The 143559-nt window shown below is 41.0% G+C and overlaps 9 protein-coding genes across 24 annotated transcripts in view; all 9 read right to left on the minus strand.

Moving 5' to 3' along the window:
- Positions 1 to 7273: 7273 nt before the first annotated feature.
- Positions 7274 to 28390, minus strand: LOC308223188 (hexokinase HKDC1-like; the record flags this gene model as incomplete). Its single annotated transcript, XM_080621922.1, has 18 exons — positions 7274 to 8455; positions 9106 to 9339; positions 10073 to 10228; positions 10947 to 11130; positions 12116 to 12215; positions 12307 to 12402; positions 14045 to 14164; positions 14252 to 14400; positions 14709 to 15013; positions 15649 to 15882; positions 16637 to 16792; positions 17344 to 17527; positions 18140 to 18239; positions 19573 to 19668; positions 20370 to 20489; positions 20581 to 20729; positions 24290 to 24452; positions 28328 to 28390. The coding sequence occupies 18 exons, from the start codon at positions 28388 to 28390 to the stop codon at positions 8311 to 8313; spliced, it is 2754 nt and encodes a 917-aa protein (XP_080478048.1). The 3' UTR covers positions 7274 to 8310.
- Positions 25564 to 55292, minus strand: SUPV3L1 (Suv3 like RNA helicase; the record flags this gene model as incomplete). Of its 4 annotated transcripts, XR_013957249.1 has the most annotated exons (17): positions 25564 to 26309; positions 28328 to 28527; positions 34549 to 34946; positions 35325 to 35473; positions 37048 to 37224; positions 38656 to 38736; positions 39103 to 39322; positions 40022 to 40115; positions 40563 to 40743; positions 41654 to 41745; positions 42885 to 42962; positions 43246 to 43357; positions 44831 to 44999; positions 45558 to 45672; positions 46849 to 46956; positions 47236 to 47313; positions 55169 to 55292. XR_013957249.1 is itself a non-coding variant. In XM_080621924.1 (16 exons), 13 exons carry the CDS (start codon positions 46910 to 46912, stop codon positions 34451 to 34453), a joined length of 2028 nt encoding a protein of 675 aa, XP_080478050.1. In that variant the 3' UTR covers positions 34155 to 34450. The 4 variants fall into 4 exon arrangements, 3 of the variants coding, with proteins under 3 accessions (XP_080478050.1, XP_080478049.1, XP_080478051.1); XM_080621924.1 differs by lacking the exons at positions 25564 to 26309; positions 28328 to 28527 and adding an exon at positions 51453 to 51559 and having other exon boundaries at positions 34155 to 34946; positions 55169 to 55288; XM_080621923.1 differs by lacking the exons at positions 25564 to 26309; positions 28328 to 28527 and having other exon boundaries at positions 34155 to 34946.
- On the minus strand, positions 53760 to 65590 carry VPS26A (VPS26 retromer complex component A; the record flags this gene model as incomplete). Its single annotated transcript, XM_080621926.1, is given in 10 exon segments — positions 53760 to 55440; positions 56330 to 56472; positions 57017 to 57085; positions 58162 to 58268; positions 58738 to 58902; positions 59307 to 59463; positions 60377 to 60449; positions 62167 to 62316; positions 65512 to 65526; positions 65528 to 65590. Coding segments are annotated over 10 exon segments (1056 nt in total). The 3' UTR covers positions 53760 to 55326.
- An 898-nt stretch (positions 65591 to 66488) lies between these two features.
- SRGN (serglycin) lies at positions 66489 to 70108 on the minus strand. The gene is made up of 3 exons (XM_080621312.1): positions 68889 to 70108; positions 66990 to 67137; positions 66489 to 66805 (listed from the first exon to the last, which is right to left on the minus strand). The coding sequence occupies exons 1-3, from the start codon at positions 68977 to 68979 to the stop codon at positions 66592 to 66594; spliced, it is 453 nt and encodes a 150-aa protein (XP_080477438.1). The 5' UTR covers positions 68980 to 70108; the 3' UTR covers positions 66489 to 66591.
- A 9656-nt stretch (positions 70109 to 79764) lies between these two features.
- Positions 79765 to 92916, minus strand: KIFBP (kinesin family binding protein). 2 transcript variants are annotated; one of them, XM_080621433.1, is made up of 7 exons: positions 92548 to 92916; positions 89206 to 89304; positions 85843 to 85922; positions 85539 to 85722; positions 84318 to 84402; positions 81895 to 82004; positions 79765 to 81199 (listed from the first exon to the last, which is right to left on the minus strand). In XM_080621433.1, the coding sequence occupies exons 1-7, from the start codon at positions 92896 to 92898 to the stop codon at positions 80321 to 80323; spliced, it is 1788 nt and encodes a 595-aa protein (XP_080477559.1). In that variant the 5' UTR covers positions 92899 to 92916; the 3' UTR covers positions 79765 to 80320. The 2 variants fall into 2 exon arrangements, with proteins under 2 accessions (XP_080477559.1, XP_080477558.1); XM_080621432.1 differs by having other exon boundaries at positions 92368 to 92916.
- Positions 92917 to 93164: 248 nt separating this feature from the next.
- On the minus strand, positions 93165 to 107900 carry LOC308223377 (nucleolar RNA helicase 2-like). Its single transcript, XM_080622219.1, has 15 exons — positions 107517 to 107900; positions 107019 to 107306; positions 105502 to 105577; positions 104348 to 104526; positions 103278 to 103395; positions 102442 to 102627; positions 100961 to 101106; positions 100555 to 100704; positions 99212 to 99373; positions 98513 to 98632; positions 97252 to 97325; positions 96073 to 96232; positions 95126 to 95260; positions 94309 to 94353; positions 93165 to 93813 (listed from the first exon to the last, which is right to left on the minus strand). The coding sequence occupies exons 1-15, from the start codon at positions 107892 to 107894 to the stop codon at positions 93628 to 93630; spliced, it is 2403 nt and encodes an 800-aa protein (XP_080478345.1). The 5' UTR covers positions 107895 to 107900; the 3' UTR covers positions 93165 to 93627.
- A 609-nt stretch (positions 107901 to 108509) lies between these two features.
- On the minus strand, positions 108510 to 122864 carry LOC308223378 (nucleolar RNA helicase 2-like). Its single transcript, XM_080622220.1, has 15 exons — positions 122724 to 122864; positions 121886 to 122152; positions 121190 to 121265; positions 120317 to 120495; positions 118693 to 118810; positions 117584 to 117769; positions 116895 to 117040; positions 115757 to 115906; positions 113825 to 113986; positions 112912 to 113031; positions 112029 to 112102; positions 111657 to 111816; positions 111205 to 111339; positions 109907 to 109951; positions 108510 to 109071 (listed from the first exon to the last, which is right to left on the minus strand). Exons 1-15 carry the CDS (start codon positions 122826 to 122828, stop codon positions 108865 to 108867), a joined length of 2130 nt encoding a protein of 709 aa, XP_080478346.1. The 5' UTR covers positions 122829 to 122864; the 3' UTR covers positions 108510 to 108864.
- Positions 122865 to 124212: 1348 nt separating this feature from the next.
- On the minus strand, positions 124213 to 143419 carry STOX1 (storkhead box 1). The gene is made up of 4 exons (XM_080620649.1): positions 143403 to 143419; positions 129680 to 129832; positions 125746 to 128065; positions 124213 to 124622 (listed from the first exon to the last, which is right to left on the minus strand). Exons 2-4 carry the CDS (start codon positions 129810 to 129812, stop codon positions 124583 to 124585), a joined length of 2493 nt encoding a protein of 830 aa, XP_080476775.1. The 5' UTR covers positions 129813 to 129832; positions 143403 to 143419; the 3' UTR covers positions 124213 to 124582.
- CCAR1 (cell division cycle and apoptosis regulator 1) overlaps positions 127965 to 143559 on the minus strand; it is a 50756-nt gene continuing 35161 nt past the window's right edge. For 5 of the 12 annotated variants that reach the window (XR_013957163.1, XR_013957164.1, XR_013957165.1 and 2 more), the window contains one exon: positions 143484 to 143504. The gene's annotated coding sequence lies outside the window, so the exon portion shown is untranslated. Of the gene's footprint in view, positions 128636 to 128726; positions 128744 to 143483; positions 143505 to 143559 lie in introns of those variants that run through there. The other 7 variants (XR_013957168.1, XR_013957169.1, XR_013957170.1 and 4 more) reach the window with 4 other exon arrangements.

A 143559-nucleotide genomic window follows, 5' to 3' on the forward strand; every position in this document is an offset into this window, starting at 1 on the left:
TAAAGCACCTGAGTCCTGCTGTTTGTTATCCTAATCAGAAAAAAACACCAAGCTTTGAAAATTCAAAATACTCACATTAAAATCAGAGCAGGAAAATGGTCACAGATGGTGGACTTGAGGCTGAGCCTTGTTCAGCAGCAACCACAGATTTTGAGCTGCTCTGTGATAATTTAGTGATACCTTTTTTCAGCCAAAATCCAAATCGGTCTAAACAGAAACTGGAGATTGATTCAAATGGCACCTTCTGTCTCCCCACCCCAACATTTGTTTCCTCAAGCCACTCTGGCTCTCTTGGGTCTTTCTGGATGCCTGTGCCCAAGGGATGGCAGTGGGACTGAGAGGTCTCTGTGAGGAGAGGAGGATACTGACACACACTAATAAACCTTTCTACACTGGGGAAGGTGTTGTTTTCATTTTGTCTTTGTTTCTGACCATCAAAATCTGTTTTAATTAATTTTCCCCAAGTGGAGTCACTTCAGCCCATGATGATAACCAGTGAGCCACCTCCCATCCTTGTTTTCACCAGTGAGCTTCTTCTTATTATTTTCTCTCCCATCCTGCTGAAGAGGAGACTGAGAACAGGCTGGGTGGGTATCAGGCAAACACAGTCAATGTGCCACACCAGGTCAAATACAAATCTAGAAGGGATTCTGGACCCCTACTTTCATTCTCAGATTTTTACATGCAGAAAAAGTAGAGGAGGGATAAAACATTTGTCAACAATTTCATGTATGTGTCAAAAAGTTAGTTCTTATTTTAATTAAATACGTTCCTCCATCCCTTTGACCCCTTCCTGGGAGTAAACCTGAGTCTGGCTTCACGGCATAGCTACAAGAGATGAATTATCTAAACCAAGCTTTTCTTGTCACCTCAGTGCTTTGAATGGGTGACCCAACTCTATGGGCTTCCTGGTCCACAGCTTTGCCCCTAGATTCCAGCAGCAGTCCCCAGTATTTGCTGCAGCAACATATAACCCCATCCTACTTGTCTTGCCCTTCCTTCCCTGGGGAAGATATAATTTTTGGCAAAGCAGAAGTATCCTCAGAAAAGCCGCAGTATCTTAGGCCACTACAACTCATCCCCTGCTAGTTCCTTTGACAGCTGTCATGAGTTTACCAGTGCCACCTGGGACCTGACCCAGCATCGACAGACCCTCAGGGCACCTCCGTCTCCCAGCAGGGTTACAGATATCTCTGCTCTAACATTTGACACTGATATAAACAAATGTTTTAATTACAACTTTCATCTATAACCATGTTTTGGACAAATAACAGCAACAACAGGGTTCGATTTGGTCTCCTTAAAACTTTGACCAGAGCTGGGACAATAAGTCCAAACAATTTCCAACTGCAAAACAGGAATTTGCTTAGAATTAAAACTGAATTTTTTACATACCCTTGGCTTTTATCTGGAGAGCAGTCTTGACAATAAGACACAACCACCAGCACAAACAGGATCCCAAATATATTTAAAGAGTAGAAAAGCCTCTCTGCAGTCTGGTGACGATGGTGCTTCATTTGGATCTGCTTTCCAAACACTTACACAGCACCCCCTTCCAATCACAACATGCCACTTTGAAATGCCAGTACCACTTAGCTCCTGAGTCTATTAGACCATGAAGCAATAAACCCAGAGAAACAAAAATAACCCAGATACCTACTTTAGCACCCAGTTGAGTTGACAGGTGTTATCCCGAGGGCTCCATGGCAAAATCATCCTCAGAAACACCATACCTTGACCTCTGCACAACAGGCAGTATGAAGCTGATTTCTAAAAACAGTAGCGTCTTCCCCAAAGGTGCTAATATTAACCATAGCCCTTTGTTTCTTTGCACTCAAGGTTTCTCCCTGTCAGCTTTCTGGCATTTGCCAGCGTGGTGCACGCTTTACTGGGCAGATATTAAGCTGCAAATTCCTTCATACTTCTCTATCCACAGCATTCTGCAGCTAAAGCACTAGCCAGCCAGCAGATGAAAATGCCACTTACTGCTTATTCCTGCTGGAGTTTGTTGAATTAAAACCTCTTTGTTTGCAAGCTGTAAACAAATTCTTCTTAATCTTTCAATAAAAAATGTCAATTATGCTCTCTAACAATGTAACTTCATTGTAATGAAAGAAGGCATTGCTATTGCTCTAATTGTGATAGCATATCAGCTGCTTTTAGAGTCAATTCCTTTTTGTGCAAAATGTAATGACCATGCAATTATTCAAATTTCAGACTAACAGACTGGGCTTTAGACCTACAGCACTGCTCCCTTGCTCTGAAAACACACACTTGAAAGCAACAGAAAAGTCTCTAGAGCAGAATTTCTGAATTCAGAATGCAAAACACCTTCACAATTCATTCAGCGCAGCCGGGCTCAGGCCCATGTTAAACACAGCTGCTTCATTGGAGAGCCAAGGAAAGAAAGCCAAATTCTCAGCAGGCGCTTCTCAGGCCCATGGCTTTCATTTGGCTTCACTGGGAGCCGTGTTTATGTCCGGCTTTGTCGTCCCTCTCTGGTTTCACTGCATTTCCTGCAGAATCGCTGGCCGCAGCAGATGTGCCCTTCAGGCATTTTAACTTTTTTTTTTCTCTCATGCCAGTATTTATCCTACTTGTTTCCAGAATCAGCTGCAGCTCCCAAATCAGCATCCGTAACTTTCCGCTTTGAAGTATTCAGGACATGCCGGCTGGGAAAGCTTCTTCCTTGTTTACCTGCTCAGACCCTCACAGACTTTCCCTCCATTCCCTTTCACCATCCATTTTCTTTTCCTGCAGAGAGCTCCCCTCTACCATGAAGTTGTCCATCACCAGCTAATCTGCTCCACTAACCGCTTACATTCCAATAGCTGCTCTTGGCATCCTAGCTGTGCTTTATTTATGCTTTCATGCAGCTGCAGCCAGAGATGGCTGTTGCCCCAGGATCTCAGCTCACCCTTATCAGGTGCCTTCCCCCTCTGCGGAAATCCCCCTCGTGCTAACCTAAGCCCCGCAGGTGTCATCCCCATCTCATCTCCCTGATCTCCAACTCTGTGGGAGCAGTGGGCAACTTTTTTTTGCTCTAGGAGGGGATGCACCCTGCACCGATGAGGACAGTCCTCTACAATGGCCTTGCAGGCAGCACTCCCAATCCCACAGCTAAACAGATGGCTCAGCATCACAGTGTGATTTGGCACTGGCCAAGCCAGCCCTATAGGAATGGGGACTTCCCAGGTGCACAGAAACCTTTGGCAAGCTGATCATTCAAATAGCTAGCAGCAAATTAAGAACAACAAAATTAGCCCTCCAGTAAACTAAATTGAATCTACAGCAGTAGTGGTTTTGAGAGCTGACCTCTGGTATTGCTGAAATGCCTGAGGCTGGGAGCTACATCTTGCCTCCAAGTTCAAAGAAAATGGATGCCAGTAAGGCAGCACCCCCATTGCCACCCTCCCCTTTTATCCTGCCCACAGAACAATAAATTATGAACGAGTTAATTACATCCTTGAATAGTCCTTGTAATACACTGCTTTTAATGTATCACATCTTGCATTGCTGCTATCCCTTTTCCCCACTGTTATGACTTTAAAGTTGTTCTGATATGCAATAACAAATTTATGGGGAAGCTTTGACTGTTGACGTGCCATTCTCTGCACATCTCTTCCCTCTTCTCCAAAAGCCTTCCCAACAGAAGGAGAAAAGAAAATACAGTGGCAATGAAAGCATCTCAGTCACCCTCAGATTTTTTTTTTTAAATCTTTTTTTAATATAGCTTTGGCTTGTGATTTTGGTGGTTTTGGGGGGTTTGGGGGTTTTTTTGTTCTTTAACTTATGTTTTTCTAGATAAAAATAACAATTTAGGGATTTGGTATTTGTTGGGTTTGGTTTTTTTTTAATAAGCAGTCAGGAAAGATTAAGGGTGAAAGCATCTTTCACTCCTTCCAGCAAGCTCCTGCTCGCTGAGGTTCTCCAGCATTTGGATCCTCAACTCCTACACTGGAGACCTCCAGTATGGAACTTTTTGTCCATTTTCCTGTAGCCAGTTCCTTGTGCCAGTGGCAAGGCTTTTCTGGAGTTCTTCCAGAAAAGCATTTTTACCAGGTTTCTTACCAAATCTGTTCTCTCTTCACAGCACAAAGCTTTTACTATCACTAGAGGTGCCTGGGCTGTGAGAGGCCCTTGAACACAGAGTGCAGACTAAGCATAAGGCCAGGTAAGGAAGGGGCTGGCATCTGGAGGAGATTAAAACCATGCAATGAGATGAAAGTTATTTTGGCATTACCCTTTCAGGTAGACATGATCCATCACGTTTATAGCACCTTCAGTATGCACCTGCAATGTGATAGTATCAATGAGAGAGGGGAAAACATTAATTAAACTTTTGGTGGTTTTATATCTTGCTTTACATCACCTTTACAGAGTGGATGCAGCGGGACAAAGCAGACGTCCAATTTCCCTTGCCATTCTCTCCCCAACAGGCCATCCATAGTCATGTACAGGACTAGGTCTTTTATAATTATTTAAAAATTATAAAAAAAACCCCAAACAACTAACTACATAACTATCACTTGACAAGCTACCCACTTGATAAAACTGAGACATGAGATAAGCCCTCAATGACAGTCCAAGGCAGTAGAGGTTCTTTCTAGAGAAACTCTGAAGTTTACCTATAGGTAGACAACACTCACCACATCTCCCCTCCTCCTTGCCTCTCTCCCTTTCCACCTACTGCTAAGGTGACATTTTATCTGGGATCCTCAACCAAAAGCTAGCACATTTCACCAAAAGCAAGGAAACAAATCACAATACTTTCTTGTTGGTATTACCTACATTTCAACCTCAAACTCCTTTACACTGATCTGCTAATCCTATATAATATGGACTTCCCGAAGAAGGAAGATTATGCTAATCAGGATTTCTGAAGGACTTACATGTGATCCTATATTTACTTTTTAACTTCATCAGGGTGACAAAAGGAGTATGTCACCACCAAACTGCTGCTACATTTTCTCTGGATTACAAGTCAAACACCACCACTGTCTGAATCTATAACCACCAAAATGTCTCTCTAGCAGGCAAACTTAGATAATGTTTTCCTCACAGATGAAAGGGTATCTGCAATCGTCCACTGGGAGCTTCTGAAAAGCACAGTTCTGAAAAATTGGAGTACCTCCATCCAGTAATTCTTCTTTCACACCCATGGTTTAAAGATCTTTCAATTTTCCAAAGCAAATGTATGAACTAGGTCTGAGAAAGGATGTTCACAACTTCAAGAAGCCTCTAAATAAAATCAGTAAATTCAAGAAGTACTAAATATATTAACTTGAGGGAAGACTCACAAAATACAAAGGAATGAAGCATCTCAAAGGTATCCCAAACAGCATTAGAAAAGCACATACAAGATGTGAAACTGGAAGAATCTAATTTTATTTTAAATTGACTAACAACTTCATGTGATGAATTGTACTGTGTTTATTTCAGCATATGATATGCTGTGTTACATTTAATGGAAGGCCCCTACTTTTACTTTAAGCTAGGGCTTTAAACTGAATTACCACATACAATGTGCAGAGAACGGTTTTGATTCAGTGGCTTAAAATCTATACAAGGGAGATTGCAAGTTTGCAACAGTCCTTGAGTTTCCATATGTCAACATAACAGGGAACATAATGCTGCAGCATTACTCAGATGGAGAGTGTTCTGTTCTAGACAGCTGAAGCGACAGTGTGTTCATGGAATCCCTGCGAAAATACAAGTGAAGTTTGTACCCCTGGTAAAATCCCACAGCAGTCAATCCTCCCCTTCTCCAAGGCTGCCCAAAAAATCTTTGCCCATTCCCTTTCAGAAAGCAGCAGCCTTCCCAGTTTGGATGCCATCTCCCTGCCCAGCAGATGTGTATCAGAACTGCATGGGAACTGCCTGGCTTCCAAGCAAGCCAGCAGCCTGCAGAAAAGGCAAGAGCATGCGTGTCCTGGACCTGAGGCACCTCAACAAAAGCTGTAGGTCGCCAAGCACTTTGTGAGCAGTTTCAGGTTCATGTGATCGGATTCCACAACACTTACAGATTCACTGGAAAAAAACTGCAGATGCAAAAAAATATTATTGTGTGGGCCTAATCTACTGGAGAAAAGGAATAACTGCAGCTGATGTGTAAATTGACCCTGTGCAAGTCAGTTAATTTCCAAAAAAGACTAAAAGGAAAAAAAAATCAAAGGAAAATGGGTTTTCTTTCTAAATTTAAATGAAGGATCCATGCAAGGGGTTGTTTTGCTACTGATTTGAATTCCAGTTGCACAGAACAGACTTCAGAATGAAAGTGCAAAAGATACTCTGCACCATACTCACCTGGCCATCCTGGGGCAGGACCACATCACCTCACTCCAGGGATATACTTCATCCACAGATGGACTCCTGCAGATCAGCACAATCCACTCTCCCAAAAGGACCCAAACTACACAAATAGTACAAGATTTCAGAGAGCCAAGGGGAGAAATAGCCAATGCAGAAGACCTGTTCTAGGCTATTTCTATGCCACACAGCCCCAAGACTTGATGTGTTTTTCTTCTCCAAATTTAGCCTGTTCACCAGGAAAAAAAACATCTGCTTCAAATAACTCTACCCCCACTATATAGAAAGCTTTGGTTTCTCTAGCTTTGTGGATTCTGAAATATAAAGAAAAAGTAAAATACTACGTTTCTTGACAAAAGGAGGAAAACATTAAAACATAATATGAGTTTGTTATGGGTCTCTTCCCACTTGCTTCATCTAGTGAGCTCAGCACCACAAGGAATTCCTTCAGAAGTGGAAATTACTTACAAGTACTATTTTTTACCTATCCAGTGACTCCAACACAGACATAAAGCTGTTGACAAGTTTCTTTAAAGAACTACAAAACAAGAAAGGCCTATGGCTTCAAATCTTGAATTTGCCATTGCTAAATTTAAACCCAACGGCCTTGTTAAAGATTATTACATAAACCCAGCTGCTTATCCCCCTGCACGATAGTTACTTTTGACCTAAATGGGTTTAAAGCACATTTCTTGGCCCCACTTTCTGATGCCAGCCTGAAAAGAAGCAAATACCCAAGAAGAGAGGATTAAAGTAGATACAGGAATACTTGAGAACAGAGACACGCAGGATACAAATTTGCTGCTTCTCTGTACCATATTATTGTTTCAGTTTATTCTGAGATAGGTAAATCAGGTGAGCGACGTTTGATCACACAAGCACATGGGCTCTATCTACAAGCCACCTTCATAATAACTGCAGTGCTGTTGAGTCCTGCTATAGATAGGTTTAAAGAAAGCTCCCACTTGCCTGCATGTTCTTCCCACAACTCAGAAGAGGCACTAGACAGAGAAGCAAAGGCTCACAACACCACAGGTTTATTTACAACAGACTACACACAGGCAGAGCAGGGAGCAACAGCAAATTAAAACCAAGGATAAGCTCCCTTCCATAAACTGGCAGCTATCCTCTCATGAGCAGGCAAGGAGATAACTGAGGGAAAACAAAGAGGAGAACTTCAGAAATTCGGGTGATTTTTTTTTTTTCTTTCTACACAACTACTTTGGCAGCCCAAAAATGAACATAGCAGACTGGTAGCTGCTTCTAGATTCTTTCTTTCCCCCAGTATCAAAAAAATCTGCCACAGTCAGAATCAGTCAGCATCGGTTTAGGTTTATGTGCACTCAGATGCACTAATGTATTTTGACACAAACTCGTATTTTGTGGATCATATTTTTTTCCTTTACATTCATCTATTAAACACGCATCTTGTACTCAGGGAAGTATTACATTACAATGCACCTGCAACCAATGTAGCAGAGGGGGAGCATCACTGACCAAAGTCCATTAATTTATTTTACCTGCAGATTTATTGTAAAACCTGTGAATCATTGAAAAAGTATGTCCACCAGATAGCTGCAACATCAGGATCTCAATATTCCTTGAGCCAGGCCAAGCCAAAACTAAACCACACAGAAATCCTAAGAAACTGGTGGTAAACTCCGTTGTGGTGCAGTAGCTTAATTAGCCATTGTAAAAAGACACATTTGGGGTTGATTGTTTTGCTTTGTTTTCACTCTCCCATGTGCATTATAGATGCATTGCAGAAAGTACAGAACTGAGTAGATTGTGGTATGCCAAGACATAATGCCAGTGGGGAGCAGAAACATCTGTTCCAACTTATCGAAGTACAAAAATCCACAAAAGTGGTTGGCTAAAACTAGCTGCTCCCTGAAAGCAGGTACCTGTGTACTGGTGTCTGGCAAAGCTATCTTGAATCACCGCTCAGCAAATCTCTAGAGCATGTGCCTGGCAGTGCTGAAATTACTTGACCTCTCATTTTCACTTCTGTCCAACATTATGCAATCTTTTTGCTACTGCAGTAATGAGGGCAGCTCCCTTCCCACTTCCATCTTCAGAAAGCATGAAAGTCACATCACACTGAGGTGCCAATTCCTTCACTGTTTCCTGCAGGACCCTAGAAAAACTGAAAGGAAAAGGAGAGAAGAACAGAACATTTTAGAAGCTGCTTTCTGGTCTGAGATCTTTATCTTTATATATTATCAAGTAACCATAGCTTCAGCCAACATCTACTGGTTCTCCACAGCATCCCTTTTTGTTTGTTTTTCCTCTTGTTCATGATAGATAAAAGATTCTGTACATAACTGAAGTTTAATTTCTCTTTCTTCACTTTAATTTTGTTCAGTATGATGCCAGACACCTCCTTTGCCTTTAGAGATCATGGAAGAGGCTCTCTTGTGCCAATTGAAAAGCTATTGCATCTACTTCTAGGCCTTGCTTACAAAATACTTACTCCACTCCAAAAACTCAACACAGACTTTCATCTGGGACACCCAGATATTGCAGAAGTCCCCCAAAACTTTGGAAAAAAAGTATCAGAAGAGTAAACTCACTTAACACCCCAGAGAAGTCTCACAGTGGTAGCTAGACTTGACTTTTCAGGTACTGATCCTTTAGCTAGGCAAGAGAAATGGCAGGATGCAGGGAAATATGTTAGATCTTTATTCCCTCTCTCATTTTTCCCCACCTTGGCAGAAATCTGGTACAGATCAGTATGTTTTCACAGTGGAAATGAGCAAATAGCAAAGGGAAGTGGCATGGTACCAAGGTACTCACTGAGGATGGAGCTTGTACAAAGTCCCATCCACTCCAACGGTGATTTGCAAGCGCTCCACACCTTGGTTTTCTCTCTTCTTCTCTACAATAGCAGCCAGTCCTGCCCCACAGAGCTGGGCAGCTCTTTTTGAAACAGCTCCACACACCTCTTTCACAATGATGCTGTCTTCACATGTGCTGTCCAGGCCCAGCTGCTGCAGAATTCGCCGGACTTGGAGGAGAGCGAGCCGGTCACTGCACAGAAGGAAACGCAAGGCATTAGGAAAAGCTTCGGCAGCATGCAAATGGAAGTCTTACAGCTAAGATTCAAAGGAAATGGGACAACTTCTTCAGCTCTAACACCCTCCAATTGTTTTCAGGTAGATTCCAACCTGAATTCAGAATGAAGACCTGCTCCTGGCATGCCCTTCGTTATGTTAGACTGTATTTCCAGAAGGCACAAACAGTAGTTATTTACCTAACTTCCAAAGTCATGAGGGAGCTCACTCATATCAGCCACCTGATTGCGTTATTTTTTATCTCAAGGCTGGGACACTACCTTTCAAGGTTTTCAACAGTAGAAAGGGTTTCAAATAGCCTGGAAGACCATTGCAATCATGCACAAATATGTAGGTAAGCACATATTCATGGAGTATTCATGTATCGCTGACTTTTTATTTTTTAAATAAGCACTATTTTAAGTCCTACAAGAAACAGGCCAAGTATAATCATGCTTGATGGTTAAGGCATCCTAGATAACACAGCTGCATGGACAGAAAATGATAATTCACAGAATTACAGAATAATTCTGGAACTCCCGCAGTTCTCCTTTTTGGCTTTTATTCAGGGGATGGGAGAGGAGGAGGGAGGTACACAAAGAAGACAGCTACAATTGACTTCTTGAATGAAACAAGACTTGCAGAAGACTATTTTCTAGAGGTCCCAGACCACCTTAGGGATTTAAATCACATAAATCTAACAACTTTACCTCTCAATCTGAGACAGGAATTTTGTTTCAAATATGCCTCTTTTCCTGAGTGATTCCGAAATCTGTCCTCTGAACAGCAGTCCTTGTTTGGTTAAGTCAATCAAAATTTGCCTTACTATTTCACCTAGGTACATTCCACTGGTCATTTTTTCATACCTATTATGTTATTAAAAAAAAAAAAAAAGCTTTTAAAGAGATGTACATGCATGTTAGCTCTGTTTAACATGAGTGGTATGTTCATGACCTTTCAACTCTAAAAAGGCAGTAAAAGCTTGCAGAGCAATAGCCATTGAACTCCATCTTTCAACCATTAAAATCATGTTGTAGTGACTTCAAGTACAAATATTAATTACAACATATTTACCTATGTTAAAAGGTAGCAGAACTAGAAAATAAAAACTTGCAATATAAAACAGAATGTAGTGCTAAAGCCAGAGTGCATACCGAAGCAAAACATTTCTCTGTCCCCCTCATGCATTCACTAATAAGTCATATGTAATTGATGCTGTCTTTACCAAATGAAGAATGGTCAGGTTCAGTTTATCCTCTTGCACAAGCTGTACTTTTACCTTTGAAAAAAACACTCTAAGAGGGGGAACACATCAAGGCCTACACTCTGCAGGGAAATCTTAAGAGCAGTACTGTTTGGTAACTGCCATAAGGTGAAATCAGTGCTGTGGTAACAGAAACAAATGTACATCTTTGTTTTTTTTTTTTGTCCTGGATATCTGCATTACTTACCATGCAACAAATTAAATGTAATATTAAAATTTCCTTTCTGATTATTCACTCATTAAGCACATTTTTAAAAGTAGCCAGTGTGTCTCAAAGACTGACTTCATCAGGCTCTTGGCATCAGAACCATCACATTTACCTCTGTTTCCCTGGGTTTAGTGAGCCTTCATCTACTTCTTTATCGTATTTTGTTCTGATGTTGTCAATGCAGCCGTTGTCACCAAATGCTCCCCATTCTGTATTAATGCACATTTTTCCTTCATTCCCTTCCACTATTTCTATGTTTTTCATGTCCTCCATGTAGCACACATTACTGCCCGTTCCTAGGATGAAAGAAATGACAAGGCTTCAGCAAAATGAATTTCAGAAAAATTAAGTAGCAGCTGAAACACATGGAAGGTGCAGTAACTGCTGCCAGTCTGTTGTAATGTACCACACATCATCTTGCATGACAGCGTGCTCTCAAAAGCTAACACTGCCAAGAGCCAGTCAAGCAGCTATGAAGTCTGAAATGACTTGGTGAGCAGGGTCTTACCACTTGCAACATTGGTTACGCCAACTAATACAAGAACCAGTTCTCCAAACAAAAAGTGATAGTTGGTGTACTTCGCCACCTGGAAGAGTCTGTTTTCCAAATGGGGCTTCAGATCTTTTCAGGTTAGATATAAGGAAAAAGTTCTTTACTGTGAGGGTGGTGAGGCACTAGAACAGGTTGTCCGAAGAAGTAGTAAATGCTCCATCCCTGGCAGTTTTCAAGGCCAGGTTGGACATAAACTTGGGTGACATAGTCTTGTGTGAGGTGTTGGGGTTAGAACTAGACGATCTTAAGGTCCTTTCCAACCCTAACCATTCTGTGAATCTAGGACCTTACATGCTTTAGATGCAATTCTGGCTGAAAACTTGAAGGTACCTACTGGGAAAATCATCTAGATGACCCAAAAATAATTAATTCAGATTTTTAAATATACTTGTTTGTTCCAAGGCCTATGACCTTGCTACACAGTAAATTTGTCCAAACAAGGATTCATGTTCTGTGTGCTGTTCTAATATCTTTTACCATGCACACACTTACTGTGCACCATTAGAGATATGATCAAAAGTCCAATAGATTCAGGATCCTATCTGTTACAGGTGTATTATGCCCTCTGCTGAATACCATACAAATCTGCCAAGAAACCCAAGTGATTAGTAACACCGTACATCAAACTCAAATAAAAGATGCTGTTTTACAAATTCTAAAATAGGGTGTGAGGCCTAGCACCTACATGCATGCTTACTTTTACAGTGGTCACTTCAATATGATTGTACCTGCAATAAGGCCAATCTCACAGTTTGGATCCTCATATCCGCATGTCATCATTGTCCCAACAGTGTCATTCACCACTGCTACAATGTCCAAATCAAACTCCTAAAACACAAGTCACAATCAGTAGTGGTGTCCCAGAGGAAGAGGGAGAGTGCATTAAATACACCAAAGAGAACAGAAAATAATAGCTCACATTTCTTCTCCTGATGGCCTCTCTCAGCATATCAACAACATCTTCTCCCTCACAGTCTGTCGCCTTGAAACCTTTTGTCCATCCCACAAGTGTTCCCTGAAACAGAAGAGGAAGAAAATAGTAAGTGAAGGTAGAAAGAAGACTGTACCTTCCAAGCATCAGTCTGTTTTTATCTCCACACATACTCCACAGATTTTTTTTAGATGTGGTTCCCTGGACAGGTTACTCTGAGTGTCTCATGCAGAGTGTGCGCAAGTGTACCTTTGTTACTCAACTGCTGATGGTAGTGACTCCAGGTTTACTCAGCTATTTATGAAGACACTGCCAACTCAGTGCCTTCTAATACTCTCATTTGGAAAACCTTCTGTGCATGAAGACATTGCATTATCTAAATAATGGGAAAGACTAAAAAATACTTTTGCTTTAAATAATTAAACACCCAACAAACATTAATGAACATCCTCTGTTAATTTTTGGCTGAAGGACACTTGGTATGATCCCAGTACTCCAGCCGACACTAATTTGGGTGGTTTTTTTTTTGGACAGTGATATGGCCTGACAGAAGTAGATTTCCAGATTACATGAAGTAATTAACCTTCCATTTGGTGATTGGCTCTGGACTGTCTGTTCAAATAAGAAAAAAAGAGGGCAACTGAGAGAAAAAGCTGCTCTTAAAAAAACCCCCAAGTTCTAGCAACAGTAAAAGACCAAACACACAGGGTGACATAATTTGGGACCCTGACACAGATGTATCTCACTCAGTTTACCACCATTGCTTTGGAATTTGTTTTCTCATAATTTGTCAAGACCTAAATACTATGCTTGGAAATACTAGGTTTAGAAGGCATATTGAGCTGTCTCCCCACTTTTTTGCTAAACTCTCAACTGTGATCTGGAAATTGAGATAGAAGAGACTAGAAGCTTAGACTTAGATGTTATTGTGAAACCCACCAGGACATAATAATATTCAATAAATTTAGGAGCCTACCATTTCCCCAATACTCTACATATTTGACTAGAATTAAGCAACACAACCTTCCCCGTCCCCTTTGGAGAAGCATCAGAATATCTGATAATTATTTTTTCCTGGCTTTTCTTTATTCTATTTTTTTCTTACATAAGATCTGGAAAGATGAAGATATCTGTCAAAAAGCCAACTCTCCCAGGCTGAAAAGCAAGCTCAGTTCTGCCCACTGACACTCAACAAAAAGTAACCAATATAGTGCAGAAGTTATATAGTCAGAATTGTGCAGTACAGTTAGGGAAACACCCTGGGATTGCAGCTGAGCAAGTAGAAGGAGACACCTGTTATCTCTTGCCATTGAAGAGTTAAGGCAGCATTTGAGATTCTTGGGCTACTAGAAATATGTAGTTATTTCACAATCATAAGAGCTTAATTTTTATAGAACAAAAGCAAGTAACATGCATCTATTAGCAGATTAAAGAAGGTGAAATTCTACCTCCCATATTTCTATAGGATGATGACCTTCTCATGAAACACAATTAATTTGCCCGGTAAAGTAATAAAATCCCCACAAAACAGGTGAAATATTATTTCCAAAGACAAATTGGCTTTTCCCTCCCCTTCTAACCTTGTAAAGCCCTGTTTGAAAGAAAGCATGTAAAAGAATAGCTTTTTGGTGCAGTTTCCAAACCAAGTCACCCTCATCCAAAATGATGTAATTTACCAAAAAGATTCACAGCTGCCACTTGATCCATTCTGTGTTGCAGTTCTCACCTTGTCAATGCTGGCTTGCCTGCACGGGAAGGAGAAGGTGAAGCCCAGAGGCAGGCGAGCACCTTTAATCCCCATATACTCCAGAAAGTCTGCTATGCACTGGACAATATGGTCAAAGAGCTGGAAGGAAAAAAATTTATATAAATCTCATAGTAATCCTATGTAACAGGCCTTGGCTGGATCAGTTGAAAGTTCATTAGAGGTTACCTCTTCTCCTGTCCCTTGCATGATCTCCAAAGGAATGGCAAAGATTTTGTTATACATTTGCACCGATCTTCTTCTTCCGCTTCTGATTTTGACCAGCAGAACTCTGAAATTTGTCCCACCAAGATCAAGGGCAAGGAACTTTCCTTTCTCTGTAAGAAAAGGAAGGTATTTCATTTTGGTGCTTCTGGTAGCCTGTTTGCCAGTCAGAATGGTATATCCTGCCATACATCCCCAAGAAACTTCATTTGTGCCAGTGATAGCACACTGCTCCCTATAGCATTTATCCCATCAGCCTGCTAGCACGTGCCTGAAGGGTCAGCCAGATAACATCTCAGGAAGGACCGGTTTGCCAACATAAATCACCCTGGCATTTTCTAGAACAATTGGCATATTCCCCCCAGAAGATAGACAAGCAGCTTTCCTGAACAACCAACATGTAACCAGAAAATGACTCCACCTGTTCCATCTGGTGTCCCACAGACATATGTGGGTAACATCTTCACTGTGGCACTGGCTTGCGTCTCTCGCTTTAGCCCATATTCCAGCTCAGTCCTCATTTTGTTCTTAACTTCTCTGAGGGTCTCCAGGGACAGCAGAAATGGTGCAAGAGCAGCATCAATTTGCTTACGCTGAGCAGCCAGCCTGTAAGCCACTGCTGTGACCAAGGCAGCCCCCTTCCCACTGCCACTCACAGAGAGGAGGAACCGAACATCGCAGTTTGGGACCAGCCTTCTCACCACCTTGTGCAGACGTTTGGCATATCTACAGGAACAAAGAGTTTCTTTAGATTCTCACAGGCATTTCATGCATGGTTTACTTCACATACATTTCCAGTACATGCACACATGGAACAGTACAAGTGCTGAAGCACAGTCAAGAGGAGCATGTAAGGTTAGAAACTGGTCTAGGAGACGGATAAAATGATCCTGATTTTTGGCTGTTCTGCAGAACCTGTACACTTACAGGAACATGAATATACCTCTAAACATGTGCCAGTGCCAAGGGAGGACACTGGAGAAAAGCCAGGCAACAACAGTCAGTCACAATCACAAACAGAGGGTGAGAGCCTCCATCTGGAATTAGACTTCCATCCAGTTGATGGAACCCAGTGAAGTGCAAGCGCCCTGGAGACCAAGAGTCACTTGAGGAATTAATTGCTCTTCCCCAGACACCATTATCCCATGTGTCATGTTGTTGCCACCCCGCACCAAGTTCTAAAGCTCCTAGGGCAGCCTTGCCACAACTAAGCTGGTCTGATCCTCTGCGCTGCACCAGATCTCACCCCAGCCCTGCAGCAAAACCAGCAGGTCCCTGAAAAGCCACACATATATGCAGATGGTGAGTCTTTGCAACATGAGCATGTGGCCAGCGATTACCAAATACCTTTAATTACTTACTGGGGGTGGGTTTTATAGAGTCCCCCATCAATCCCAACAGTGGTTCGCATCCTCAACAGTTTTTTATTCTCCCTTAGTCGTGTCAGTATGGCTGCCAGGGCAGCAGCGCAGAGGTTGGCAGAGCGGAAGGAAACAATAGTGCAGACATGTTGAACAGCGATGCAGTCCTCTTCAGAGGGAAACAGGTTTAGCTCTGTAAGGATCTCTTTTGTGTTGTTCAGTCCTTCTTTATATCTGCCCCAAAACAAAAGAACGCATCATCTAATGCAAGATTATTAAGGCAACACATACATCAGTATCTGCATGTTGGCTCAAAAAGAAATAAGACCAGGGCACAACCTATCAGGTAGCATCACAATTTGTTCCCATAAACTAGTAATGCCTTTCCTGCACTATTCCCTAAAGTACCTGTGGGAGAGACCAGACTTTTAAGAGGCTGCTTCCTGAGGTTCAGTTTTTGGTGAGATTTACCAATTAGCTAGCAAAGAAGAGAGCAGGATAAAATATTTAGTCTGTAGAAGGAGAGCACAGGAATAGATGTACAGCTTCACTCAATATAACAAAGAAAATTATTCCTGGATTAACAATAAGGATTAGGATTCCTCTCCAAAACACTAGAATCTATCAGTTTTCCATGTGGTCATCCATTGGCTGATCCAGAGTCTGTACTACATCTCCGCAACCCCAGTATTCCCACATCACAGAAACTGAAAACTGCAACAACTATCCCATGTTCCCAGGTCTCCAAAGAGGTTATTCAAACAACCTGCATCTGTGATGATTAACAACACATTTTCTACCGTGGTACTTTGCTAAAAGTTGACCTGCCACCAATTCCTATTTCCTACTTCCTAGGCAAAAGCAAAATCAAGTTAAAAAGTTCAGGATTGTTCCCAGTATTCATGGATCATAATTATACGTTCATTATCATTGCTGTGCTTGTGAAAGAATAACAGCCACTCTCAAACACCATATTGCAGGTTCTTACTTTTCCATTGCAGACACATGCTTCATTTCAATCTTGCCCTTAGTAAGCAGATCCGTTGATACCTTCCCATTGAAAAGTAGACCCTCTTTTGTCATCTTCAGGAGAATGAGTCTTACAAGTTCCCCCAAATACAGGCTGCTGATCATCTTCTCAAACCTGGAATGAGGCACAGAAAGGATTACAGGTGTTCACCTGCTAGCCAAAGATAGGAAAATTCAAGCATGAGCATCTTATCTTCTTATGCAGGTTGATCACATTAAGCATGTACAAAAGGAGTTTGGGAGCTAAGTTGTAGATGGGGTGCATTCTGAGCTACTGGGACCCAGAACCTCAAGATAAATGAGGAATTAAAGAGAATTTTCAAAAGACTTGAGAGCAGCTCAGCCAGTAGAAGCAATGTTGATGAACCATGCTTTAAATATGCCATTTGTTTAACTTCTTCCTGTCTTTACTCCTCCACAGCACCATACCAGAGCAACCACCTATTTTTAACAACACATTAGCAACTGCAGCAGCAATCCCTTGGCCTGTGGGGCCGGGAAGTGTAAAAGGTACCCATTCTTCCCACTTCAGAAGGGAAGGTCTGGATAGGCCAGAATCAGCATCAAGTCAGCTTGGGTTCACTTAACCTAATTCTTGTTCCAAAGGGGCTCCTGGAAACACAGAACTCAAGACTGCTCAGGCAAATCAGCCAGAGAATCACTTACAATTGTTTTCCAGGATTGAGAGATCCCAAATCAAGCTCCTGATCAAACTCTGTGCGGAGGTCATCCAAAGCACCATCATCTCCAAAGGCACCCCACTCTGTGTTAATGCACATTCTCCCTTCATCACCTTCCACTAGATCAATGTGCCTCATTTCCTCCATGTAGCATGAATTAGTGCCAGTTCCTGTGAATATTGAAGACAGTGCAGGTAAGTTACCTCTTTGTTCCAGGTTTGCTTTTTGTTTAAGTCCACATATTTGAAAATAAGTTAGCATATTGTCTTTGAAAGCAAATATAAATACCTAACCCCAAGGCTAAATAATCATTTCATAGTGAATGAAAAACTCCAGAAATTAATCTAAGGCTTGGATTGTTTAAAAATATTTTCTTTTTCAAATGTATTTCTATGTGTCTTAAAAAGCCACCATAGTGCACAAAGTGGAGATATTGTGGAAAACATAGCTGATCCTAACTACCAGACGTGAGAGAAATTCAGCTTTCTCTAGACAGACAAACAGTAATTTTCTATATTGTCAGCAGAAAAAGTTTAGTATGCTGGTCACAACTGAACCCAGAGAAAATGGGGACTGTGGCATTTGATGGCAACGTGATCAGCTTAAAAACAGCTGCTTTACAGAAGGCAGCCAGGCTTGAAAATCTGAAAATCTTTGAAAATAATTGTTTTTTCCATTTTCTTCCTGCTCTTTCCTGTACTGGGACATTCCCTTTGCTACAGATTTTTTTAGAATTAAACAACTGAGGAGAAAATAACTACTTAGTGATCAAAAAAATTTACCAATTATCAGTCCAACTTCACAGTGCTGGTCTTCATATCCACAAGTCATCATGGTTCCCACAGCATCATTGACTAGTGCCAAAACATCAACGTCTATGTCCTAATAGCATAAAGATGGGCAAGTAATAATAAAAAAAAAATCTTAGAAAGCCTCCTGCATGTTGAAGCAACAACATGCAGACCTACTCCCTCAGTCATACTTTGAAGGCCTTGCTCAGGAAAGTTCTTAGTTGAAAGACATACTATTTCCTTTTATAACACTATCCCCACAACCCTGTGAAGTAACAGATATCTCTGAATTCTCAAGTGCTTGGCCAGTCAGGATCTTTGCTTGCAGGATTTGTTTTTACCCGATCCAATCTCGTTTGCCAGAAAAGCAATGTGTTGTTGGTTTGAATTCTGTGATATTCTAGCACCCATTTATCTGTACTACAAACTGCACAATAGGATCATGTTCTATTACCTGAGCAGATCCTACCAAATGGGATAGAAAATACACATACATAAATGCAGTTATTTAACACAAAGCCAGGGACCAATACCACACTCAAGTAAAAAGCCTTTCCATCAAAGCTGTGCGATTTTCCTTTCACACTGCAGTAACTTGGTAAAGTAAAATCAAAGTTGACACAGGATTCTTGTAATTCAGATGCCAACATTAGCAAGGGGGCAGACTTCACCCAGCAACTCTCAGATCCTTTGATCCTGCTAATTACAGCAAGACTGATGCAGAGAAAAAGTGAACTAAAAACCAAAATAAAGGATGTATTTTTATCATGTGAGAAAAAAGAATTTCCTCTTTTTTTACAAAGATGTCAAGGTATGGAAAGATGCTTTGTATTTCTTAGATGGTGCTACCAATAGCACCGAGCTTTCCAACAAGCCTTTCAAAAATACTAAAACATAATGTTATTCAAAGGTATACACTGGTTCAAGGGCAGATTTAATCATGCTTACTGCTGTCTTACAATCACTCACTCCATCCTACAGACTGAAATGGACAGGCAAGCACTGATAGCGTTGTATGTGCCAATTTTAAACGAGAGCTTCCCCCTCTCAACCTTCATCCCATAAAGCCAGGGTACAAAACACAGTGTGTAACCACACCTTATCAAATTGTTTCACAACAGATTCCTTTTTGCTCAGTCAGACGGGGCCATACTGGTCCACTGTCACAGCCAGCCCAGTTTATCAGTGTGCAGTTGCCATCACTGTTAGACTGACCAGGGCAGCCTGAGGTACAACCCCTTACACAGCTTCACCTTCAAGGCAGAGACAGATCTACTACATATAAAGCCATGCTGGGCATTTGTAAATGGTAGTCCTTGAAGAATGTCTGACAACTCCAAAAACAACCCACACACCAAGAGCTGATCTCCCAAGAAGACAATCTGTGGCCAGTCAGGTTCACCTCCTGCAGGTACAAAACTTGCCTTATGCTTCTGGAGGGCCTTGCGCAGAGAGCTGACCACATCTGTGTCCTGAACTCCTCTGACCTTGAAGTGTTTCGTCCAGGCAAGAAGAACCCCCTGCAAAGTAACAGTCCAGTGACCGAAAGGCTCCAACTTTAGCATGCAAATCTGCCATAAAGTCAGAACATCTCACCTTGGGGTGCCTGTCAGTACAAACACAATTAACAGGTACAGAAATAAAATCCCAACCCTGCAAATGCTTCTCCCTGTACTTTGTTTACTGATGCTCATCACAAACTAACAGCATTAAGCACAAAGCATTTGCAGGGCTGGAACCCAAAGCACAAATCCCTAGAAATGAAAGAGAGGCCAGAATAAGAGACCAAAAAATAACTGCAACAAGCCCTTCATTTCCCCATGCAGCCTCTCAAACAGCTCAGCTAGAGGTCTTTCCTAGTTAGAATCAACTGTAAAAAAGAAACTGAATGACAGCAATTTAGAAAAAGAACCATGCTTCAGGACACAAAGTATGTGTTTTACAGTCTTTGTATAAAGGCACATGGTTAGTATGAGTTGCCTACTGATTAAGTAAAAGAACAGCTTTAGGTTAAAGATCACATTGCCTTGAGATTGGAAATGAGTTTCTAAATGGTAGTCAAGTCTAGTTATACGCTAATGGTCATCCATGCCTTCTCCATAGAGCTATGTAAACATGACCCCACACAAAAGAGGCCATAGGGTTAACACTTCCATGCAATAGCATCTCCAGGTTCTGCAAGGAGCTAGGCTTGCCAGTAGTATTTCTTTCTGCATCTTACCTCTTCCAATTTGGTCTGTTTGCATGGAAAAGAAAATGTAAAACCAAGAGGTAACTTCTTATGCTTCAGGTTTTTGGTCTCCATGAAGTCTAACAGACAGTCAGCAATGTAATCAAAGAGCTGCACAAGAAAGGAGAAGACAGACTCACACTGTGTTTGGCAGTCATGCATTCAAGCATAGCACCAGCACAGAAGACCCTGTGTGCCCTACCTCAGCTCCATTGCCCTGTGTGACCTCCTTGGGTGTGGGGTAAAACTTGCTCTCCAGCTGGCTGCTCTGCTTCCCATCATCAAACACCTTCACCTGGTGGGCACGAAACAGGGAGCCACCCACGTCAACAGCAAGGAAGTCACCCTTCTCTGCAATACAAGTGGGCAACTGTCACCAGTGGTGGCTGAGAAGCATGGCCCAGATGCCATGCTGAAAGTCACAGTCCGGGGCCCCTCCCTCACCATGGCCACAAGCTCTTTTGCCCCATCATGGCAGGTCCTTATCTGTAAGCCTGGCATCTCCACCAGAAAGGAACAAAGCTGGCAAACCTTAGCAAGAGCATCAGGTCCCTCCTGCCTGCTTGCTATGTGGCAGTTAATTTCATTTTCAGCATGTTTCCAAGCTGCAGAGGGATAAGCTTCTCTGCAAAGGAGGCCCAAAGCAACTGTAAAGCCAACCAGAGCACAGAAGGGCTACCAAACCGTACACCTGAAATGTGGGGAAATTAAAGTCTGGGAGCGTTACCCACATCCAGCAAAGGATGCAGGATTTGAAGTCACGTTAAGACTTGGCCTACTGCAGAAGCCAACTTCGAAGTGAGGCAAAAACAATCCTTTCAAAACGCCTTTAGGTGTTTCTGTAAAAATACCATTTTGTTTCTCAGTCAGCAGCACTCTTAGCTGAAATACCTTCTCTAGAAGGAGACTTCAGACAGAAGAACTTGTGGTCTCATCGATACAGTAATATAATAAAAAAAAAAAATTATCTGTTCCACACAGAGGAGAACACCCTTCCCAAAAGGAAAGTGCAATGGTACGTGCATAGCCTTTTGTGATCTTTGTTCCACAGTTCAAACACCTGACTAAATTTTATCAAATCTGGCCCTGAAAGGGAAGGAAGCAGGAAATTCTACCTGTAATTCCATGGTTAGATATCACAAAGGTGAGAAGGCCAACTGGGTTACTCAGTAAACTGTGACATTAGTCAGACCATTAATCCCTAAATGATTAAAAACTGGTGATCCATACAGGTCATTTCAGGTAGCTTCACTGAGGACACTGAAATATCTGAAAGTTTGTTGCTATTGCAAATTGGAAAATCCAGCCAAGTTCGAGGTGTTTAAACCTGCTGGAAGTTTTGTCAGAAAACAAAACCAATCAGGATTTTGCAAAAGAGCAAAAATAGAAAAATCAATGTGATACTTAAAATAGGTAGTATGTGAGTAAGACATAACCCAGCTTGACTCTGCAGCACTGACACAGCAGAAAGGTCACACAGGCCAGGAGAGCATTGCCCAAAGCTGACCTTGAGGAACATGAAGTCTTGCAACATGATGATACTAAATGCAATTTTCCAAGTCTCCTAACCCCAGAGGATCCCTACTATTTCAGGACAGGGTCAGCACACACCTCAAGGCCCATGATGGTTACTGAGATAGCAAGGATTGACCTAAATATTTCTTTTTCTTTGATGGAGTTTGTCGTGGTTTAAGCCCCGGCTGTAAATTAGAACCACGCAGTCTACTTCCCCCCCCCACTCCCCAGAGGGATGGGGAGGAGAATCGAAAGAATGTAACTCCCACGGGTTGAGATAAGAACAGTCCAGTAACTCAGGTATAACACAAATCACTACTGCTGCCACCAATAATAATAATGATAAGAGAAATAACAAGGGAAGAAAATATGATACCGCTCGCCAGAAAAGAGCCCGACCGAAAAGAGGACGTGCCCTTCCGGGTAGCTCCCAGTTACATCCCTGGGCATGACGTGCTGTGGTATGGAATACCTCTTTGGCTAGTTTGGGTCAGGCGTCCTGTCCCTGCTTCCTCCCGGCCCCTCCTCCTCCCTGGCAGAGCATGAGACTCACAAAGTCCTTGGTCAGTCTAAACATCAGTGTTATCAGCTGTTCCCAGGCCAAAAGTCAGAAACACAGTGCTGCAACAGCTACTAAGAAGGAGAAAAACTGACTGCTGCTGCTGAACCCAGGACAGAGTTGCAGCAGAATGAAGAGTGTCCAGTTCCAGCCAGGCAGTTTGAGGGGACTGTATATAATTTCTCTCAGATATTCTTCATTTCAAGGGACTAGCCTCCAAATCATAGTACAGTTTAGGTTGGAACAGACCAATGAAAATCACCTAGTCCCAATCCCCCTGCCATGGACAGGAACACCTTCCACTAGACCAGGTTGCTCAAAGCCCTATCCTACCTGGCCTTGAACACTTCCAGGGATGGGGCAGCCACAGCTTCTCTGGGCAATCTCCAACACTTCACAGTGTCTAACCACCCTCAGAATAAAGAACTTCTTTCTAATATCTAATCTAAATCTACGCCTTGAACACTTCCAGGGATGGGGCAGCCACAGCTTCTCTGGGCAATCTCCAACACTTCACAGTGTCTAACCACCTTCAGAATAAAGAACTTCTTCCTAATATCTAATCTAAATCTACCCTTTCTCAGTTTTAAGCCATTCCCCCTTGTTTTATCACTACCTGCCCTTGTAAAAAGTCGCTCTCCAGTTTTCTTGTAGCCCGCCTTTAAGTACTGGAAGCTGCTCTAAGATATCCCTGGAGCCTTCTTTTCTCCAGGCTGAACAAGCCCAACCATCTCAGTCTGCCTTCATGGGAGAGGTTCTTCAACTCTCTTATCTTTGTGGCCCTCCTCTGGATTCATTCCAACAGGTCAACGTCCTTACATTCCCTGTATGCCATTAAAAGTGTTACTTCTCATTTAACTGTAGGAAATTCACCTTCAGAAGGAATGAAGTCCAGTAGAAATGAGGTACAAAGCAAATATTTCTCTTGAGGTTTCTGCACAGTTGTTACACACTAAGTCCTAAACTAGGCCAGACAGAGATTCCTGCACAGATTCAAAGACTTGATTAAACCTGGTAAAAAACATAATCTGTCAGCCTGCAATGCCAGGAGCAAACTGAGCCAGATTATTTTGGATGTGCATATTTCTTCAGACAAGACAGGCTACTTCAGACAAGACAAGATGCTACCTCACCTCATGTTCTCCTGGAGGACACCACTGCACTTTCTCCCTCTGTTTAAGTCTCAGGAGCAACTGATCTAGCTGTAGAAGCAGAGCAGGCTGTTTCTTGGTAGACCCCACCCAGAAGCAAATTTTCCCAATGCAGAAGGCAAGGAAGGGCAGGAAGGGATTACTTTTTGGGACAACAAAGCAGTGCAGTTTGCTCTCAGAAGGCAAGAAGGGATCAGAGCTCTGAAAACACGATGTTCCTGCCACTTTGCAATTTGAGGGGTTTACTGCAGCATCCTGCCTTCCTTATGGGTCCATGAAGGCCAGGGTAATAATACTGCCACATCCCCCCACCTGCAGCACACTGCACTGCAGGGTCTGAGCTGTAGAGGCTGCCCTTGCCGTGTCCAGCCACATCTCCTGCAGCAAGGCCTGCACTGGGTACATCTGCATTTTATGGAAGGAAGAGGCTGTTTTCTGACCCCTTACTAGGTTCCTTCCTCAAGCAAGCTGCACTAGGACAAAAAACATCTGGTAGAGGGAAAATATGCTCTGCCAGCACGCCCCCATGCTGCTGTCTCCTCAATATACACCTTTCTCAACATGAGATAGGCAGTAACCCAAAGCCACTGATTGCCCTGTGTCTTTGCTGTGCTGTCCTTGAGTACTGGCAGCAACCCACCGTCTTCCTAAATCAGCACTGCTGTGATGGAGCAAGGCAAACTCACCTGAGCCATCTGGAAGTGAGCGCACAAATGATGGCAGCATTTTTACTGTTGCCGTAGGGTTTGTGTCTCTCCCCAGGCCCTTCACCATCTCAGCCTGGAAGCGAGACATCACATCCAGCAAGATATCATCGGAGAGACGCATGTGATACAGGTACCTGTCAACCTGGAAAGATGAAAGGTATTACTTGCATGCAGGTTACTCAACGCGCAGCAGCATGCTGGGATGCGTACTGCTTTCATGCTACAGTGAACTATGCATACTGAGGAGTCTGTCTCTCTGCAAGCAGAGAAAATGCAGGAACTTCATGGCTACTTGCACTAGTTTTCTAACCATGAGGGGTGCAGTTTGGCATGAAGGATCTGAAAACCCTGAACTCCAGTTCTAGCAGCACTCCTTATTATGTTGGACAAGAATTACTACGCTTATTCCCACCCGCTTGATGAATATGAGGCTAAACAGATCCTAAGGAGACAAAATAATTCCTTTCACATATATACCAAATTGAAGGTGAGCATATAACCTATGCAAACCCCACCTCTCTCTGATTCTAGAAGCTCATTTTGTTTTGAGCTCAGCACCTAAATTCCCACAATTGCCAGTGCAAGCAAGCTCCAGAACATCATTGGAACATTTACTCTTATAAAAACTTTGTCTTGAAAATGTTTAATGGAGCCTTGGTGAACTACTATTAAAAAGTTAGCTATCTTTTCAATGGCTCAATAACTTGCCAACATACATATCCCATGAAACTTACTTGAAACTCTTGACAAGCTATTTTTACGCCATCCTCTCCTGTAATGAACTAGAACTGCAAAGTATCGCAACCTCGTGAAAATTTGACCTCTCTGAGTCAAGTCCAGAAAATGTCATCAGTATCCAAGCGTGTCAGCCACAACCTGAAAACATCTATTCAGCTACTGCTTCACTCAACAGACAATTAACTTGTTAGCATGCCAGGCTGGAGCTCAAAGCCTCTCCTCACTCCAGCTCTATCCTCCATTCCCTTGTGATTCTAAGGTTACTTCTGAAACACATTTTTAGGTGAGGTCAATATCCTTTCTTAAGGGTCTGTAACTCACAGCATACATCAAAATAAAAGACTGCTGAATTCAAAGGAAATCAAAGCATCTATGAAACAATGCTCATTCAGATAAACTGGTAGAGAACCTAATCAGTTTTGTTTACATCAGGGCAAAACTTGACATTTTCTTCTTCAAGACCTCACACCGCTTGGACTGACATTTACCTGCAGGGTTGGATGCATGACTGTAAAGTGGCCTAGAAACTACATAGCTGATACAAGAAAGGATTAATGCAGCAAAATAAGAATCTGTCAACATCTAAATGCTCTGCTGAGCCAGACTTTGGTGCTGTATGAGCAAACATGATGCAGACATAATAATTCTGTGCTCCAAACAGCTGGACGTCCTCTGGAGGGTAATCTGTGTTAACATCCTGCTTCCCATGACACGAGACTCATGGGAGAGAGGTGGGACAATTCCCAGTGCTTCACTAGTACACACACTCAGCTCTTGCAGCATAGGCTACATTCTCACACAATCTGTTCAGAGCATTGTATCAGTACCATTTACATAAGGAGATCATTTACATTAGAAGGGTAAACAGAGGAGGAGAACGTGCAGGTTGTAGCTAAATTGTTCTCTTCTGCAATTTGGACTGGCCACCTATATTAATGAGGCACAAACTAATTACCTATTCATAGTCCCATTTTAAACTGATGGCCAGCAATGACCCATCTGAAAGAGCCAGGACCCTGAAAGTAACTCCAGCACTTACCTAGCAGCAAACATACACACACAGAGGAGAAAGTCTTAAACTACAAGATACAGTTGGCAAGGAGCAGCAGCTGCCTTTGGATACCAGCTGTGCCTTGAAAAGACCATTATTTAGACCTTTTATTGTAGCCCTTGTTTGCAGAAGCACTTGATTTCCTCCAAGGCTTTTTTGAGGTCCCATCATTGTGTATGATCCACCAGCCCAGCCCAAGCATCAGCTCTGCTTTTTGGAGCATACCAAAAGAAAAAAAAAATTAAAAAAAGAAATGAAGAGGGAAAGAAAGCAGGAAATTACAATGACTGGAGACGTAACAGCACTCACACACTTTCACACAGACCCAAATAAAAGTCCCTGTGGAAAAAAACCCAAACAAACAACTAAACAGTAATAAAAATAATTCTGTCTGCAGAGAACATGCACTAGCTCTCTGCTCACCCCAGCAACTGCATTCCCTATGCTGTTTGCCTACAACCACAGGAGAGGACAGTTCTCTCAGAGGAACTAGATAAGGCAGAGCTCAGGAAAGCCTGCTGATTCTCTAGCCTGATTTACAACCAGAGCAAGGACTGCTCACGTACCATTTGCTTGTAACCACATGAATGGCCAGGCTGTGCAACACCAAACTGTTCTGCTGCCTCCTTCCTACTGCATAAAGACAGTAGCTCCTTGTTTTTAAGTGTCTTGCCTCAGTTACAGAAACAGCAATGTTTTCATCGTGAGGAAGGACTTGTTCTTGCCACCAGGGAGCAGATAAGCCTGGGGAGGGAGAAGTGGGAAGGCATTCCTTTTTTCTAAGAGGGAGAAATCAACTCAGTTCCATACAGCCTACCCTGGGTTTCTTAAAAGAGAACTCTACAAAGGATGTGGTTTTTTGCCTCGAGGCTGGGCTAGTTTGCACCTAGCAAAAGGATTTAATCTTTTAAATGGCTTTGCCAGAATCCTTCTGCCCCTTCCTCTCCACTGTCCTCACTTCAGGAAAGTCTTCCCTCAACTACACTTCGTATGTTTCTCTGAAGAGCCCACTCCACTCAAGCACTGCTCCACAAGATCTCTCCCTTAGTAAAAAAATAAGAAGAAATAGTGCTGTCTAGATAACAGATCTTAGATCAGACCATCACACAAGAAAAAGGCACCAGGCCGCCTTCTGATGATAAAATAATGGGAATAAAATAGAAAATAAATGGGAGTAAAAGGGCTATGACTGAGAGATGGAGTCAGAGACATCTGACTGTTGAGATACCAGAACCTCTCTTGGAATGCTTCTCTTCAAGACAGAATCAGTGGAAGAAGTCCTCCCTACAAACAAGCAACTCCGTGTTTAAGCAAGGGCACGGAGGACACAATCCGGTGTTGCTTGCTTTGCTGATGAGATGAGCAGTGCAGGCAGACCTACGTACCAGGACCTTGGATCTCCCACCATGGGTCTGCAGGCAGTCCTGCCTCCAGCTGGCTGGAAAACAAGAGGATGGAGCCTGGCAGCAATGACCAACAGAAAGCACTCCAATAGGAGATACCAGGAGAACAGAGGACTGCAGCGGACATGTCTAGAAACCAGGCAACCTCTGACCCAAGAAGCTTACAGGTCCCATGTGGTCTTATGATGGAGAGCCAGAAAACACTTTACAGCATGGCCATTAAAGTAGATTAGGGAAGAGTGACTATTAGGCAGCTTGCTCACTCCCAGTACTGATGGCTTCAGATATGGGCCATCTTGAGCTTTTCCGACTGCAATCTGAGATCACATCTATAAACATTAGAGTGATCAGCCAGGTTTGAACCAGAGGAGACACATGCACTTTTCCCACACCAACATTAGCTGGAACTGCCTCTTGAAATCCAAAAAAGCTGGCCCAAAGACCCCAGGAGTTTTCCCTGCTATGATGTGAGTAACACTGATTCCTACTCAGCTTTAGAAATCCCATCATTCATACTACACTTGCAAACCAATTCAGCAAGAGGTTCCTTTCTGCCCTCTGGGTTACACCATAACATGCCAGATAAAGTTTAAGCACCACTTTTCCTTTCTGGAGATCATTTGCTGAATTGCTGGAAGAGAACTTATAACTGGAGGGGAAAGCACTAACCAGACCTATTTTTACACTTGTCAGATGGTTTAGGGTCGAAATACTTTTTGCCCCATTTGGCTGTATGGCATTATTTAGCCTGCATGACATACTGCAGACCCCACAGTATCTGAGTAACAGTTTTCAAAACAGGAATTACATAATGCTGCATCTTACCTTTTTTATTTGATCCTCTTTTAGCTTTGTGAAATGGAAAGCTAGCAAGTGGACAGCAAACATTTTCTTGAAGCAGATGGATGACTCAGTAGTCACAGAGCTGCTGTGATTAACTCCAAAGAGATAGGTCTTTATTCACGAAGCTGGAGCTAGAGAAACTTCAGCTGAGGCATTTCCCCCAGGGTGGGATAGTGGAGTTCCTGGGAAATTGAGTCCAGAAATAAATCCATCCACTGTGATCAGTTCAACGATTAACCTCCTGCCTCTTTGCATCACCCCCCCCCACGTCAACCCAAAGTCCCTCCCTCCCCAGCTACACACTTCATTGTGCCAGAGCAGGCACCTGGAGAGCTGCCAAGCTGAAGAGGAGAAAAATCGATTTTGTTACTGCCCTACTTGCGAATTGTTACAACTTCACAACATAGTTGCTACGCAGCCTGCCCTGCTTCGCCCAGCTTCATTCTGGGGGGGCCGACAAGCTCCCACCAGCACAGCCTGCAACAAAGTGTTGCAGGGAATCTGGAGAGTTAGAGAGGCTTTTAGGAGGTTTCTTCCCTCTGCTCAGTGCTCCCACTTGCAAGACAAGCTCTTCTGCATGAATTAACTCCACTCTAGTTCTACACAGTGCACCCTTATCTCCGGCTTTTTTCCAGTTAAGCTTCAGCCGTGTAAAGGGAGCAGAGACACACAGACCCCTGCCCCCAGCTGAAATACCTCTTGTGCAATTTCCAGCAGAGAGGTTTGTACAGCTTATTCTCCCTTCATCCCTCCTGAAGACAAAGTTTCAGACCAATCCAGATACTCAAGTATTGCAAAACCTGGGGAGGGGACAGATTTAGCTGGCAGCCAGCAGTGTTGATATCAGACTGCTCCACTTGATAAATGCCTTTAATGGGCAGCACAGAATGCCGACAACAAGAGCAGTTTTCTGAACACCATCAGAGCTGAACCTGACACACCCTCTATTACTCTGAAAAGTTAATTCTGAATCTGCAAGTGTTTCCAGGATTTTGTCATTGTATCAAGTGATACTGACTATGGAAAGGTCATTCAAAGGAAATTGAATGAAATGTTGACACAAAGGAGAGAAACAAACAAGGAAAAAACAACAACAAAAACCAGGGCACACACTCAGTGTGTTTCCCTCCTAATTACTGTTTAATATTACAGCTGCAACTGAGCACCCTTACTGCACTGACAGACAATTGCCACCCAACATTTTGGAGAACAAGATTGCAATCAAAAAATGTTTGTATAAATTAGAAAAACAAACAGCCTTGGGACAGTGGAAGAGGGAGATGGAAAAGGCAGGGCAAGTACTGGGAGGAAACACAAAGAACTACTGAGCACAATTAGAAAATCATCTACACAGGTCCAGAGCAGGGCAGAAGCAACCAGTTAGCAGAAAAGTATCTCAGGTTATATCAATTCACAGCCTGAAATGGACCAAACAGTCTCATGCTATTGTAAAAGAAGTGCACTTGCTCATCATGCTGGGTTGTATGATTAGGAATATAATCCACAGACACACAAAGCAACACTCAACTCTATACTCAGCACCAGCCTCAAAAAGAGGACTCTGCCCAGTCCTGGCAGCTACAGTATGTCAAGAAGGCACAGATCAGCAGATAGCTCTGCTGAAGAGCAGGAGTAGTCACAGGGTTTTTTCAGCCTCTGATCACGAAAGACTGAAAGAGCTGAGGGAGGGGAAGGGAACTCCCTTTGCAGTCAAATTATAGAGAATCTCTGCTAGGAAAGCCTGAGGTCTTTTCTTCTGTCTTGCATCGGGAATGAGCTCCGGACATTTGGAAGTATCCTCAGCTCTCTTTATTTTCCACTGTTCCGTAACACAAATAAAGCAGACAGAGTGGCTAAACAGTCCATAAATAGGGCTTGCTCTAAAATTAGGCCCTTGATCTTTAAGAGAAAGGGAGAAAGAAAGAAGAAAAAAAAGCCATGCTACCAGCCAGAAAGCACGGTTCACTTCTCCTGTATTCATCTTTTAATAACTGCTGGCTCGTTAAGTCAGCCACTGACTCCCAGAGGGACTGTCTCTTTCCTCATTGTTTACCCATGCTATCCGAGTCACAACCCCTCTGGCCAGCAAAATTGAAAACATCACCTTTCAAGCTCCATCCCACTTTGATCCAGAGCTCATTGTGTCTGTAATACAGTAGATTTATTTTTCATTCTCTCTTTTCTTTCTTTCTCTAATGGATGCCACTAGAAAAGGGTCTCAAAGATCTAAATGTTCCTAAACCGGCAGCAAGCTCTGCTAAATACCTGACATGTCAGAATCACTGCGTAGCTTGTTGGCTCATCCCTGGTACATCCTAGCTTCAGGCAGGCTGTTGTGCAAGAAAAGACAAGACATTATCTCATTTCCACACAGACAGTGGTTCAGTGCTCTAAGGGCCCAATACCCAAATATGCTACAGCCATTTTGTGTATTCTGACCAGTACAGGGGAAACAATCCAGGACCAATTGAACAGATCAGCTCCAATTGCATGCAGCTTGGAGGTTTGAGGCAATGTTGTTTTTTCCCTTTGTTAGAGCTGCACCCAGTAAAAGTTAGTCACAAACCCCCCCTTCCCCCTTTGCCAAGGCCAATAAGACTTCAAAGTTATAGTAATCCTCTCCCTACTTTCTTGTCCTGCAGTTCTCCCTCCAAACTGTGTCTCATGGAGAATCATGAAGAGGCTGGTGTTCACGTGCCTCTATAACAGCCTTGCAGTTAAAAGCCTGCAACGAAAGGATCTCACAGCTACAATGGGTAATTCAGATAAACGCCTGGGTGTATCAGCTAAACATGCACCAGATTCCTCCAGAAAAAGGTACCATATTAATAAGCATTTTACTACATCTGTCTTTGGTGAGGTATCACAGGCAGTGGCAACCCTGGTTGCTGGGTTTGGCACCCAGGTTTACAAGGAGAGAGTGGACAGACAAGGCTACAAGGGAATAATTAAAAGAAATCTGTCTGTATTACAGCTTATATTTCCAAGACCAACAAATCTGTGGTCTTGGAACAAGAATCAATGAACCTATCCCAATAGCAGTAGCTTTTTTCCCCATTATACCCACAAATTCATCAAAACTCAGAACAGAAAGAGGTCCCCACATTTGCCCTGCGATGTCTCTCCTTGGGCAACATCAGGCTGCAAAAGAAGGCAGAAGACCTGAGGGAACTGGAAAATTCACTCCAAGGACAGACACTATTTAGAAGAGATGGAGACAGTACAGACAGAAAACATTGGCTTAAGAGAAATAAGGCTTTTACCAAGTAGTGCTGTTACAATCAGCACTTTACATATGATGCATAACAAATAAACACACAGAAAATGTAATTGTGAAACCAATAAACTTCTAAACATCTGTAACTTGAATGCTTGAAATTAATCTGTAATCTGAACACCTGAAACAAACAGTTTTGCAAATGTGATTCCCAAATCAAGTGAACACTGTTGCTGATGTTTAGAAACAAAAGGTTTTGGCACAGCCCCACGAAGAAGAGCAAGAGGCCACTCAATCCTCCCCCAGGGGCTTGCTTGCACAGGGCATGTTAAAAACATGCAGCTGGCATAGCTTTGCACCACACCAGTCCACATTGTACCATAACGGACCAATTTGGCAGTCATTCTAATGGGAGTCAATGATAGCCACACCTATATGAGCCACACACTTCTGATAGCTCAGAAGAAAACTTTCATAAAAAGTCAGCCTGTGAACGCCTGAATAAACTTCAGAGCTCTTAAAACAGTTACTATGGAGTCACTATGGAAACAAGCAATGAGTTAAGCCAAGTGCTAATCTCAGCAAAATACTAAAAAGAATGCTTATAGTCATTTAGCTTCCTTATTGCAAGGCTTGCTGCTCAAACTCAAGGCTGGCTTATAACCTGAAGTCCCAGACACTTTTTGCCCAAAAATATACACTAGTACACAACTTAGCATACAATTAAACGATAAATTTATCAAAACAGACTAGAAGCAAAGTACAGTAGCAATGTAGGCCTCCTGCAACCCAACCCCACATGCACTGGGGGAGAGAAAACAGAGGAGTTGCACAACTGTGGTTTGGAATAGTGGTTTTGCAGATTCAGCAAGGAGTTTACAGTCCAAGAGGTAAGCTGGCAAACGCATGCCTTTAAAACCAGTCTGCAGGCTTGAACAACTACAACTTCCCATTGAGACTGTCAAGTGCAAAGGACACAAGGAGGCAATTGATACCACTGAATCACGTAATCCACATCGCACAAGCTATTTGAACAGTATCAAATGGAATGTATTTGTAAGGGTTAATTGCAAGCTCACATTCTGTGCAAGTCACATTGCTCTTAAGCAGAGACTGTCAGAACCCTGAGAAAGCAAAGCAGAATTACCTATCCACAAAGCGGAAAATTCATGATACTCACATTGCCACTGCCACACACACATAGCTGCTTGGTTCTTCTTTGGGAAGGAAAGAAAGCTGGGGCTTTGCAGGGGAAGGACCTAAAACTTTCCCTCCACACCAGAGTGGTACTAAAACCAGCAAGAGATCATGTGGATTAGAAACATTTAAGCACTGTCTGCTTTTAATGGGGATACAGTTCATGAAATATACTGAAATCAGCTGTTAAAACATTATTCAAACTACTGCAGACTTGTTTCCAAACAGCAGCTTAAAGGACTGATACTAGGAGGAAGCAAAGGGCATTCAGAGCAAACTTTCAACTTGCAAAAATATGTGGCTGATCATTTTAGAATGTCAGGTGTTTGACACAGTGAAATTCAACCTGACTTTTACAAGCATCCCAGCATTAAGACAAGCAGGATCTGCAGACTTGTATATAGCCAACCCCAGAAATACAGTTGCTGCAGCACTATTCTCAGGCAGCCCAAGAAACACATCCTAATGCTGAAACCCACTTCTGATTCTTTCCACTCTCCAGTATCCCTACCGGGAGCTCAAAAGCATACCTTAAAGCTGCTCACACTTCGAAAACAAATGACAGAGCATCTGCACATGTATGAAAGAGCCATAGCCTGGTGGTGCACTTAAACATTATTCAGTGATGCTGCATCAGAAAAAAAAAAAAATCCCAAAAATCTAGTTCCAGCAAATTAAACCTTTCTCCAGGCAGTAAGCACCTAACATTCCCAGTTTATGATAGCCATGATAAAATAGGTATGTGGAAATACTACTGGCACAAATATCAACTCACAAGTTGTTACTTAAACTATAAGCTGTTATGTGAACTTCCATAAAATATTATATGCATCCTCTCAAAATTCAGGTATCACGAACTGGCATGTGAAGCAAATAAAACAATTATGAAATGCCACAGAAAATAATTTGTATTAAATAGAACTAGAAAAGTCAAGGAGAAACAGACATCCGAATTTCTCAAAAGTAACTAAAATTATACCTATATTTCTACCATCTTCTCCTTTCTCCCAAAAAAATCATAATCCAATTTTTTTTCTTTTCTTTCTCTCTCAAAACTTTGTCTGAATGAGCATGATAAGCTCTTCCTAGAAGAAAGAATACAATTTAAAGAGCAAGAACAGATTTTACTTTGCTTCAGTAATCATCCCTCAGATGACAGAATTGGAATTTACTCAAAAATTCCTGTGGCCAGAATTTTATCATTCTCCAACGCATTAATACAAATGCTTCCGCCATTTTCACATACACAAAGGTTAGAGGCACATGACTCGTATCACCATTATGAATCAATTTCCTGCCGCGTTGTTCATTACTTGTTCGTTATCTGTTAAACTCTGCCCTTTGGGAAGGGATGGAATGAGTAGCTAATTCATTACTAGTGAAATAGGTGACATTTATTAACGATGTGAGGATATCTTGCAAGAAGACATCAAGTTCAAATTTTCACACAGCAGCAGATCATACACTTTTGCTGAATTCCATGATTGAAAAAGTGTACAGTTGACTGCTAAATGCAAACGTACGGCCTCTGAGCTTCTAAGAGTCCATTTCTCTGACTGCTTCACATATCTGGTCACAGGAGAAAGGAAAACATAAAGGAGCTGCAGCAGTGTAAACATGAAATGCCAAAGAAGTTATTAAAATAGTAGTTTATTTTATTAATAAAACCTAAACAGAATTAGGACATGGTTCTATTTTTTCTCTTTCTCCATTTCCTTTGAACTATTCTGATCATCTCTTTTTGAACCAATGCCATATCTACCATTCCTGTGCTGATCCTGCCACTCACTCTCCAACTGTCTGAGCATTTCTTGTGTTAGAAGTCCTTCACGCAGCAATCTGTTGGCAAGAGACCCACGTCCATAGCTTTTCAGATCCTCCTGCCTTGTTGAAGACCGATAGGCTTTCAAGTTCTTTGCTCTTCTTTCTCCTGGCACATCCACCGCAATAGAGAGTGCCTCTGTGGATCTTGCACTATGACGGTCTGAAACTGCCCTGGTATCCCTCTTTGTCCTTGAAAGAGGAAAGTCTTCTGACACAACTTCCGCTGTGCCAGGAGCAGCTGCAGATTGTGAAGCTCGGATCAGCTTTGTGATGTTGCTGACACCAACTTGTATAATGTCATCCAGTTTTTTCTGTATATCCCTTACAAGGACAGCATCAGGGAACATATCCATGAAACGGTAACTGAAGAGAAGCAAAACAACACAGGATTCAAGGACTGCAGACTGGGACAAAAATGAGATACATACTATGAACGGTAAAAAAAAAAAAATCTAATTATTACATGTTACATGGCAAGACCACTGTATTTTAAGTGGCATTTCAGCTGCTCTAGTCCAGGATCACTTTGTTTCTAACTTTTTGTCAGTCACAAACTGTTCTCTGCAGAACCCATTACTTGCTCCCACAACATAGCTACATTTGCGTTTGTCAAGATCCTCTAAAGGGTCAAAGAAGGCCACAATGCACCACATACACACAGACTCGAAGACTGCTTTTCTAGGATTGTAGTTGTAAGTATTGGGAAAAAGCAAAAATAATTTTCAAGCACAAAAACAATACCTTAACCACAGATAGAGGTCAAAAACATCATGAACAGCCTCAAGGTGTACAAGCTCTTTGATGTTCTTCGGAGCAGCTAATGGCCATTTGGTGTGCTGACAGAGCCAGTCAAATGTCAGAGGCTCATTTCTACTGAACTGCCTTGCAAACTGAAAAACAAGCAGATTTAGTGAAGTCCTCAGTTAGTCATGAAGGAAGAAATCCCAAATAAGTTCAATTCCCTTGCGCCTGTGTACATAGAATGCTCCAGAAAATACCTCCTTTGTTTTACACAGTCCAAATGCCACACATTCTTTTACTTAATTACTCAACACAGGAGTCACCTCTTCAGTCCCAGGGCCTCATTAACACAGTCTGTCCATGGGCCATGCCCATAGTTAAGCAACAAACGTATAGAGCTATTCAGAAAAGCATAACACCTAAGATATATGATTTCATCTAGCGAAGCAGATGGACCTTTTAGTTTTTTTAATTCTCCTGCTGCTTTAATTATCTCGTTTCAGAATCTCCAAGATTGAGAAAATGTTAAATGTGTTCCCTGACTTAGGAAACACACTATTCATAACTCAAACCAATTAATCTGCACTAGAAATCAACCCTTCTGAAATCTAGACATCTTAGCTCTTTTACCAAGAGATAAACAAGACAAATAAGATCTATATTTATAATTTTCAGGAGTGTTGATGACTTGGAATAACTGTTTCCTCACTGGCTAATGCCAGAAGGTGGGGGTTTTTTTGCCAAGGAATGGGGCTTAAATTCACACAGGCATTCACAACAGCCTGCCTCTCTCAGACATTACATTATGCCCCTCTGTACCTCCATTACCTGGGATCTGAATGCTCAAAATTATCTTGATAAGGCACCTTTTTTTTTTTTCCCACAACTCTTTAAATCAATCATTCAATTTTTAAAGAACATTATTAGCCATTTCTGAAAAGCACAGGTCTAATATCTGTGACACTAGGGCACCACATCAGTTTCATTTTTTCACTATTTTAACAAAAATGTTTAATGCAGTCTCTAAAGGGGAAAAAGGCAACACTAACAAAGTTACAGACCCAAACAAAATTATTAATCCTGAAAAACTGACAGCAGCTGACTACAAATTCCTCAAAACAATCACACCAGGGGCACAGTGGAAAACAGTTCATCCAGGCGTGAAAGGTGAAACGAAGTAATTCTGAGAGCAACATAAGCACTGTATTTTCTGGGGGATTTAACTCCATGTAACTGTATTCTGATATCAGCAATCACACTTAACGCCACATTCTTCTGTTGACAAGCTAACACCCTGAAGCAGCAGCATCTTGGTTTTTAAGGACTAGTTTTAGACATGATACAGTGCAAAGCTTAATGTGCACAAGCAGCTACGTCATACAATTCTGATCTCTCCCAGTTCATAGATCACCTGCAAGGCAAGCAGTAGGATTCTCTGAGGCAAGTAGCAGAAAAGCCATAAAAACTTTAATTTACATCACAAAAATGAAAATCAGTTCTCAGAAGTTAAAAGCTTTGGCCAATAAAAATGGTGAAGAATGCAACTGAAAAAAATTATCTCCAGCTATTTTATATCACTACCTGTGAGCACTTCAAGAATGCTCTCAAATGGTCTAATGACAAAACCCATAATCAATATAGCAGCTAGATACAGTCTCAATGCACCAAAACCTGCTTGCTCCAATATAAATACCACTTTTTTTTGAGAAAATAAGTAACTGACCTTCAACAATGTGGTACACACAAAAGGCTCTTTTCTATTCAAGGGTGCAGTGCAGAAGACATATCGTGATCGCAAATTTAGTGGAATGTGCTGAATCATATCTGCTAGAAATTTAAAGTCATCAATATTGCAGACGAAGTAAAGCCCATCGACTTGTGAGAGACTCACAAAAATATCCTGTGAAAATATAACCAAATGAAGAGAATGTTATCACAGAAGAGAGTTGTTAAATTCTAGTTATACTGAAAGAACAGTTGAAAATACCAAATTTGATCATGGTAATAAAAAAGGGGACAGGGGAGTTCCTTGTAATCTTAACAGGACTTTTGTTAAATTCTCTAGCACAGGATCAGAGAAGACATAATGCACTATGCTTTATTTAAGCATTTTCAAGTCATCTCCTAAGTAACAAATACAGTGTTCTGGAAGTGTACATTTCAGTTACAAAGAACACCGTCACAGGAACCAGCTCTATGTTTACAACTCGTTACAGGTTTGTCACTTAGCACGACCCAAAAAGCTGATTTTACAGCATAAAATTCAATAATTGAGGTATTTTTAGCCCAACGCCAGTAATAACTTAGGAAGAAAGAAATCACAAGATAAATATAGTATTGCAACAGAAGAGTTCAAAGAATATCTGAAACATATCCAAGGTTTGGACAAAAAGGAGATGCCAACTGCACGTTGCAGGGGGGAATTTTTATGCATCCCTGAAATTATTTCTCTAGTGTAAATCTCTGAAAGATTTTTTTAAAAGATCTTTAAAGAAGCACTGTGACCAAATACTTACGAGATCAATAACAACACAGAAGTTTTATCTTAATACTTCTATGCTAGTCCCAAAATTTTCAATCATAGAATTTTAAAGATGTGCTGTTACCCTACCAGCCTAAGTTTTCCAGGAAGTCTCCAAGTATAATCTTTTACCTCAAGGTTAGAAATCGTACACTTTGCTACGTAACAGCACATCAGCAGAGAACAATAATACACGTTTAAATCCATAAAAGCCGCTGAGAATTTCTCAGTGTACTAAAAACCATTATACTGTTTTTTAAATACAGCATTGTAAGCTTAATTTCTACTTCAAAAGGTTCAGGCACTTCCAAAATTCTATTATTCAGCTAATGATGAGATCAAGTAGATTCAAAAAAAAATCTGTTTTCTCGAAGTTAAGGAGACACTGTTTTGCCATAAAGTCCACAGAACCAAGAATAAAAAAAACTCAGGTAGCTTTCAGATGTACAGAAAGCTGACATAACCAGTACAGTTTCCCAGGAATTTACCAAAATTTCAATTTGTGGTATTTTCAGCCTCTGACCAGAAAGTCTACACTTAAATACAGAACAGGTGAAATGAAAAGGTTGTTGCATACTCTTCAACATGTGTGAACCTATTTACACACTTCAACAGCTTTCAAGTTTAACAAAGGAAAGTTAAGCATTCTAAACATATTTGCAATCACTATGGTAGAGAGAAGAATCCAACCGATAAAAGATATACACAAGGCTGGCTGTTAGGTTCCCGAAGTACATGTTTGAACAAAAGCACTGACCATAAGTAATGCTTAATTTTTAAAGCAGAAGCTAGCATTTTGATCATTCTTACAATTAGGTTGGATAGAGTGGCATCAGGGAGATGATAAGCAAACATTTCTATCTGCTCAGGAGTAGGATGTAGGCCAGCTGCCTAAACGGAAAACAAAGAAAAAAAATTTCATTAATTCTCAATATTGTTCTTAAGTCAGTGCATCAGAAACAAAATCTAGAAAGACACAATGCAAGAAACCAAACCACCCTAGAGTCCAGTTTATTTAGCATACTTATGTAGAAGTTGAGCATGTGTTTGAGCTTTTAGTTCTTAAAAGAGCAGCATCAATATAAATGAAATATTGCAAGCCTCCAAATGGGACAAAGTCAAAAAAGCCATTGGGCATGACACAATCCATTTTTATAACTAATTTGTAAACAGAAACAAGGAAAAATAATTAGTGATCAGAATATAGTAAAACAGCTTCAGCGTATGTCTGTAGAAATCAGGTACTGAGCCTCTCACCTTCACAGGGCGCACAGGCTCACTCAAAATTTCCTTCAGCTGTATGAGGTCATCACGATGCATTGTAGTGACTTCTCCTTGTTTGAAGGATGAGCCATAACGTCCAGCTCTGCCTGCAATTTGTAGAGCCTGCGAGGTTGTAATGGAGTCTATTTCCTTTTCTCCCTTCTCATTGATAGTTGGCTTCACTATAGAGTTAAAAATTATTCTTCTTATACACCTGAAATATTTGAATAAAGACAAAGAGAAATCCTTCTTTGGAAATTATTTCAACCTATGACAGAAGCATGAAAGCCTTTTTATTTGGTTGGGTTTTAGCTTTTTTTCCCCTCTATAAAGAATTACAAATACTACTTACCGACACAGCATATTCAAAAGGGCAGCATAAGACTACTGGTTAGTTTGGCTAGTTGCAGAAGAATCATCATCCCTACACACATCAACTACATTCTAGTAAGGTCTCAATCCATTCATCATCATCTGCCTTAGTAGTTTATAGAAATGTGATTGCATCACCTTCAGCACCAAAATACATCTGAAACTGGACTGAACTTGCTCTATATTTCAGAAATGCAAGAGACTGACACTGACAACTGTGCACATCTTACTCCAGTGAATTGAAAGGATCTTAACACTGCCTGCTTTCCCACAGAATTAGGCCAAGTGAGCCATTTAATTTTTAGAATTAGTTTTAAAATTTAAGCTTAGTTCTACCTCATCAAATTGATCACTACTTCAGAATTAAAATGCAGATACTGTGTTACCTAGACATAGGAGCTATTTAGCCAAATTAGCCAAACTGGGTAGAAATAAGTGAAGGAATTAATGCAGGTACCACACCCCAAAATAACCCAAAACCAACAACAACATACAAAAAATCCGCCACAAAACCGTACCATGACCTGTTCCAAGTACTTACAAATTGAGTCCCATTCCAATTGCATCTGTAGCAACTAAAATTTTGCATGGATCATCAGGATCATTGAACTTCTTTGCCTGTTCAAGTTTTGTTCCTAAAAAAAATTACAAAACAGTTCACATACAAAACTCTTCTTATGAAACAGTGATTATGTATTACTAAGCCCAATGCCTTTAGGAAAAAAACAAACAAACAAAACCACCAAACAAACAAACAAACAAACAAAAAAACCCACCACCAAACAGAAAAATTGGTATTTGGTTGGTATTTGGCTGTTGGTGGTGGAAGGGGGCAGGAGGGATTTAAATAATCCCTAGAACTGTGGACAGACCTCATTTCATGACATCTATCTTAAGATCAATATTAAGAACATAATAAAGGTCTAATCCCAAGATTAAAACATCAGTCAACGAAAGTTGATTACTTTCTCTAACAATATAGATACAAACCTACGAAAACCTGTATTGCTTCATTTTAAAAGTTTTTCTAAGAAAGAGCAAGAAGCAGAACATTTCCTTAAAAGAAAAAGGAAAAGTCTCACCTGGTGGTAGACTGCCATATATGACGGCACATTCTAATCCTCTGGCTTCAATCTGTCGACTGATAGAATAAATGTCATTCTTACTGAAACAGACAATGCAGTCTCCAGGGCGGAGGTTATCTAAAGATTCTAAGGCATAATCCAGCACAGTGAGAGGAGTGAGTCTCTCATAGTTTCGGACCTAGAAACAGAAGAGTTGTCAAAGATAATGTATTTTTAAATAAAAACTTCCTATGGAATATCAGCTAGCATGATTACTATTAAAGTTGATTGAAACACTGAGGGATCTCACACAATTCTGAAGGGATAATTACTGGAGAGAAGGTGACATATTTATACACTTACTATCTTGCAGCACTTCCCAAACTGAGAACTACACAGTCTTTTAAAGACACAGAAGAATTGTATATTTTTACAGGTAAACCAGATTCAAGAAAAGAAATGTACAGGCTATGTATCAATTCTATAAAGAAATGAGAGTTTGTTTTCAGTCAAATTATCTGAATGCTGTAACTGGTCCCCTTTCACACATTCCACCACACACAGATATGTAAAGCTATCACTAATTCACCACGAAATCATACAGGCTGGACTTAGGACCAAATTTTACATTTTTAAATACTCTTCACAAAGGAATCTTGCCCCTCCAAAAAAAATATTTATGACAGTAAAGTTGGGTTTCAGATACCTTTCAATCACTGTTCTGGAGGTGTTAGCTCTTTTAACTGCTTTCCTTATCATATGGAGAATACCAACAGATCCAGTAACCTCAGTAAACTTAAGAGCACTGCGCCCTTCAGGAGGAACAGAACTGTAAAGAAAACCCCTGAATAGCTGTAGCATTCCCTGAGGAGAACTCAGCAAAGCACTTTGTCTAAGCAAAGCAATACCACTATTAAAAAAAAATAAAACCCAGCAAAACGCTTTGCAACATCTCCTTTGGCTTACAGGAATTGAGAAACATTTTAACAAGAAGTCCTGCAAGAATAAATGTGATCAGTGATACTCCCAAAAGTCCCTAATTTTTGCCGGTTTTCCAGCAAGGAGAACCTGATGTTCTGTCCATAACTTTACAGAATTAAAAAACTTACTTCAACTTCCTCCCCTGTAGTGTACATGAGCTCTGTCACCAAGTCAATAGCAGCAGCTTCTCCACAAACGTGGATTTCTTCTGCACAGAGTCCTTAACAAGAACCAATAAGATAAAATGCAAAATGTTATGTATTTATAGACTACAGTAGCTTCAGCTGATTTTTAAGTTAACCAAAATTATGTTTTGTTTGCTAAACATGTCAGTGAAGACTGCATATTTCACTTCCTTCAACACCCCTGATCAGTATCTAATGCCTCTCCCACAAGACACTGCTTAGAGCTGCTTTTGATCTCGTATCAGAAAGTGTTGCTTGGATATCCATTAGTATGATAATCAGAGTAGCTAATACCTTGTTGCACCCTCTCAGCCAAAACAAGAGGTACCCTCAACCACTGAACAAATGGAGCAAAGCTTTGAAAATGTTTTATTTACTACTAATATTTTATTAGCTCCCAAACCACAGCAGAACATAAGAGCTTTGCTTTCTGCATGACCTCCTAAAATTACGAATATGTCCCAAATGCAGTCAGAACCAAAAAGGTAATAAAACAGGAAGTAGAGGAAGTGTGATAAATCATGTTGTTGAACTTAGCACTATGAGCAGTGGAGGGAAGTAAGGGGGAAGAAGTCAGATTCCAGACTTTTGCTCAAAATCTGAAGAAAAATGAGTTTCAAAAATTCCTCTTGAAAAATTCTAAATTTATAAAAAGAAGCATTCTTCTAAGAATTTAACAGACCAATGCAGCTCTATAAATGTGTACTTTAGATTAACACTATAAAATATTTAATGTTTTTCATGTTGCCATACATTTAACAGCATCTATTCATAATAAAATCTCTGAACAATTGTGTTGTTTTAACTGAACAATAAAAAGCAGATCTTTAGAAAACAATCAATGTAAAAGGACAACACAGTGTAACAACACAAAGACTCCATATTACCCAACGAAGCGAAACTAAAAGAGGCATCTGCATAACTTAGAGAATAGAATCTTAAAAAAAAAAAATTCATTAAGTAAAACATGATAAGTAACTTGCTGCACACAGACAAATCCTTTGAGGCAGAGTATCTCTCTATCCTGCTGGGAGAAGACATTAGAAAAAATACTCACTTTCATTTTGCATCCCATATTGTAACCACTTATGAATATTCTGACTGCTAAGCTTGAATTCAATGTGCCATTTACAGTCACGCTAAACTAGCTTGTTGTCAACACAAACAAGATTACCTAGAAGGGCTCTTGTCCAAGCCCACCCTCTGGCAGGATCTCTGATCATCTGAATTTCATCAATCACAGCAACTTCATCTTAAAACAAAAAAGAAAAATATCACGCACCAAGGAAGAGCATCTAGAACAGCAAATCAACACAGGAAGGAACTTAAGGGCTTTCTAAAAAAAGTTGCTCAAATCAAGCTAATCCTCCACTACCAAAAAGCTATTCTGAGATGATCACTGTTTTAACTCCTGTAACAGAGTTTAGAAATTATTCAAATAAGAACGAAAAAGAATAGCTCAACTACCTCAGAGTCCAGGCAATAGCACACATGAAGATACTACAGATATGACTGAAACAATTCTGTATACATACAAGGTGTATTAGTGCTGCACATTTCAATGGTACAAGCAATATGAGGAGCTTGTCTGGCATCTTCATTGGCATACACACGTTCTTCTCCTGTCACCAAGTCACATGGCACATTCTAAAGGGATTCAGAAAACTCATGTTAAGTTTCTGTAATACAACAAAATCCCCATTCCAAAGGAAAAAAAAAAAATTAGTTCCTTACAGTAGCTTCTAAGACAGAATAGTGGACGCTATCCAGAAAATAATGACTCAGCCTTTTGAGACCTGTGTCCTGTATTTAAGCCCTATCAGGCTGAAGGGTATAATGAAGAGGTAGTGTCTGTAATCAGATGCCCTCCCCTACTCCTGCAGGATATTACATCTCCTCTGAGCATTTCAGAGCTGTCACATCTGCAACAAAAGAACTGTCAGAAGAGCTGTAGTACAAGGAGCTCATAAAGCACTGTCCAGCAGAGAAGGAGCCTTACAAGCTCCAGCCTCCTCCAGTTCATTTGGTGATTGCTCTGTTGGATGTCTAACCTACTGCCTTATACTCACACAGCAAGAGTTCATGAAGACTAGCTGTGAGAGACAGCAGGGGCCACTATCCTCTGTCAGCTCTACACTTGCTGAATCTCAGGCAGATGGCTATTCCTTTCATATTTACAGCCACCTGTAAAGGCATACAGGAAGCCATTTTTAAGCCTCAAGGGCTACGTATGATCCATGAGCTGCCAAGTGAAAAGTCCTTGCACACACTAAACACATGGGAAAAAAGTGCAGTAACTCTACTAACCAAGAACACCACTGCATGGTATCCACATTCTCTACAAGATACTTGTTACAGACATCTCCTAGGACAAGCCAATCTTTCCTACATGTTGCTTTGATAAATGAATAATTGGAATTACAAGCTGTAAATCACAGACTTGTCAGAAAAAGAGAAATCATAAGATCATGTGGTAAAGACTACTGTACATACATACTATGCTGCATTAACATGTGAGGTGTTACTATAATGCTTGAGAACTGGTGTGATTCTGGGTAGCCAGAAACACACTGATGAGGAGCCTTCAAAAAGGATGCTTGAAGCAATAAAAAAAGTACTAATGAAAACTGCTTCTAGGGACCTGATACAGGGCACTGCTCTTCAACTCAACACATTTGAATCTGTAGAAGTTTTTATTAGATGGTTCAGTGAAATATATTTCAACATTGAAGCAGAAGGTTGAGGGGTGTTAAGCAAGGGTAGTTTCTTGCCTACAAGCTAAAATAAAGGTCATGGGCAAAAGAAGCCATGGTTTCCACACTGAAAAAGCTAATAGTAGAACCTGGCTAAACTCAGGAAAATGAAGACAGGTCACAAGGATGACTGCACAGCCTGTTTTGGGGAAAGTGATGTTCCATCTGGGGAAACGATGTTCCATTCTGCATGCCCAAAGCAGAAATGCACAACTGGTGTTCACATGAGCTGTTACTGCAAAGCAAAGGCACTTATTCAAGCACATTACTTCATGGACTAGCTTAAGCAACTACAGTACTTTACAAACATGCATTCATGAGACTGTTCCAGTACTAAGGATATAGGTAAGTAATATAACATACTGACAGCATTATTACTCTTTTGGAAGATCTCATGAGCCAGAAGTTTTAGTGGACCGCAGTATATTCCAGATTTTGCTGACAAAAATCTCTGGATAGCATGGTAAGTTTTTCCACTGTTTGTAGGACCAGCATGGAATATTATTTTTCTCTGAATAGCTCTAGCATCTGGATACCTACAACATACACAAAAAAGCAGATTTGTTGAACACTTAATCTGGTTTTCTGGATACTGATTCGGGGGTAATTGTAAATTAGCTTAAAAATTTACTTATTAATAGACTTTTTAAAGTGTGTTGAAAGCAGAATGATCAAGTTCTTACAGACAGTGTAATGAAGTTACTAAGCCATACACATTCATCTTCTAAACAATGCAATGCTTTCAAAGATTTAGAGTGGAATTCATACACTCTGTTCAAAATAATTCTCATTACTGTGGTCTCTTTCCTTGGGTATATTAATATTTTAATGCTACAGCATGCAACCTCCCAAACAGATACAGCCAGAAGACAGCTGGGAAGACAATACAACTCAACAACTTTAACAGCCAATATAATCTTATTTTCCTTTTAATTGATTGCAGTGTATCTTGGAACAAATAAAGTTTCTGACAATAATTAAACAGAGAAATGGAACTGAAAATATCATGTAATTATACATCAAAAAGCTTAGGTCCACAGACTATGAAATTCTGTTACTCAAAGAAAACATTACAACCACTTAAACACACTGACCAGTTAGGTGGCAATCTTAAATCACTGATCTTGCGTAGATCATCCATACAGTCCAGCATTGGAAAGATCTGCTTTGCATGCCTCAGGAAAAAAGGAAAGAGATCATCCACGTGACCTAGAAGACAAAGCCTTTTAAGAAAGTTGTATGCTTGTCTGAAGGTGTGTATCTTCATAATAAACTTTACAAAAAAAATTCTACTACTTCCACCAGACACAGATAATTCTTTCAACTTCTGGCTCCCTACAGGGCTCAATAATTATCCCAGTGGCAGAAAGATAAACTAACATGAGTACACAGACTCACTAAGCAATGTACTACAAATACAACAGTTTGAAGAAAAAAAATGAAATTCAGTATATTCACTCTAGTAGCCTACATGTCCACAGAACTTCTAAACTGTCCACCTCTCACAGAATTTCAAAGAACTATCTCAATCTAAAAAACTATCATCAAACATACACACACACACGAAAAAGCAGTGGGGTTTTTTGTGTGTTTTTGGTTTTAATTGAGAATTAGTAGTCATTTCACAATCAAAATTATTGTGAAAAATTTAAAGAATTTTAAAACTGTAGTATTTTCAAGTATTATCTTTAGACAAGCAAAACTCAAACTAAAAAACTTCAAAAGTTGCCACAATCCTTTATACTTCTATGTATGTGAGTTTTAAGGCATACATAAACAATGCTCATATATAAGTAAATGAGGAGTGGAAGTAAGGAAATCATGTGGAAGACTTTATGCACAACTAATATAAAAAGACACTTCACATTTCCTAAGATAGTAAACACTGCAACTCTAACTGTGGAGAAAGCTGTTTCTGCTGTAACCAGCTAGCATCACCTCTCGCTTAAGTGTTGTTGATTACAACACACGATGCACTAAGCAAATAACACTCACTCCTATCAATGCTACACAGAACCAGAGCACATCAGAGCTGTATTTCCAAGTACTTAAAGCTATCTGGCCAGGAGAAAGCTCCCAAAGTGCCCCCTAGTGACAACTGGATTTTTAAGAGAGGAATAAATAGAACAGTACTTCCTTTTAGGGAAGAAAAGATGCTATAAAACAGGCTGCTGCTAGCAAAGACCTCCATCTCCTTCGTTTCCACTTGAGAGGATTTAAGGATAGATCTCTCCATAAGAGGCACAAATACTTCTGACGAGGAAGCAATGATTTTTAACCTCTTTTATAGCCCAATAGAGGGATCCACAGGTACATAGGTAGGCATACAGGTCAAAACCAAGAAAAAAACGTACATTTAATTTTACAAGCACTCCAGATACTTGCCTGCATCACAGCATATATCATTGAGAATAATATGCAAATCAGCACTCACAGAACTGGATTCCATGATATACTTCCTAAAGCTTATAAATGCTTGGTGAAACAGGCGAGCTGGGGGAGAAAAAAAAGGAACAAAGTGAATGTGACTGGAGTCACAAAACCATACCTGTAAACACCCAACAAAACACTATATTCTATTAAAAACCCGTAACTTAATATCAGATATTAAAAGTAAATATAAAGGTTTGAACACTTGGTTTGAACCAAATCGCAGAGACAACCTAAACAAGCAGTGTTGTATGACCCATTACAGATCAGATCTACCTAATATCTGAGTAGAAACAGATTACACATTTGAAAAAAAACCATAATCTTAGAACATTTTCTTACCATCTAATCCATTTTCTGCTCCTAGTCTTTGGATTTCTTTTCTTTTGTAGAACTTATTTAAGTTTTTTAGAACTTCACCTGTAGAAAAAGAGTAACTTTTTTTTTAGTTTGCTCAAAATTAAATCACATTCTCCTGGCACAAAGATCATGGCTTATAGTCTCCTTACTCTGAAGAAAGGGATTCTTTGCTATGCTGAAGGGATTCAAATGATTTATCCTAAATTAAACACAATCAATGATTGAGCCCCCTATGTGAAAGGACAATCTTAAACCTCAGCACAGTAAGAACTGACACAAAGATGAGGTCAGTATTTGAGACATGCTCTCCCTGGTACTTGATAGGAAAGCACAAAGGTAGGAACCTGCAGCCAACATGTAAGGTTTTGGGGTGTTTGCTTTTTATTGGCACCTATCAGGAAACAACAGGTTTTAATGTGAAAAGTAAATCTACTTAAGCTATTGGTGACAGGTTTTATTACATATCTCAAAATACCTTCTTCCCTTCACCCTGCTTCCAAGACACACTCTAGAAAGACGAGGCAAACCAGATGCAGTATTCTTCCTATTTCTCAGGTTAAATAAAGGAGGGGAAAAGAAAACTTAACAAAATTTCTTCATATATGTCACTCAGCTTTGTTTGTATAAATGTCTTATTATAAAGTTATTAATAAACCTTTTCCCTCCCCTAAAAGGCACCTTCAGACTTGCAACAAAACTGTTTTTACTAATGTACGTTCTTGAATTTAGCTCATTAAATCGCAATGTTAGTTAACTCACAAAGGTAAAAATGTGTCCCCTCTCCATCTATAGCAGATCAGAAATTTACAAAAATCTAGCAAATATCATAAGCACCTTTTCATAAACTTATGTTATTCTTAAAATTCAAGTCTATAAACCCTATATTATAAAATGCTATGACTGATACGTAATGTAGCACACCCCTGGTTTGTCAATACAAGTCACTGAACGCAACACTGCTAAGCTCTGCTCTCTGCAGCTAACTCGTAACTCTGAAATCTCTGCTATGACATTGAAAGCTTCCCATGAGATGAAACGTAAATTATTGAAAGATTGCTTCACTTTCTAAAAAACTATACTCTAGAACAGAGGTAGCCTACTTTGCATAATAAAAATCATCAGGTGACAAGAATATGGCAGTTAAACTGCAAGCAAAACCAGAAGCATGAGAGGCATGGCTATATCCCATACCCCATACATGGTTATGGTAGTCTATTAATGGATTAACATCCAGTCTGAAATGTTCACAAAGGTTACAAGACTGTCAGCAGGCTTACGTTTACTACAAGACATCTATACTCTCATCAGAAAATGTTTTAGGGCCTAGAAATCAAAGACAGATTGGAAAACACTGCACTTAAAGCACAGAGATAATTTTCTTCAGAGCTTCCATAAGAAGTTATAACACTTAACAGATCAGCCACACAGATAAATTCACAACCTACTGGCCTTACAAGATGAAAAGGTCAATGCTAGAACATTTGTTACTATGCAAGGCAACATGACATTGGGACCATGGCAGCCCACAACATCCAAGGTCATGATCCTTCCTAAGCACAAATACTTCTCTTAACAATAAAGTATATCAAAATGAAACAAAGCTGGCATTGCAGCCCAATGAGGCATGCCCACATTAGCTTAATCTAACTGCATGTAGTACTATTTCTACAGCAACAGCTATCAGACCTTTGTCCTGCCCCTACCACTTACCTTTTGTACCATTCACTTGTTTTAAAATTTCCCTTACTTTACCATTTCCTCATTCTAGAACAGTATTCTAGCTCTTAGTCCTCAATTACTTTGACTTCTCAGCAGCATTTATTAAGGTTCTGTGTAAAAAGATGGCCTAACTCTGCAATTAAGTTCAGAAATTATGCAGTTAGCCTCTAAAGCATCAGATTTGTTTAGCTATTTCAGCCCTATTTGCAGGAAGATTCTTCAGTCATTTTCCTGCATCTGAGATGACAACAGTCCATTTCTGTATGCTACCACTGAGGCAGCTGAACTGCTGTATTTTAAAACCCCTTTAGAACTATTAGACTTCTACTGTCCTGTCCAAGTGACCTTGTGCATCTAAATAACCCACTTGTTTGGGCACCTCCTGTTTCTGATGCATGAATTGCTGACAATACCTCACCCTTCCTAGCTTACATTCCTCACCAGTAAGCACAGTCCACTGGTCCGACAATCAGAGCCATAGAACTGACATTCAATATGACAACATTTGGGCCCCAAATCAACAACTGCATCAAGGATTCTGTGAAGCTACATCAGAAAGTGTTGATCTTTCACACAGTAAATTTTTGTTTATATTTATTTCAAAACGGATAATGGATCATCTCCATACCATAAGGCCCACAGTCAAATCAGACCTAATCTGAGTTGCCCACTGACTTGGCAACATTCAGGCTTGGTACTGCAGATCATGAAGTCAGGTTATCAATCCTTCTCTCTCTCTGTACTGATAGCAGATCACCTACCTTTATAACATCCATATCTTCTCTCATTGCTCTTTACATCCCTTTCTTCCGAGACTACACGCATAAGCAGACCTCTTGTTCCCTTTCACCCTCTTAAGTTTAGTATCACAGTTTCTTTTTTTTTTTCTTCCTTGGTTGCCCAAGGAAGTTGTGAATCCTAGAATCATAGAACAGTTAGGGTTGGAAAGGACCCTAAGATCATCTAGCTCCAACCCCCCTGCCATGGGCAGGGACACCTCACACTAAACCATGCCACCCAAGGCCTCATCCAACCTGGCCTTGAACACCGCCAAGGATGGAGCATTCACAACCTCCTTGGGCAACCTATTCCAGTGCCCCATCACCCTTACAGTAAAGAACTTCCTCCTTATATCCAATCTAAACTTCCCTTGTTTAAGTTTGAACCCATTACCCTTGTCCTATCACTACAGTCCCTAATGAATAGTCCCTCCCCAGCATCCTTGTAGGCCCCCTTCAGATACTGGAATGCTGCTATGAGGTCTCCACGCAGCCTTCTCTTCTCCAGGCTGAACAGCCCAAACTTCCTCAGCCTATCTTCATACAGGAGGTGCTCCACTCCCCTGCTCATCCTCATGGCCCTCCTCTGGACTTGTTCCAACAGTTCCATGTCCTTTTTATGTTGAGGACATCAGAACTGTACACAATACTCCAAGTTAGGTCTCACAAGAGCAGAGTAGAATGCTCCATCCCTGGTGGTTCAAGGCCAGATTGGACAGAGTCTTGGGTGACATGGTTTAGCGTGTGGTGTTCCTGCCCATGGCACAGGGGTTGGAACTGGATGATCTTAAGGTCCTTTCCAACCCTAACTCTTCTATGATTCTATGGTTCTACATAACTGCTCCTTGGATATTTTGGTATAATGTGCTCTTGTCTTACCTAGTCACACAACAACTGGCTTATTCAATAAGGCAACCATACAAGAGGTTTAGCAAACACATACTTAGATCTGAAATCATTCCATCATACAGCACTTTCATATTTTTCTATTGTTTCCCATCACACTGTGCATTTGGGCCTTTCAGAATGAAGACATCACCATCACACAAATCTATCAGAAACATTACTAATGTAAAAGCAATGGAAGGCTACAGAAAGATATATTCTGCCACAATTCCTGAAAAAAAAAACCTCAAAAGCAAAGCTCCTTCTAACTGTAACATACTTGATACACCAAAACTGAAAGTATATATCATCATCCATAAGGACCCACTTCCTATGAAGCCACAAAAAACAGGTGCAGCCGTGAAAGAATTTCACTAAAGGCCATTAACCAGCAGGTTTGTTATAAAGGCTTTCCAAGCTTCTAAAAAGGCTTCTATTATACTGACAGTGTTTGACTAGCATGAAAACTACGAGCACTGTCTCACTTCAGGAAGTACAAGCTAACAAGATAATTCACACTTGAATTATGCGCACTGCAAGTAACAAAGTTTCTTCACAAGCTGTAATCAGAAAGCCTGAAAATATAATACTTTCTTTATTGAATCTAGTTCAGTATTTGACAGCAAACTCTAACAGAGCATCTTCATTCGAACTATAAAAAAACAAACTCAGACGCATAATACCACGTGTGTTCAGAATCCAAGAGGGAGAAGCAGAGTAAGACTATTTCACAAAAAAAGAATGGACAATATTTGTTAAAGATCTCAGTTTCCCCTTTAACATTATTGATGGGTTTCAAAATACAAAATTACTGACAGCAGCAGAGAGCACTACAGGCCAACAAGCCAGACAAGCACCATGCTGGTCACCTGGCTGGTCTCACATGAAAGAACTTCAGACTGTTCGAAGTAGTTAATTTTTACCTGTGGGAACATAAATAATTTTAGTCAATCTGTTCTCTCTCAGCAAGTTAGCAGAGACCAAACAGAGTCTATACTTACTTTCCCAGGGCATTTTGGTTGTACCTTTGAAGAAATCCAACACAGTCTGAGACAATAGGTAAGGTACAAGTAAGATGCCACCATTTATACTTACTGGCACCCAAGGAATGCATAACTAATATAAGTCAACACTCAAAGACAAGTTTGAAAACAACACAGATTTTTTGCATAATAGCTGTTCAAGAATTTTCCTCATAGCTGGGTTTTTCAGCTGTTAAGGCCATGTATTCTTTTCTTGAGAGCTCTGAACAAATTAAGATCATTTTCCCATGCTTCCTATATATAAATAATATGTTCTCCTAATTAAGTGCTCTGATAGCACATGAAGAATAAAGTTCACATTTACACCCTCAGTTTGGAACCAGCAAACATCAAAAGGATCAAGAGCTTGTTTTTTATGTAGGAAATCTTTAAAGATAGTGTGCTAGCACAGCTAGATAAAATAAGACCTCGCAGAAAACTGAGCATGGATGAAGAATGCTCAGGATGAATGGTTTATAACTAAAAAAAAAAAAAAAAAAAAAAAGGAAAAAGACAAAGCTGGAAAAGCAGTTACAACTCAGTGGTTCTTGAGGTATAATCACATGCAAAGACAACAAAGAACAGAAGTGTACAGTATCTAAAGATCAACCACAGAATTTCTTGTTTCCACTTAAACGTCAAAAAACGTGTCAAGTGAAATGACACGACACATACCTAGCAGACAGATAAAAGAGAAACATAAAGCATTGAAAAAGACATTACTTTACTTCAAGACTGAAGTTCAAACTCCTGTTCTGCTTCTGACACAGCAGCTCTTGTAAACACAGAGGGCACTGAAGTGAATAGTTCTTGACACAGCTTTTCTAATTGATACACAGAAACCTACACTTAACACACACTTGTTCATACTATAAGATGTGCAAACGCAAGAATACACAAACAGACCTGCACTATTCTAACTGGAAGTTAAACTTAAGTTTTTAACGCTGATGGCCAGCACTAGAAATATTGGATGCTTTGCCCAATTTTGATCTAGGCACATTCACAAAGATTGCACTTCTGTCTGCTACATCAGTATGTGAGAAAACTATGAAACAACTGACTAAACGTTTGAGAAAACCCTGACTTCTAAGTTCAGATACAGTTCCAGTTTTCGAATGTCACAAGATTTCAGTTTAGCAGTGGCACCTACCCCCACGCCAAGTACCTTTATTCTGACTGCGCTGAAATAAGGAGTGGAAGATCTAGGCCAACGGGTTTCCCCCCACAGGGCACACCTAATGAGCCTTGGTAAAAACCTCGCTATCGGCCGTACTACCTCACCTGGCATCTTTCATCCCACTTTCATCTTCGCGGGCACGGGCAGCTACACCACTCAGAGGAGTCAGAAGGCAAGACCTCTCGAAATAAAACCCCAGGAAACAACCCGAACGGGGCTGCAGGCGGGAGGGGAGCGGTAAGACGACGCCCGGCAGGGCCCGCCAGTTCCTCTCAGCCCTCATTAGGACCCAGCCCCGCAGGCGGGTGAAAGGGGCAGCACACCCCGGAGGGACGAGGCCTGCGTCGCCGCCTCACAGCTGCCTCTCCACACTCACCCTTGTCGAGGGGCCGCGTGAGCTCGGCGCCCACGTCCTCCTCGGCCCCGTCACCGACAAGCTTCAACGGCACGGGCACGAAGAGAGAGGTGTCGGGAGCCCGGGAGCTGCCGTCCCCGCCGACTGAGGAGGAAAAGGAGGACGCGGCGGCGGCAGGTCGCAGCCGGGCGGCGGCAGCCCCGCCATGGCGGAGCACGAGTCCCGCGCGCGCGGGGAACCGCAGCAGCGCCCACGCGCACCGCCTCATCGGCAGCGAAGGGCAGCGGTGGCGTCGCGGTGCTCTCACGTCACCAAACTGCGACCAACGTAGAGCCCGCCGCGACGTAGCGCACGCGCAACACGACCCTACCAGCGGGGCTTGCACAATGGGAACCGGCCGCTACGAAGCCCTAAAGGGCACCTCCATCCCGCTGCCGTCTAACGCGGGCGTTAAAGGGGATGCTGAAGTAACACGCACTGAGGCTGCAAAGGGCAGAGCCAATCAACAAAGACGACCCAGATGTTAGTGAGAATACAGCTGTTTTAATAATTCAAATAGCAGCTCAGTATGTTTCCCGGTTGTTATACATGTTTGCACAATCTGAGGCTTGTTAAATACAATCAAGTTTTCAAAATCTCTTGGAATCATTTCCAGATTACAACATGCAAGTGGCCACGAAAATATTTGGCTTTTACTTTATTCTTTAACTTTCTGAACAGGCACTTACATGAGGGAGTTGAATTTGCTCTCAAAGATATCGGCATTAGAAGTATACCAGCATAAAGTAGAGCATCGTTGTCTGCTTTATCAAAGTGCCACAGTAATAAAACAGTTCTTACAGAAATGTAATTCGATTATTTACTTACTCATAAAGTAAGGTTACCAATGACACTTGCACCAGAGTTGAGAAGCCTTGGTTTAAAGACCAAGTGAACTACAAGCACAAGTAGCCTTCAACACAGCAGGCCCAAGTCATGTGTCTGATAACAGACGGCATGCTCAGTTATGAACAGATGAAAGCTATTTTTAAGCTATTTCTTCAAACACTAAATGCATATGAGATGATTAAGAGAAACAATCTGCTGTGCCAGACAAGCTAACAGTTTTAAGGCTTGCCTGGCTTCAAAATACCTTTCCAGAAGACTACAAAGGAGCTTGTGTGCTCTTATAACAGGTCCAGATGGACTAGGAGGAAGATGTCTTTTGAGGACATTTCATCTCTCCTGTCAGGACAGTGAGGAGACAGACTCTAAAAACAGTGGAAGCATGAAGCCAGGAGGAATCACAGTGTCACCTATTTGCAAAATAATCTGTCACCAGCATTTATTTCATCAATAAGAGATAATTACCTTCAAATATTTCACCCAACAATATCTCTACAATGGCTGGTTACCAGGCAACGAGCACCCAAAAGTCAGGAGTGACTCACATGAAAGGCTTAGAGAAGTATGGCAGAGAGAGAATTGGGGGAAAGACAGCAAAGATGCTTCCTAACATTCTTCGCTACTGACAGATTCAAAGCTTCACAGAAACCTTGGTAAGGTGTCTGAAGACTCCACAGTTATAGTGCATATACATGCAGTTTCAGTTAAACCCTGTCTGACACAGTAATAAGTCTTAGGACAAGTAAGTGTCTTAGGACACAATCTCACTGTAAACCTCCATTTTTAAGTGTGATTTAGTCAACTGCATCTTACTGTAGTTTCAAAACAAAACAAATGGAAATAAGCAACATTGGAAAGAAACATGCAATAAACAACATGAGAAAAGGGAAATGCTTTAGTCTACACTGTATAGGTGATCAGCAAAAATCAAATATGCCAGCCTACCATGCACGGAGATAATCAGATTTCAGATTATGCATATCCAAGTGCATGTAACATTATCAAATAAAAGTAAATGTGCAGTATAAAATATAGCTTAAGAAAGTTCCAGTGTTTGAGAAAGCACTTTATTTTAAATGTATATACATACTTGAATGTTTAACTGAAGAATGCTTTAGTAGTATGGTAAATGCAGCACTGCAAGATGAAGGAAGAGAGTTGTAATGGGAATTCTGGCCTTCTTTTCCCACAGGCTGCTGCCACCTTTAACCTGCTGATGCATCACAAAGTTTTTCACCTTATACAAGTTCACATTTCAGGTTGCTCAGCAGATGTTTGTGATTCTGGAGATTCAAATCGCTGGTGAAAGTTTGTTCGTTGTTTCCTCAGCTTCTCAGGAGCTTTTCTCCATAAAATTATTTCCTATTTGAGGAAACAAACACTTTTGAAACCACCAATTACCATTAAGTCAGCAGCATCAAATATTTTAAGTTCCTGATAGACAAAGACTTTTTGGGGAAAAAAATATAAAACAAAACAAACAAAACACAAAACACCACAGACCACAAAAACTGCATCCCCATTAGTTACAGAACAGTGCAGTACATATGGAAAGTAACAGAAAGATGACACAAGTAAATCTACATATTTTGTTACTGCCTGAACACTTATCTTTATTAATCTTGAGTAGTCACCTCTTTCTTCCTTAACAACCCTACTCTCAATTTTGAAAGGATTATAGTTTTTCTTCCTCTTTTTCTCAAAATCCAAAGCCCATCATGGGCACTGTATGCTTGACACAGTTAAGTTCTGTTCAACATGTTTAATTATACTGCCTTGACTACTCTTTAACAGGAAGATTCTGACCTAATCCACATAGCTTCATTCCAGTGCTATTCCTTTCATGACCTCAACTTTTGTTATGTTTTTCAGTCAGAAGTCTTATCCCTTACTATAATTTTGCAATTTTGAACCTGGGATAATGCTGGGAGGAGAAATCTACCTGCAGTAGTTTAAGCAAGCAAGCAAACAAATGCAACTCGAGCTTATTTTACCCACAAAGTGTTTTCCCTGGATATCCACAATGCAAGGTTGTTCTATGGCACTGAACATTTTATACTTGCTACATGAGTATCAATCATTCCCCTTGACTACTTTTTGCAAGCTAATATTTTCTGTACAGCTTTCAGTACACTCACCAGCAGAAATGGTTATGCCATACATGAAGCACAGGTGGCTTTTGACATGCTGAACATTCAAAGCAGCATGTACAACAACAGATAATTCTGCAACAAGATTCCTCAGACCGTACCTGCTGTTTGAAGTACCGTCTGTCTTCTTCATCCACAAGCACTAAATTTAAGAAGTACCTCACTGAAAATTTTTTGTTGACATCCCTCATTGTTGGAGTTGGGTCATAGCCTGCTAAGAACAGTCTTATGGGAATCGATTCACCTTGGGAAAAAAAAAAAAGCTCCAATTAGTTCCTTAAAACTGGACATCACTCATACAGTTTCAGAAGACATGCAAAATAAAGGCAGTTTCCCTAGCATTGTCTGTGCACCTTCCTTGACTAAAGAATAAAAAAAGGAAACCCACCAAAGAACATCACAAATGTAACACAGCACAGAGGCAAGTGTGGAATCAAAAGTGATAACACTTTCTCAGCAGAAGCACGGTAACCAGGCAAGACAACAGGATCAGTATCTTGAACTCTTTAGAGCTGGTCTACACCACGGAATCAGGTTTGAACCAAAGTGATAAAAAAATTAGTCCTAGAATTTCCAGTAGTAAATAAGGGTAAGAATTACTAGGATCCCAAGTGAAATACCCTAATAAAAAATGTCTGCTTTGAAAAGGAAAATCCACTATCATTTCAGCAACCTGGTTGTATGGTTTCTCCAAGAAAAATCTATACAAGTAATCTCTTACCCTCCAGATGTTTTTAAATACAATTTTAACTCAAAATGCTCACTTTAAAACCAGCACAGTTACTTACCTTTAACTGGTGCACCATCCATTATTTCATACTTTGCAATGGTTTCAGTCTCTGTTGTGGTACTGGGTCCTGGTAAAACAAGTTTTCACTGTGAGAACACATGCTTCAGTTTTAAACATTTACAAAGCTTTATCACAGTAACTTCTACTCTGCAGCACTTAATTTACACAACACTACATTTTTTGACTTGGTCTTACATACAAGTTACACACAGCTAAAAATAGCAAAACCCTCTCCCAGGCAAAGCATCTATTTCTTACTCTCTCCTCCCCACACTAAAAAAGAGGCAGTATTTAGCACTTCAAAAGAACTCTGCGTATGCAGGCATTAAATAAGGGACAAGCATGTGGGATAAGACTTGTGAAACCACTCTGCTTGGTGACCAGTCCTAGCGACCAATACTGCTAAGCCATGATCAGACTAGGAACCTGAAGGGTTATCACCTAGCAAAAGAGCCACCTTTCCCCAGAGACTAGGATGAAGAAACCAGAGCACCTAATTTAGCCACAAAAGCCAACAACATAGGAGCGCTTTCTACCATTCCTCTAGCTCTATGGAAGCTTTCCCATTCTCCACACAAACAGCTCACTGGGACCCCAGCCACTGAGGAATGAAGTCATGAGCCACAGTTTCTTGCTGCCTTCCTAGTTCCAGGGTGTACAAGCCTGATCTGCAATATTTAAGCTGTTGCTGCTTCAAAGCCTCTTGATATTTCCATCATATCAGTCTCAGACCAACTGAAAATGGCACTTTTCTAGACCATGAGAGATTCATGCTAATCTTTACCAAGCCCGCTTTACAAGCTAATCTCTGCAGAGGGCAAGGAGTTTTCAAGATTCATTTCATACCTTCTCCCTTGTTAATTATCTATCAAGACTAATAAAGATGCTTCATATTTATGCCCAAGTTCCATTTACAACTGTTCATATTTGTGAAATTAGCCCAACAGTCACAATCCCAGGACAATGCTACAGACTAAGTTGACTACTAAGTACGATTACCAAAGCACAAAATTCAAATGGTAGTCAAACAGCAGTGAGAAAGAAGGACATGGAGCATTAGTTTAGCCAGAGCTGCAACTATTTTCTCCATAAGGCTCAACAGACATACAAGTTGCCATTTCTTTTAGACTTTGTTTCTCTTACCAATTCCAGTAATCTCCTTTTTGATCAGCTGCAACTCCATGTGCTGAATTTTTATTCTCACTAAGAGGAAATAAATTTTTCCAACAATCACATCCTTTAAATGATACCTTTAAAAGAACAGAATTGGGGTTTTAATTAAAGAATAAACACATTTTTTACACCTTCCTGAATACAAGTTATACAGGCAGTTGCCTTATCTGCTTGTTAACTACTTAGAGCTTACTTCCCCACCCAGCAAAGCATCTCAGCCAGACCAGTGAAATTAGCACCTTTGCATCATTGCAAATTAGTAAAGGAAGTACTGTAATTATACTGAAAAAGTATAAATGCAGAAATCAAGTCTTAAATATTTGCTAGTGACTTTCCTATTAGCACTGGAGGCAGAACAGACAAGTATTTCTCAAAGATCGCTGTGTAATTAGTATCCAGTAACCAAACAGCTCAACACAATAATTGAAAATGTTGCTTTACATTTTAAGTATCCAGATGCCACGACTGTTCATCAAGTATTATGTACTCCACACTTTTATCCCTGAGATATTTATTGCAATTTATTTTGTTCTAAGTGACACTTACTTTGACTTATTATATTCAAACTCTATATGAAGACAGTCTTCAATGCCTACTTCCATTTTAATGGAGTTGTTCACATCTGGGTATGTAGCAAGCTGGTGAACAATCAGATCATATTCTTTCACCAAGTCTGACAGCCGTCTCACTATTGTCACTTTCAGAAAATACCTAGGAAGAAAGCCACCAAGTTTGCCATAATTATTCAGAATTGCATAAGCAAAAGCCCTTTGAAGTACAGGTTGTCTTTGAAAAACAAAGAGTACATTCTTAAGACTAAGCAGAGAAGAGTAAGACACCAAAATACAAAACACTTCTAAGTAGAAACATGGGGACCATCTTCACTTGATTGAACTGAAAGAATTTTATCTATACGAACAACACTGAGCAATTCCAAAAAAGTAGAAATGGCTACATTGTAACAACCTTAACTCCAATCAAGGCACACTAGTTACTGGCTGTTACATATCTGATTTGAAATCCAAAAGGAGGAAGAGGGGGAGAGGGCAGTATAATTGCTAAAGTACAAATTTTCTGCAGGAAAGGAGAGGGGAGAAAGCTTAACAGTCACAAACCTCAGTCTGACATTGGCACCAATGTAAGATTCGTATGGCTTTTCAACCTGCATGAATTCAAAGTCATAGCTTCTGCTTTGGGTCAGCTCTCCAGGTAAGGCCAGTTCTTTCACTAAGTTTACAAATTCGTGGGTATTGCTTTTGTCATTGAAGAGTTCTACAGTTGAGGAAGTTAAAGGAAAACATGTTACAGTGTTTATTTTTAGCTGTCTCTATTTTGGCAGGACCAGGTAGGAGAGGACAACAGAATCAATTAATTTAAGTTACATGTATGTGACCAAATGTTCTATCCGATTTTTCTAAGTTATCTTCAGTTTCAGCAGCCCACAGTAAGCATTGCTAAAGAACTAACTGCAACAAACAGAACACATACTTTAAGCTTCACTAGCATGGCATTTTTTTAAACAACAGTTTAGCTAGCTTTAATAAGTACCTCTTGTAACTCTCTGTAATTAGCGTTGCCTGATTTTGGCTTCAGCATTTATTGCTGAAGGCACAAAACCTAAGCAACATCAAGACTGGATCATACAGGACAGGCCAGCAATCCCAGCTGGTCTCCCACAGGTTAACACCACTTATCAAATGATTTATTATTACTACTAGCCTACAATCAAATGGCTTATTACGACCATTGGTCTAAGACAGCCACTTGGAAACAAGTTCTTAAAATATAAGCATAGACAGAGCAGTTTCACAGCAACAGCACCTCCTGTCTCCAGAGCAGTGACATTGTAATTCATCCTAGATCTATGTCATCCAATTCTCAACAAGATAGAAAGTTAGAAAAAATTTACATTAGTCTCAGGTGGTTCTTAATCAAACTTTTAACCAGTTTGACAGACAAAATGCTCACTATCTCCGTTCTTTCTCACATGTACGTATCTTCCCTCCCAATGACTTTGAGTAACACAAATCAGTACATCACTTGTATTAAAATAAGAGTATATAATCTTCCTTTGGCACTTTATCAACAAATCTGACAAAGTTGCAATGTTAGAGCCAAACTGCTGACAGCGCAAAGTTCCATAAACCACACACACTTAATATCCTTTTTTATAGCTTAAACTCACCAATTTGTCCTACAAATTCAATTCTAATTCCTTGATGCTCTAGTCTCTTCCCATGCTTAAGGGAAACGTTCACCTAGCAAGGGAAAAAACAATTAAAACAAACCACCAGTTACATTGTTTTCCAACACTTTAATACATGATCCCAGTAAGAAGACAAACATTACTACATTCCTATGAAAACTGAGACCTCTTGTCAACAGCAATACCTGAGCTTGAAGGCAACCAAATCAAACAGCTGGTTATGAAATTAAGCATTATGAAGGCACCATTAAAGCAGTTAAGAAAAACCTAATTATCCACAAACCTGAATTTATAATGAAGCTTGAAACCCTTGAGTCCCAAAATTAATAATCCCAGCTAGACCTTAAGCAGAATTCTCATTAAGCCAGTGTGACCCTTTTGGAATCTTTGAAGGCAGAAAGCTTCAAGCCATCTTCTGACAGTCATATTTGGAAGTCCAGAAAAGAACTGCCATAAGATGCATTCCTTGCAAGTCAAGTGAACCTAAGTCCCTTCCTCAGCAGCCAGCCACATAGTGGTGTTAGAGAAGTCAATGAAAAATAACAGATAATGAAACCTACTATCAAGACCTTCATTTGTGAATTTGATTCCCAAAACCACACCTAACCAAACAAGAAAAAATTCCATACCATTACTTTCTATGGAAACTTAAATATTACGCATAAATAATGTTCTCTTACAAGGTAGTGATGACTAGAGAAATTCCTGTACCTTAAAATCCAGTATATTGTTGATATCAGAGTAGGCAGTAAACTACTTGAAAAACTTATTTTTGTGGTAAAAAGAAGGAAAGAGGTAGAAGGAAGCTGTCCAATAAATTACTAGTCTTCCAGACCTCCTCATTCCACTGTGCTTCTGTTAGCCAGAAGGCTAACACCTTGCATCATCAGGCACCTCTCAGGCATTGCTAATGAAAGGGAGAAGTGCTCAGGCCAATAAACAGAAAAAAAACCTAAGTTTTCTCAGTTTCCTGAGTTTTGAGGCCCATCTTGTGACAGTTTCACATCCCTGAAATGATCTTTCTAGAAAACCATGATCTTCGCATGGAAAGATATCTTAAGAGCAAAAAGATGCTCAGTGACAACAAGTCAGTCAAGATCAAAGTAGTTATTTGGAAGTCAATCTCAGTACTCAATATCTGGATCAAGTTTTTTTGAGGAAAAGTAAATCATAACAGAATCATTCAGAGAGCAAGAATGGCTCCAGTAAAACCAGAGCGATGGCAAGAAGTCATTGTCCCTCTTCACACACACACACCCCCAACAAGTCTTGTTGATGCAGCAGCCAGCTCAACTGCATGCATTACTGGTCTTACACAACTCCATAAACCACTCCAGGGCATGAAACACAAGGTTTAGCTCCAGGGTATGCAAACCAAGTTGGCTTTGCCCACCAAAAAACTACTGTTACATGGCTGGGTTGTGGATTTTGGAGTTCAAGGGGAAGCAGAAGCAGGAGATTCCAGATTCCAGTCTGGAACAGTTTTGTTGTCAGAAGCAATGATAGGATTGTACATGGTTGCACAAAAAGCTTATTCACAAATGAAAGTTGACCTGAAACAAAAAACTAGTAAAACATTCCGTTTACCAGTTGCCTGAATGACTATAGGTAAAAAAAACCCAAAAACAAACCCACATATAGGAAAAGTGTTTCCTGTCTGAATAACAACACAAGCTAAAATTGCAGCTCTAGCTTATATCAGTTTTTCATTTACCTTCTTATATGCCAGAGTCAGTACAGTATTAAAATTCACTTTAAAAAAGATTTACCTTTCCCGTAACAGATTCTCCATCATAGAAGAGAAAATGCTTTTCTACTTTACCATCTTCTGTTTTGATTTCTGCTGTTTTTCGTGTTTCAGCATCATTGAGAATAACATCCATCTCACCAACAGAACTGAACAAGCCTCCAAGAAAATTCTGGAATAACAAAGAATTAGAAAAAATTACTACACAGTGGACACACCATTTAAAATGTGGTATTTACTTGCAGCTGTACATTACACATTGGGAAAAAAACATTTGTGCTCCCATGAAGTTACAAAGCCATTATGTGTTAAAGACCAAAGAAATAGCAATGACAAAAAGACAGTTGTTCACCTCACAAATAACTGAAATGAGGTCAGTAACAAGCAGCAACAGCTCTTACAAAATACAGCATTTATTAAAAAGTACACAGCGTAATTATCATTATTACTCCTACAGTAAAATACTAACAAATACTTAAAACATTACTGTTGTAAACACAGCTTCAGTTTCTGATGACACTGCAAAGTTTACTTTGCTTTTTACTTTTACTTTGACAGTTCACTGGTTTCACTTTAAAAAAATAATTTTTAAACCACACTTCAAAAAAGAACAAAACCAAACCACAAACAACAAACTTCTAGCAAATACATTCCATCTGGTTTGAGATTTGAGATATTATCAAACAAACAAACAAAAACTTACTACTTTATACCCACTATAACTTACTGCAGAAATAGCAGTAACAAGGATGGTCAGAAGCAAGGCAAGTAAGAGCAAAGCAGGGTGAAAAGAAACAACAACAGGGGATATAATACAAGACCTAAAGCATCCCCCTGGTTGGTGAAGGGAAACAGGGATTTTTATTTGATGTCTCTTGCTACGCCTCTTAAACAATAAGGTGAGCACTAACAGGTTCAAGAGGCAGCTGTTCTTCATGCAGTCTACCTTAGTTACTCTGCCATCAGATACAGTGGATGTTACAAGTTTACCTGTAATACTGCTCCAGGCATCAATCCATTATGAGCATCAAGTGTTTGTCCTCACCTTACAACAGCATTCCCTAGCCCCGAACTTTTGACCAGACCAAACATCAGAAACTACAAGAGATCATCCTTTGACCTTGCACAAACATTTCTTACAAGAAGCTGCAAAACATGTTAGTGGCTCTACAGGAAACTCAATAAGGTAAGGACAAAAGTCAACATTTTCTCCTAAGAATTAAACACTAATCTGCTTTGATGTACTGTAGCAGACAACACTAATTCAGTACAATTTTGACAGGAGTTGGAGAAAGTACACTATGTTCTCAACAACAGCTTTTACTTCAACTACATGAATTTGGTATATATGAAACAGTCATTCTCATTTCATCAATTTAATACCAAAAACTGAGTAAAAACACATTTCAACACATTGTGTTGATCCTGAAGTTTGAAATATAGCATTAATAGCAAAAAGTCTAGAAGAACAGTTTGATCTGAATGATACTCCTTAGCAGTGTCAAGACTGAGTGACTTTTTGCTCACCCCTACAAGACAAGCAAAGACGTGGTGCAAGCTTGAGCTATAAAACACTGATTCACACAAGATTAAACTGACTTCCTATTTGTTCAGATAGTAAGCAGCCCTAGTTCAATCCACAAAGATGTATAGAACTATAACTCAAACCCAGTTATAGCTACTTCACATTCTCAGAGGAAAGAAGCAGATGACCAACAAGGTGGTCAAATATAACACCAAACTGTCTTCCAAGTCCCTACCAAGCACATATTTGCATTAACTGCTGAAACAAAATTTTTTCCTTTTTTTTGATTTTTGGCTCCTGGGTAAGGGAGAAAGAAGAAAGTTTCAGTAAGAACTGTTACAAGTTCCTGTTGAACATGCCCTTATCTTTTCCTTAGAAACTGTACTCAATTTTCCAGATTAGCCTTATACTCCCTGCAACTAAACATGGAAGAAAATTACCTTTACATAAACATCATACAAGATACTCTCACAGTACCTTCCAAATTATGACGCTGTACCATCATTTAAAAGTCAGCCAGATCTAACATAGGTAACATAGGACTTCTCAAGACACTGTGCATGAATATTTCAACTGTACCCCTTCGAGATTAGCCATGATCTTATCTAGAGAGGACAACAACATATGGAATAAAGAAGTCAACAGCTGGTATCTCCTCCAATTGCTATCCAAGATACTGCTGCAAGGAAACTATGCCAGACAATATTTTAAGAAGCCATCATATGGCTTATGTTACAGCTTAAGAAAATAAGGAGAACTAAGGTTTTCAGAAGCTGGCCAAGTGCTAGGCTATGTTCTTGATTTCATGCAAAAGACAGATGCTGAAAATTTTGCTTCATCAGGGTCAAAAATCAATTTGCTTTCAGTTCTTAAGTGTTACAGCTGTACTAAAGGACGTGAAGGACTCCCAGCAGCTGATCAACAGGGCAGAAATCCCAGCCTGAGCTTCACATACAGACCTAAAAAGTTTTTGCATGTCCAACAGATAAAGACACATGTTAAAGAATCCACATGTTTCAGAACTAAATCTAGCTTATTCTTTAATGTGGTTTTTTTCAACCTATACGTCACAGCACATCAAGCACTTTGCCTAGGCCAAGCCTAGTAAGCACAAAGTGGCCCCTATTTCACCAGCCCTGAAGGATCACTACCAACTGCTGTCATTTTAATTGCTGCCTTAAGGGGCTGCTGAAAGATTTACTGATGTTTTCAGGACTATCACATGCACTCTCTCCAAAGCCTCCCCGACAACAGCAGTGTAGGAAAAATGGAAGCCGAGTTCCACTGCTAAACCCCGTCCTGGTGAAGACATGTGCGGACGGAAAAGCTGAGAAACATCCCAAGCCTTAGTCCATAAATTATATTAAAAACACCCAAACCTTTGCTTTTCGCCTGCCGTTTTGTCAGCTCTCCCCCGAGCCTGCCCCGCACAGCGGCGGCTCGCGCGGGGAGGCCGCCGCCGCCACCTCCACGGGGCGGCCGCACCCGGGCCGGGCGGAGCTCGGGGCGAGGCGGGCAGCGGGGAGCAGTACGGCCGCATGACGCAGGCCGAAGAAGGGGCGGCCAGACCGGCGGCGGGGGGAAGGGTGTCACCCGACCAGAGGTGAGGGAGAGAGGAGCGGCGGCACCAGAGAGCAAACTGGGCCCGGCGGGTCGGCTCTCCTCACGCACAACCCGGAGCCACAGGTGGGGAGGTGGGGAGGGAGGGATGGAGGGAGAAAGAAGGAGGCACCGCCCGGCCAAACCCCGCCATCGCCTGAGGCGGCGGTCGCGAGCGCGGCGCCGGTTGGAGAGTAGCGTCCCGCGTAACGTCGCGGCGACAGCCGCCCCTCCCGCACTCACCATGGTGCGTTCCCCTCCGCGGCCGACTACCCGCCCCGCGCGCCACCAGCACCAGCCACCCCGCCCGCGCCCCTGTCATGTGACCTTACAGCCCAGCCACGCCACGCCTCCCCCCCGCCGCACGTGACCGCCTCCCTCCACCATTCCCGCCGCCGCTGCCGCCCGCTCCAACACAGCCGAAGGGCCGGCCCGCGGGCGTGACAGGGTGCAGGGGGTGGCAGCGCATGCGCGGCGCGCGGGATGGCGCTGCCTAGCGGCCGGGAGGTGGCAGCGCGGGAGGGATGTCTCGGGAAATAACGGGTGAAATCAGAACCACAGAATGAACCAGGCTGGAAAAGACCTTTAAAATCCTCAAGTCAAACCATTACCTCAGCACTGCCAAGTACACCACTAAACCATGTCACCAAGGGCCACATGGTTTTTGAGCACTTCCCAGGGACGGTGATTCCACCACTGCCCTGGACAGCCTGTTCCAATGGTTGACCACCCTCTGTGAAGAAATTGTTCCAAATATCCAGTCTAAACCTCCCCTGGCACAGCTTGAGGTCGTTATCTCTTGTCCTGTTTCTTGTTACTTGGGAGCGAGACCCACCCCCACCTCACTGCAACCTCCTTTCAGGTAGTTGTAGAAATAAGGACCTCCTGAGCTTTCTCTTCTCCAGACTGAACAACCGCGGTTCCCTCGGATACTCCTTATCATGGTCCCAAAACATTTTCACAAGATTTTGTGCTTTTCAGGGTGCGAGGCAGCCAGTTGGAAGTATTTTATGTGATTAGTGCAGGTGGCTCTCACCACACAGAGGTTTTTAAGTTATTATCCCTGGAACACAATAACATCCACACGGATCAGGCAGAGCCTCAGAACCTGTTCTCTACTGCTGGGGATGGCTGTCCTGCCCACAAAAAGCAAAGAGCAAGTTCAGGCTGAACAAAGAAGGTTTTTTAGTGAGTGAAAGCAATGAAGATTTTAAGGCAAAGTGTTTATTGAAGTTGGTTTAAAACTGCTTTTCACGGCCATCGCATTGGGTCAGGCACTGGGGAAGGGGTGTGGGAGGCACAAGAAGGCCATTATCTCCAGCCCTACAGGAGCAAATCCTCCTCCGTTAGCTTTCGCTTCAGCTCACTGCCTCGCGGGCCTGCTAGGAAGACAGGCAGCTTCACCTCAGAGAAGCTGTTGCCATCACCGAGCCCTGACCCAGAGGCTGGCTCTGCTTCCAGCATGGTGTCGGACCCAGAGCCGGACTCCTCGTCTGACAGAGGGAATATATCACCCAGCTCCTGGTATCGCTTCATCCTGAAATGCAGAGCGGCAGCAAGTTTATTCCAAATTAATTGTTTTGTTTATTAGCCCTTAAATGTGCACACAGAAGCCTCACATTCCCATGGGTGAGCCAACCTGTGACAGGACTGTTGAGACAGGAATACCGGACATTTTTGGATGCTAGAGTTAACAACAAACATTTGACAAATGAACTTACAGGGACAGGTCTGCCATGGGAGGAAGGATCCTGTTGGCTCCACCAGTCGGCACGTAAAACCAGGGCCCCTTCTCTTCAATGCAGTTAGCGGACCAGGCATCAGGTCGGCACCTCACTCTCTTGTACCTTGCCTTCTGCACTGGAGCACCTGATTGAATCAGCTGTGTGTTATTCACCAGGACCAGGACATTATTCACCAGGACTATTAACTTTATGAGTACCTAATAAAGCTTAAAGGAGTGGAAGAAAGCAATTTGTGAGGCCCTGATTGCTCAACCACCAAAAAAGAAATTAACCCTGAAGACATTCTAAATGGCTACTGACATCCTAAGTGACATCTTTGCTCTCGGAAATATCAGGTGCTTCTCACACACGGTCACGGGAAGTCCACACGAATTAGGAATAAAAACCTGATGGGAAACCCCTGCTTCATGCCATCATCACAGCAGGGCTTATTTGCAGTTGGGGCATGGCATGGCATATCCATGGAGGACTTGTGGGCTCAGCCACCTGCAGTTCTCCCCAAAGCTGGTGGAGATATCTCAGAATCCCCTGGGGACAAGCCACCCCAGTGGTGAGCTGCCTCTTGCACCCTCACTTTCTGTTTCTCTCCAGCAAGGGTGACAAACAACTCTGCTTTGGCTTTGAGTGACTCAGCTCAGCTCCCTGAAGTTGAGCAGGATGAGTTTTGATAGGGAGGTTGAAAATTCAAGGTGTGCCAAGAGCTGCCTTGAGAGACGGTTCAGGTGTCTCCTATATATGACTCAGTGATGTAAACCTACGGTTGCAGCTCTGGTGGTCCCCAGATACCTGACTGGGGCTGTCACTAAAAAGTGGTTTTCAAAAAATACCAAAAGGAGAAAATAACGATTGCATAGTAAAGATAAAGACAACGGCATTTCATCCTTCCTCTCTGTCTTATGTAATTAATGTGTTCTGAGGCCTCCTGACACATTCTCCCCATGTTCGCACTTCAAACTATATTTTTCTCCACTTCTTGGGAATATCTTTCTGTAATTACACTTTTCTACTGCCCTATATATTACTGAAATGTACTAGATGACTTTCAGCTACCTCCTACGCTCTTCTGTAAGAGAAAAATGATCTCATGGGTATCATTTCCTGCTTCTTTTACAGCACAGGCCTTTGTAATACTTATTTTCTTCTCATATTATTAAGAAGGTTTTTAATAACAACAGTGGTGACAAAATAAACAACTGCAGCTGAATAATTTGTAAATAAACAACATACAAAAACCAGGCCATAATCCCTCAACCTCTGAGTGGTAGATACTAATTAAAGCCTATCACTATCACAGCCTTGATCTGGGGATAAATGATACTGTACATGCTTGGAAAACACTTCTCTCTCACAAGAAATAAATCCACAGGATGCATATCATCATGAATCAACATTTCCTTTTAGTTGTATTAGTGCTGTGTGTTGCAATATTGTACTGAATAAACGTTTAATTTCCTCATACTTAGAACCAGTTTCCTGTCATCACAAAAAAGTAGACCATAGTAGTTATGACATGGGAGCTGTTACATATTTCGTCTGCAACTACATAACTGAATAACAGTAGTAACTGAACCACTATGTTGTTTCAAAAAAACCAACAAACCAACAAAAAATTGAAATACATGGATTGAAAATATATGCACATGCAGCAATGTATTTTGTAAAGTCTTTTTCTCATAGGGAAAGGGGCACAGAAACGTGCCACTTGCAAAAAGCACCTTTTCTTACCATTCCCCCTCCAGAAAATGAAATGTTAGCAAAACAGGTTTTTCGAGTAGAAAGAAGAAGGTAAGTTTGAAAAATTCAGAGACTCCCTACTTGGCCTACACTGCATAGCCCAGAAAGAGGATTACCGAGAGAACAACCACCCTGTTTTACCTTGTGCTGTGTATCCCACAAGGAGGATTAAACAAATAGCCAGGAAAATCCTCCCATTACATCTGATGAGGAGCTGCATTTTGGCTGGCATCCCTCTGGTCGCCACCAGCCTTCACCACGGCTTCACACTTCAGAAATATGATGGGGAGAGGAGATCAACTTTTAGAAAAGGTTTCCAAAACCTCAAACCCAACCCAAAACCTGCGTCACCACTTCCTGATTGACAGGAGTGAGACAAGTACAGAAAAGCCCACAACACTCTGGCCTCCTGGCCTTCACCATGCACGGAAAAAATCCCCAATACCTTCATCTCCAGTTTTGCCCGAGAGGAAAAGCAAACCTGGCACCAGCCAGGCCAATTGAAGGTGTGCACTGCCGGCAGCTTGTGCTCTAGGTCTGCATCCCACCCAGTGCCTGCCTGTTGCTCAGAGGGCTCCAGGGCATTTGCTGTTTCTTCTGGAGAGAAAAAGCAGCAGCGCTTCATCTCACCCCAATTTTCAGTCAGTTGCATTTTTGCATTGGCACTGGCCATGATTTTCCTTGCTTCAAGCCCATGTCAGTCCACCAGAAAGGTTAGGAAATGGCTGCTTGCAGTTGGTGCAAGTTTCACTGACTGGAAAATAATCTTCTTTCCAGAAAAGTAAACTATTTCTGGAATCTCATGGCAGGTTTGAGGTTTTTTTAAAGCAGAATCTTAGATATTCATAGCAGAAGTGAAAAATGTATTCATTTAGAGAATAAATGCTGGTAGAAATACGTCGGCTCCTTTCTGAAAGGACACAGCAGATTTGCTCAACCAGATCATTCCTGTGTGGTGCAAGCACATCAGGAAGCATGACAGACTGTTTGGACAACATGTGGCTCTGTAAGAGGCCTGTCTGGAAAACTGTGAAAGCCCTTATATAGATAGATAGATGGAAACTGCCTTTCAGCTAGCTCATACCTTTTGCTTGTCTTCTAGTTGCAATTAAACCAGACTTACGTGCACTTCAGAATAAACTAAAAACAACAAGCTGATTTAAGCAGTGAGGGTTTTTCTTAGTCATACTATTAGCTGCTGGATTAACTTGTGCACCGATACGTGGGCCTAACGTGCTGCTGGCACCTTCAAGTGATGCTGCAGCTGATAGTGTAAGTTGTCTGTGGTACATCTATTTTTACACAGTGGAAAGTCCACAGAGGCCCCCAGTGGGGATCTGAGCTGAGTGGTTACTTTTCCCAGGGCACAGCACTCTACCAAAACCCCACGAGAGGTGGAGGAGACCACTCCAGTGGCTCTGCTCCTCAGGCTGAGATTTACTACCAGATTCGGGGATCAAGCTGCATGAGATTTATTATAAACTTCTGTACATGGGGTATTTTCTGGCACAGGTAAAATAGAGGACTCAAAGCAAGCAAGGACAGGAGGACTCACATACTGCTGTTATTCCTAGCAGCCAAATTTTTGCTTTGCATTTTTAGCATCAACTCATTTTTCTTTCTTTTTCTTTTAAGGCGGTGCTCAGCATAAATAGGAAGCCAGTAAACGTGTGTGGAGGTGATCAGCCTCCACCTGCTGAAGGCTGTGGAAACCGTCCCTGCAATAACACCTCTCATTTTCTGCTGGTCACAGGCACATGCCAACCACTTCCACACCTCTCCAGCATGTGCAAACAGCTGGGGAAAGCACCCCTCCACCAGCTATTTCTGCCCTTCCCACCTTCCCAGAGCTTCTTCCGCCCCAGCACTGGAAGCTTCATGGGATGTGGCCAAAACAGTACCCACCAATGGACATGTTTGTTGGAGGCCATGGATCCTGCAGGAGTGGGGGTAGCTGCTGGGGGTAGGTAGGAGCTGCAAAAGCCCCATATCTGAAGGAGGATCTCGCAGAGCCAAGTTATCTGTCTCGTACCATCAGCCAATGGGGGAACTTGTAGCACTGGCAGTTTTGCCACACAGTTTTGTTATTTTCTTGTGTCAGCATCACGCCTGAGGAAATGAGATTGCTTTACAATTGGTACCCATGGGAAGGCCAAAGCAAAATTTCCACTCTCTTGTCTCACATACACCTGCATAATGGGGGCCCCAAGCCTGCAGGGAGTGTCAGCCTGTGCCCATCTTCTCTTGCCTTGCTGCACTCCACTGGTGCCAGCATGCTGCTGCACTTGGCAAGCAAAGAAATTTTCACCTTCCTATGAACGTGAAAATGATACTGTAGACCTGGATCTGAAGCAGTCTGCAATGAACAAGTCTTAAGAGTGAAGCACGCCCTTTGTGGAGTGCCATGGGATACCCAAGGAAAACTGTGCAATTATTTATGTCTCTGTAAAACACTCAGGACATAAAATGCAAGTAATCAGCACAAATGAAACAACTTCACCTTGAGCTAGAGGCCACAAACTGCTATAAGTTAACACACTTTTTCTTTTTTTAAACAGAGAACAGCACACAAGCTATGCTATATTGGAGCACTAACCTTGAAATGTGCCATTGCATGACTTTCAGAGTTTAAGAGAAAGAGGTTTTTTAAAATCAAATATTTTAAATCCACAGAGGAGAGGACAGTCACCATACCTAGGTCAGCTACCTCAAATCTACCTCCTGTAAACTGCGAGAAAGACTCATAGGATAGTACCCCTCTTGCATAGATCCTGTGTATATAGACGGGAGGATTAAATGCCCCAACAGAATGAGTCTATAAAAAGAAGAAAGTAAATGAGGAGCAGGTATTTGAGAACGCTGCTCACTCCTGAAGCATTTCTTACAACTACTGCACTGAAGTGCTGCCATTATTTTCAATTACATGCAAAGCAGATTAAGAGCTTTGCATTTTTCTAAGGCATTTCTAAGGCATTTGGGGAGTGTGGGGCAGGCAGAGGGGGGAGGCAGCTTCAGCACCATGCACTCAGCCCCTTGACCAGACACCCAGACTCTTTCTTATGTGCCTGAAAAATCTGGGAGTAGCCCTTAAGCTATAATAAACACTTCAAAATCTAAACTGCTCTTTAGTCATAATTCTTGAGGCTGTTCAATCTCACAGTTGGTTTCAGGAGTGACAACTAATTTAGTAATGTCACTAAATGAGGACCACACTGCAAGAGTGCCTGATATGAGAACATCCATCTTGCTGTCAAGTACAGGGCATGTAGGGAAAAGAAAAAAAACCCAGTGGGCTCATTTCACTAATCCAAAAACACCCAAGGAGGGTGTTTCAGCCAATTCTTTGGAGGACACCAACCCCTGCTCTGCTTTAGCCCAGATAAACTCTGATGAAGCAGTTCGGTCCAGAGGAGCAGTCTGACACAGCCACACTCTCTGCTGCTTTTCTTAGCAAGGCAGCACAAGTTTACTTTGCAGCCTGTATTTGCAGCAAGCAGCCAGCCAGGTGATGGGCTCCCATGAATGCATGGGCACCCACAGTCCTGGCACTTATCAGCAAGGCATGCAGGCAAGGTGACATCTATCCAGAAGGGGGATTCTGATAAGGAAGCTTCTCATTCATAACTGCTTGGAAATCAGGTAAACCCTAACTGCTGCAGGGTCACCCTGCTCCCAGGTTCAGATTTTTCCCTGGCCCAAACAGTCCTGGCTCCAGTGGGGATCTAGGCTGACTCCTGCACCCCTTAAACACTCATCTCCAGCAGAGCAGCAAGGCCAGCAGCTGGCTGGAGCAGCCAGGGGTCCTTAAGCCCTGCCTGCAATGCTCAGTTCTTTACTTGCTCTGCTGGGAAGGTGGAAATACGCATTTTGTACAGGCCACTGCTCTGGGCAGCAGCCAATAAAGAAAAGGCCACATGTGTAATGAGCAGAGCTGGAAAAGGGGATAGAAAGAATGATGGCAACAGAAAAAGAAAAGATCAGACTGAGCAGAGGAGAAAGTGTCTGAATGGCAGCTGGGTTGAACAAGAGGAACATTTTTTTTTCCCCATCTTGTCTTTTGGGATGGAAGAAGAGGTTTCTTCCTCGACACTTGCTGCTGAGGTGGGACAAGATCCCTTGGACCAGGACATTCAGCAGGCCCTGAGGACAGTGATCCATCTCAGAAAGTACCCATCAGCTGTGGATGATTTTCTGGCAAAGAACGGCCATGTGCCCCGATCAGCAAGTGCCTACATAGAGTCCGACATGAACCAAGGAACAACAAAAGGTGAAGGAGGATGGGAGCGAGGCACTGGGAGTGAGAATCCCAGCAAGATAAGAAGGAGCTGGAATTTACTGAGTTGATAAATTGAGGACTGTTGGAAAACTTTGAAGGTCAGGTTCTCACACCTGTGCTTAACCAATTATATGTTAGTTGTTAAGGGCCTCACAGATATGTATCCAATCACAATGGGCCAAGTTAGTGCAAACAACTTTAAGAAATAGTATATAAAGAGTTAGTTTGCTATAATAAATGGCTTTGTCTGATCACATTGATCTCCAACTGAGTCCTTTCCACGACAATCAGCTGCCCTGTTAAATGCCCCAAAAATCACCCTGACTCCCATCAGAAGTGAGCTCCCTTCCAGGCAGGCAGCCCAAGCAGATTTACAATGATTTCTGTCAGAAGCTCATGTTCAACCAACCAGCCTCTGGGGACTGAAGGTAAAACTATATCCTCTCTTAAAATAACAAAGAGGCCACACAGATGAGGAGGTTTGGATCAGCTGTGGGACATTTGTAAATCCAGCCCCGAGCAAAGATGAATTATTAGCCTGGATCATGTCTGAGCTCAGCACCTGGCCCCTTGTTTGCCTGTGTGCCCCAAGCATCATGGCACACGCAGCAGGGCAGTACATGGCATCCCTCAGCTTCTCGTGCTGCCGCCTCTTGAATCTGAGGGCAGTATCAGGACCTGGCCCATGAAGATAAGACTCAGATCTTGCAAGAAATCATTAACACTCATGTGCATCACATCGACATCAGACATTCACTGCCATCTAGATCACAAAGAAGAGCAACTCCTTTTTTTTTCCCATGGTGATGGCAAGTAAGCACACAGGGAGAGATCCTCACTGGAAAGCCACAGCTGTATCAAGATCGAATGCAGACACTGACTGATGGGAAACTGCCAACGAGCTTTCCCCATCAGCAATCTCCCCTATGGTAAAAACATTAATCAAGAAACAGGCCTGTCATTCAGGATGAAAAAGGCAGTTTTCCGTCATGCTGGGAGGTGAAATGCCTTCTGCTTCCATGCGCTGAAGCCTGGTGCAGCAGGAGGTTTTGGCTGGCAAATTCAAGGCTACAGTTTAAAAGCAACAACTTGTAAAGATAAGATACAGGAGCTGAACTCCGGTTTCTGATTAGGGAGGCAATTTCAGTAGCCACCCTTCCTTCTTTAAAACCTCTTCCCAGAGCAGTATCAGCCCCATGGTGGAAGCACCCAACCCTCGCTGGGAGGAGGACCTGCATAGTAGAGCAAGGGTGAAAGGAGTCCACTCCACAGCAGCTCATTGGGAAAACACCACTAAAACCACAAGGAATTAACTATGGAGAGAAGAATGGTGGGACAGAGATGTTTTAAAAGCAAAACCCCGTGGCCCTGTTCCTTCACTTCTTCTCCAGACACATCTTTTCATTGCAAACCAGTTGGCATTGTTGTATATGTAGCTGGTTTGAGCTCGGTTACCTGGGTATTAGACAGGTTTTTCTATAAGGTGGTTTTTCCAGCACAGAACAAACTCACAGCTCAGCAGCTTTTAGATGCTTTTTATCAGTCCTGGGCTCTTCCTTCATAGATCCATCCCAAGCATTTCACCTTGCCTCCACTCCCTGCACAAGTGCAAACATATTTCTAAGCACGAGCACCACCAGTGCCACAGAAAAACTTCACACTGTGTGTGGGGAGAAAGGGTATCAGTAAATTCAGGAAAATGAAAAGGAACAGAAAGCATGGATGCTCCTGTGGAGGTCTTCTCATGAACCAGATCCACTTCTCCCATCCCATGTGTAAAGTGGAGCACAGCTGGTGTTCAGGCCCCAGCTAATTAACCCTTTACCTGCAGACATAGTTTTGTGATCTTCACTGAGTAACGGGGAAAGAGGTGAAAATTTGTTTAGAATAAAAGAAACTCCCTATCGACCAAAGGAGCTGGACACTTTTTGGATTCATCTCAACTAACCTTTCCAGCAAAGCGTGCAGGGGTGAGGCCAGGACAGGCTGACCAAGGAGGTAGGACTCACAAGACTTGCAGTACCTTGTGTCTTTATGGTACAGAGAACAAAGTGTCTTTTCACAAGCTCTATGTAACACCAGCAGCTTGGTGCCTTAAGGAAAAATTAAGGCAAAGCACAGGGAGAAGTTAAAAAGGATTTGAGAGTTATTTGTCAAAAGTTCCAGATGTGAACAGCAGGGTGAATCACAGTGTGTGACACTCATCAGCTCTAGGTGTCCACACACAAACCATGGGCAGCTATTTGGGTGTTTGGAGTAAACTTTGGTGGCAGGAGATTATGTTGTTCTTTATTGCCTGCAGACCACATGCTGGCAATTGGATCCAGCATCACACTTCTGTCTCCTTGTCTGGACTAGACATCACTTTTAGGGTGCCACTACCTTGATATTTAAAAGGTCCTGGCTTTCTGGTGGAAGGAAGCTCTGGGCCCATCTGATTGCATCCTCCCACAGGCTGCTATGAAACTTCTCTGGTGCTTGCTGAACCCATGGGCTATCCAGACATGGGCTCCAGAAGAGCAAGAGGAATTTCATGGCCAAAACTCTGAGCAACTTGAGACCCTGCCTGGGAACCACGTGCTCTTGCTCCAGGACACTTGGGGTACAGGAAATCATCTTGTTAATTCAATTTTTATTTCTTTCCCCACATACATTTCACCCACAGATCTCAGAGTAGCTATCTGAGGCAAGCACTTGTGCTCCTCTTACAGTATTCAGTGACTAACACCAGCTCACTCCATCACATGCCATTGTGATCTTTCACTCAATCACTCCTCCCATTCCTCTTTGTTTCTGCAGAAAATCGCATTAAAAACCTTCAAATGCTGAAATCCTTGCATCCTTGTCTGATGCTAACTAGTAAGTCTCTTTCACGGTGACAATGAGCATATAAAAAGACTTTCTTTTGTGTGTACCAGATACAAAAACCTCCAGCACTAAACATTTAAAATATTGCTAAATACACCCGAATTAATGAAGTATTTGGTGTTAAGGCACCACATCATCAATTACTTCTCCCAAGACAAACACTCAATACCATGGACATTTTCTCTTTGAAGAAAAGTCATGTGTTTGCAAAGTGCACTGTGTACAGTATCCCAACAGTCCAACAGTCTCTCTGGCACACTGTCCAGATCTTCAGCTGTAAAGACACCATTGTACAATGGTTTTGGAAAAAAGGCAGCCAGGCAAATAGTGCTTATCAGGAAACCACTGACTGTTCGACACCTACCCATGACAAGGAGGAGCTAGAAACCACCAGCCAAACTGCAAAACTAAAAAGTAATCACACTTCAGACAGAGTTCTGGGAAGTAGTTAAAAACAATTTTCAAGCCAAATTTAAAATCTGCAATAGTCATCTATGGTAAGCTCTAAAGTAGCCAAAGATGTTGCAACTGAAGAGGAAAAGTTGACAAACGTTTCTCACCACAACTTTATGCCCTTGATCTTCACATGACAGTCTTTAGATTTCTAACTTCAAGTCCACAGCAGGTTTGACCTTGTGCGCTGCCAGTCTAGCTATGTCCTCCTTCATGGGGAGGACATTCTGGGTATCTTACCATGAAAAGTTCCACAGAAACTGTAGGTAACTCAAACTATCTCAGTCTTTTAAAAGAAACACAAGAAAAGCTCATCTTTGCACTCTCACTGCTGAGCAAAAACCGAACGAAACTGAGGTATGCAAACCAAGATCAATCTTGATTCTCATTGTCTGATGTCTAGTTTAATCAGGCTCCTGCAGTACTTCTGGAAGTGCAGCAGCAATCACACCCAGTGTAAGCACTGCACTGATACATTGATACATCTCTCTTTTGCACATAGAGAAGGAAAGCATTTGCCTCACCATGACCACATGAGCCTGTGCTGGGACAGGGCCAAAACTCCCAACCAAGGAGCTTTCAGGCAGGTGAACAGAGGGAACCAACCAGGGACATTTTGCTTTTGCCACATCGAGGCAGCAACCGCCACTGGCTGTTCCCCTTGCAACACAGGGGACCTGCTTTCCTGCTGCAAAGGGGAAGTGAGGGCTCACTTCTGCCCACTTCCCCCGGTGTTTCAGCTGGCTTAGACAGGAGAACAGCAAAGAACACAGCTGTCATCTCCTGCTGCTCTCCTGTGGTCTGATGCTCTCAAGAGAAAAAAAGAAAGAGCCTCCTTTGATGGGCTTCAGGGAGAGACAAAGAACAAGGCACCGCTTTGTCTCCTGAAATATTTAAGCACAGCACAACCTTGTAATCGCCCCATTTTCTAACAGATACCATGTTTCTAGTTGGCATGAGAATTAAAAGCGTTCAAATTAATACAAAATTGTGGTTTTAATCAAACCTAATTACTTCTTGTGAGCATTATGCACTATGTGAAGAAGTACACAGATTACAGCCTCCGAGTTCAGATCTCACACTCAATACAAATTCTGCACAAATATTGGCTTCTCGTAAACCTCACTGCTTTATGCTGGGTGAAGAGAAAAAAAAAACAGTAGAACAGAAAGGAGGTTTCAGTTGTAAGATTTTTCTGCCGTACAAAAAGGAATAAAAATGCAGGTTAAATGGAGTTCATAGGAACCTAATCTTTACTTAATCTTTGAAATAAATGTCTGACCTCACACATACTTCACAGTTAAAACTCAGCATTCCTGAAGGGAGCTTTGCTGCCTAATCCAACAAGCTCCCCACCTCCTTTTTTTTTTTGAAAAGGATTCCAATAAATACACAACCTTATGTAAGACCATTCTCTCAAATCATTGAATAGGAATCAGTCAAAAGGTGTCCTTAAAAAGACATGCCTTAAAAGAGCCTCAACATGATCTGTTGTGCTGAGCATGTGGCACAATATATAATAAAATGTGGTGGCAGTTTTGAACGTTCAGTACAGAAGATGAAGAATTGGCATCATAGGTTTCTGTAACTCTGTATGAATTTACATGAAATATATTTACATTTACTACATGGTTTTTAAGAGGAGCAACAAAGCTGAAGCTTTGAAGACAGAGGTTCTGTCTGAAGACAGAAAGGCAGCACCAACCACACAGCTGTTAAAAAAGCTCCAGTCTCTCTTATTTCCAGGCCTTCTTAACTAAGGACCTGCTGATCCCTCACTAGGATTTTGGTGAATTCAGCGTGTTCCTCTGCACACAACTGCTGGATAAATCAGCTTTGCCTATGCTGCAGATAACTTAATGCTCGTGTCAGACCAGTGCTTGAAAGATGTGACAGGAAAAATTACAAAATTAGTTTGTATGCTGGGATAACCCACAATCTATTGATCACCAATTACAAGTAAAATTAATCTGAAGAGCCAATCCTTGCTCTAAAAAATTTGCTCAAAGGCCCTCAAGGGTGGAATACTAAAATACAGAAAAAATCCCAAAACGAAACAAAACCAAAGAAAAAACAAGTATCTATTGCTGCCTTCTACTTCCGTATGAAGCTTAAAGTTAGTAGAAAAAAACCCCAACTTTCAGACTATGAGTTCATGGTAAGAGTGCACACTAGCTTTAATTGAAATCATAGGTAAAAATAATGTGCAATACAGCCTGCTAAGAACTGTTTCACTGAGAAACTATGGGCCGCCCTACCTTCAGGCTATGGGGGGAACTGAATTAAAGATCAGACAGCAGAAAAGAAACTCCTGAGGGCTGACCTGACAATTATTCAGTAAAACAGAAACAAGACACACGCATATGGGCAACACTCTCTCCCTTATTCTATATGCATGCAGGTGGCTGGTCTAATTTTGAGTTTTGCTGTCTCTCGTTTCCAGGACCCATTTATTGGCTTATTTGTTTGTGGTTAGAAGTCTTCTGCAGAGAATTCTGCAAGCTAGGGATTTTTGCTACACGTTTAACATGTACATGCTTTCTTGCTTGCGTATGCTTCCCCCTCACATCCTCCAAATGAACATCATTTTTTCCCCCTTGTTTTCTTTCAGTTTTCAGAGGAGTCCAGTTGTTTTGACTATTCTCCTTCAATGTCCTCTATTGCTGTAAATATCTTCTCATGGTAAGACAGGTGCATATGGGTGGGACACCAGTGTGCACCTCATGCTCCCGTCACTTCATTTTCCCTCAGCATCTCTGTGTTCTCTTAATATATGGTTGGACAATGTGCTCAGACTACATTTTACCTAAAACAGGTCCTGGTTCATAATCCTTCTGTGGACACCAGAAATACAAAGACAACCTCTGTGTACATTTTCGGTCAGATATGCAGACTGGCCTTCCATAAAGAGTAAATAGATCAAGGCAACACTAACAGATTGTGTAAGACCAGGAACGTTACCAGCTTTAAAAGAGAAGTCAGCAATCGATGGCACACAGGCGGATTTTGAACAGTGCCTCAGCAGCAGTGGGATCTGCAGCATGTTCAGAGAGGTCCCCATTTCAGCTCCTGCTAAGACAGCATCTGGGCTCCCTGACCATAACAAGGTGTAAAGCCATCTTCGCCATCCCAGGCCTTTAAGCTGTATTTAGCAACTGTCTGGAACACTAGAGCACAGCACCTCTAAACTGACAATTCTCTACAGTGTATTAAGAGCAGGGTATTTGCTCTCACCACAAGCAAGACAGTTTGCTGCTTTCTTGCTCTTGGTTCTGGCACTTTGATTTCTTATGTGTTTTTACCGAAGACACTCATGGGGAAACACTTTCACAGTTATTTATTTTGGCCAAAGTTGTAATGTGTATAGTATCTTAGTAAGATACAAGGAAACAGAATTCTAAGGACTCTGGAAAAAAAAAAACATTTAGCCAAGTAGTCCATTTATTGAGCTTCTATCAACTAGATTTTGATTAACAGGGAAAAAAGAAAACACCGAGCAACATACAAAAGAAATATTGAAAACAACAAAGTTCCCTTCTTATGGATAAAGTTTTCTGGGACAAAAAGACATAAAACATATTCTGGTTGGAAGAACGTGCCTCAGTTTTCTTAGAAAAATTTTTGCTGGAGAAACATTCTCTTAAAAGAAAGAATCTTCAGACAGAACTACACTTAGAAACCGAACCATATGCCAAAGGGAAAAAAAAAAGAGGGAGAAAAGGTTTATATTGACATACAGGACAAATAATACAAACCATTAGCTGAACATTCACTTTACATTTAAAGTTTATACCATTAGTGTGGGTGAGCTACTGAATGGGAGAGACCCAAGTTTTTCACAAAGTTATACTACTGCAGGCTCTAGCTGGACTGCCAAACTGTAGACATCTTAGTTCTATCAGTACAGAAGGTGTCTGACAGCACTGGTTTATACAGATATCATTTTAAAAGTGCAAATTCCCTTCAAGGCAAGTATTTACATAAATGGACACAGCTTTGCTCTTAGTCTCTCCATTTTTGTTGGAAGAAGACCCACCATCTCCTTACTGAGTTCTAGTTCAGTTTCAATGGCATGGACAGCATCTGGGTACTTCTCACAATAGTCTACCAGAAATGTGTAATATTCCAATGACGTCTGCATATTTTCCAGTTGTTTTTTGCTATCCGAAGTAATAAGCTTACCATATAGTCGTGCAATATGAAATTTAGCCACCATAGCAGGACGAAGAACATCTTCCTTGAGCACTTCAGGAAACACCTTATCTGGGTTCCTCAAAGAATCTAAGAAGAGTTCATAATATTTGATTGCAAACTGAGCCAGAGAATTAATTTTTTTAATTGTGTGGGAGTCTAGCTCCTCTAGCCTGTTACCAATAGCTACCTTTAAATCCATCATCTTGTAATAGGTGTCAGCTAGCTCAAACTGAAGCTGCCTACTGATCAACAGATAGTACTGTGGATTCAATTCTGAGCATATAGGCTCCAGCATGTCTATTCTACGCTTGTGCATTTTGCAGCGCCTCTCATAGTCTTCTTCAAAGAAAGCAAGTACCTTAAACAAAGCACTGTGATCCTGAACAATTTCAATATGGTCAGTAACATAACCATCAACCTGAAAGAACTCTTTTGCTTCCTGAACATAGTTCTGACCAACTAGGAAGATTTCTCTGGCTTCTTGAAAATCTAAAGGATACACACTGCTCACTTTCTCTTCCATGGCTAAGACAGAGTCACATATATCACTCATCCCAAAAAGGACAGCTTTTTTTCTGCCCTTCTCTTTTTCATCCTCTTCTTTTTTCCTTTGGGCTTTAAGTTCCAATTGCCTGTCTGGATCCAGTTCTCCTATATTATCCTGAAATGACAAAGCATACTCATTAAAAATGCACATGGCTTACATGACTTACACTGAATCATATTATTTATGAGTTACCTTTGAAACATAAACAAGACAGCAACAAGACAGAAGAGAAGATGCACTGGCATATTAGACTTTCTATTCACAAAAATAATTTAAATTACAGTCTCTTTTCTGTAAAAACCTAAGACTTAATTTAGTCTCCCTGCCCTGTGGGACAATATAGCTAAAACAATACCTCTAAAGCCCAAAGGCCCTCCTTCTGCAAAGCATTTCAGCACATGCCGAGTTTTAAATATTCAAATGAATGTTTAAATGAATTAAATGAATACTTGAATGAGAACACCAGCATACAAAACTGTTCCATATTAAGATGTTCTGACTAGCAGCTAAATAAGAAGTAATCTGCCAAATCAAGCTGCAAGAAAATGCAGCAGAGGAGGAAATTCTGCGAAGCTGCTGCATAAGCAGTACACTGATTACACTACAGAGCTGATCTCCCATCCGTGCTTATTTCCAACTGCTGCACTGAACCCAAAGCATACTGTGAAACACTTGCTACAGTGCAAGCAGCCATTGTATCATTCATTGAGCAATTGTTTATCATTTACTACCAACTATGAATTGATTCCTGTTGCAAACATCAAACTTTGCTTGCTTTTAAACAATAACAGCTACAGATGTTTGGTTACCTCAAGTAATTTCTGAGCGCTTTGCAGGAGATTCAAGCAATACTTAATCCAGCACCTTGCAATTTCAGCTTTTCTCTGTCGAAGGTCCTGTTGGTCTTGATCCGTTTCATCTATTGAATGGACATAAGCACATAAAAACTTTTAAGAGAACTCAAACACTCCAGCAAGCTCAAACGTTACAAGCAAAGAACATGTTACTTGTAGCTAATTCTTCCTTATCATTAGACAGAAACATGTTCTCCATGCCAGTTTATATAGTAATCCTGTAAACTGTCATTCTGGTAGAAACCATACAGATTAACATGCATGTATTCTGAAAAAAAAAAAAACCAAATCAAAAAATATCATAATGTATGTTTCAGACGACCTTTGATCTTGAAGATGTTTTACTAGAAAAGGTTTTCATGTCTCTTTGTAACAAGAGCAAGGAGTCAGGATAACCCATTTTCTGTGATTCAGCTGCCTGCCAGTTGTTTCTCAGGACATCTGTATTGCAATAGGCCCCAAACTTGCTACAAAAAAAGGGAATAAAAGTAAGGGAAACTGCCTTTGATTAATCTAACTGGTACTAGCATAAGATTTATTAGCTCTACAACTTGTGTATTTTTCTCCCCACTGTCGTAAGTAGCAGCCCTGCTGATGTCTCAAGATCACATTTTCAGAAACCCAGTGGATTTCAGAGAAAACTCATTTCCCAGTCTTTAGGCAGAGGACAGTGAGTTTGCTAACAATGAAGGGATGCTAACATTCCTCTTGCCAAATAAAAAGCCAACTTTAGACTTAGATCCATTGTGTTCATTATCTTTCATCAGAGCCAATCAAGTCATTCTTATTGTGGAAATAAGAACTGTTGCTAAATTACAAAAAGGCACCTTTACTAAATATCTCTGTGCTTGCTTATATTCCAGTTAACATGATAAAATAAATGTATTTGAGAGTGGCTAATGCTGACTGTGCATTAGCCTTACTATAAGTTAGAACTTTCTGCTTAATGATCTTCAAGTCCACAGCCCAGCTCTCTGTACAGTGAAAACGAAGGGAAAACAGGATGTTTATTCCGTTGAAACAAACACAAATATTGCTGCTCCTGTTTAGTGCAGGAGGAAGTCAACATAGAATAAGTTAGTTAACTTGATGAAAAAAATCACACAAGAAACTTATAAAGGACAATTAAAAATAGGACTCTTCTCTACCACTTCCCATCTTGCAACTGAATTTGAGACTGTAACTGACTGTATGTTTCTACACACTTACCAAAAACATAACCTCATTTTTTGGCTTAAGTATGATATTAATGAGCTCTGACAACTGCACAGTCAGGTAGCTATGGAAGCCCATAAACACTGATTCAGACCTACTGAAATTTTTGTAATAGCCCTGCTTTCAAATAGCATAACAGATCCATATAACCTGACTCAACAGCCTCCTTTTCGCTTAACTAAAAAGCTTTTGGAAATCATCCTCAAAGTACTTCACTAATAAGACAGGCAACTGCATAGAATTCTGTATTTTTGAGCTAAGAGAAATACTAAAAGCAATTAATGTACTGTCACTGAACTCCAATTAAAACAAACTCAGGTGGGTCTATTCAGGTTATATTTTAACCTGAAATAACAACATCAGTGGATTAAAGAGTTTGTGTTGTAAACAGCTCGAGCCACTAGAAGTTAAATCTGACTTTGAACGGTCAATATATTGGTTATGAATTAACACAAGGGCTTGCTGAATACTTGCTCACTCTCCATGAGTTAAAGCTCTATTGATTTGAAGCTTTCAGTTGCTGAAGACACAGAATGTAAAAGGCTGTGCTGTAGATAAGCAAAGACTAAGCCCAGACAGATGAGTGATACCATCATGTAACAACAGGTCCTTAAAGCTGTGGGTGATTTTCTGCAGGTTTCTCTTATTGATCTTCACACTGAACCTTAAAGTTGTTCCTTTGCATCAATACCCGAAACAACAAGAAGTGGAGTTACAACTCTAAAAATAACTGTTAATGGAGCTGCAGCAACCAACAACAAAAGACAATACAAGTACCTTCTGGATTTGGGGTTTTTAAATGCTGAGTTTCCCTCCCTCTTTTAAAAAATTTCCCAAGAAGCATCTGTTTTAGTTCATTGAATCATTGCCCTCTGATCACTGGGAGGCAAAGGAAAGCTGCATTTCAGCACATGTACAAATGGATGAACGGCAACATTGCCACTACTGAAAGAGATACTGGTCTAAAATTTCATTTTTATTCCGGTACGCTTTCTGAAACACCAGCATCTCATAGCCAGTCAGCAGTGCAGCAGCTCTTCAGAAACATCCCATTTTACCAATTACTTAAAGTATAAGTTCTGTACATATTGCTAGACTTCATTTTTAAACATCATTTATCATGACTTCACAATATTTTATTCAAAACTTTAATATGAACTTACTGTCTTCAGCAGATGGCACCTGTCCAGCTTGGCTAAAGACGACACTGGCTGCTGCTAAACAGTGTCGGGACTCCATAAAACATTGCTGAGAGAAACAGAAATGGCAGCATTTATCACTGATATAAGCAGCCCAAGCACTGCTCTCAGCTTGGATAAACCCCTCTCCTCAGCTAGTAAAGATACATGAATACAAGTGAAATCATAGAACCAAGAGGCTCTGGAGTGCTCTCTTCCTGCACACTGGAAGAAAAGAGACAATTTTTCCACATCCACTACCGAATACAGTATTTTCTAACCAACCATTTTCTCTCTACCACAGTCACAATAGCAAGCCTTGCTTTCAACATTAGACACATATATTGTGAACTCTGTTCTGATCTATGCTACTGTCACTTCCTTGTGGTAAAGGAAGTGATGTCTTATGTTAAAGATTGTATCATGGGCTGTTAGTTGGAAAGAGCCAGACACACAAGTCAACATTATGAGTCAGATTTAGATTCCTTTACTCATATTTGGCAGTGCATTGTTTAATAATTAGTGCTATCGATGCATCAAAATGACATGGAAATTACGAGTTACTAGTGAAATCAGCATTAACTGGCTTAGGTATGGCAGAAGTCTTTTAAGCATCAGAAAAGAGCATCTGAATAGAGAAATACAGAAACACCCAAATAAAGCTGAAGTATTTCGTAACACAGTAGATTATATAGAGTCAACACAGACTCGAGATAGAAGCAAACAGCTACCATCTCGCATACTTTAATGTTCACACAGGCTCAAACAAGTCTTAAGCATGTGTAAGGTACAAAGGACAATAATTTATAGGATATATACAACGTGAAATATTTTCACCCTCAGATGTTTTGGGTTTTATTATCCTTATTGTAAGAAAACAATGTAAGAAACAATTTAAAAGTTATTATAACCTTAAAGTTTTACTTATAAACATCATGTTACATCACTGCTGATAACTATAGAACTTTTCTTAAGCCTACACCCCTGCTCATTTTTTCCATTGCCATCACACCACCAAAGAAAGCCACTATGTCCTCTTCAGAAAAAGCTAACATATGTTTCATGTCAGAAGACAATTTGTAGTTTGATAGACACACATTTTTAGTTCAACATGGAGTCCTGCCACAAACAGCTGTTTAAACAATTGTCTTATTTGATAGTTACATTTATGATATAATTACAGCAGAAAAACATTAGGCATATTACCTTAGAGAGATAGTACTGTGACAAAGTAGCAGCATTGAGTGCCCATTCTACTGGGTGGTAGCCACAATACTCAAGCTGTCGTTTTAGAGTAGTATGGCAATATTGAGCAGCCTTCTCAATCATCTCTAGGTGTTGGTAGACTTGTGCCAGATAATACAGAGTATGCGTGTAGGCTTTTTCAAATCTGGGAAAACAACAGTCTGTTTAGATTTCATCTCCCCAGCCCCTCCCTCCCCCTCCTAAAATATACCCTCATAAAATTAAAAAAGTAACAATATTCTAGGTATGCTGCTACACACCCCACCTTTTTGATCTTTCTTGGTCTGTAAGTTTTTCTTCTTCTGCCATGAAATGTTCACTGGGATCCAGAGGAGGATTTCCATCCTGCAAGAATACATGATATATTATTTTACTTTTTAACATAGTGCTCCCTCTTCTGGCTGCAAATGATTTACATTTTTCAATCCCAAATTCAACAAAACTTCGCGTAACACATCTACACCTATCTCAAAGTCACAACTCTCGAGCAATTCCACAAAACTCAGGAGATCTAGAGAATTAAAGCCACAATTCCACAGAAAATTACAAAGTTTTCAGTTTATAGAAGACTTCTGCTTACATACTTTAAAGCAATGCAAGCTGTCAGCACCAGAAATATTCAACCTGGATTCTACAGGGCTATAATTGTCTTTATTTTGCACAACATTATAATGTTCTTTAAAGGATCAATGTAATACCAAGCATGCCTTCTAGTATGAAATATTCATTTGCAAAAGTGCATTAATCAGTAACAAGAAAACATCCTGCAGGAAGTACTGCAAAGAACATTGTGTGCAGAAAGAGCTCAGCAGACCTGCTGCAAAGACTTACTGCTGTGAAATTACTCCCTTGATTCATAAGCTAGTAAGACTAATCAAATATATGAATGAGACAACAGGCTTTGTCTTTGTCTTTGGAGGATGAAGCTGCTAAAGCCTGATACAAGACATGACCTACATACAAGTTATTAATGATGTGAACTACTTCATTCAGAAGTGTTCTTTTTTGGTTTTTTAAACCATGAGTTCTGTCAGAATCCTTATAGAGACAACTATACAACTTTCAGCACTGCTCTGTTAAACCTTGCCTTAAAACAACTATCAGTAAAGTTAGATGCATAATTGGAAAACCCGAGATTAACATTGCTTATGGCAAAGCTCTACTAGTCTGTGCTAACTATGTTCACTTGTAAATAACTTCAGATGCCAATTCTAAAACATTTTAAATAAAGGCATCTTTCTAAAAGTGGCTTTTTGCCATTAAACAGTGCATCCTGAAGGATGTTTAACATACCTGCTAGCAACAGAGCCCAGTTTATTATGCAACTTTCCTAGCACTTTCTTAACCTCTGTTCTGCTGACAGGCAGGGTACGCCACAAAACAACCACACGCTAGCTGTGTAATATGAACAGTTTATTAAACAAGCACACTAACATTAATCAGGTATATATCTATATATAGTAAATAAGTACAATAAAGCAAATCATATACACATAGAAGTGCAGAGGAAAATTAGCAACGCATCAAATCATTACTGCACAGAGAGAATAGAGATTAAGAAGAAACACATCGCCAAATACCACTGAATCATCATCCAGGCCCACACTTTAAGCTGGGAAGCCCCATTGCAGCCAATGCCAGGAGTCTCAGGTAACTGGGAAAATGCCTACAATGGTGTGTTCACCCATAGGTGAGACTCCAGATTCAGTCACAAGAGGGTCCTGCTTTTTTACTCTTAGAAGAACAACCGGCTTTATGCCAGATCTCCAACTGTTTATTAGTGGGGCTGTTCAGGGTCGTCCATGTTGTGAGCATTGGCCACACACCCCAGTGCAGCCAAGTACGAAGGTTGTAAAACAGCTGCACACTTCTGTTTAACCTCCTCTTTCCGACAGTTACGACGAACACAAACATATATACTCTACCAAATACAGTGTGACAAAGAACATACTTTGTCTCTCAGTCTTGAGAGGAGATCAAGTCTCAGCTAAGTTCCCATCCATTACAACCCCATTAACTTCTTAACCCAAGACAAAGTAAAGTAACAGATAAAAAACAATCCAGAGAAACACTCTTCATAAGATAACAGGGACTCAGGCAGAAGCAATGCTAGGGAATCTATTCACTTCATAGGGAAGAAAACATACTCTTATGTTTGTACTTCTCACTAAAAAATCATGAATGGATTTGTTTTCTTGTTTTTAAAGGAAATGTTTTATTCATCTTCAAAGATGACCAGATATGTCTGAAACAGATAGTGACAAATACAAAGTGTATTTAACCTACCAGAGAAGTGTAGATTTTTTTTTACATGATCTTTTAATCTTTAGGGGGTTTCTAACTCATTAGTTTTTGAGATGTGAATTTATAACTCTTCGTTTAGCTACAAAGGCCTACAACCTTACAAAGGTTTCGAAACCTTCTAACAAGATCTGGAGCACATTCTGGCAAGCTTACAGCTATTCCTGCAAAGAAAGCAATTGAAATGACACTGTAAGCAAGACCCTTGCCTCCTTCCTGTATCTACATATTTATCCTCTAATGTCAAAGACTTAGGCCTTTAATTACCACTAGGAAGAGCTCTGCAAGTCTCCTTTATCAGCCCAAGTTCCTGCTCATAAGGTTTCACACCCTCAGATTTCCACCATAGTGCACTAAACAATCAAACAGCTTTCCTAATAGCAAAGTGTTGTTACAATGCTACAATAGTTATTTCCCTTGGTTTTGCTCTAAGTGCTTTAAGGGGGAAAAACCAACCCCAACGAATTTGTAAGTTAACTAGACCCCACCAGTAAACAACTAAATCCACAAGTTCAGGAAACGCCTCCATCATCAACAGTTTACCTAAGATTCCCAGACAGGAAGGCTTCCTGATAGCCTAAAAGTAGGGAATGTTAAGAACAGTGACTTCAGACTTTTCTAATTTGTGAATGATTAATGTTGACAGGGTTGTATAAATCCTAAAGATCCTGCATCACTACAAAGATCTCAAGTCCTCTTTATGAACCAAGTTCATGGAAAACCTGAACTGTAAATTCATGAAACTATGGTCTATCCAACATTTACAGCTGTCCTGAGACATAGATTCTGCTCCTTTAAGGCTTCAAATGTATTTAGCTCACTCATAAACTGTCCCTGAGGCAAATGAGTGTAGGAACAGCTTTGCAAAAAGCTTAAAAATAGCACAAGAGAGTCTTTGTCAATCCACAACTCAAAAGGCTGTTTAATATGCATGAGAAGTTTAACTGTTTATAAGACTGTCCTCTTGGATATGGAGCTAAACTACTTGCTCCTGTGCAACACTGTGCAGTCAGAGCAAACCAAGCAAATACGTTCTATTTGGCTTCAACTTTGGATTATCAATACAATGAGCTTTCAAAAGGACCATTATTTTTGAGCACAATTATTTACCTGAATAAGTCTATTTTTAAATGAGCAAGTGATCCTCTAGATTGCCTCTTTCTATGCCAGCAGTACAAATCAAATCAATTTTCAGAACAATCACAGCAGCCAGTATAAAGCCCAGAAACTCAAGTTGCATCACATGATCTTTTTTTCAAAGATTACTAAAACTGTAAGTGGCACATGAAAGTAAAACCTGCCACAATATTAATAATAAACACAGTACCTCTTTCATGTATTGGTTATACAGGGCTTCTGCAGACTCCAGGTAAGTTTGTGCAGTTTTAATTTTATCCCTTTCAGACCACAGGATACCTAAGTTGTTCTAAAGGCAAAAGGAAAAACTCGTTATTTTCCCATTATGTTCCATCTACATTACACATTTTCTCCAAACAATTTATCAGTCCTCATCCTTATATATAGGTGTTCTAATACAATGGATTTCAAAAAAGCAAAAATCATGACCATATCACAAGTTGCTCAAAAGAGGGGATTCTCACACAGCAGCAAATACAAACAGTCACCTCACAACCTGCACCTTTTTTGTGTTTGCTATGTAAGGGCTGGCTTGTTCAAACAAGACTTTTTTCCATGAATCTCATTCATGCAGCTTTTATATCATATAAAAAAAGTCATAAAAAGAGCCAAGGAACTAGAAATTGTCATCATGATTCTGTATAAAATTTAATAGAAAAAAGATATGCAAGGAACAAATGCTTGTATATTTTCAACAATGAAATTACATGAATCGTTAAAATACAAAAACTATGGAATACTGCCTTCAAATTTAAATTACAGCAATGTTACTTAGTAACATTACTGTATCTGTGAACCCACCTTTTACAAAAAGTACCTCTAATTTTATTAATAAGATGAAGGCATTAACAATCTTTGTCTAATGAGCTAATTTAGTTCCTAGGCAGTATTATAAAAAGCAGCAGGGCTAAAAAGCCACAAAACTTCAAGAGTTAGAATGTGTAGTTTTGTGCCAGCCCTGTGGCCCTTTTAATTTCATTGATTTTATTATTTTTATAAGAAAGCACCATATTGCATGATATTTATGAGCAGAAATACTTTGCCCACAGCCAAGCAGTGGACCAGACCAAATTTAATTAGGCAGAAACTGTGATGTACAACCTTATGCAGAAGTTCGGAAGTTAGAAGGAGGGCTACAGAAACAGGCCCAGCAGGAAAAAGGAATGTTTCTTTTTTTGAAATAGAATTCAGTGCCTTGACAACATACTCTGTATATCCTAGAACAGGGCGAAGTACAGCCACTGTTGACAATTACTGATTTTATATTAGAAATTTTTTTAATTAAACATTCAAGTCTTTAACAGCCCTTGGGACAAAAGCTGAGGGCATACTCATTTACAATCACTGCTCTCAGCTACATGCCTGATGAAAGTGCCAGACCACAGCAAACCTGTTTACTGTTGGATCACATCACTTCACATAACAAACTATCCTGCTGTTTCCTTGTCCTGGGTTCAGCAGTAGCAGTTATTTTTCTCCTTCTTAGTAGCTGGTGCAGTGCTGTTTTTCTAACTTTCAGCCTGAGAACAACGCTGATAACAGTGATGGTTTTAGTTGCTGCTCAGTAATGTTTACTCTGACCAAGGACTTTCTGAGTCTCATGCTCTGCCAAGAAGGAGAAGCTGGGAGGAAGCAGAGACAGGACACCTGACCCAAACTAGCCAAAGAGGTATTCCATACCACAGCACGTCATGCCCACTATATAAACTGGGGGCAGTTACCCAGAAGGGCTAGGTCACTGCTTGGGTCGGGCTGGGTATCGGTCGGTGGGTGGAGAGTGGTTGAATTCTCTCCCCTTGTTATTTCCCTTATCATTATTATTATTGGTGGTAGCAGTAGTGGTTTGTGTTATAGCTTAGTTATTAAACTGTTCTTATCTCAACCTGTGGGAGTTACATTCTTTTGATTCTCCTCCCTATCCCTCCAGGAGCAGGGGGAGGAAGAGGAAGGGGGGGAGTGAGCGAGCAGCTGCGTGGTTCCTGGGTTGCTGGCTGGGCTTAAACTACGACATTCCTAAAGGCCCCAAAACAGGAAAATCCATTCAAACTTTTGTCCAACAGAGAAAAGCTGCTTTCCATCACACCAGCTCAAAAGCACAGTGGATTTCTTGGCACTCAGCCACAAAAGCAGCAACTTCCTAGGAACACACAGTGGGAAAAAGTTATCTGATTTTGACTGGCTGCTCAAGAAACCTCCAATCTTGTAACAATTTATAGATTTGTAGCAGTGCAGCCAAACTGTCACACTCAAGGATGATGAGCAGATGTAACCTCATGAATTCCACATAACTCAGTTCAAGTCATCATCGTCATCATCATCATCATGGCTTGACTTCGCAAACGAAGATTTGGGAAGGGCTTTACCCACGCCTACTACAAGCGCGCTGATGACTAAAAAGGCCAATGTGGGATAGGCAAATCTGCTTGCAAAAAGCACAGTGAAAGGTCTCCTTGGATGGTACAGGCGGGGCGGGATTCCTTCTACGTTGTCTTCTCCTCGAGACTAATTCTGTGTGTGTTCTCAAAGGAGACAACAGTGTTATGTACAGTGTGTCTCCAAGTCTCCCGATTGGAGGCCAAGGTGGACCACTGGTGGTAGTCAATATGGCCAAGGCTGAGGTATTGTTTCAGGGAGTCCTTATATCTCTTCTTTGGGGCATTTCTCTTGCGGTAACCGGTGGCGAGTTCACTGTAAAACACAATCTTCGCAGAAACATCAAATAACTGCTCTGTTTAAAGTCTAGATAAATATCTAACTATATACCAGCTGCCATGACAAAGCTGTTGAGCCTTTTGTGAATCTTCATCTAGCAAGATCCAATTTTATTAACAGTATTACTTTCTTCAGAATGAACTGAGTATTACTTCTAGCCTTACAAAACTCTTATTTACTGGTCTGGAATATAATATAACAGAGATTAAGAGTTAGCAGGCAAGAATTAAAAACAAACAAGTGACAACTTTTGAGAAAAATTTACCTTTTCAGGTAAATGGCATAAATAGAAACATCTCTCAACTTTACTTAGACAACAAAACTACAGCTAAGGAATCACAAAGCAAGTTCTGGACATAATGAGGTCTTCTAATTGATTCTTGCTCAGTTCTTATAAGTTCTGTCTCAGTCTACACTGAAGAGTACACTGCTTTGTCAACACTCACTTTCTATTCAGAGAACACACTGTTAGATGCTCTTCTGCACGCCCAGAAGCATCAGCAGCATGTTTAAAACAATGGCATCCATCCATATCTGCCACCTGTGAATTTTTTCTTTGCGCAAGAAATAAATGCCAGGGCTCCTGGTGCTGAAAAACCTATACCCTTCAAGCGACTGAAGTGCCACGAATACCCCTTACCGTTTGCAGCCCACTGCAGGGACCACACAGCTCGGCCCACGGCCAAGGCACCTGCCTCCGCCAGAGCCCACCACCTAAAGCCACCCAAACGCCTTCTCCCTGGACCCCTCGGACCCTCCGTCCGCAGGCTGTGAAGCCGCACCACAGACACCCCCTTCGGCCTTCACAGCCCCAGCCCACCTGGGCCTGTATGTAGAGGGAGACGCAGTCTGGGGAGAGGCGGTGTGGCTCGAGGAGCTGCATGCAGCGCTGCAGGTGCTCCTCGCCGGCAGACAGCTCCTCGGTGTCGGTGTGATTGACACCCAGCTCATACTCCAGCACAGCCCGCCGCACAGCCAGCAGCCGCGCCTCGTTGCCCTCCTCGGCGGCGCTCAGCAGCTGCTTGACCTCCTGAAGCAGCGCCCGGGCGCTATACTTGGAGCGGTAGGGGTCGGTCTCCGGGTCCTTGCGCGACTCCACGGTGGACAGCGTTCGGGCGGTCCGGAACTTCTCGCACACCGCGGCCCACCCGCAGCTCCCCACCGCCGCCATCTTCCCTCTGCTTGCCGCCCTGCGTCACGCGCGCCGCCACCTGACGCGCTGCCTTCCAATAACCGCCGAGCTGCAGGGGGGGCCCCGCCCCTCCTCCCGTCTCGTTGTCATGGCTGCCACAGTGCGGGCGGTCCTCCTGCCCCCCCCCCCCCCCCCCCCCCCGCGGTTTCCAATACTCGGCGTTCCCCACAGCCCTCCCTGTGCCGGAGCTGCGGGCAAACGGCACCGAGCGCTTATCAGCAGATGGTGGCAGACAAGCGTGAGCACCACAACGGCCACCAATACCTGGCACCCGTGGAACACGGTAGAGGAAGGGTGGTGGAAGGCTTGATCCCACATTTTTCTGGATTTTTTTTTTCTCTTAGAATCAGATTTTTTAATGTAAGAGTTGTTAAACAGGCAAGGTCTGGTAACTGTCCGTGCTCAGAAGTGTTGTTCCCCACTGTGCCAAGTTTCCAGTAAAACACTCATCTCCCTGAGACATGCATGATGTTTAGTTTAGTTTAACGGCAGAAAAGTGTCAGCTGGGCAAAGAGAAAAACTTAAAAAAAAAAAAAAAAACAACAAAAAAAACCCACCAAAAAAAAGCATCCAGTCATTTCAGCAAACATGATGTTTGGGGATACTCAAAGCCAGGCTGCTTTACCAAGGAACAAAGGACAAAGAGGAATGGCGAGCAGGTTTTTACTCTTTGATAAGTCAGCTCAGTCCACGTCTGTACCAATAAAGTCACTTGTTAAAATCATGCCATCGGTTTCCATTCTTAAACCAGCTGTTTCTCTTGAAGCCGCCGCCGCCTTGCCTCCCATTTCCAAACCTGGAGAACGCTCGTCCTGCCTCCTGGGGGTACTCTTCCAGCTCAGGCAGTTCTTTTGCCACCGACAGTTGCCAACGCCTGGTGTCCGTCCACTGTTCCTGAAAAAAAAACAACATAACCAGACATCATGGGACTGCAGGTGTGTCCAAGGTAAACTACTGCATTCAATCTTGTTTGTAATAAGGCATTTCCAGATAAATCCCACCCGTACCAAAATAGGCCAGCAGAGCCCTCCTGGGAGACAACTCAGTCCTGTGACAAAGGATAAGCAATCACAAAAGGACGAGAGTGAGTGAAGTCAACAGAAAACTGGTTAACTCTCAAATACACCGGAGAGGTCAAACACAAGAGTAGCCAAAGAACAAAGGATTTAGTTTAATAAAAAAATACTAAGAACTGAAATGAGAAAGCGACATGACAAGGTATTTTCTAATGACTGTGCTGCGCTTGTTCTAATGACTCTGTTGTTTGTGCAACATCCTCATTAAAACACAAACCTTATCCTTCCAAACCACCCTGTATTCTACCCTATACATGGCAACCAAATTTAAAATCCTGAGGTTCTAAAGCCAATTCTGTCTATAAGAACTTACCTGGACGTTACTCAGCTCACCAACAGGGACATCAAAGCACACCCCCTAGAGCAGGAAAAAAAAAAAAAGAAAAGAAAAGAAGAGCCATTTGCTTTCCAAACACATATCCAAGAATGGAGACACAGCTCCAGGCAGGCAGCAACAGCAACCACTTACACACACTAAGTGTAGAAACCAGGAATGGCAGAAAGCATGGTCTTTTGGGAGAAGCTTTTTATAAGCTCTGTGCCGACAGCAGCATTGCCTGCCATCAGCCTGTCTGCTTAAGACAGGCATCACCTGAAACCACAAGCTCCCTGACAACACACTTGCAAAGGAGACAAGCATCAGAAAAGTCACAGGCTGACAGTCAGGTGAATGCTGTACTGCTCAGGTCAGTCAGTCACTGCTTTACAGATGTCTTCTTGTGGTGGTGGTGTATAGTATTAGCATGAGCTTACAATATAAAAGTCAAAACAAGCACTCCCACTATATAAATATTTCTGATGACATACCCCTTTTTTTTTTCCCCTAAAGAAAAAATTCCTGCATTATCATTTAGGAGCAGAGTCTCCATCCAAAGAGTCTTAAAACACTAGATTTAATGCTTTTTATCAGGTTGGGGGGGGGGTTGTTGGCTGTTTTAAATAATGAACACATAAGCAGCAGTTTCAGGGGAGCTCATGATAGGTTAACATTTTCTGAGAAATGAGATTAAATGGGGATAGTGAGGTATCAACATTTCTGTACTAGTATTTCAGACCACCTGCCTCGATCACTGCAAAAACTGGTCAAACACACCCATCCACCCCTCTTCCCCAAGGCTGGGCCACCTTACCATCTTCCCCTTGAGAAACCGCATTGAGGATACTTTGGAATCTACTTCTTCACCAAGCTGCTCTTTTAGTCCTCGCCAGGCATAGCTCATTGTATGCATTTCTATTGAACACTTCAACACCATGGTCACGAAGCCCTTCAGGAAACAAACAGAAAAATGTTTGTAAGACTAAACTTGGTTGGACAGCCTGTAACTCACTAACTAATGAATTGTGCAATAAATAACTTAGTATTAAATACTACATTACAATAACAAGAAATCAACTTCCCAAAAGTGAAGCAACTAAAATCCTCCTAAGAAGTTGAAGGCATACATCTCACATAGGACTGCCCATTGACAGAAAGACCAAGAGCATTTCTGCACTTTAGCCAGAAGCAGACACATTTATTCAATATATATACTAAGTTACCACTAAAAAACAGGTTAAAAAGTCCCAAACTGATTCAAGAAGCATAGTCCAGCCACATGGTATTTCCACAATCGCGTCACCATACAAACTAGGCCAAGTTCTCCCTAAATGCACCAGAAAAAGGAAGGGACATACTTTTCTTGTCAAGTTCTCTTTGAAAGCAGGTAATCAAATGATAGACTTACTGAAATATTACAGAAATAGAAGAGCTTCCTGGGAAGGGAAAACTACAATAGCACAAACCCATCTATTAGCTTGTAAAATGTCATTAAATTCTCTTAGACCAAAGTCTTCTGTCACTTTGATCTCTGGAGAAATTCTTTCAATTTTAGAAAATTTACTGATATCAAGTTTTTCTGGTTTCTCATATAGTATCACTAAGGGCTGATTTCAATTAAGGAACAAGCAACCAACCAGAAGCTGGGGATAAAAGCTACTCAGAAACCCTACTGAAAGAGCCTGAGAAGATGCCACACTTGGACCGGATGTAAGCAATTCATTTATCCATTCTTGTTAACACAGGTATAATATTATTTACCGCAGTTGAGTTGAGTAAGGAGCGCTGCTGTATGTAAGATGCTCCAGAAATATGGGCTAGAGCTGCAGCCAGGGCAGCAACTGCCCCTTTTTCATCTATGAGCTCTTGAGCAGATTTTCTGAAGTAGTCTACTGCAGAAGGAGGAATGGCCTCCAACAACCTACATGGGTGACAACAGAAGTTTAATAGATCAGGAAAGGCCTGTGTGAAGTGCAGTTATGTTTAAGACATAGCTTTCAAGACTAACAAATTATCTCTAAAAGCCTTGGCTCTCATGCTTCATTACCACTCCATTAACAACACTTTCAGGATGTTGAATACCCACATTCTCATTAAGCAAAGCCTCTTGAAAGATGTGTTCAAAACTGAGGATATACAACATGGCATGTTTGACAGCACTGATAAAAACATGAAGGCAAGGCTCTCAAATATCAGCATTCTCAAGGCTGTACCCTTGCTTTTACTCCACAAGGAAGAGACACAAACCACTACAATGCCACCGCTGGGCTTCGGCAAGGCACTTCTTGCTCTCAGTGCAAGCTGATTAAATCATTTATTTCTGGGAGAGGCAGTGAAAACAAGCCTGAAAGTGGAGAACAGCTACCTCTCTAACGCTATTTGTGATACATCAGCACCTCCCACCATTTTTCCATCCATGGTGAACCCAACACCATGTCCATGGTCTCCTTTACACCAGTCAAATCCTCGCTAATTATAATAATCTTGTCCATGTTATTTCCACCAATGGGACAGAAAATGTAAACAGAGCCATATGGAATAAAAAACCCCCCACCCTTAGAATAGAATGATACAAAGAAACACAGGACAGGGCTACAACACCCTCACTAGGGCAAAGTTAAACTCCTCAACAAGTACTGCTCTTTACACACTGCTACTGTTATCATCTGAGTGGATGAAATAAGTTTCCCTTCATGACAGTAATTCCCTGTTTTGCTACTGATTTTTGAGGATATAAACAAAGGTTGATACCTGCAAGCACACAGAAGTTCATTGATATTATCTTATGAAAACAAATCAGTATCTATATGCAAAGCAACTGACTTACAATGTAGAGTAGATATGCTCACATACAGGTCTGCTCCCTTAAAACTTTGCATTAACAGCACTGTTGTTGGTAACATACCTAGACATCTTTTAAGAACAGGCTAATAAGCTTACTTTTTGGCATCATTACTTGAAGCTTCAATTACATCTGTAGCAGAGGGAACACCCACACGCTTAAATGTAATCCCCTGAAATCAAGAAAAGAAATCACAGTCAAAGGTATGTTTAACACTCTACAACCCAACTCTATTTAAGTCACATTGAGACCACTAGTTATTGTTCATACTATCAACGCAGTCTTTACCTAAGTTATTTCTCAAGCTAGACTAAAGCTTTTAAATTCCTGCCTTTGTTAATCTGGAGCTACTTTACACTGAATATACATGCAGACTGTAATGCAAGGTGTGGTATGCTTCATACACTCCTGTTACAGTCTGTCTGCTGACATCAACAGACTCATGAGTGGCCTGGAGAAATCCCAGGCACAGCTACAGGTTGGCCAAAGAAGAGATTCAGAGCAGCTCTGAGGAGAAGGACTTGGGGGTGTTGGTCGATGAGAAAATGAACATGAGCCGGCAGTGTGCGCCCACAGCTCAGAAAGCCAACCGTACCCTGGGCTGCATCAAGAGGAGCATGACTAGCAGGTAGAAGGAGGTGCCCCTTCCCCTCTACTTTGCTCTTGTGAGACCACGCTTGGAGTATTTTGCACAGTTCTGGTGTCCTCAACATAAAAGGGCATAGAACTGTTGGAACAAGTCCAGAGGAGGGCCACAAGGATGATCAGGGGACTGGAGCACCTCCTGTATGAAGATAGGCTGAGAAAGTTGGGGTTGTTAAGCCTGGAGAATAGAAGGCTGTGTGGAGACCTCAGAGCAGCCTTCCAGTATCTGAAGGGTGCCTATAAGGATGCTGAGAAGGGACTCTTCATTAGGGACTGTAGTGACAGGACAAGGGGTTACGGGTTCAAACTTAAACAGGGGAAGTTTAGATTGGATATAAGGAAGAAGTTCTTTACTGTGAGGGTGGTGAGGCACTGGAATGGGCTGCCCAGGGAAGCTGTGAATGTTCCATCCCTGGCGGTGTTCAAATCCAGGTTGGACAGAGCCTTGGGTGACATGGTTTAGGGGGAGGTGTCCCTGCCCATGGCAGGGGAGTTGTAACTAGATGATCTTAAGGTCCTTTTCAACCCTAACTATTCTATGATTCTATGAGGCTGATATAAAAGCACTTAAATAAATATCAACATTTTAGGCCTATTAGTAAATAGGATGAGTTCCATACCGAAGTTCTAAGAAGTCCATGGTTACGAAGCCTAAGAGTGGAAGAGTCTTTTAGGCGGTAATTTCATTAAACAGAGGTCTGAGGTACAACTCACCGCTTTGTGCTCAACTTGTTTTAGAAGATCTTCTTCTCTTCTCTGAAACAAACAAATGCAGATCCCAGTCCGGCCGGCTCGACCTGTACGTCCAGAACGATGAATGTAGGAATCAACATCCTTCAGAAATTCAGACAGAACAGGAGAAAACCTAAAGTTATTTAAACTGTTTACATCTACACACTGGAAGAGAGAAAATGAAAGATAAATCCTAATTCAGAAACCTAAGGAACAATACGTTAGGTCTATATACCCAAATTATGTACAAACCACTCGGGCTTGCAGGTACTCTGTGGCCCAAGATATGCTGCCTCAAGTTTAACAAACACTACTGACATAAAGGGGGAAGGATGCTAATAAAAGCTCAAATGAGTTTCAAAAGAAGAAAAAGGCGGCAGGAATATTTTAGAATTGTTATGAAAACAATGTTTAGAAAGGATTCAGAAATGCTGATGTCAAATGCTATAAATGATGAATGATGTCAAAAGCTATCCTACAACTTTCCAGAGTAACCACAGCCCATCACTTCTAGTTTACTCAAAGCTCAAAATATAAAAGCATAACTAAGAAATTCTAGGCCTGTGTTTACAAAGAATCCACTCTATCTGTGAATGAGAACATAATTCTGGTGAAACAGAAATAACCCACTGTTCTGTCACAAAAAATATATCACGATTTTAGTTTCTCCATACGACTTACTTTTGGTGGTGAACACTGTATAACAAGGTCAACTTCAGGAATATCCAAACCACGGGCAGCTACATTTGTTGCAATCAGAACTTCAAACACACCATCTCTAAAGCCTTTTAATGTAATTTCTCTCTGTTTCTGTGGAATGTCACCATGCAATGACTGGGCATCCTGTCAGTGAAACAAACCATTAACATGTCATTTAACAGTGGAGTCTAGTACAAAACCCAAAATATTGTACAGAGCAAAAGAAAATAATTACATAGCTGATACCAAAGTGGTTTTATCCCTTTCTGGGACAATAATATTCATAACTAGTAGTTTTACCATAACGTCATTGTTTCTAGCATACCAGTCTGCCAAAAGAGCCCACTTCAGATTTCACTTCCACTGAGACAAGTGAAAACAACTTTACTTAAACAGTGCTTGTCAAGAGCTACCAAGAGACTTCACTCCCTTCCATGGGAAGCCATCCCAAAACTCACAAAAGCACGAGTTTTCAGGGCATGCCCAAGCCCTATGAGTGATCTGAACAACAAGAAACAGATGAAGCGTTTGACAAGGAGAAAGGGGAGAGTCACAAGCTCAGGATTCAAGTAAGTAACATGCTAAAGCATAACTTACTAGCATAAAAGAAAAACGTGTCATGTACTGACACAGGAACAAAGTAATTGGATTTATGGTGAAAGCAGCAGGGCCAACAGACAGAAATTGTTGCCACAAGATTTTAATGTGGATAATACATGACATTTATCAGATACTGAGCAAGCCATGTATTCTCACCATTGCTCTTTCTCCATAAATTAGTATTTAGTATCAAACAGGATTTTCTCTAGCAAAAAAAAAAAAATAAAAAATCCAGCACCTTTCCCCACACTCAAAAAAACCAGTAATTGAAGTCAGGTGCAGAGAACCTGCTCAGTGTAACACCTGAGTTCTGAACAAAGGGCAACAGAACATTCCATTCTATCACATTAGTTGATTTTCCTGGATACTGAATGTTCAAATAATAAAGACCATTAAAAGATGGGAATCCAAAAAGCACATTAACACAAGAATAACTATATACACTATACTAGCTCCTGTTAATTATTATTCTTAACATCTCCTAGTTATTCAGCGTAAGCTTCGTATTTTCCATTGATTCCTTTCCTTCAAGTCAAAGGAATAAAACTCATAATCACAGCCAAGAAGGCATTTTAACTACAAAGCTCCACTTTTAGAAGCAGCTTTCAGAAATCTTAAAACCACCCACAGAAACAACTGGATCTATACAGTTGCAACCTTGTATTTATTTCAGGGCATTCAACCCCTGAACATATAACCACTGCTCTCTGTTCAGACACCAGTACCTGTTTGAGTGAAGCATTCATAGCCAGTTCATTTGCTTCCTTTTTGGTCTCACAGAAGACAATGGTCCGCCCATGGCTGCCACTGTAGACTTGAATGATATCTCCCAGAACTCCTGCTCTCTGAGATGACCGACACTGTATAGCCAAATGCTATTTGGCAAAGAAACATGATCATCATCTATGTTAAAACTAAGCCACACACAGGACACACAAAAACAAATGCAGAAAGATTTTTTTTTTTTAAAAGCTTGCAAACTACTACCCTCATATGAAAGCTATCCTTGGAAAATGTGTGTCAAACACGTGAGAAGTCACTCCACACCCCCATTTTTAATGTCAACGCAGAACTTGTTTCACCCAGACCAGATTCTCAGGACCTGCACTACTCTGCAGCAGAATCACTCACTTCCACAGTCATGGCAGTCCTCTGAGTTTTCTTTCCAATCAGGTCAATCCGTTCACAATCATCTTTCATGTATTTTTTTGCTACATCATACACCCATGGTGGGCAAGTTGCAGAAAACAGCAGTGTCTGGGGGTTGGTCTCAGAACCTGCAAGGAAAGGTCATCAATTACAGCTATCACAACAGACTCTGAAATTCAAGAACTGATAAAAAAAGCAAGAGTTGCTCTCAACTTGCTAAGTTTCTATGTGTAGTAAGTCAGCCACAAGAAATCAGAAACAATGAAAACATTTTAACACCTTTTAGACACCAAAGGCAAAATTACAGTAATATGAACAAACTGAATCCCTCATCCTGCCTGAGAAGAAATGCAAGGCACATTTACAGTTCATCTGCTAAAAACAGTTTAGATAAGCCTGAAGTCTTCCCACATACCTGAAAGAATTTGTCTTGATCCCTCCTTGCCTGGTATTCCAATATAACTACCTATGAACAGAATGACTGTGCGAAGGAAAAGGCAGGCTAAAAAGGACACTCTGCAGTCCAGGGGAAGAACTACTCCAGGTAAGAACAGTTTAAAAATAAGTATCTTGAAATAGTCTATCCTACCTTCAGACAGGAAGAAACACACACTGTAAAGGGACACTATTATTCTCTATATTACTTCCAGTTATGAAGAAAACTTTTAAGATTGAATAATTATGACAACTCTTACAAAATCTATACAGATTTCCTTTTTTAGAAGATCATCTCTATTTTTTGGCTGCCAGGACAAAGACCAACTCTGCAGAAATGAGGAGAATGTAATAGTCAAGTAAAAGACAAGTACAGACAGTGGCTGTACTGAGTCAAACACAAGATCCATGAAGCTCATAGTACTCTCTCCAACAGGAGGCAAACACAGTCAAAGATGTGAAGAAACACTGTCAGGAACCATTTTGTGGCTTCCAGAGCCAGAAGTTACACTCTTGCTTTTAGTAATCCTTGATATTTCTATTTCCAGTAATTCAAGCCACTTTTCAAAACTCTTGACATTAGTACAACATGGCAAAGAATTTCACACTATTAAAACCACCTCCTTCTGCTCTGTACCTGCTACCTGGTAGCTTTGCTGAATGCCCACTACATCAGAAAAGAGCAAATATTCCCTAGCTGTCAACTTTATGTGATGATGATGTACAGAAACGCCATAACCCTAACCCTACAGTCACATCTCTCACACTGAAGAACACTAGGCCTTAGGGATTTAGGTTGGGTTTGTTGCTTTTATCCCCTCTTTTCAACCTGCCCTCCTTCCAGAGATGCCATTCCAGCCCTTCAGCCATCTGTCACCTTGCTTTGAACCTTTTTCAATTCTACCTTACTCTTTTCTCTGAGGTCCAATACTAGCATCACATAAAGGATTCAAGTTGCGGGTGCACCAGCAGGTTTCAAATTGTGTTTTCTATATTGCCCCCTGTTCCTTTCCTGCATTATAATTTACCTTTTTTATAAGCAAATCCTAAGATTTCTTCCACTTGTTCAGCAAAGCCCATGTCTAACATGTGATCAACTTCATCCAAAACAACATGCTTCACACTGGAAAGTTCCAGTTTGCTATTCTGAATGTGGTCTTTGATCCGTCCAGGTGTTCCCACTAGAATATCAATGCCACTTTTAAGGAGATCAACTGGAAGAAAACATGGAAAAATAAGCACAGTGTCAGTATGCTAAGAGACAACAAGGTAAAAAGTTACCAGCACACAGCAATGCTTCTAATTTTATAACCAAAAACCTACTGCACTTCACATTAATCTCCAAATAAATCACTACATCCAGGCTGGGTTACAAACAAGTATGTGTGGCAGCAGTCCATGTTGCCCTGTCAGGAATACCAGCTAAACCACAGCCAAAGTTACAGTAAGATGCACCAATTTCCAAGCAACAATCAGCTAACATTAGAAACCTCCAGAGCTTTATTTCAGTAAAGACTCTAGTGTTTCAAATAAATTCTTTTTCACAGCTACCTCTGGAGACAGAGCTGCACACACATATGCGATTCTCTTTCCCTTGGACAGTCGTCTAGTCCCAGTGTATGTCCACACAAAAAGGAAGAAACTAAAAGGACTAGTCACTTCACAGACATACAACCGTTCTTTTAAATCAAGATTTACTGGAAATAAAATAATTTAACCCAGGCTGTATGCTTCCGTTGAAAGCAATATCGTGGTTCCTGACTGAAGTGAAACTCCGAGGCAGAAAAAAAGTCAGTTTCATTCATGGAATGCATTTGGAGATAGTCAACTCTAATCCACTAGTAATTCCCTAGTGATCACTTACTCTGCTCTTTATAAGGAGTTCCTCCATAAAAACAAGCCACTGACAGTTTCTTAGTGAGATTCTTGAAGTCTTTGGCTACCTGTGTGGCCAGTTCCCTGGTTGGAACAAGAACCAGCACCTGGAGGGAGTGAAAAGAGACAAAATGCAGCTGTGGTTGGGAGAGGGTGCTAGGAGAAAAGGGTTTACTTCACATTAAACAGCTTGTGCTCCCATTCTTATGCTATACTTGTTCTACACTACACAGGTGTCCATACCTCCCCAACATCCCAGCAGTGTTTCCTGCCACTTGGAGCCTGCACAACACAGCCTCATAGCCAGCAAGAAGAAACAAGGCAAAGCATTACAAGATAACTGAGATGTAGAAGAGCAGTATTTTTTTTTTCTTAAGTTAATGCTAGATAAAGTAGACATTTCAGTAACATTGCCAAGGACAATGAAGGTAAAGTTCAGCGCTAAGGATAGCAACAGTCACTAAACAATTTGGCATAGTAAGATCTTAAAGGCAGTTTTTCAATCTAATAATTATATATACTTAATTTGCATGTGCGTATCTGATCACACTTATCTGGTTATTGATTCCATCTTAAGCTTCAGTAGAAATGTAAACACCATTTGCATCCGTCTCCAAACATGCAGGGGGTGGGAAGGTAGAAACATGGACAACTCAAGAGCTTTCAGTTACCACCATGGAATTTATAGTGAGAAACAACTTCAATGAATGGAGACAAGTCCAGCCGACTCAAACATTACCTCAGAAGAGGCAAGGGATTCAGCCCCAAAACTGCATGCTAACTTCCTGAGGATAGCAGTCCGGAAGTCCACTAGCTACTACTGTAGTGCCCTGACTACTCTCCCAAATGCAGACACAAGGAACCCCAAATATGAAACACACTATCACTGTGATGCTGCAAAATCTGTCACACTAACTCCTGCTCTAAGGAAAGTGTTCAGTATTACAAACACCAATAAAGGAGCAAAAAGTCCCAAAATTCCTCAAAGCAACTACAAAATCACTTTCCAAAACTCCCACATTCTAAGGTTTTGATGTTAGCCCTTAAGCGGTATGTTACTTTTGGAGTGCGGCCTCTTCTCCCATCTAGCAAGACACTCTGAAGTTTTTCAATCAATGGAAGAGCAAAAGAAATGGTTTTCCCGGTTCCTGTTCGAGCTTGAGCAATTACATCTTTGCCATCATATATGGGCTGAAAAGTCCTCACTTGCACAGGGAACAGGTATTTTACACCTTGAGCTGTAAGATAATCCAAAGAGGTTTCATTAGAAGGTGAATGATGAGAAGCCCTCATATACAACTAACCTGAATATGCAAGGCACATCACGTCAAATCCTGAAGACAATAGGAGATGCAACATAGAAGAAAACCATGTATCTTTATTTTTACTCTTACTCTAGCTCAAAAGGTATCCCACCCCTAAACACACAGCTGAGTTACGTACAAAGAAATAGAGCTTTCTTTGTGATGTCTGGCATAAGACAACAAAAAAGGAGGAGAGGGAAAAAAAACCAAACACATACACCCCATTTTTCTGCTACAGCCCAAGATTTTGTGGTAGCTTGGGTCTGAAGGTGGGGAGGAGGTGAGGGTGTTTGTGTCAAAGCATTCTAAAACTTCAGAGAGATTTTGCACAGCGCAAGTGAAACAACCCAAAAGAAACTTCCCAGCAAGGAAAATGTAAAGGATCAAGGAGAATTTTGCCTGAGGAACCAGAATCACAGAGCTTCCCAACACAGGGGACAAGAACTCTACAGTGATTACTTCCTCAAAAAAACTAATCAAGAAGAGACACAAAAATGCCCGAAAGTATGAGAATAATCGTAGACTATCTGTTTACAGAAGCCAAATAGCCTTCATATACAAAACACCATTATACTTATTTAAGAAGTGGTATTGTAGACAGCAGATATGAGATTTGAAGTAAAAATACGTAGTAAGTAGAATGATGCTGACGAGAAGGGAAACCCTGTCTCTAGAATGCATATCTAGGAATAACCACGCCATGGAAGAATAAATTCACCTTAAAGCACTTGAACAACATAGAAACTTTGTTCCAACTTAACAACAGATTATTCGAATCTACAGTGACTGCTCACATGCATATTCTCACCACACAATAAATGGAAGGCAATTACTCTTGGCTTCTGTTTCTGCTTATATGGGTAACAGCATACAATTCCGGACAAACATTTCTTTGACACATTAACTAACCTTTGAGAAGGTTGATGGTGTTCTGGGAGAGAGGAAAATTGGAGAAGTCACCTTCTTTTGCTTCTTCTGTCAGCTCCTAACAGGATAAAAGAAATGATGAAAAAAAGTCACTACCTGTAAGAGATCAACAAACATACCCTACACAGAACTCAAGAAAAGCAATGCATTTGCCTTAACATAGCAATTTTACCACCTACCTCCTTACTGTTTATAAAGAAAAGGAAAACCCTTGTGATGCAGGTTTTTCACAAACAAGAACATGATCATAGCGTAAAGTGGGAAACTTGAATCCAGCCACCCAGTATTAGAAGACAGGACACACTGACACAGGCTGCACCACTCAGTGTGACAGAATTCTGACAAGCAAATCCTGGTTTTACATCAGTCTTAAGTAAAGACATCCTGTCAAAGTTCTTCTTACTTTTGTTACCTGCAACAATTTATTCAAGACCACAACTACTGCTATTTCATTCCTAATTCAGATATACCTGCATCACGTTTTAACGTCCAATTAAAACAAAAGGAAACAACTGCACCTTCTGTGTGATCTTACCATATCATGTACATATGCTTGACAGGTCAGGAAAGTGAAACTATTTGTTAAAAAGTCTCAACCGGAATCCACTGAAATAATCAGAAAACTGTTTTTCACAGCAAAACATATTTGGTGTCACAATTCATTGTGTGAAGCAAGAATTTCCCTGAATATCACATGCACTCAGTACACCACACAGCTCCATAATTCTGCACACCAGTAGATACTTACTTAAAATTCAGTGTTTCGCCTTCAAAGACCTAAGATATCACACCATTGCACCTGTTGTATACAAAGCACTCTCTTGAATCACATTCCCATCTTAAATGAGAGGAAACTACCCACAGAAGGCCCTATTCAGGGAAGGCAAACTGTGGGGCTCTCTCACACGTATGTGCAAGGCCAAGGATGAAATCTGGACAGAGAGAACTCCAGAAGTGGGGATTAATAAGGGTAACTGTGACCTTCCCTTACAGGATACCTTGCCAAATACTTCCTCAAAGTGCCAACCAGCACAAAGCAGTGCACATTTCTGGGACAGCGACTGTCTCTGCAGCAGTGAGAAACTGCTCTTTATGCTGCAGGACACAAACCAAGTTGCTACATAATGAGAAGCAAGTACATGAAAACTGTTTTCTGCCAGCTCGCCTCCTCCACTGCAGGACAGGCTACCTCAAATGGCTTGCCATTTGCCACGAGGAGGAAAGCATAAGGAGAGACTGCTACCACATATGGTGCATATGCTGCTGTGCTTCACTCACTCACCTGCAGCTTGGGCAAACAGGCATGATGCTGGGCACTCTTCACTGCCCAGGTCGTGGTACTGTAAATCTAAGGGGAAGAGTGGCAAATGCTGCCTACAACAGCAGCACAATGCTCCCACATCCCTCACACAGCACCCAATGCGTGTCATTAAGCCCATTTGTTACCAGTAGGACTTTAATTAAGCAAGACAAGGCTCTTCTGGCCACAACATTACTACCTCGGTGTCGCTGTCCTGCTCTCCAGCGGCTGTGTTGCTGATCACACTCTGTACTGCCAGGGACGTCACACCGCTGCTTACAGCGGAGGAAGGTTTCACCGTATGCTCGGAGCCGTTGCTCTCTCCAGCCAGACCATTGCTCTTTTCCTTTATTTTCTTTGTCTTCTTAGGCAAGGGGGGTTCAAGGTCACCATCGCCCAGCCCGCTCTCCTCCGGCTGGGCCTGTTCGCCGTCAGCTTTAACGCGCCGCTTCACCTTCTCCCGCCGCTTTTTCTCCTGTGTCTCCTCCTGCGAAGGGAAAGCAAGCGTCATGCGTAGAAACCACCTCCACCGCCCGCCTGCTCCAACAACGCACTGCTTTTCGACTTCCAAGCCTGAACTCCCATGACCGAGCCACCCCCAGCTCCCTCTTAAGCCCGCGGCTGGGCCGGGTCGGGCCGTACAAAATGGCCGCTCCCGCCCAGCACGTGGCGCGCGCCCGCCCAGGCTCGTTCTCACCTTGACCTTCCTCCGGCGGCCCCGGCGGAGCGTCTCGGCACCCGCTGGCGCCTGCGGCTCGGCGGGGCTGGCAGCGGGGCCAGCGGCGGGCATGGCGGCTAACTGCTCCCCGGGGAGGTGTGCGGCAGCACTGCTTCCCGTCTCGTAGCGCCGGCCCAAAGACCCGTGCCCCGCCCCAACGCGCAGGAAGTGAGGTGAAGCGCCGAGGGCGACCGGCAGGCGAACGGGACCGCGCGGCAGCGCCGCCGCCAGCAGCAGCAGCGGGCCCGCCCTGACGCCAGACAGCCAGCCCAGCTGCCGCCGGTCGCCTACCGGAGCCGCCGCTGCCCGGGCTGCGGGTAAGCCCAGCCGCGCCGCACGGCCCCACACGCCACCCATGCGTCCGCTGCGCCACCGGCCCCTGCCCGCCCCTTCCGTCGACGCTATCCCGCCGGTCCCTTCCGCCGGCTTCCCCCGAGCCCGGCGTCCCGAGCACCGACCGCACCACCTGCTTCTCTCTTCCCGGAGCTCCTGCCGCGACGCTGCAAGCAGGTTGCTGCAGCGCACTGCCGGCGGCAAAACAATACTCGCCACATATAGTAACGCACGTAAATGCTTGGGACATGTCTGCTTAGGAAAAGGGAGAATGGCTTTACACTGAGGGAGGGTAGATCGAAATTGAAAGTAGTTCTCTACTGAGAGTAGTGAGGCACTGGCACAGGTTGCCTGAAGAAGCTGTAGCTGTTCCCTCCCTGGAAGTGTTCGAGGCCAGACTGGACAGGGCTTTGAACAACCTGGTCTAGTGAAAAGTGTCTGTGGCCACGGAGGAGGCTGGAAATAGGTAATCTTTAAGGTCCCTTCCAACCCAAACCAATCTATGAGTCTATATTGTAAAAAAATTATACTGTAACTGTGCTTATTCAAACTATGCTACTCACCTTTACCCAACACACACACACTTTCAAAACCTTCTAACAGAACATGAACTTGTAAAATAGTATTTTATTTTTTTTGGAAAATGTACAGGTTTGACCAGAATTTAAGATCTATATATTATACAGTGAGGCAGACTACAGTTTTGAATGCAACAGCCATATTCTAGAATAAAGATTCAGGTCTTACAGTTGAAATGGAGATACAAGAAAGAAAGGAAACAGTAAGTTTTATTTTCCTTGTGGGCTTTTTTAGGGTGGTCTTTTTTTTTTTTTTTTTTTTTAATTGAACAGCATCTTGGTTATGACTGAAGTAGTAGTGAGAAAAAAAACTGAATGACAGATTTTTCCAAGTGGTACAAACACACAGGAACAGCCTATTTTAATTTAATATAAAATACTGCAGTCCCATTTGTATCAGTTCTAGATTGTTGAAATTAACGATCAAATGCTCTGTCGAAACTTCGCTTCTGGCCTCTGCTTCTGAATCTGTTTCTACCAGAGCCACCCCGCCGCCCACTTCTGGAGCTTGAGAAGCTTCGGCCATTTCCTCCACTTCCTCCTCCTCCTCGCTGTGATTCTACTAACTCAGGTAATTCAGTCGCCACGCACAAACGCCATTGTTTCGAATCTTCCCATTTTGCCTATTGAAATAAAGTCAGACATAGCAAGTTAAAATGTAGGAAGGCAAATACAGGGTATTATTATTAAATTTGCTCAATTGAAAAGGTAAAAATGTGAGCTAATACAGGGGATTCCAGTTTCTAACTAAAGTGGTCAATGCTGTTTTCAAAATTTTAAGCTTAAGAGCTACAGCTGTCTGAGTATGCCTGAGATACTAAAGAACAGAACTTAAACCCACCTCAGAGCTTTACAGAGCAACCTCATCAGTAAACTCCCCACCCTTCATTTATTAAGAATATCACTATAATTATAACTGAACACAAACCCACACCGTGCCCTGAATTCCCTTCTAATCCAGAACCAAACATTGCTTTTGGAGTCAATGAATGCTAGGGCATATGCATGTAGAGATACACTAAGGGAGAAATACATGAAGGAAAGTCTGGATGAAGGAATTTTGGCATGGGAATACTAATTCTGCCAAGCAAAAACCTGGAATTCACTTTTATTGTGGAGAGAATTCTAGGTGAAAAGAGGGGGAGACAGGGAATAGAAAAAAAAGAGGATTTTATAGTGTAACAAAACTTGCTGCCTACAAAGATTAATCCAGCAGCAGTAACAAGGGGTGGATTTGTTCACACCACCACACACTTCCCAGTGCAAAAGTTTCAAGCAACAGATTTTTGGGGACAAGGGAACTCTTTACGAGAGGAACTCTATATGCTTATTCCATTTTTCAATTCCTTCAAAGCTACCCCTTTTGCTGCTACGAAAGGCAGCACACAGGTTGCTTAATGTCTTCCGGCCAGCTAGTTTTATCTACAGTCTGCTGTAAACAAATTTCAATGAATGTACCTCTATCTCCTTTTGGTCTGTTGCAGGAATATCAAAGCACACACCCTAAAAAGAAAGGGTAATTTTAATGGATACAAGTCCAGCCTTTTAATTGACTGAAAACAAACCAAATGAAACAAAAAGAAAATAAAAATCTACAAACAAACAAACAAGACAAAAAAAAAAAAACCACTCCACAACCCAGAGCCTACAAATCTGTGTACTGGAACAGTTTTATATTTCAAAGTGCTTTTTAATAGAAACTTAATTTATTTAAGAATCTCTGAACACTGAGAAATATTGCATCAGTATTTCTCAAAACACCTCTACTTCCTTAAACTTTTCTTCAGATATACACCTTTTTCTTCTCTCTGCATAGCTAATACTTCAAATTCATATTTTCTTCCTTTTTAACAATAAGGTTATAACCATTTCCCATCCTAAATTGTGGTCTCCTGGCTTCTCCATTGCCCATTTTGTAAATTCCTTCAAACCAGAAGTTTTAATCTATAGTAGGAAACTATACACCCAGTAAACCGAATATTTAGGTTCAGACTAAAAATTTGAAATTAATACTACTCGAATGATTAAATACAATACATAATTCACACTTTAAAATGCTATTCTTTGTCTGAATAAGAAATCTGGATATAAAGAATTACAAATCTGAAGTAAGCAAAGCCATTCTTAGTGTTCCATGTATCAAATACAGAACATGCTGTGACTAAACACACAGAGTAAATGGATGAAGCAAATCAGCAATAATGCCTAACAACTCTCAAAAGCAGGAAATACGAATTCCTTGTTCTCTGTGTCACCACAAATAATCCTGGACTGTATGATCACACATTTTCATGTTTCTGAAAATGCATACAAATTCTGAGACACTAAGAGTGAAGTTAAGCACTTTTGTTTAAAATAACCACCCCTCAGTCAGCTTTGCTACAATTGTTGCAACATAGTTAAATATGCAACTCAAAAAGTAACTTTCTGATCTTTCAGTTTCAGGTAACAGAATTACAAGGGACATGCACTATCAAAACTGACCTAAGAAACCCTGTTCTAAGAAACCTGTGTTCTCTCACTAAAGCAGTTAGCACAGTTCATACCTTTTACCTGTTGGGCTATCATTCTACTACCTCTTTAGCACATCAGTAGAGCAGAGCCTTAAACCCCTTAGATACCCAAGCCTAATAAAACAGACTGAGGCCCACCCTTCTACCAGTCATGTCCTTATCAACAAAGCATGGTACAGGGGAAATTCTTGAGAAAAGGCTACAGCCAGACGAGCTCAGTAGCAGACATACAAAAAACCTTACCATTTTTCCCTTGAGGAAACACATTCTGTTCACCTTCCTATCAACATCGTCACCCAATAGTTCTCGCAGTTTTCGCCAAGCATAGCTCATATTGTTTATTTCTTCTGAACAGCTTAGTATCATTGTAACAAATCCCTAAAAAATAAAAAATGGGGCATGCTCCATTAAGTCAGAGGAAAATGCTTCAGCACATCTATCAGACACAAGAAACCTGCTAATTTACAGTACATTAACTAACTTTTCAAGTAGATACCGTTACAGGAGAGTAAGTTTATTTATAGCCACTATATTCTTGCTTTTAACTATACTAGTAGTTACTAGTGGCTTAAGTACAGCGCTCATAAATAAAATCATGACGAGACATAATTATTTAAACAACATAGAGGCATGTTTTTTCTGTGTGAGAGGTTTTTTTCCAGATTTCAGACAAATGTTAAGCCATACACCCTTACCGCATCTGAGTTCAGCAGAGAGCGCTGTTCAATGGAAGTAGCACCTGAAATATGAGCTAGAGCTGCAGCTAGAGCATTAACTGGTCCCTTTTCTTCTATTAGAAACCGAGCAGATTCTTTGAAATACTCAATAGCAGTTTGAGGAACAGAATCCAGACACCTAAGAAAGAAAAAAAAAAGACAAAGAAAAAAATATATACACACACATACACTAGTATTTACTAGGCTCTGGAACAGAAGAAAAAACAGCAGTCCAAGATTTTAAGAGTGATCAGTTCAAAGAGTTCAGAGAGATAGTAAAGAGCAACCCAAACAGCCCTTCTGAACTAAGAAGGCAGTAAGACATGACAGGGCTTGAGTCACAGAACACACCTGATGGCATCTTTGCTGGAAGCCTTTATTATATCAGTTGCAGTAGGAACACCAACACGCTTGAATGTAATGCCCTGAAATTTAAAAAGCAAAATACAGATGAAACTTGCAGACCATAAAAAATTCAGTTCTAAAGAAACAGTACTGGACTCCAATGAAACAAGCACTTAAACCTATCACTTCTGTTCTTCTTTTCAACATGTAACTCCCACTTTTGCTAGTGAAAATTAGAAGATTAAGTTTACAGGGAAATGGGTAATGCTTAAACGTCTTTTGTTTGCACCAGGTCAGTTTAAATGATGCAGTGACCTTAAACTGAAATAAATAGAGACCATTTGGGCAGATTACAGGTGAGAGGGGGGTGAGATAGAAGGGAGGGAGAGAAGTCTATAAATTCTAAATTATTCATTTTAGTCTGGTTTATATGTATTTAAGTACAAGTTACACAGCCTAAGTCTGAGTTTTCTGTGTACCGAGACAAAAACATCTCATCCCAACTGAATACCTAATTGGCAAGAAAAAGTACTATATGGAAAAGCGCACAAGGTGCACAAACTATCGTAACAGTTCTTAGTAAAGCTATATGTATGCAAATCACTGATCAAACAAACAGTAAGACAGGGTGAACACTGAAATCCTGCTGGCTTTCTCTCATTGCCACAGATACATTCTTACTGGCATTTGTTGAAAAAGTGGGCATAAAAATCTGCAGCACATTCCCTGGTCCACAACTGACCATGTTACCTTAACTCTGCCAGGTAACTGAACCTCAACCAGCTGCTATAAAGAATATGCTGTATTCTGTAACTGAAGTATTGAACAAAACATGAAGATTTTACATGCTACATTACATCTGAGTGCTCAGAAGAGAACTATACTTTACCGCTTTCTGTTCCACATATCTTAACTGATGTTCTTCCTTTCGCTGATAAAAACAGATACAGATCCCAGTCCGTCCTGCTCGACCTGTGCGTCCAGAGCGATGGATATAGGACTCCACATCCTTCAAAATGAATAGCCTTATGACTTATCTATTTTATTGTAGTTTAATCAATTAATTGTATTCACATAACTTAGTAGACGCTATTACAGATCAGCCTGAACAATACACAGTAACTGCATCAGAGAATGAAATAAAGAAACACTGTTTCACTAAAGTCAAATTAACAAGCTTTTCTATAGCCCTCTAAAAATCACAATTTGAAAGCCAAAACCATGAGCATGAGTCAAACATGGATAAACTAAGTCTTGTTTTGGCATCACCACAGAGACTATGAAGGAAAAAAAAAAAACCCTACACCAAACCATTTTGAGTGTGTATACCTCCATAACAATCCCACTCACCCTCCTGCACATCAATTTGATTATGGTTATTGAGATATTAACAGCAAATTCACTAAAAAACTACCTTGTTTCTTTTAAACCCTGACTTCAGCCAATGTTCTCACTGTTGGGGTCCCCTCCTCATCTATGTCCCTACTTAGTGAATTGTTCTTGCAAGACAGTCTTTATTTACTTCCCACTGCTTCCAGACTTGCAATCACCACACATGGCGCTGAAGGGAGAGGCTTTGAACAGCCTCAGAAAGGTACTTCAAGGAGACCATTTTTAAATATACTAGGCACTGATGCACTCTGAAAAAAAATCCCCTAAGAAACTTCTGTATACCAGGACATTTCTTACCCTTACATGCAATGATAAACTCTGTGTGGTGAATACCATCACCTGAGTGCATATACTACTTTAAAAGAAGACTACAAATTATTACAAAAGCATGCAGTGTATCCATATCCTACCTTTGGTGGTGAGCTTTGTACAACCAGGTCAACTTCAGGGATATCTAAGCCACGGGCAGCTACATTGGTTGCAACCAGAACTTTAAATGTACCATTTCTAAAACCTTTCAGTGTGATCTCTCTTTGCTTCTGAGGAATGTCACCATGCAATGACTGGCAATCCTGAAAAAACAGTATTATTATAGGACTGTACTAAAATCCAAGGCAGTGCTCCATTTTATGGTCAGTTTTGGGTACAATACCTGTTATTTGATAGATACTGTATGGCAAGATACAGAAGAACTGAATAGAGTTTATATTTTAGGTGTCTTACAATATTTACTCAGTACTTCTTATTCATATACTTCAAAGACCTTTAACAAAGGTAGGAAAAAAGAATCGTAACATCTGTCTTATCTCCACCTCTAATTACTGTGACATATGAAAACAACTATGCCCTAACTTGCCATCCACACAATCTCTGCAAAGCTTAGCTGTTTCAAAATAGCCATCAACAATTATCTCAGACCTTCTTAGTACTATTTAGACATCTTTTCCAAAAGTGTTGATTCTTAATCCCCCTTAATATATTAATTTCCCTACTATCAATTAAAGGATTAAAATACAAGTGGTCATGGAAAAAAAAAAAGTAACACCTCCAAAAACCCCAAACTCACAACTACTACAGCTTCCAAGACAATTTCATTTTAATCCAAACATTCTGAAAGTCCTATATCACAGCACTAACAAGTATGTAGACCAAACATCCAAAAATCGGTTTCTCCTCCACTTGACATTTCACAATTTGCCTGCAGATGACTACCATGTTTTCCACATGTAAACAGAGAATTACTTGAAAAAATACTAACTCAATGCTAGGGTCAGCACAGAATTCAAAAAGTATTTTCCAGGTTTGGACTAATGTCAGCTGCTAAATGGAATAGCCATATTTCTATTACTGCGTATTAATATGCTAAAAGAGAAACATCAAAATAATTTCCTTTTCTTATGTGCCAAGAACTGAGTTCTACACTACCTGTGCAAGACTTGATAACCTAACACCATCAGTAACAGAATAAGACTCCACACTCAGGTTTAGCTGCTACTGAGGTCATCCAGGAGTACAGGAGAAACATTCGTGAACACAGTTGTAGCAGATGAAAAAGCTCCTCCTTTCCCTGGGAACATAATGCTATACTGTTTTCTAGACATAACTCATCTCAACAAAAGTACATCCAGAAAAAAATAGTTGCTGTGACACCACCACCAAAACCAAGCATGCAGTGCTTGAGTGTCGCTACACATCATAAACATTGCATCACCTCACCAGTGAGTTATTTTCCACCAGTGCGTTATTTTCCACCAGTGCCATTCCACGAATCTCAGGAATACACTAGAGGTTGTTCACAAGAGATGGCAGGTTGAATTCTTGCTGTGTATGCATCTTTAAACTCTTCGTAACAGCTAATAAACATCTTAATACAACCTATGTTATATATACAACCTCTGCTCTAAACCCTAATCTGTCCCCCTGACAACACTAGTTAATGTCAGTGTCACAGCTCAGTAACCGCTATTCCAGTACCATCACCTGTTATCCTAGTAGTTCTCTAAGTCTACCACCACTTTTTAATCCAAAACAGTCCTCTCTACATAAAATCCACAACTGCTTCACTTAATGTCAGTGAGAACTTTTCCTGTAAGAAAAAAATCCCAGTATCTGTTAGCACAGCCTAGTCCTGAAGACTGTAAAAAGTAAAACTTTCAACCAGTTTGTTTGGGGTTTTTAAAAGGTTCTTTTTGGCAGTTTTGAAACTACCTGACCACCTGCAAAAGCCTGCCTTACCCACTCTAGAAACCTCTCTTTAAAGCTTACTCAGCATAGGTCCAGTATCAACATAGGGTTCATGCATCTCTGGCAGGTTTTGTTACTTAATACAGATGATAAAATACCTGTTTGATCGAAGCATTCAGAGCCAGTTCATTTGCCTCTTTTTTGGTCTCACAAAAGACGATGGTCCTCCCGTAGCTGCCACTGTAGACCTGAATGACATCTCCAATAACAGCAGCTCTCTGAGACCAGTGACACTCTATTGCCAAATGCTACAGAAAAGAATTCCAGTGTTTAGTTTACATAAAAACACAAGATTCTTTTTTTAATACATTTGAACCTGTAAAATTCAGAAATACTAAAGAGTTATACAGTTTCCCAATGGGCAAAAAATGCTAACTCATGTTACTGGAACATGCAAAGTCCATAAGATTCTTATGTCCACCAGAATTAGTCTAACATTAAGCAACATAATTACAGTAAGAGATAAAAAAAATAAAGACAACAGCCTGCAAATCACTTTTTTTAAGCAACGAAAAGAAAACAGGAAATATTATTCCATTTCTCTGGAGAACAGTCAAGGTGCAAGATTTTGCCACAGTTCTATCAACTAAAGCTTTATGTCAGATGAAGCTAAACAAATAAATGCAGTGCATTAAAAGCTTTTTCTCAAGCACAAGATGAACGTTCTTTCAATCCCACTGACACAATTACATGTCCTGTTTATCTGTCAAAGTAACCGCTAAGCAAGACTTAAGCAGAAACAATTATCAAGTAAAGATAACTAATTCAGGCTTCTAGCATTTATGTATTGTATTCCTTGTTATAGTATTTACTGCACAGCAAAGGCCTAGTGAGGTGAGATACCACGGAAGTTTGAAAAAAATCTCCTATATACAGAACAGCAGGAGTTGACTGTGAAGTCCCTGGCACTTTAAAAGAGCCAGGCTGATGTTAATGTGTGCCTTTGGCTTCCAACTTGTATAAATTCAGATACCACTTTTCTCTGAAAACCAACAATACTGGTAACTGAATCCTCTCTCTGAGATGTCTATATGATTATCAGATTCTGTGAGAAGAAGACAGATCCTAAATCAAGAACCAGCTGGACTAGCTATAAAATGCCATCTGCTTAAAAATAATTCTCAAACCAGCTTTCAACATCATTCCAACAATGTACTTTAGGATGGGATTACCATTTGTAGCACAAAGAAAAAGGGAGAAGGTCTGAAAACATTTCACATTAGATAGATTACTCACTTCTACTGTTGTAGCAGCCTTTTGAGTTCTTTTCCCAATAAGGTCAATCTGTTCATATCTAGACTTCATGTATTTCTTAGCCACATCATACACCCAATGTGGGCAAGTTGCAGAGAACAGCAGTGTCTGGGGATTGTCTTCAGAATCTTAAAACACAGAACAAAGTTTCACAAACTTCCTATGCTTCGTATTACAGAAGTATACAAGTTTTTTTCATGGGTTATTATTAGGTTAAGTATCAGTGTATATAAAATAAAGAAGGCAATTCTTCTTTTTAAATGTATGCATTACCAACATCTGGAGAAAAAAAAAATTCTCTAGAAAGTATTTCCAAGATAAGGAAAAAAGTTACTATGACCAAAAACCCAGTCTATTTTCAAGCGGTGAAAAGGGTAAAAAGCTTCTAATTCCTTTTAAATGGAAGAAGTCCAAGTACAACTTTATGGATAAGTGTCAATGAAAGTTAAAATTCACTATCTAGGGATCCATATATAATCTTTGCAAAGGTCTTAATGAAAGATTACCACTTTCACAACATTTCATCATGTAGTGCGTCCACAGTACATTTCCTATGATATACAGTATTCAGTCATTTCTTAACAAAGACACCTTCAGAAAAACATAACTGAATTTTAGCAGACTAAATTATTACTAACATTTCCTACTATTTGTTTAACTATTGAGATTACCCTTCTTGTATGCAACACGTAAAATGTCTTCCACTTGCTCAGCAAATCCCATGTCCAGCATCTGGTCAACTTCATCAAGTACAACATGTTTCACCTTGGTAAGGTCCAGCTTGCCATTCTGAAGATGGTCTTTGATTCGCCCAGGTGTACCAACCAAAATGTCAATGCCACTTCTCATGAGATCAACTGATAAACAGGAAAGAGCAGAAGAGGAGTTAGCAGTGAAAACAGGGAGCTCTCTCTACATTAGAAACACATGCTATCTAAGTAATAACAAAACAGCTTCTTGAACCACTCATAAGTACTCTCCTTACAAATGCAAGAAAGAACAAATGATGAACAGCAGGAGAAAATTTGTGGGAGAGAAGAAACAAGAACAAACTGGTAAGGTAGAAGCTGTACTGCTCTTTCTGAAGAAAGATTTCCCATCTCCCATTCCTCCCCCTGTGATTTAAATAAAATGGCAAACAAAGAGCTTGCTTCTTTTAACATACTTTGGAAATAATTAGCTCTTCCCAAATTGTCTACCTTAACTGGAAACTTTAAAAACACAAAAAACAAAACCAAACCACCCCACTCTATGTATTTCACTATCCACATTACCTAAATCACACCCTTGCCTGAAGTTCTGCATGGAAAAACAACCCTAATGTCTCAAGATGCATTACAATGAAAGATCTTGATTCTCATTCCTGCTCTCATCTGCCTTGTTTACAACCATAACCATCAAGACAGTAAATTATGCTGTCACAATAAAGAATTTCTTCTCCACTTTATAAATCCTCCAGATATCCTGTATTACAGCTCTAAGACTAAGTATTTTTTAAAGAAAAAAAGTGCTTAATAAGAGCCTAAACCCAAATATTGTGTATACACACAGCATAATCTTTTCCAGTTTAATTTAAAGTACATGAGTATACAAGGAACACAAGAATGTAATTGAGAGCTATTATTATTTCTCACAGTAAGAAGAGCTAGTCTGATCTACTGCATTTCCCCAAGAATACCAGTTCTTAAGTTAAAAAATGCATGTTCGAAAGGACTCAACTGCATTTCTCAAATATTTCAGTAAATCAACATTTTAATTATTACGGGTAAGTGTCACTTACTTTGTCCATTGTATGGAGTTCCTCCATAAAAACAAGCTACTGTTAGCTTTTTTGTAATGTCCTTGAAATCTTTGGCAACCTGGTTTGCCAACTCTCTTGTTGGGCAAAGAACTAGTACCTAGACAGAATGCAAACAGATGTTCTCTTACCATGGCTTTTGCAAGAAACCAAGAGACTGCTAATCATCAGTTTAGGTCTGACCATTTACATAATGGAAGAAAAAAAAAAAAATCTGGTTTAAATAGTTATCTAAGGAAAGATTAGAGAAACACACTGCCTAAGTCTCTTGTAACGTCATTAATCTCCTTCACATACTCATTTAGGACAGGCAGACTTCTTTTTAAATTAGACAGGAACTTAAATTTTATTCAACTTTAGTTCTTAAACAGATCAGCTACAGGTTTGCTTCTACATAATCATACGCTGTTTGAGTATAAGACTAAAGGATCTGGGTAATAAGTTTTTTACACATGTTCAGTAATGCTTCACAGTCTTGCAAGAAGGTGTAAGAAACATAAACTGTCTCAGCTTCTCTACGATTCAGGGAAACGTATGTTCAGTCTGCCAAGCTGGTGTTCAGCACGGCTCTGGAGCCTGTGCTGATATTCCTATAGAAATAACCAAGGAACCATCCTCACTTCCAATATACAGGCTTCACCACAGATGTTTTAACTAATTTAGTTTAACATGTGATTGTAGTACTGCTCTAAAACCCAGCTTCAGTGGCTTGACAAATAGAATCTTAAAATCCTTATCCTGTTACTTCTTTCGACTTTGAAACCTGTGACAAAAGAAAGAAAGCAGAAGCTTTCTATGGTCTAGTGAGGCCTGAAAACTGTTTTATTTAAAGACCTGCGACTCCCTCAAAGAAAGCTTTCCCTTCTCTGCCAAGATTGTGCTAAAATCTAGAGTCAGCATTCTGTCAGACAGCCAACATGATGGGCAGATGCAAACAGAACAACTAGGACTAGCTTTGGAATGAGTTTCAGTTAGGCTATGAGATGTGTGACAAGATGAAATACACCTACAAAATATTTCCACTATTGAAGATACGATAAGCTTTAGCCTCTCTGGTTTTGGAAGGCATCATAAGAATTTGGTGAAAAAAAAACCACAGTTGGTAATCCTAACAGAATGTAGACAGCTCATAATAATCTGCATTCTCTGGAGCAGAAGCTTCCATATCTGGTGCTGGTCCTAGTGAAAACTAAGTCCTCTCACTATCCACATGTTTAAACAAAGTGGATAGCTTTTATGAACCAGAAAAAGTCACTAATCCATTACTAATCTGGGAGAAAAACAAGCATCCAGCAACCACTGGACCAGAATAGGTAAGGCGATTGAACAAAATCGAATAGGGACATGTTGAAAACTTGTAGGTTCAGTCTCCTTGTAAGCAGAAAAAGGAATTGACAAGTGGATAGAGCTATTGTACTCTTTACTCTTGACCAGATAAGAGGCAACACATGATGCAGGCACACCTCAAGGAACGCAGCTTTCAAATAATCTTTAATGTAGATTGTCCTATATATTCACAAACTTTAAGAACTTTTCCAGTGGGTTAAAAATCTGAATCACTTGGACATAAGACAAAGCAAAATTAGCATTCTAACTAAGCAGTTACCTTTGGTGAACGGCCTCTTCTTCTTTCCTGTGAGTCTCCCTGAAGCTTTTCAATTAAGGGAATAGCAAAAGAGAATGTTTTCCCTGTTCCAGTTCGTGCTTGAGCAATTACGTCTTTGCCAGAATATACTGGGTTGAAGGTCTTCACTTGTACAGGAAACAGGTAGGTCACTCCTCGAGCTGTGACAATTTCAACAGACTTCCTTAATACAATAATTTTACAAGTGTTCTGTCATGCTCTTCAGAGAAAGTTATCCCAAGCAGAACTTCCATCAACTCTAAAGTAAATCAGGACTATATCATCACCTCCACTGACTTCCTGAATCACAGAGGTCATCTGTAAAATGGACAGTCCAGAGGCACTCTTTATTCTCCTACTTCATACCACTAGGCATAGTGCTAGCTAGGACAGATGAAGTTACTAACCTTTAATGAAAGCCTTTACGTACTGTGGCTTTATTTATGTAATACTCCCCACCTATCTACAAAAATCACTTCCTTTCAAATCAAAACATGTGAAAAGCACTTCTGTTCATCTCTTAATTCATACTAAGTCATGCACTGTCAAAGATTCTAAACTTTTTCCTTTACTCACACTGAAATAACTTTTAATTGAAAAATTTTTGCACACAATAATTTTTTTTTGATCTTGCGTCACTCAAAATTCTACTGAAAAGGCTGAATCAGGCAGTATCACAAACAGAAAAGTCTGTTCAAAACATCTTTAGAGTAGGCAATCGATATGCCTTCTGTAGAGCTGTGCTTGCATAAACACAAGCAGAGCACATCTCAAAGCTCATTGATTAAGTTGAGCATAAAAACACATGACAAAGATAATTTACTTTCTGTGGTGACATTATGCCAAGATATTTACCTTGAAGAAGCTGCACAGTCCCTTTGGAAATAGAAAAATTGGAGAAAGCACCCTCTTTCTGTTCTTCAGTCATCTCCTGTAGATAAAAAAATATAAAACAGATAACATTCCCTGTGAATATCATATGACCATTAGAAAATCCAAGGTAATGGCACAGACACTGCCATCATACCAAGGGTCAAATTTTCAGTGACACTGTCACAGCTGCAGCTGAAAAGCTTTCTGTTTTACTTACTATCATATTTCAAAGTTAAACAAAAGTGATCTGTAATTTAAGACTGTTTTGTACCTAACGGCATATCACCGTAAATGCAAAACACCCAAATTAAAACTCTGAAAACTCTTAATTAAATTTTAAGATAATTACCAATGGCGTAACAGAATATGCAAGAATCAGGCTTGATATCCAGCCTATTTCCTACTTCCCAAATAATACATGACAGTGATTTACAGACACAGCAATTGACCCCCAGAAGAATAACATTACAAGGTAAAGCAAACATACCCACTATTACCTGGTAATGGATCACTTCCATATAAGTTTTAACAGCACAGTGATTAAAATGCTGAGCATGAGAAAAGAATGCTAACCCTGGAAGCCACAGATGCTTTGAGAAACATCAATTGTAACAGCAGACAACGGCAAAAGGCTGCAGAACATACAGGTATAAAAACTAAATCAATCAGTAGTTTTACCTGCTCTGGCTCACTGTCACCATCACCACTTGATGTTTCACTTGAATTACTGTGCCGTTTTTTGTGGCTGGATTTACTGTTCAAGGAAGATAATTTCGCATTCTCTGGGCTTTCTTCTCTCACATGACCGTTTTGTTTCACTCCACTCCTTGATTTCTTGAGTTTAGGGGGATCAATGTCATCCTCCGACTGCTCACTTTCATCCGTCTGAGTCTTTCTTCTCCGAGATTTGTCATGGCGCTTAGATTTCTTCTCTTTTTTATCCTTCTGGCAAGGCACAGAGCAACACGGCGGTAAATGAAAACACATGCGCATGATCCAAGAGACACGAAACAGAAAAGACGTTGCAACAGAGTTAAAACTAAAAGTCGATGCTCGAGTTATGGATGGAGTAAGGCTCGCATAAGGCAACAGATCGCTTTCTGCCGCGACGCAGGTGCCACCAGGAGGCATTTTACAGACCACGAGACACCCTGGCCTCTTCCCCGCGCAAGAGTCCACTCGAAAGCGTTCCCCGGGCCGCTGCGCGACGAGGACGGCCACACGCCTGTTCCAGCACACCCACCATCCCCGGCGGGGCGGTGCCGACACGAGGCGAGGGCCACGGCCCAGCACCACAGGCCGTGCAGCCCTCCCAGGAAACCCCGCCGCGCACATGGCCGCCCCGCCGGCCGGCCCGGCGTGCACCGCTGGTGCACCGCGCAGACCCGCCCCGGCCCGCGCCACTACGGGAACGCTATCGAGGCAAGACCCGCAGGACACGAGCCCCAGCATGCAGGCGAGGCGGTGTGGCCAGGCCGTACCCGACAGCGGAAGGCCTCGAAACCCTCCCCGGTACCTTGCGCCGCCGGCGGCTGCTCTCTATGGTTGACTCGCTCTCCATGGGGCACTCGGGATCCGACTCGGTCCCGCTGCTGGCGCTAAACCGGGCAGCTTCAGGCATCTCCGCTCGCCGGCAGCCGCGCCGCGCCACGCTGCCGTCGCCGACCGCCGTGTGACAGAAAGAGAACCCACCCACTAGCCCCGGCAACCCGGGGTAGGGCCACGCCGATCAACCGCAGCCCGGCAGCCAATAGCCTGCCGCCCCCGACGCCAGACTACAACGCCCAGCATGCCTCGGGGCTTCCCCCTCTCCTGGACTTCAAGATCCATCATGCCCTGTGCCCTCGAGGCGGCGGAACTGGTGGAGAGTCCGCGTCTTCGGCGTGAGGTGACCGCCACGGCGTGCAGGGTCCGGCGGCATGGGCATCGCCCAGCGGGTTTTCACCAGGACTCGCGTTATGCTGAGTTCCCGATACGCGTGTAAGCTCCTGGGAGGAGTTTTATTAAGGAAGCGGAAAAGCTGCGAGCAGGTTGTGGCAGCGTGTGGGGCTGAAGGAGAAGAGCTGCTGGAGAACGGGGAAGACAATGGTACAGGTGTGACTGAGATCGGGCGAGAGAGAGCTCTGCGGGGCTCGGCTCTGCTCGGCACCGCCCCAGCAGCACCAGCGCAGTTTCTTCCACTTAACAGCCAGAGGCGCCTTCTTTAAACGAAGTCTCCAGTAGCTTTGAAAACTGCTAACTACAACTTCAGTCTTCTGTCTCCATAACTACTGGTTTTCAGTACTGAAAGAGCCTAACGTAGTCAATAACTGTATGACCAAATACCTCTCCAAGATTTGAGAGAACTGCCAGCCTTTGGTGATTAGCAACATGAAACCGCCACAGTCTGCTCTTAGCTACAGGAATAAATCGGGGTTAAGAAGTCAAAATTAGTCTTTTAAACTAAAAGCTGTAAAGTGATACTGACAAATGCCAGGATGTTAGTTCCTTGGAAAAAGGAAAGTGATGGTCAGGAGCAGATCAGGAGCGTGCAGGACCACAGCAGGTTTTCTGTCAAAGCAATGCCACTGACCTGTCTCCTGCACCAACATTTTCATTCATAAAGACTAAATCCTTCTTGCCTGATATAAACGCCAACTAGATTCAGGAGGACAGCTAAGATTTCTTCAGGACACAGTGAGAGAACTTCAGGATTGGAATGGGTTGCCCAGGGAAGTTGTGAATGCTCCATCCCTGGCGGTGTTCAAGGCCAGGTTGGATGAGGCCTTGGGTGACATGGTTTAGTGGGAGGTGTCCTTGCCCATGGCAGGGAGGTTGGAACTAGATGATCTTAAGATCCTTTCCAACCCTGACTATTCTATGATTCAAGGAACTTTTGTAGTAACAAGGTGCATGCTGATCTAGTTCGTTTGCCCTGTTCTCTGGACAGGGAAGAGGGTGTGTGGTGTTATTTCTGTGGCGCAAGCAAGAAACACTTTTAAGAATTACACTGTAAAACAGTCCTATCCAACTGATACATTTCCTATTAGAGCAGCATATACCCTTTCCAGGTTAATAGTGTGATCAGAATGAAGTGTATCAGTTCTCATTTTTATTATCACAGGAATGCAAAAACTGATTAAAGATGAGAACAACAGAAATATACATTAACTCTCTAAATACTATGGTTAAAAGTTTTAGCTAACAGCTTTGATTTAAAGACAGCTTCACAAACGTGACTGATGGCATTTACAGTATGGTTACAGTGTTGCAAATGGAAAGTTTACACATCTTGTTAAAAAAATAAATATTCATGACTAGAGTTAGCTGAAACAAGGATTTTTGTTGCAATTATCCTTCTGCTTTGTCTTCCTCTTTGCATTAGTATTTATACTTTTAGAATTTGGCAGGAAGCTTCATCTTCTTTTCAGTCCATCTAAAATAACAGAATTATTAGACATCAGACTTCACATTCTAAAAATAAACTGAGTTGGCTTAACTTCTGCTACCTCAGATGGCATCAATACGAACAATCAAAATGACCCTTTGAAATACATTTTGCTAAATGAATTTATCCATCAGATTTCAAGTGTTGCATCCAACACTAGAAGCATGCTTGAAAGAGTTCACAGTCCGAAGCTGCTTAAGGGAAAAAAAAAAAAACCAAAACCCAGCTAACAGAATTCCTTTAAAAACTGTAGTATGCAATTTGTTCCCTCATATACTAGCTGCTCAAGGGGACAGCAGATACGTTATGAGAACACAAATGGTTTAATTACATTTAAAGTCCTTTAAGATCCTAAGAATATGTGATGTTATTAAAAAAAAAAAGGATATGATTTTTCCCTTGCAGCATTTAGAGTTAACAGTTTTGTAGGTCTTCTCCACATGCAACAGTTGTTTCATACATAATTGTTTCATAATTGTTTTCCATTAGATTTTCCAAGTATAGTTATAGGCAAAATGTACCCTATGAAAGGAAGCAGAAGCTTCTAGCTCAAGTGATGGGCACATTCTCCTGTCGATTGTGAGCAAATTGGATGGTATTTTGTCCTTTATATTTTGATTGAACACCTCTATAAGGCACTTTTAATTCTTCATCTATAGGACAATATCCATAATTTCATATGGCAAGATCAGTGTGAGCTGAACCTGTTTGCTAACAGGAGTTTATCAATCACATGTTTAATAGTGAGTTTATCAATCATCATGTTTCTTAACATTTCTGCACTTGGCCAGCTGTATCTGCAAGGCAGAGCTCATACTATTTTCTTGCCTTCTAAAAACAAATCCAAGATATAAACAGCAGCATTTGTGTTGCTGATTTAGGAATGTACATGTAAAAAGACATGGTAAAACTATACAGTTTGAGTATGCTGGGACTTAACACTGGAGTTTTTAAAGATAGTAAGAATTTTGTTGTTGGGGGGAAATTATGATTTACAGCAATGTTTCTGCCAAAATCTGAATGTTAATTTGAAGATAAAACATTTAATAATATTATATTAATATAATATTTATATAATAATAATTATTAATATTAACATGTGTTTTCTTACCTTGGGGAGTCAATTCCACTGTCTCCTGTAATGCTGTAGTTTTCTGTCCTTTCTGACTGTTTCTGTCCAGGTATCACAGTACATGCATTTCTAAAAAATAGATCTTTTCTTCCCAGAGGGTTTCTCATTTCTTTGATCTGTGAGCCCAAAGCAGAACATGCCACCTCTTCACCCATCTCATAGATGAAGTTCTGCAAAGTGTCAGCATCTGAGTCAGCCTCATCAGTGTGTCTGAAATCTGCTACAGCTGAAGCTTTTGCACATTCAGCAAGGCCAGTTTCTTCATCCTTTCTGTGACCTATTGGAAGAACCTGACTCCATAAACAGCTTTCTTCCATAAAATCCGGTTTTGGATGCTCTTTTGAGCCATGAGTTGATTTTGCAAAAGTAGCACTTTCCTCATATCCCTGGTCTCCAGAGTGACCTTCAGTTACAGTTGTGTCGTACTCGATGGGATAAGTATGAATCTCACAGTTTTTTAGGGACATAGCTGTCCCCACCTTTTGTGCAGCTTTGATCCAGTCTCTTATATCTGAAAAAGCGTGGCCAGGAGGCAGGTGACATTGTTCTTTGCCTTCAGAATTGTCATCCAAATGTAATGTGTTGCAGTTGTCACCATCATGTGCTTTTTCATACAGAAGATGGCAGTTACCAGTAAATCCATCACTTTCTAGCTTCATTGATCCAGGATGGCTGGCACAATCATATTTAAACGTAAGTTCACTCTTTTTACCAGTCTTTTGTCTGTATTTCACACCAGGTTTTTTTACCGGGTTAATGTTGGCTGTATAATTTGAAAGATGGACATTTTGAAATTCATTTGCTGTTTGATCTAATAACTCACATACAGTGTCAGCTTTGCATCTGCAATGCTCATCTTTCAGATGTAATGAAAATTTTGCATCTTCTTTGCACTCACCATTTCCTTCAGTGTAGGAGTGAAGGGATGTTTTATTATCCCCAGGATTTTTTTTTACTGATCTTCTGTAGATATTTTTTTCCAAAATATTACTCGCCAGGAAGTATTTGTTTGTATTATCTTTTTGCAAAGTACTGCCTTGTGGATGACTAAAGTTTTTACTAAAACTGTCTTTCTTTAGTTGGAGGGAAGACTTATTAGCATGTGGTGTGCTTTGCTTGGCTTTGTCAGCCTGTGTCTTTGTAGCCAGCTGTTTGGTTTCATAGTCAAAGGTTTTTGAGAAGTCCAAAGACTGTGGCCTTTGTAGAGCCCTTTCTTGTTTTCGAGTCCTGGACCTCAGTTGACTATTCAGGGTACCTTTGTGCCCTTTTACATTAAAGTTGCATCTCCATGACAGACCCTGAAAAGGGTTCTTAATTTGTTTTTTATATATGACATGGGATGCCACTGCTACATCAGATGGCTGCTGGTTTCCAATAGGCAGCAAAAAGTTGTCTTCCAGTTTCTGATTTTGAGATGTTAGCTCATGTATGTGAGATGTCCTGTTTCTTCTGCTAATTTGCTTCTCTTTCTTTGATTTTGTTTTCCTGGTCTGTTTTGCTGTTTTATTTTGTGTCTTTTGAATACAATCCTTTGAAAGATGGTTTAGCCTGACTATTGACACTTCAGCCGAGGTACCCTTACTGATACAATTTTTCTGCTCCTCAAACTTCTGCATTAATGTTGTGTGTTTAATCAAATTATCAACTGTAAGAATAGGGTTAATACGCTTGATGATTTCATGTTCAACATCACGTGGAATATTATCTAGGTCATCTTCATCCCTGACTGGCCACTCCTTGGGAGGAAACTGGGCTGAAAAAGTGGAATACTCCTCCTTATGTTTTTCTTTTCTAGAAGCACTTCTCCAGAAAAGGCTAAGGCTAAACCTTTTGCCTTTTATTTTCTGTTTCACAGATGTCAGTGATTTGATGGTGTCCCAGAAATGGTTTTCAGCAGATGTGGAGATCCCTTGAGTTTGGATTGAAGGCCTCAATTCACTGCAGCTTTTCTTATATCCTCCTTTACAGTCATAGTTCATTAGGTGAGCGTGTCTTTTATCACAGAGCATATTCTGGTCAGGGAAACAATGGCAGGATCTATAACAGGATACAGTAGGAATGTTTTCTTTCACTAGGTCTGCACAGAGACTGATGTTTACCAGGTAAGTGACTGAAGATGTTGAACAGCAACAACTGTCCTCCAATGTGACTCTTCTATTGTCTTCCTTGGCATCATTTGTGATAAAATATGTGTTGGGAGTCACAATGAAGTATCCTTCTCCCGAATGATAGATTTTCCTTTCTTTAATTAGAGTACCAAGGATATTATATAAGATATTGTGGGAGGGGACTGCAATGCCTGCAATAAAGACACAGATATTTCAAATCAAAAGTAAGTTTTCAAATAAAATGGGAGCTGGCCAAAAAATAACTTATTTACAACAGATCTGAGAGGAACTAAACATGAAATACCCAATGTATTCAGTTTACAGGATTCCAAAAGAAGTTTGAAACTGACCTGTCAATTGAAGTTTGAGTAGGGCATGCTCAATTTCAACATGAAAGACATGAAAGTGTCCAGAATCACCAAACAAAAGGCAGGATTTTTTATTTTATTTTTTTTTTTTAAATACATCACTACTCTGCTGAGCTTCCAGAGCCAGCAACTGTTGTTGTACCCTGCAGACCAGGAACAGACCCCCTCTGCAGCAGTGTCTACACATGGAGGCAGCAAAGGCTGCCCCAAATCTCGGAGCCAGCATAGACTGCGGCTTCTCGGACAGTCAGATGAGGGCAGCACAGAAACATCATCCAGCCGAGGGCTCTCGTAGGTGCAGTCCTGCCGGTGTCCGGTGTCCTCTCAAGGACTGATCTGTAAAGCCCTTTTTAACTCTGCCGCGGCCATTCCTCACTGATAAGGCAAAGTCACCTGAGGAGGAAGGTAGAGGCCAGCTGTGGTTCTGGTTATCACTGCAGCATTGCTGTGATGGAGCTTAGGAAGTTCTCCTTTGAATGAGCAACACTGCTCTCTTTGCATCTGTGAAAACATAGCAAGAAATATGCTCTCTCCCTACAAACTTTGAGTGTGCTGCTTCTGGCTGATCTAAAAATGCTATCTTGTGGTTTCTCAGTGTACATATGGACTATATCATGTGCCTGGCGGGTTCTGAGGCACTTTATGGGGTTGCATTAACATTTTTCCAGCTACTGAAAATGTGTACCAGATCAATCTGTATGTAATGTCTACAGAGCTATAAGATTAAGAAGATTCAAAAAAGGAAGCTCAGTATCAAACAAAGTAACCTCCTGCAGAGGGCCGTAATGAGCGTTTATGAAGTCTCATGTACACACATACACACACACTTCAACATTGCAGATCTAAGGGAAACTGAACATTTTTCAGATTGAAACCACAGCATTTAAGGGAAGGTGCTGCTACCCCATCAGAAGATAATTACATTTAGTGTAAGTAATTTGATTTCGTGAAGGGACTGGAATTTGAAACAAGAACCTGAATTTGAGGCTGGTTGTTTTTCTGTGATAGCAAATACCAGATGTAGACTCCTACCCAGTCTCTTTGCTGCTAAAGTCAGCTACATTCCCGTCTCTTAAAGGGGGATTCAAAGTCTTTGTGATCTGACACACAGTGTATTTTGTGCTGCTCCATATCCGGCACATAATACTTCATCCATGCTTTTCCACCCTCTGGAAAGGGCATACTCTCAACATGCTACTGCACTTAGTTCCCTCCTATTTTCAAAGATGATTCATTAAAATCTGTAAAAAGGATTGCATTCAAGACAATGTTAGTGATGCTCATGCGTGCGTTCTACCAGTTGCATGTTAATTTATATTCTTTCGTGTTGTCAGCTTTGCTTGTAAACATTCAGTGACCACTTGCCCGATATCATTCAATATGTTCAATCTTGATGATACAGTCACTTTTAAAAGGAGGGAGAAATGAGCTCATCACCTGGATAATTTTTCACTAGCTGGTCTGTTAAAGTTTCCTGCGTGACCATCACAAGATCCACATTCATGTCTGATATGGTACGGCATATTCTTTCTGACAGAGAAATGGGGTGTGACTGCGACAGGTGATTCATGAGAACAGGGATCACATTACCTGAAGAAGGAGGGGAAAAAAATACATATTGTTTGGATGGAATAGTGTTTTTTTCTATTAACAGTGACAGATTTTCACTGAAAAATTCTTGTATTTCCTCAGAACAAGCACCTTATGTTCAGCTAGTTTTCTTTGGGAAATTACTAGGGAATATTTAAGGGGTAATGGGTACAAACTGGAACACAAGAGGTTCCACTTAAACTTGAGAAGAAACTTCTTCTCAGTGAGGGTGACAGAACACTGGAACAGGCTGCCCAGGGGGGTTGTGGAGTCTCCTTCTCTGGAGACATTCAAAACCCGCCTGGACACATTCCTGTGTGACCTTATCTAGGTATTCCTGCTCTGGCAGGGGGATTGGACTAGATGATCTTTTGAGGTCCCTTCCAATCTCTAACATACTGTGATACTGTGATACTGTAATATTTAAAAGAGAAGGGAAATGGTACTAGCATTTTTCAAGTGCCTTTATAATGAAGGAAACAGAAGGATACCTAAAGCATGTTATTTTGTTTGGTAAATTCTAGCTTAAAGCAACATTTAGCTTAATAAACAGGGAGCTGAGAGAGATGTGTCTGATGACTGCTGACTTTTTAGAAGATGGTTGACATATGAAACCATACAGAATCTGTATTTTCCAAGTAGCTAATGAAAAGGGTAAATACCCAGTAATCTAAGTACAAAATCTTGTTACCAAATCAGAACGCAGAGGATGACAGGGGAAGAACAGTAACAGGCTTTGTCCCTTTCTTGAATAGAAATCGTAAAAATTCCAAATTTTTTACTGCATTCTAGAACTAGAAATTATCTACCAAACTGGACAAAGGACAAAATCTTGTTAAAATTGCATGCATTTTTTAGGCTACATCACCATCTCTTCTGGTGAGAGACAGACAGTAATATTGCCCCTGTTCTGCATGGTGAAAGCAGAAGCTCGGAGGGGCTGAGAGGGTGACCCAGCTCCCTCACAGTAACTGCAGCCCCAGCTCAGAGGGCTGAAAAGGATTGGTCTTTGTCCTTCGTCTCAACTCTCACATCCATAAATCACAAAGGTAAACACTGCCCTTCTCCCCTTTGCAAGATGGCAAGGCCAGTAAGAGCAAGCCCAGCAAGAACCTCTGAAATGGTTCCAGCAAATGATGTAGGAAAACCTGAAATAAGTATTTTCCATGAAAGCTGATGACAAAGAACAAAGCAGGGACTCACCTGAAACCTGTGCATACAGTAGGACAATGACCTCTTACAACTTCTCGGACCAAAAAAAAAAATAAAAGCTTTCTTCTATTTTTTTAATGGAACGATGGTCTCTTCCTGCTACCTGGCAGTGCTCTGTGTTTCCCTGTTCTGTGTTGCACAGAAAGCCCTTAGCTGCCAGAGGAGACAGAAGGCAGCAGGGACTCTTGGTTACTTCACAAGGCAAAAACTAGTGTTAAATACTAACAGTAATTTTCGTGCAAGTACAAAATCACATTTTAGATTAAGTGACATTCACGTTTAACTAAAATGCCATTGGATGATCTGGTGGATGATTCTGCAACCTGGTATTTATCCTTGAGGCAGAAAACACCACCATGAACATTTATCTGAGTAAATGAATTAAGCAGCAGCATTTTGAAGAGCTTAAGTTGCTCTTGGCCTTTGTTTTACAACTGCTGCTATGTTCAGCAAAAAGCACTCAGAAAAAGTTGTGGCATAGAGTTCCCCCAGTGATGTTACTAGGATACTCCTAGCAGGTGCAGAAACCATTGCAAGCTTTCTTTTTTTACTGGAAAAGTTTATCAGCATTCAGTAGTAACTCTCGTTAATAGTTTGCTGTCTAAAGTCTTTCCTGTAGACACACCATGCTGCTGTCAGTCTTACTATTTGTTCCTGCAGAGCACCAAACTGCTAAGGAAACACCACCACTTATAATCAAAATGTATGTATTATTGTTATTATTATCATCATTATCATCTTGCTGTCACTGTCTGCATCTGTCTTGCAGCCTCAAATCCCATGTCTCCATGCAGGAAGGTCTGTTCAGAATAATATTTTAAAAAAGCATTAAGCAAAAGCCAGCATGATACTGAAAAATAACCCACCCCACTAAAATGGTGTTCAAAGCAAGTGTATTTAAAATGATGGTTGCAGATCAATAATGGCAGCGTACACACATGCTAACAACATGAATATTAGATGTAATTCTGAATATAACTCTCAGTTATTCAGATATCATTCCTTACTGACTTTGACATAAAATCTATGAATATTATAGAAAGTTGGGAACTGTAGCAAACCCTTTTCAAACATTAATGAAGATTTTACAAGATGCTTCCTTATTAAATGATAAAAAATCTGTATACATCATGAAGACAGAGTTAAAATAACTTTCAATTTTAAGTTTATAACAGGGAAGCTCTATTTTGGCATAAATACTGTGTACTAGATCCTGTTTTCAGAAATATCCATTTACTGAAGCAAAGAGTAAAATTGTGCAGTAAAACTGTCAAATCTTGTAACGTGCTTAATCTGTTGCTGAAACAAACAAAAGCTGTCAGGACCAGCAGACGTATTTCTATGCTTTGATTATTTTGTACAACTCTCAAAGAAAAACAAAAACAATTAAGTATCTCTTAGGGTCACTGATACTTCTTTAGTTGACATTGAAGAAGAAGCTACAAACACATCAAAATGTCAGGTATCGATACCTGCTGATTCCTGCAAGAACAGACACTTGCAGATCAGGTGTTAGGCAAACAATGTCCTCCATGTGGACTCACTCGATTGCTGTTTTTTACAAACAGGATAATGCCATACAATTTGTAAAAAAACAAAACAGGAAAACACACACAAAACCAAAACAAAACACTTCTGCTTTCTCAGCGACACCCAAAAGTCTGGTCCCAACTGCAAGTGTTATGAACTTCTAAAAATATGACCTGTAAAAGGTTTCTGAGGTTCCCAGCCAAGAGCTATTAAACCCTTACTCTAATCTCAGGGCTAATAGCAACCCACAGCCATCCTTTCTCTCATCAGCAATTAAAAAAAAAAGCAAACCCCAAAACAACACAAAAAACAAGGAAAAAACCAAACAAAACCAAAACCAAATGAACAAAAAAATTTTACTAAACCACAAGCAGGTATGGTGAAAACAAAGCAGGATTCAAGAAGACAAGAGCTCTTGCCTGCAATCGTGGTTCAAGCCCCTAGATAGGAACAAGTTACACAGTGGACGCTAACATGTTCTGTGAAGTGAAGTTTTCCTTAAGGCAAGCACAATGGGAAAGTTTTTGCCATTGAAATGTGTAGCTCTAATCTTCAGAGACATCAACCCCTTCAACGCTTCCTGAGGCCACTTACACGTCCCCTTTAATACTCCAAGAACATCTCAGGAGCAGGTTCTAAGCTCCAAAGGTACTGACTGAATATGTGACCAAGCATGCTCATGTGTTCATATAAATGGCTTAAAATAGACTGTTTAAAATAAAACAGCACTTCCGCTTGCTTGAAAACTATCAGGCAAGTTGTCCAGTGCAGATCTGTGTTTCGCCTGCAACAGCTGGTAAAACAGCCAACAAGCAAACCCAGATAAACACATCTGTCTTTGGGGCATTCCCGCTGCTCACTGCATAACTGGCAGAGAAATTGAACTCTTTGCAACAGCACTCAAGATAATTATTTTTCATATTCTTTAGCATGCTGATAGCTTTTAAGTCAATTCACATATGGCATTGAACATAACCAGCACAGCTGACAGCAAGGAAGATCATCTTTAGCCATTTCAGCATTCAGTGTCAGGCTTGACCATAAAAGACAGATTGATTCAAAAGTTTTATTGCAGGGAGATAAAAATAACACAAAATGAAACTGTCCCTGGCAAGTTGCAAAACCATCAGAGAGTAGCCCACGGAGCCAAAGAATATAACAGGAATAAACAAGTCACTGGCAACATCTAGTGCCTTTAGGTATCTGCAGGTGTTACCATCCACTGCTATGGAAATATCACACAGGCACATCTTTTCCATTTGGCCTGGTCCAAAAATGACCCTCCGCAACCCTGGCATTTCTCCACTGAAACAGCTCTGCCTTTTCCTGGCTCCCAGAATTGTACTGTCTTCTGCAATAAATCTCAGATCATCCAAATAGCTCTTTAATGTTAAAACCTTTGCTTTAAGCAGAAGGCGTTACTGGGTGTTGGTTAGGTACTTAACTATACAGTGAAAGACTTACTATAAAAACATCATACAGATGCTCAGCTAAAGGTCAACTCCAGCTGACTCCTTTGCCTGGAGATGTGCTATCACACAAACGCCAGTCCCAAAAAGTATACAATATGAAGCTACAGTAATGGGAATAAGATATACCTGCATTCAGATCTCCCCTTTCCAGAATGGACCAAAATTTATTTCTTTGCACACTCCCTGGTTTCAGTTTGCATGTACCCCAGCCAAGGAAAGTCACACGCTAGTCTTTCAGAGGAACAGCACCTACAGAGCTATTCAAAAGAGAACATACCCCCCTGCAGAGTGTTTCCAGCAAACCATCAATCAGCTATTATGTTCAACTTTCTCCCAGACAACCCTTGTCCAAATCCTACCCACCACAGAAGAAGCTGTCTGAGAGCTTGATCCAGTGGTCGCTTTCCTCAGACCCAAACCCTGGCTTGCAGTGAGAACAGGAGCCACCATCACACACTGAGATGGGACAAAGCAGGCCTCAGATCTTGCTTTAGGACATCACCTACTTCAGGGATATTTTTTTCACTTAGCTGAGAACAAAGCTTTGACGGCATATAGGCAACTTGACACTTGCCAGAGCAGCTTGTGATGTTGATGGATATGCGCAGCCACTTCTCTTTCCATTCCCCCTAAATGGATATCCAACTTCAAAGATGTTCTCTGTGCTGGAAAATAAGTGTCTGCACTCTTTCATTGGGCTGGAATTTATGGCCCACAGAAAAAACCAAACCAAAACCAAACCAAAAAAACACTACAAAACCACACCATAAAAAGGTTTTAAAATCAAAAGCAACATCTTTACCACCACAAGAGGTCTCAGAGTTTTTTGGACACTGCTGATTAAACAGCACTGGCTTGGACCTGAGGACCTTAGCCTGCAGTTTCCAAACCTTTCTCCATGACTTTGGCACTATTAAACACCCTTTCCGTATTTCAGATCGTCTGAATTTTAGCCAGAAGGAAGTGATAAAAGACAAACAGAGCAACTAAGCACTCCATTGTATTACGCAAGACTTAGCAAATAGATTTTCAAAAGCCAGTTGAGTAGAACCCTTACTGAGAAGGTACTGGGTTGTTTGATCTCACAGATCAAGGTGAAGCCTGTAATGGAAATTACAGAGATGTGCAGGTACCTACAGGATGCTGAAAGAGTAGGAGCACAATTTTAGGTGAAAAAGTGGATGATGCAGTTCGTGAAGTACCCAAGCAAGTGATTTGAATGACAGGTTATCTTTGCTGCAATATTTTATTGAGAACAAGTGAAATATTTCATTATCTCAATGGAGTTTTCAACCTTGGACACTCAGCATACAGCCTACGGAAGAAAAACCAAGCACTAGCAAAAAAAAAAAAAAAAAAAAGGGAAATTTTTGTCTTGCTACAACACAAAATATAAAGTTTGCTCTTTGTTTTGTTTGCTTGTTTTTGGAAAACAGAATGAAGTTTATGGGAGGTTCCATTTATTTCAATTTTTCAAATAAACAGTGTTTCAGCTTTCAAACCAGACTGCATTTGCTAAACAAACAGCAGTTGCAGTTGTTTCATTACCCAGAAATCTTTCTGCTTCAGTACAAATCAGGCTGCTTATAGAGAAGCTTCGCACCACCAACAAATGGAACACAAATTGCTGCTGATGCATCAGTATAAGGTAAAGCATACTCAGAATAATTAAAAGGTTTCCCATCATATGTTCATTATTACCAGGGGCTTTACTGTATTATCACAAATAAGGGCAGTTTGTTGGATTTTGTATATTGAGTTTTCTGTTTATTAGAAATTTGATAGCAGTGTATGAGTCACATTAATGACGCACGCTACTAACATCTCTTCTTCTTTTAATGCATATCTCCCAGGAATGTTTTCACAAAGCATAGTAAGGAATTGGCGGAATTGCTTTGGATGTATGTTGTTTTAGAAATGCAGATACCTACATTTTCTAACCTGATGTTTAAACAAACACAAAACAGGCAGCAAGATGTGCAAGCACCACAGCAATTCTATCAGGTTAAAGAAAACTACACTGCCTATCTACCTCAGCTTTTCTGTGCATGTCATGCTTTATTCTGCAGATTTTTACCTCATGGCCTGTATAATCAAAAGACAGCTGACATACTCCAAGTCTGAAACAAGAAGCAAAGCTGACAGAATAAAGCCACTCACTTCTTTGTGCTCATACTTCTAATTAATTTTTATTTGGGATTGAATGAAAGCAAGCCTTGTAACAAGGCTCCTCAGTGTTGAGGAGGCTAATATTACTAACACAGCAACAAAGGCCAAGAGTATCCCAGGCTGTATTAACAGGAACAGAGATAGTAAATCAAAGAAAATTGGTGCTTGTTAAACCACGAAGTCTAGTTTTTTACGCTGAACGACAGTGCAGCAGTGGAGCAGGTTAGCCAGAGAGGTTCTGCAGTCTCCAGTACTGGGAACTTTCCTGAGCAACCTGGTCTGACACCATAGCTACCCTGCTTTGAGTAGGAGTTAGGGTAGGTTACCATGAGTAAAACAGTAGTCCAGCCACCTAGTTTGGTTGGACACTGGTACCTGTGCCTCTCACAACCACTCTTACCCCCCACTGTGACCATCCTGCTTTCCGTAACCCAATGCAACAGCACTTTTGACCTCTGCCAGCTGTGAAGTTTTCTTGGGTTACACCAAGCTGAAGAAAACAGGCTATACTTACATCATGCTGTTAATGAGGCCACACAAAACAGTGTCCATATGGTAAAACTATTGGCTTTGTCTTCAACCTTAAAATGAATTGCTACTGGTTTTGTAATGTCTTTTTCATAACTGAGCTCCATCTGCATGGGCTTGTTGTTAGAGCTAGTGCTCTCCACAGTGATGGAGTGGACACGTCCTAAAGCAAGATGGCAGTATAGAAAAGCTAAAACTAGCCTTGAAATTAAATCTCTGATTTTGAAACCTGATCAATTACTATAGTGGAAGCACTACTTATTAATGGAATTTTCTGAATTAACTACATGATATTAAGACAAACTGTTTTCTTTTCCGACAACAGCAACAACAAAGCACTGTTCAAATTACTCTCATCCTGAAAGAGCGTCCAGGAATCAAGCGGCAAAAATTCGAAGGTTGAGGATAGCTGAGCTCAGCCTGTTTTCTTTAACTTTGTTTTCTCACTCCAAAGACAGAAGCAAGAGCTGCTTCTGCTGAAAACCTTCAGCACTGAGAAATACACAATAAAGTTATTCACGGTAATCCTGAAAGAGGTTGTCTTTAGAAAAAGTCAGAGTAAATTAAACTGAATGGAGCTTATTATTAAAAACAATGAGACCCTCCTGTTCAGTGGTACTTGTTAAACAGTGTGACTGGAGACTGCTTCCTGTGACAGTGAAAAAATGTGCATGCACAAGTGCTTTTGCAGATTACACTTTCAGGTAATTCAATCTAAGCACATTTGGTAAATGCAGCACAATTTTGAAAGACATTACAGTACCTTATACCTTGCTTCTATGAGTTCAATCCATAGCTTGAGTATAGCATTTGGGTTTAGTGCAATACATATTCAAATAAAAAAAGGTTTTTATGAGACAGGATTAATAGCTTAGTAAAAATTTGATACGGAAACGCATGAAACATGCATGGGTATCATCTCATCTGAAGTCAGTGGTAATGGCTGGATGCCAGCTAAAATTAGATGCTAAATATGATGAAATAATGTGAGGTTTACACAGCTATTATATGGAGGTTATTAAATTAGTAAGAAAATAATAGCAGTGTAGCTAGAAACTTGTCCTTCAAGGAGTACAAATGTTTTCTTCCTTTTTTCCTCCTGAAAATATATATTGACATCATCATCACTAGGACAACTGTGATAATGAGAAAAACCCAATTATAACAGACTATGCAAGTTAGTAAGTTCTGAATCAGACACCTTAGTGAAAATAACTTTAAAAGTAATGTTTGAGAATAATACAGTTAAAAACTTACTCTGCTCTTCATTTTCTGGCAGCCTAAGCACAGCAGCACAAAATAAAGCACCATTATAGGTCATTCACTGTTTAGGCCTGGATGAAAAGGAACAGAACTCAGTTGGATATGAAGTATAGCTACATACTGTGAGTTACAGTTCACAGAAGCCAGCACCATTGAAGTACAAAATTATTCTCCTTTGAGTTGCAAACCTACATCCCTGTTTGTGAGGCAGGATGAAAGACACTGAAAGAAAGGGACTCCAAAAGAAAGGAATCCCATGAAGCACATCCTCAGTCTCTTGCTGAGCTGCCATCCTCAATAAGATTGTGTGTTCCTGTGTGTAACTACAGAGTTCCTGGTAAACAACATCCACTTCAGAGTCATGACCTTTTGTAGGCAAAACAGGAATCAGCTACTCAGAAGGCCCCATAGCCTCATTAGATGCACAGCAGAACAATGGTGATACTGACATTAATTGCTGTGAACAAATTTAAATTATTCAAATGAAAATAAATATGTTCTAAAAGCTTGCCAAGTCTGTTCTGGAAAAGAATTTGTCTCTCATTTTAAACAAAGTTCAGAATTGCTAGGAAGTAGAGAACATTCAAGTATGCAGTTACAGATGGACTTAAGGTATACCAGTGCTGCAGGTGGCACTTCAAAACTGCTCCTGAAAGCTGGCACAAACATGTAAAGAAGCTCAATATCCGAGGACCTCCACAGTGTGGTGGCCAGTGCCTGCAGAGCAATGTGCTAGCACTAAATAAATTACACTTGGGAGTCATCACACAGGAACAAACATAATAATTCCCCAAAACTGTCCCCCTCCTCCCCCTGGGAAGATAATGACAGGCCATAAATGCAACAGAAGTTTTACTCCTCAGCTGTTACTGCAGCTTTTTAAGGAGATTCAATTCCATCCCTCTCCTCTCACGGATATCTGAATATCAAATTAGCATTAACACCCTAACCCAAATCAAAGAGCTTCGGAGACCATCTCTGCCCATTTTTTAGCTCCTTTTCTTTTAGCTCTTCTTCCCAAGTTCTGTGAGAGACTAAATGGAGAGAAATGAGGAGGTAGACCTATCAGATTACTCCACCAAATGCACAAACAACAAGAACACAAAACAATTCCTTGTCTGATCTCATTCCATTTCAGTCAATACCTCCAGCAAAAAATGGATAAAACTGAACAGTTCACAGAAAAGTGTACTGTCCTTTCAATGTCACTCTTCAATAGAGTATTGTCCAAGTGAGATGAATTTACAGCCTGCAGTAGGGACTCTAAAAAGCTGACCTCTCATTAAGAGAGGCAATCAACACATTACATGACCATACCAATCACAGCCTCGGCCTACGTGGAAAATGCAGGACTTTCTAGGTTTCCTGGTGAATAATTTGTAGCCCTGCAACAGGGATGCTGACAATTTAGAGGCAAATACAGCCTCTAAAGGTTAAACAAAATGTTTCAATTTTCTGTTGTTTGCTTCTACCCTATAGGAACCACAAAAAAAACCAAACAAACAAAACCAACGAGTTACTGAGATGCATTCTCCTAGACTATCACCACAGTTTCTCTCTTCTAAGGCTCCGGAGGTCAGTGCCCTCAAACTTAGTATTTCCAATTGTATTTAATCTCATTTGACTGTTCCCTGCCCCTCTCCCAGCACTTGCCCTGCAAAGCATCTCCTGTGGCTGTACTGGAAAGGTGGGAGGGAGCAGTTTGCTCCTCCTTAGGTGAACAATTGTCTGAACAACTCAGCTAAGCACAGGAGATGGTTCGACAGAGAGATATTTGCATTTCGACCGAGACTGCTCAGTTATCAGATCGAGAGAAAAAGTTGGTTTTTAAACTAGCCCCTAATTCATCCTCCGAGGGAGATTTCAATTGCAGTGATTTGCCCTTCTTATTCCCCTGTATTCTCCCAAGGAGAAGAATATAACAGAGCCGGGATCCCCACCAGAAGGGAACAGAAAGACGTTTTTGATTTTACTGGGAATAAATACAGCAGGACAGATTGTGATACTCTATAAACTTTCGGGACTGGATTTTCCCTTATTCAGTCAAGGTGTAGTCTATTCCTTATAGTCAGGATGTCCAACTCCTCACTGTGTTTCTCTAGGAGAAAACTCATTTGAACTGCTGGGATAAAGAGTAGCACAAAGATCTGTGGTACCAGTGTCTTCTGATGACAATCAATAGCCAGAAAAGCAACTTGAGACACAGCAGTGAGAAGGACTTCTGAGTGCTGAAAGCTTTAAAAACAGTGTGCAACAGGAACTGGAGCATGGCAAGACCCTAGTATAATTCTTCACTGAAATGTGAGTTAACAGAAGTAGCGCTGCAGTGCTGCATGCCCATTGCTTCTCACTTACTGTCCAGCAAACAAGTGGCTGTGGCTTGGGAAAAACTCAAAATGGTTAGCTGATTTTTCTCACGAGTCTGAAAACTCAGTCTCAACACTTTTCATGTACAATGACCAAGGGTAAAGATGCTGCAGGCCAAGTGATTCCCATCACTGACACCTGGTGCCCCAGATAACTGTGAAAATTCATCAAACACTGCTGGACTTTGCAGACATTACAATTGCTACCTGCTGCTGGAAACGTTCCCTAAGAACCATTTAGGAGATTGCTTTGATCCCAACATCCCAGCCTTTAGTGAAAAAGCACAAGAAACCCAAGTGGCTTGAATTTCACATTACTGCAAACAATAACATGAGAGCAGGTGGATTAACAAAGCAGTCAAATCTCTCTGTATGTAAAATAAAGACAGAAAATACGATGCTAATAGTGTAATTTTTAAATATTGACAATTATTTAAAAACAAAACACAACCAAACCAAAAACCCCAACCAAACCAAAACCAACCAACCAAACCAAACCCACAACCAAAAATAAACCAAGAAACCTTTGTCCCTTGCATTTTAGTTGCCTAACTTGTTGCTTGCTTTTCTAGACCAAAATATATTTAAGGAATGGGAGAAAAATCTTCCAGAACAAAAAATGGTCATGATGATGACCAATGGAAGAAAAGGCACAGAACACATAATTTTTTAACCTAGAAAATGACCTAAATAAGGACACTCCAATTGTAATTTTGTTCCAGTTAAGCTTCCAGAAATAGAAGTAAAGCCACAAAAATGTTGCTTCAATATTTATTGACTGAAAAAATAAAATTCACAAAGAGAAGCTGCTTCAAAGACATTCGATTGAAGAAACTGGGAGAACTCAAACTTGTTAGAAACCCCGCTGGGTGTTGCTGCAGCAAGAGACAAGATGATAGAGGAAATTATCTAATTCATTTACCAAAGTAATTTACATGTGGATTCAAGCAGCCACACTATGCATCAGAAAAGAATGGACGTAAAAAAACAAAGGCGGCAAAGACCTCTAAATCACTCCCAGGAGACTGTCAAGTAACATATCAATACTCACCAGTGATATAAAACTTAACCATAGTAAAAGAGAACCATTCCCAGCACACCTAGAGACATTATTGCTTTCTAAATGGAGACTAGGGAATAAAACATGGCTCTTCTTTACAATACCTCACCTGGACTAGGAGTTAAGAGGTCAGCAGGCTACTTGTGATAAGGGAAGATGAACTCAAGCTGCAGCAGATGTTACCAATTGAGTAAAGTTGCCTAAGTGCCCAAGAAATCCCACCGCATGAAGAGATCAATTTTCTAGTCAGGAAAGGGAGTGGTTATTCTATACAAATAATTGGGAAAGAAGGGAAAACCAGGGGGAAAAAAAAAAAAAAAGAAAAACAAGAAATCGGCGATTTAAGATGAAGCCAGTGCTAAAAGAATCATAAAGAGGTTGAGCTGGCTAAGGCCTGCCCAGGGTAGACATCAGAACTGATCCTGTTAAAACTTTTGAAACAGAACACAAAGAATTCCTTGCCTTTCAAAAGTTGACAAATTTCCTGTTTTGAGAAAGAATTCAAAACTGCACTTGCACTCAAAGAACTGCTAGTTAGCTTCAACAAAAAGCTTTTGTGATCTAATTATATCCAGTTCAGCCCGAGGTAAAATGTACTTCTAATTTAAACCATAATTCATCCCTGAACAGAGAGGACTGCAGAGCTACACGCCTAGGAAAATAACGATAAAACTCTCAAATAATGTCAGCTGTGAAAATCCCTACTAACCTCTGGAAATCCAACTAGAAACGTATTTGTTTGTACTGCACCAAGTACCTTATAGTTACTAAGGAGCTGAACAGCTGTGCATCTTCACTTCAGCATTGTCTACTCGGTCTTTGTTAGCAGCATTCCTAGTTTGGCTGCTAATGCTTCCGATCTCTTAGTTCTGAGGAAGTTAAAGCACAAGTGGTTCACACGGAAATGTTAAAGCTGATGTCTGAGCTGACATGAAGCAAGGACTACACTGCTCATTTATCACTTACCTGCATTATGCTCAGTAATTAGAACTTCGTGTCTCCTATAATCAACTTCGACAGAGAGCAACCCTAATTAACCAAGTCAAAACCACACAGAAAATTGCAAGCACTATGGAAGTGCCACAGCATTGCCTCCTCCCGCAGCTTTCAGAAAAGAGCAGCCTTCCAGGGTGCACTGCAGGATGAATTGACACAAGCTCCACAGGACAGAGGCAAAACAGACTCAAGGATTAATGACCCCAGCACACCGAAGTCTGTTCCCTCTCCAGGAAAAATCAGGGAGGTGTGAGGCAGCAGTCAATACCTGGAGCAGAATTTTGATCTGCTCTGCCTGTGAACCACAGTTATCGTGCTGGCTGGTATATTCTGCAACCACTAACATTTCAAGAGGACATTCCATAGCAGCCTTGCATTAAGAGCACTTTATAATCCAGCAGCTGTGCTTTTACAAAAACCACTAAGCCTTTGATTGCAGCTTGGCCTCATTAGACTGCAGAGGTTATTGGCACAATTAATTGCAGGTAGTAGAAGGAGATGATGGCTGAATATCCACCGGTACAATCTAGTTAAAAATACTCAACAAATTTCCCTCAAGATTGCTCTGTTGTTGCTGTTACTGCCAGATCTGACAGCTCTGTGCGTCCCATGAAAGTTAACAAATGCAATTTAAATGATGGGGGAGACAAGACAGTGCTGCAATATGTCAAATTCTGAAAAATTCTCATCATCTAAATTTTTAATGTGAATAATCGCATACTTAAGGCAGCAAACAAAATGTGTCTGAGCCCAATGGCTTCTTAGATCTTCCATCAATTTTGCTTTTATGCATTTTTAGAAAAGATCCAAGATTGCTTTGTAGATTTTGTTTGTTTGTTTTCAGTATTTCCAGAGAAATTAAGGTTAAAGCAGCCGCTGACTTCAGAGTATCAGGTCTGCATTAGACAGCAAAGTGCCTTGCCTCCTGGACAGCCGTTGCCTCACCCATGGTGGTGCGTCCCCTCCACCCTTACCTTCTCCTGTGGCAGCACAGTCTGTAGCTCTTTCTCAGATAAATTCTTTGTGCAGTGTCAATCCATAACATTCAGCCCCAGCGTTTCCTTCCATGCATCACCCTTTGCCTAAAAATGCTCATGATGAATAAAAACTAATCTAGTCTTCCAATGGTTA

This window comes from Psittacula echo, assembly GCF_963264785.1.
Source record: "Psittacula echo genome assembly, chromosome: 6".
Lineage (NCBI taxonomy): Eukaryota > Metazoa > Chordata > Aves > Psittaciformes > Psittacidae > Psittacula > Psittacula echo.

Coding starts and splice junctions, on each gene's coding strand:
- SRGN (XM_080621312.1), bottom strand. CDS start 68,979: ATGCCAGCCAAAATGCAGCTCCTCATCAGATGTAATGGGAGGATTTTC. Junction 67,138..68,888: donor TGTGGGATACACAGCACAAG/GTAAAACAGGGT, acceptor TGATTCAATCAG/GTGCTCCAGTGCAGAAGGCA. Junction 66,806..66,989: donor CCCATGGCAGACCTGTCCCT/GTAAGTTCATTT, acceptor TCTGCATTTCAG/GATGAAGCGATACCAGGAGC.
- KIFBP (XM_080621432.1), bottom strand. CDS start 92,898: ATGGCGGCGGTGGGGAGCTGCGGGTGGGCCGCGGTGTGCGAGAAGTTC. Junction 84,403..85,538: donor CACAGTACTATCTCTCTAAG/GTAATATGCCTA, acceptor TGTTTCTCTCAG/CAATGTTTTATGGAGTCCCG. Junction 82,005..84,317: donor GGTGCCATCTGCTGAAGACA/GTAAGTTCATAT, acceptor TCCATTCAATAG/ATGAAACGGATCAAGACCAA.
- LOC308223377 (XM_080622219.1), bottom strand. CDS start 107,894: ATGGGTGGCGTGTGGGGCCGTGCGGCGCGGCTGGGCTTACCCGCAGCC. Junction 102,628..103,277: donor AACTCCTTATAAAGAGCAGA/GTAAGTGATCAC, acceptor GTTTTCTTCCAG/TTGATCTCCTTAAAAGTGGC. Junction 99,374..100,554: donor TGAATGCTTCACTCAAACAG/GTACTGGTGTCT, acceptor TTTCACTGACAG/GATGCCCAGTCATTGCATGG.
- LOC308223378 (XM_080622220.1), bottom strand. CDS start 122,828: ATGCCTGAAGCTGCCCGGTTTAGCGCCAGCAGCGGGACCGAGTCGGAT. Junction 121,266..121,885: donor GTGACAGTGAGCCAGAGCAG/GTAAAACTACTG, acceptor TTTTATCTACAG/GAGATGACTGAAGAACAGAA. Junction 120,496..121,189: donor GACTGTGCAGCTTCTTCAAG/GTAAATATCTTG, acceptor AAATTGTCACAG/CTCGAGGAGTGACCTACCTG.
- STOX1 (XM_080620649.1), bottom strand. CDS start 129,812: ATGAATCACCTGTCGCAGTCACACCCCATTTCTCTGTCAGAAAGAATA. Junction 128,066..129,679: donor GCTAGTGAAAAATTATCCAG/GTGATGAGCTCA, acceptor TCTTTATTGCAG/GCATTGCAGTCCCCTCCCAC. Junction 124,623..125,745: donor AGTGGAATTGACTCCCCAAG/GTAAGAAAACAC, acceptor CTGTTATTTTAG/ATGGACTGAAAAGAAGATGA.